Source organism: Genypterus blacodes, unplaced genomic scaffold (assembly GCF_046128005.1).
Source record: "Genypterus blacodes isolate CSIRO-AG114 ecotype Tasmania unplaced genomic scaffold, CSIRO-AGI_Gbla_v1 ptg000022l_1, whole genome shotgun sequence".
NCBI classification, from domain to species: Eukaryota; Metazoa; Chordata; class Actinopteri; order Ophidiiformes; family Ophidiidae; genus Genypterus; species Genypterus blacodes.
This window is the reverse complement of record NW_027466835.1, coordinates 4,807,580-4,934,396: the sequence shown is the minus strand read 5'-3', so window position 1 is coordinate 4,934,396 and position 126,817 is coordinate 4,807,580. Positions and strand designations below refer to the sequence as shown.

Sequence of the window (126,817 nt, the reverse complement as noted above, 5' to 3'; positions counted from 1 at the left end):
TGGAAATGGAAATCCACAGGAGGTGGACAAAATAAAGGAAACACTACACGGAAACGGACTTGCACATAACTACGCCCCAATTAAAGCCTCCGCCTATTCTTTGCTGTAATCTCTTTGATGGGAGTTCTGCGACAGACTGTCTGACAGAATGAAGAGGGAATAAAGAGTTAAATATGTGCGCTGTTACAGCAAGTGTGTCGATTAACTTTTGATGAATACGCCAGGTCCGTTCCATCGGGTGAAGTGATCATCTGTAGTCCTATGAGAAGGAGAAGAGGGGTTGATGTGCAGTCAGGTAACACTACAGGCTGACAGGGGTGTGAGGTAATAAGGTAAAGCAGATTGGTATGGATTCAAGCCAACACTGTTGCCCTCCAGCAAACTCAGGTTCAGCTTTGACTGAGGCGGACAATTCTGACATACAGAGGAAAAAGATCAATACTGTAATCTATATGTGATCATAGGTGGCAGCAGTTGGCTACAGCCAGGAGGGCAGCAGGCGTTAACAGGGTTCTGGGTGCTGAGATTTATATCATAGTCAAGCTGGATTTATACTTCTATGAAGGTGCACACACACTATGGAGGTTACAGAGGCTTCAGTTACACGCCGCCGCATGCACCTCGCAAATCAGCAACAATCGGGAGGCGAGTTCCAGCTGTGAAAAAAGGCAAACACACACGTTTCACTTAAAGCCGCTGGATGCTGTTTCCTGTCTTATCTGTCCTGTGGTTGAGATCGCTCATGAAGTGTTACAGTAAACCGCCTAATTTGTCTAAAAGGGAGAGAATGAAATATTGTGTTTTAGTCTGTAGAGGACTGATCCAGAACCTGCCGAGTCAACCTGGGTGCTGATCCTTCATGATTTCAGCTCTTGGAGGTCCAGAGGGCATCAGCTCTACATTTTACGTTTGTGCAGATGCTCTGACATCTGTGCCCAGGGTAAGTGACGACCCATCAGCATGTGCCGGGGCTGAGCGGACGCCAGGCTCGTGGGCCGGCTCGCACTCGGGGCCAAAAGTCTGCGCTGGAACAGATTGGTGGCCATGATGGAGCCCAATTTCCATCATCCATTATCCAAGACCTGCAGTTAAATCAGGGTCCCGCGGGGACTTCCCTCTGAACAGCTCTGTCAGCGCAAGATGGAGGGCCACATGTGAGGCTGGTGGGCGCCAGGACGGCGGGAGAATGAGATGTGACACGAATGGGATCTGTGCTGGTAAACCGCTACACCGCTGCTCGTAACAGCGCGCATGTGTGCGTGTGTGTGTTTGTGTGTGTCATGTTAATTTACCCAGAGGGAGACGGCAGCTAAAACACCAAATCTGACACCAGACTCTAGTTTCCATGTGGAATCTGAAACTGTATACTACTGCACATGGCATCGGATTCACATATAAACAAATGAGGGCGGAGTCACAGCTGGAGATGAACTGTGCTACTTAGTCAGTAGCTTGACATTAGCTCAGCGCAATGATTTGTAAAGAAATGTGGTCTTTTTGTTTTGTTTTGTTTACTAATTTTCAGACATATATCAGTGTGAACATTATATACATCACTTGTAGCTTGAATGTAGTTAGCTACATTTTCTCAAGAGCATCTAACACAGTGTCTATTGATGATTAATCAATCAATTGAGGATTTGTCAATTGGTGTTAACGAATGAGCTGAACATCATCACAGTTGGGTTTCAGTGGCGTTTCTCCCCACCATGTAGCTTAGTGTCCACAAAGTCTGATGACACCCATGTACGCCCATATGGCCCTCAAATCTAGCTCCTGTGGACCCAAGGGCACCATTACTCTTTGCTTTAATCACTCACTTCCCCCCCATCTGGCCCAAATATTCAAACCAGCAGCCTTCTGTTCACAAGCCTGTCGGTTCTGTAACTTCTAGGCGACGGCGGTGATACCTTTCTCACCAGCCTCATCATGAAAGATGCATGGCAGTAACTCTGAACGACGGCTTATTGACAGTTGAGGAAAGTCGCGATTTAAAGTGCGTTCATCTAAATATTTAACATTCAGCTCTATACAGGCTTAGTGTTGCTATGTCAACCGTATCTGTGTGTGATAGGACATCTCATATATTCCCCTGGCATGGATGAAAATACATTGAAATCTTAATTGAATGATGTGACACCGCTGTTTCTGTTCTTAAAAGACCTTCTGACACGATGCAGATTTATCCCCCTTTGAAGAGGCGTGCCATTCATTAAGCCACAGTTTGATCAATTAACAGGCGAAGCAGCAGCTCAAGACCATTTGGAAACAAAATTGATTTCCTGACCCCCACTGAGTCTCTTCAACCTGCCTATAAGCCACACACTCACATCACAGGACATATTTACATGCACCTTCAAACTTTGATTACACTCAGATTAAGGCAAGAAATGATTTGTTTGCGCCATAATGCAACTGCTAGTTTGTTTTGTTTTTCTTTTTGGGATCATATTGAACTATGGCAGTGGGGAGAAAACACAGCCTGAAGACAAAACTCTTAATTTACCAATCGATCTACTTTTCAACTCTTACCTACGGTCACGAGCTGCGAATGAATGAGGTCGTGGATAAAAGCTGCTGAAATGAGTTTTCTCCGCAGGGTGTTAGGACTCAGCCTAAAGGACAGGGTGAGGAACCGCCGCTCCTTGGCACTGAAAGGAGACAGCAGAGGAGGTTCAGCATCTGATCAGGATGGTTCTTGGATGCTTCGCCCTAAGAGGAGACCACAGGGCAGACCCAGAATATGATGGATGGATTATAAACCCCATCTGTCCTTGGGATCCTTCATCACATCAACAAGTCAACAAAAGTGAATTGTCACGTCACTGTAAGCTCCTATACAGCAGGCGGCACCATTACACACAAAGAAGAGGAGCTGGACACCTCATCCTGCTTGATTGCTGTCTCATCTCACGTTAAACCCAAACTAGAAAAACACGGTGCAGACATTCAGCCATCTTGTAGCTCTGTGTGAATTAATTATAATTACATCCACACATCCCTCCGTGGGCTACAATGGCTGCCGTACAGTTGTAATAGGCCACATATGGGAGGTACGTAACTGTCCAACCCATAAATGAAACACCACATGTAACCACTCATTTGCAAATTGAGACAAATCTTAATCGACTCACTACACAAACATTTCAGTGTTCCCATTACACACTTTACAATTCACAACTTCAAAATAAAACAAAAGTCAATGGAGACCTGGCGACAGATACGGCGAGTCCATGACGGTGATCATCAGCATGAGTGAGTGCGGTGCAAAAGCTGGTTATTGTGATTACTGAGTGCCTGTAAAACACTAACTAACTAAAACGCAGCCTGCATTGTTATTAGACGACCTGTGGCTTGATGTGATGTTAGAACATTCCAGCATGTTGCTGTCAGCTCTCCCAAGCTGCTCCACTCTGAATAGAGTCAAACTCTAATGGCACAAACAACAGCTTGAATTCTGAAAAGGGAAGGGAAGGGAATCTTAACACACACACACACACACACACACACACACACACACACACACACACACACACACACACACACACACACAGCCATTAATATCCGACTGAGCTCCTTAGCCTTACAATCATCCCACAAGCTCTCCTAAACATGAATTCACAGGATGTCCACTATTTGAATAAATTGCCTCATAAATTCTTGCAGAGAGTCACTTAGAGAACGGGCTGCTGGTCCGAGCGTGAAGTGAGTATAAAAATACGAATAAGAGTTTAAGAGACAGAGGAAAAACTGATGAGACATTTTAGGAATCTGGCAAGGAGACCCATTCACATATCTGTCAGTAAACAAACGTTAGAGTCACTTAAGAGCCATAAAAACACTGTCCAGATCTATTACAAGACAAATCCAGCTCAATCCAGGTCCACACAAGGATCTTACATGACCTTCGTCATGCTTTGACGCGACCCAGCGAATAAACCAGTGGACGGGGGTGAACACATAACCTCCCTGGCAGAGGAAACTATTGTGTTCTGCTCTATAAACTCCATAAAACTTCAACAATATTGAGGCAATTGTCATTACAGAATCATGGGGCTGTCAGTGCTGATTTAAGCCGACGCGTGCCTGTGTTTTCTGGAGCACTGAGGGCTGCTCGCCATGTGGAGCTGCAGATAATGCTCTCATGGGACCCGCAACGTCTGGAGCCACCAACTGTTACGGGACTTGAACCCATGGAAGCCAGGATAATGAAGCCTTCGTCACAAACATGAGAGAGTTTAGAAGAAAAACGTGAGCTGGTATCATCTGCCAACCCTGCTCTCAGCATTGATTTTGCAGACATTGTGTAAAATTGGGAGCCATAAAGTGAGATTTTACAGTGTCTGGTTTGGCTCTGGTTTGGCTCTGATCTGCCCCCTGGTGGATAAACCTTTTACTGCTTCAGGTAAGTGCAAATTCAAGTTTGACCTCTCTGCCACCTTTCAAACATGCAACCAATGAGAGACTGTGGGTGTGTGTGTGTGTGTGTGTGTGTGTGTGTGTGTGTGTGTGTGTGTGTGTGTGTGTGTGTGTGTGTGTTCATGTGTGTGTGTGTGTCCATGTGCGTTTGCGTGTGCGTGTGCATGTGCGTGCGTGTGCGTGTGTGTGGTTGTGTGTGTGTGTGTGTGTGTGTGTGTGTGTGTGTGTGTGTGTGTGTGTGTGTGTGTGTGTGTGTGTTTGCGTGTGTGTGTGTGCGTGTGCGGCTTAGCTAGAAGGGACTGTTGCACGCTGTTCAATCAAAGCCAATAACTCAACCCAATTTAGTTTAGAATACGGAGGAGTCAGAATCATCCATCACTGATGTGTTGTGAAATCAAATAATCTGCTCTCATCATGAGCTCAGTCCTGTTGCTCTCAGTGTCGTCAGAGGAAAGGCGGCGGGGGGGCTTTGCCGGTGGCCTCCCGCCTCCCTCCGCCCCGCGATTCATTTTCCCGCGTCTGTGACTGAGACATGAAAGGAGGACGGGATCATTACAAAGAGCTGCTGCCTCTCCGGTAATGAGACGGTGCCAGGGACAAGGTTAAGTAAAAGAAGAAGAAGAAGAAGAAGAAGAAGAAGGGTTTCTGCGTTCATTAGTGATGACGTCGAGTTTGTATGCATGCTGGGACGTCTGCAGGTAATCAGGGTCAAATCAATTCAAGCAGCACCGCCAATGTCAATGTGTTTGTCTGTGTAACATTATCCTCCCTGTTATGGACGCTTCTTTAACATACTGGGTGGAATCATTGAATTATTCAATAAGAGAAGGACTGAACATCTCAAGGTTCTTCCCGAATCTGTTAGGTGGCATAAAACAGAATAGAATAGAATAGAATGGAATAGAGGCAGGGTGAGCGTTGTTGTATCAGAGCAGCGTTTACACTCAGTGAGGCGACCCTGGATATATAAAAAGGAAAGCATGAACAGCAGTCGCCGGCTATCAATCAGCTGCAGCACCTATTATATATCAACACCATAAACAACTTATCCCAAAACCGCCTCCAAGGCCAGGAAATGTAGTTACACTTCCTCTGTCATAAAGCAAATCTTCAGCTCCTGCTCCTCCTCCTCATCCTCCATCCATCAGGACGGCCTGATCCATCAGTTGTTTTTCCGCGCCATAGTTAATGAGCCTGTGGTCTGGCAACAACGAATCGACTCCCCCTCGCACCGCTCCTATGGATTTCACCATCACAGACATTACAGATGGTTGACTCCTGATCATTTTTGTTATTGATTTGCTCCACAAGGCCAAATACGACTCGCTGACAACTCGGGAGAAATGACCTCATAAATCTGCCGGGCACACGCGGCGCGGAGCAGGATCCACCCGCTGGCACAGGCGTGAGGGTCAACGTGACACTTTGGGCTTAAAACGCAAAGCTTGTGCTGCACGCATCATTATTAAATCAAGCAGCTTATGTTCTATGTTCTGTGTTCTATGTTCTTCTCGTCCCCCTGGCTCGAGCCAACGCAGCCTCACTTTGGCTTTACTTCTTTTCTGTACTGGTCGCTGATTCTATTGGGTGATATCAAGGAAATCCAGATGTTCCAAATCCCACTCGCATAAAAGCTTTAAATTGCCCACAAATCTCGCTTTAATTCCTACTTCCTTGTACCAGCACATTACCCGTTTGTGCCAGGAGGGCATTGTTTTCACACCATTTAAAATCAGCACACACGCTGCTGTGCAGACGGGAACCAACAGTGAGCTTGGCACCAAAACAGAACGCCAACGCCACTGTGTGCCAACAGCAAAGTAAACAACAGTGACTGGTAAACAAACAGCGATCACACGGCTGAATCCAAATTTAAACGACACTTCCAAGCACGTCTGATGTAATCGTGGAGGATTTCCCCTCCCCCTTTGCAGACAGAGTTTGTGTCGTTTGCAAAGTTGCTAATCTGAAGGGTTGTCTGTAGAAATGCTACAGTCAGACGTCCAACAGCATCAGGTTTGATTGGTTGATTGTTTCTTTAACTCTGCAACACGCTGACATCAACATGTAACACCAGACCGCTCTCAAAACAACTTGTTTCCACTGAGTGTGCACAGAGGTGCTGCAACCAGAGACCTTTACATTTAAGGTAGAAAAAGTTTCAAATAACCCTGAATGACAATAAGAAGGTGGAAATCTGATAATCTGTCCATCTCCGCTCTTTCTACACTTCATTCTTCATCTGATAAAGACTTGATACTGAAACACCTAATGGTCTGTCATTGATTGATTCCATTTTAACCAATTTGGAGGCGTTATGAGTTGTTTAAAATGTATTCTGGTGTTCAGGTGGACTGTGAGTGAAAGCTTTAAGACTCAATGATACTAGAAATTGTTGAAAACCACAAAAAAAAAGAGCCAAAACTCCAGTAAACCTGTACTTTCTGTCTTTGACCTCTTGGAGTCAGAACCCGAGCAGATAAGCTCTGGTCCTTCTCCACACATAATTTAATTGCGCCTGCAGAAGCAAAGGAGAGAGTTGAAGGACGTGGAGAGGAGCCAGGCCCGGCGTAACCTCCGCCCGGCGACTCTGCAGTGCTGGAATCAGAAACAGGAGGCTGCTGATGTGGCAAGACACAAACTGAACCCCGCCCCGCCTTCAGCGTCTTCATCCGCGAGGTGTGAGGGCTTTTAATAAGTGTTGAATTAGCTCACGCCGGGACGCCACGCGGTACGAAGCAATGTAACACTCTACAAGACTTCCAGAGAGCCCTTGGAAATAAATAGCTCCCTAATTAGGAAGCACTTGAGTCCTAATCATGCTCCCACAGAGAGCACTTTGGTAAAAAATGGAAAGCTACACCTGCAAGATGGAGGCAGAGATCCTTCAAAGGACAAACATGAATCTCCTCTCCCAGACGCACGAGGGGCACGAGGAGGAGAAATCTCATTATTTGTGCTGCTGGATCGACTATTCTTGTATTCCGCCTCATCTGTGGTATCAGCGGCCAAGATTGTGGCAATAAAGCGAGACGGCGAGGGAGAGTGTGGGTGGGCAGGAGAGAGGAAGACGGGGATGGAGACGGCGGGAGTTGGTGTAGGAGAAAGAAGAGAGAGAGAGAGAGAGAGAGAGAGAGAGAGAGAGAGAGATTAGCAGGTGGGTTTACAGTGACCCTGACTTCTCTTTTCCTGAAGTGGAAATTTCCCTAGAGGAAATCAGTGAGAAAGTAGAAGCCATTTATGTGTTCATTCCTCCTTATAGTGACAAAATTACCCCCCACACACCCTCACACACACACACACACACACACACATCTGTGCAAGCCGCTCCGTGTTGACCTTCACAGCGCTCTTACCTGTGTTGTAAAGCTGCAGGATGTAAACGCCTGCACGAGTAACGACGCAGCCGTGAATTCAGAGCGAAGCACAAACAGGCCAGGAGCGCAGAGAGCAGTGTGATTACATCTGTGCAGCTACAGTTTGGTAGAATCGGGTCACAAATCGAACAATTATCAGACCGATCAGGGCGATAAATTCTGTATTAGCGAGTGTGAAACAAGTGCTGGCTGTCTGCAGGGCCTCCCCAGTTTGACTTTGCACCGTTTGTCCGGTTGAATGCTCTGTTGGGCGAGCGACAACGTGGAGAAGTTAAAGCCGTAAACCTCCGCGATTGGACACCCTCAGGAAAAGTGTGAGTGTCCGAGCACAAACTGACTCAATGTCACCGTCTTCAGATTAAGACTGTGACCCAGCATTCTGGTCACATTAGAGTCACAACACTGCTGAAGGGAGGAAGAGGGAATCAGAGCTCAAAAATGCCTCCTGTCCAATTAACGTTCCGATCCAATCTCAAACTTCTCACTCCTCTATTTTCTTATCTTTTCAAATCTGAATCTCTCTGAACAAATTCTGTTCTATAAAATCCCTACAACGTCTACATGTTTCTCATCAACCAGTTTACTGACAAATGCAGTACAGTACACTACTAAATACTATGAATTGGTTTTGGGTCTCTCTTCTTACTGGACTATTCCTGACCCGAACACTTAACATGGACAACTGGAACCTCACTAATAGGTTTGGATAACAGTGTTCCACTATGATCATAGAGAGAGAGAGAGAGAGAGTGAGAGAGCGAGAGCTATTCCAGTCGCTGTCCTGGTTTCCTGCCCTGTGTGCTTCACAGACCGATAAGGCGAGAGGAAAACAGACAACTCAATGAGCACAGCCCTAAGAGGTCCACACCAATTTCCCCTTTGCACAATGACCTGTGAGGAGGAGGAGGAGGAGGAGTGGAGGGAGAGCAGCAGCACGCAGAGAAAGAGAGAGGATCACCTCCTTCTATATCATGAAATGGGAGAAATGCCGTTTAATCTCCATTTTGTGAGGTTGACACCTTCATAGATCCCTCATGTGGAATAGGACAGGAGGACGGGGGGGGGGGGGGCTCTGTGGTGTGACAATAACAAGATCGGAGTGTGTTCTGCCACGTTTGCCCTCTGCAGGTCCCACAGGTCCTCTTTGGCCTCTTGACTCTGACTCTCTTCTTTTTTTTTGTTTTTTGCAGAGGCTGTAAAAAACGCCCCAAAGTCGCCGGCTACAAGGTCGCCATCAGCATCACAAACGACATCATCCATCTCAGAAATGCGACAGGCTGCGAAAGTGCAAACGCAGGAATTCAAGGAAATCTCATCCCGTCTGATCCGAACAGATGGAATCCAGCAGCGTACGTTACGACCCTATTAAATCTAACGCCATCCAGTTCGGTCCGGTCCTAAAGAGTCCGCCTGAGTTGTCATAACTTCCTGCCACGGACTCTTAACTTCTCGACTTTGTTCCATTGTCCATCGCCTGCTTTCCCCCGCTCGCTCCCTCCCGTCACCTCCTGCCGCTCTACCATCACCATTCATCAGCGTCTGGGATTCAGGAAACTTTTTTTCTGAACGGCAGCCAACGCGGTACCATCTGCGTCCGCCTGTCCCCCCGCTGCACGTGCTGTGTGAGGAATGAACCGGCGGCGATCAGCTCTGCTTGGAAGAGAAGGAGACAAAAGGAAACAAGAGCCGGGCTATCAACACAGAGCGACGGTATAAAGCCGCTCGCTGTGAATGAGACAGAACCCCGCCGGGCTAATCAGTCACAAATATGCAACCTTTAACCACACTTGTATCGTCTCTCCCTCGGGCCATTCGGTGTAAAAATCTGATGGTTGCGTGACATTTGAATGAATAAACATATAAATCACATTAGGAAAGAGAGTATTGCTTCATATTTATTGGCGAACAGCTGTTGCGAGCCGTGGAAGTTTGTGGCCCTGCTGAGCATCTGCCACTGCAAATTGATTACCCAGGGGGGTGGGGCGGACTTTGCCACCCCGCCACACACTAACCACAGATGTTGCTTTGATCAAAAGTCCAACACGAGACGACGATTTCCCCCCCTCAGGCCTCAGCAACGAGGCATGAAGATCCAAAAGGTTTGACTCCATAAACTAGAGCCAACGGTGTCCAGAGAGAGCGAGAGCGAGAGCGAGAGCGAGAGCGAGAGCGAGAGCGAGAGCGAGAGCGAGAGCGAGGTCACTGGTGGGTTTAGTCTGGGGGCACAGGGACCACCGTGCTGTCAGAGAGCAAATAAAGATTCAAATATCTACATCACAAAGCAAAGGACCATTAAACGTAGACAGATTCTAAGTTATGATTATTGATCCACCAAGAGCAGGATAGTGCTGAAAACTGGAACGAGATCACGGCTGAGCAGGTCCAAACAGGGAGGAAGAACTCCCATAGCTGCCCTAACTTATTCAGGAAATCATGGAAGAAACCTGAGAGGCAACCCGGAGAGAGATTCACTAAAGTAAGTATGAGGTGAAGGTCTGAACAAACACAACAACCTGAGTACTGATTCACAGCTTCAGCCACGGTAAACGAGGAAACCCCTGATCTTATTCTACCTCCTTCTTGGAGAGTTTATGTTTTGGGAAAGTAAGAGCAGGAAATTGCTCTCCTCTTTATCCTGCCGGCACTAAATGTGAGAAGACGCTCCAGGCGTGCGTTCCTGCTTCCTGCTGCTAATTGGCTCGGCCTCACTGCAAAGGTAACGACCGACCGGGACACCGCCAACAACGTGTCCAGGAGAACTCTATCGATCCGGGTTGTCATAGCGACTCTGCATTGGTCAGCCAGCTCACAAAACGACTTCATTCGCCCACATGAGAGCCAAAATAACTCACAACCCAGCCTTCAAAACTATGTCAGACTTTCTCAAGTCAACTAAACTAAATACATGAACTACAACTATTGTACTGTTGACATTGTTGCATTTCACTTGTGTATTTCCAGATTTGACATACACACCACCTTATATCTCCTGGAACTCTTCCAGTTATTCCATTGATCATTCACGTTAAAGGTAATAAGACCTGATCTGATTCCGAGTACATTCTACTTGCCGTTTGTTTAAGTTAAGTACAATTTGAATGCAGGCCCTTGATTTGTGCTGCAGTAATTTTCTGACTGCAGGATGTGAGGACGTCTTCTGTCTCCTATCACAGAAAGAATCAACGCCTGTCTGTTTGTCCTTGTGTTCACTCAGACATGAATGTTAAACTGTTTTTACTCTCACGCAGATGAAAGAAGTCTGCCATAATCAGCCGTCGCCTTCATCCAGGACAACAATCTCTGAGTGTAATGATCAGCATGAATACATATTGATACATTCTACCCTGAGTTACATTATCAATGGATTGCAGTTAGGATTCATCACAGTCTGAGACACTTAAACAGAGCTTTAATCGTCTATAGGAAGAATGAAAAGCAATTAAAATACCTGAGAGGCTATTTTGTGCGTTTGTGCAGTATGTGTGTGATGTCCCGGAAAGACGATAGCGGTTGTGGACGCTCTGGTGCTCTGGGGGACACTTGTGATTCATCAGGATGAAATATGATCGCTTCTAGAGTCAGATCATTGATCAGTTGTATTGATATTTATGCAGTTTGTTTAAAATTACTTCAAAGTCAATCTCATTTCATGTACAGGTTGAGCAAACTCCTAATGACCTGGTGTCATGTGTCATAAGGCACTCAGGAAGGTTTTTACTACCATCTTATAGCAAATCAATGCTTAGATTTAAAAAAAAAAATCATCATCACTTACCATCAACGCTAACAAAGAGTCTCAATCTCATCCGCATCTGATGAGATTGAGACTCTGGTGAAAACAGCAAACACCAAATGCTCGCTTATAAATCATGTCAAACAGGAACAAGTTGTCCCGCTGCTTCTCCAAATGTCTCAGACGAAAGCTTGTTGGGTCTCAGTTTCTGTCACTCAAACTGAATTCAGATAAACGAATAGAACATCTGTTGCTTCTCCGCGCTGTGGTGTCGGGTTTCATAAAAGCATATTTGTTTGTTACGAACCACGCTGAGCTCCCGGAACGAAAGCAGGCCGGCAAGATCTTCTCCTGCGCCTGTCATACTGTCATCAAGTATCATTTCTGTGAAACCGCCCCGGCGCTCCATCAATAAGGACGACGCACAGGCACAAGTTGAATTATTACACTTGGCTACGAGATGAGACAGCTCGGGCTTTGACGGTCGCTCAGGCCTTCATTTCACTCCTCTGACAACACGGTCAGACAAATAACATAATATCGATCCACAGCAATTCCTGAAATGAATCCGAGTTTGAAAGATTTGGAGCAAAGAGGAGGAAGAGGTGATGGAGGATGAAGAGGAGGAGGGTGGCAAGTAAGAGGATCTGGTGGAGAAATAAAGCTCTTTGGATGACTGGAAAAATATGTAATAGCTAAAAAAAATGTGACTTTTACTCGTCTTGGTGAAAGACCGTTTTTCTGACTCTTTATGTGTCGCAGTAAACAGCACAGCCGAGGGGGGGGGGGGGAAGCAGCAAAGCCCATTTTATCAGCTGGAAATGAGTCTGTCGCTCCCTCTCTGCCCTGAAGAGTCGCATTACTTTCCTCCTTGTCATGAGAAGCTTCCCACAGGCTCTCACTACATTTGCCCAGCCCCTCATTTAGCCACTCCACTTAGATTTATACAGTCAGGATGCTTTTTCTGCACTGAGGAGCTCTCTTCTTCTTCTTCTACCCTTCATTACCTGCAGAGGTAAAACTAGATGCAGACAGATCTCATTCACTTTTGCTGTCGTTTTGTATGGAGGATGAGAAACGGATGTGAAACAATACTGTGCATCAGAGTAAGCAAAGGAGGATTGTGGCGAAGAAAATCTTTGATGCATCATTTGAGATTTCGTCCCCGGATGAGAGTAAAAGTGCAGACCATCTAAGAAAAGGCGACACACTCTCATCGCTCCTCTCTTCACCTTGAGCCGGATCCCAACCTCTTCAGCCGGCCTTTCCATCATCAAGTGACCCTGTGAGGCTTTAGACCTTGCAGAGGAACGATTCTCAGACTGGGAGTGTGTGTGTGATGAGATGTCGCACACGCATGGAGGAAGGATTTGTGTAGTTTGACACTGTGGCTAATGAGATTCCATGGTCGTAGGCGGTCATCAATTTTAAATCCAATCTAAGCGGCTGACAGTGACAAAGAAAACACCAACAATTATAATTGCTTGAGATAAAATATTCCCAAATGTAATATCACATGGTTCACATGCTGACATGTAAACGCTAGCTGCAATCAGAGTCGTTCATTAGTTAAAAGCTGAAGAGTAAATTAATAGTAAAGCATGATGTTGATTCGTTTACGCGCAGTTCTCAATCCCGCCTCTATCTCTTATCTGTAGCCTAAATGAAAGCAGCGTTCCAGTTTCATTTCCAGGCTGTTTGCCACGTAATCAGAGTTGTTCCAAACTGTAAAGCCTCTAATCACTTTCAGCACAGCCACTGCAGGGCCAAACAACCATCAGCTGGCACACCATGAAAAAAAGACAAAATCCCCATCTACAGCAAGGTCACCAGGTTAACAAACACATCCTTCATTACAGCCAGAACAATCTTCTTCTCCCAGACAATTAGTGCCAGAGCTCCCCGAGGAGCCCAAACAGCGCTGAGTCACCGTCTGTCTCCTCTGCACGCCGAACGTTCACGCCGCTTTCTGTCCTACACACATTTATTCTAAACTCCAGGTGGAGTGTGTGAGGCAGCCGGGCCCCCACACGGGAGCAGACTGAGCTGCTGCTGAGGGTCCCAGGGCCTCCAGAGGCTCCCAAAGGTGGACGGACAAGACATAACAGATGAATGAAAGGAGAGGGACTATTGCCACGATTTCATAATGACTATTCGACAATTTTTAACTCTTTTGAATTTAATTAGATAATGATATTTTTAGTGTATTGAATAAATAATTAGAATACATTTGTGAAGATGAAGATAAATGTGTTCACTCCGGCACCTTTGCTCTCCTTAATTAGACGCCATAGCTTCAACTTCTAATTACTAAGAAGTGATCATTCTTTAATAGCCCTGCTGAGAAATTGAAACGCCCCCACAGGTGTGTGTGTGTGTGTGTGTGTGTGTGTGTGTGTGTGTGTGTGTGTGTGTGTGTGTGTGTGTGTGTGTGTGTGTGTGCGTGCATGCGTGTGTGTGTGTGTGTGTGTGTGTGTGTGTGTGTGTGCGTGTGTGTGTGTGTGTGTGCGTGCATGCGTGTGTGTGTGTGTGTGTGCGTGTGGTGAACTGCCTGGCTACCTGTTAAGTTAGGCGATTTGAGCGTCATGTGGGGATGTTGCAGCATCAAAGTCTCGTGGTTACTCTCGGTTACTGCGATGCATCAAGCGGAGCCACGTTTGATGTTGTCGCTTTTATGGAGATATTAAAGAGGAAAAAGTTTGGCAATATTTGACTGAATTCTACTTCGAAGTCATCTCACGTCAGAGGAACCAAACCAATAAACTGACTGCATTTAATCCACATTAGAGTTTCATTTACAATTAACAACATCTTCACTTCCTGGTCAGGCCTCACACTTCCAGGGGTTAATTGAGGAAAACGGTACTTTCACAGCGTCAGATAATATTGATAACTTAAACTTGGTAAACAGTTAAAGTTAATCAATCCTATTCTACAGTCTACCATGTACCAACTGCAAACTTACACATACACACGTACATAACGTCCCCTCATAAGGCTTGTTGTTGTGTTTGGGCCTCAGATCCAGGATCACCGCTTCCTACACTGACAGTTACACCCCAAATATCTTCGTCATTACAGAGCTATTATGACAACTTAAGCTGGTTTGGGTGTTTAGGCGGTGAAGCACATTAGATGCTCTCAACACACAGCACACACAGCACACACCCCTCACACAACACACACACACCTAGCTCAGGGGCTTCAGGCCATCAGCAGCCAGGACCGAGATCTATTATAGATGAGAGGAGGAGGCAGTTAGAAAAGCAAAGATATTAGAAAACTTCACTGTGTTTGTTTACTTTCTGCCAGGAGAGGAAACACTCAAACTGTTTCAATATCATACAGTTTCTACTCATATTGACCTCTTCTCTTTCTATTCTACCTCTTTTTTTTTTTACTTCTTTAATGTCATTTTTGAAAATTTATGTAAGACAGGAGCTGTTTTTATTCTATGTAGTCCGTAAGAAAATGGCAGTAAGACGTAAACATGCTGGAATATAAGGATTTTATTGCAAAGGGAAACAAATATAATTGATTCTGATGAAAAAAGGATTTAATTGTCTTTAATTATCCAGTGAGTCAATGCAATGTAATTTGGTTGGAATGTGCAGTGTGTGTGTAAAGCTATAAGGTTCATCTAAGTTCTAATTGGAGAAGGACCAAAGTTTTACCATGCATATAAAAAAACATTAAGTTTCAGCTGTGCTCTGCAAACTGTTCTCAGTCCTTTGACAAACAGCTCCCATAGTTCACCTCAAGTAAACTTTAATGCACGCACCCTCCTCAGGCGGCGGCGGCAGCCTTCCACCTTCGCCCCAGCCGACCCTGACGTTGATGTTTTTATCAGTGATCAATACTCTTGAAATGCTGCGGCGCCTACACGCGTTCAGTAAAACCCGGCGCGGATCAGTCTTCTCCGACAGCGCTCGTAAAACTGCAAATATTGCCAAAACAAAACGCTGCACATTCCAGCCGAGAGTTGAGAGTCGGGGCGCTGCTGTGCCGAGCTTTTAAAACCGGAGTCAAGCGGAGCGATAAAGTGATTCCCCACAGCGCCCGCCCCCGCTCCTCCAGAGGGCCGTGTTCTCCCAGGGTGCTGCTAAACTGTCTAGCCTGTGACAGGATCTTACGCTCCAATTTTCTACTTGAAAATCCAGCGGCGTCGTCCGACAAAGTTACCCTCCAGACTGTAAATTTCATGCCGCAACGATGTTAAATATCTTTCCGTCACTTCTAAAACTTTCCAACGGAAGCTCCCGTCTCTTCCTCCTCCCTCCCATTAGCTTAGCGCCATACCTGTGGGACGGCGAGGGTTGTGAGTCTGTTAATTAATCTAAATTGTGTCACAGTCAGAGCAGCAGAGGGAGGACGATCTGCCAGGAGTGTCTGCTGTCATTTCAGCGGTTGGGAAAGACGTCGTCCTCCAGGAGACACACGCCCGTCTCCCTCACGGAGCACCGAGGCGACCGGTCCGCCAATCAGACTAAAGTAATAAGCCCACGCTCACCGTCTTATCTCTGCCAGTCGGGGGTTTCCTTTGCGTTAATGTGCCGAGGACGGAGCCAGAATGGATGAGAAACCAGGCTAATGTACTCATCCATAACGTGCTGGGCAACAATCCCATAATTACAAAACGGCGTTGGGGTCCAAACACACATTAGCATTGATCATTACGGCTCAACGCTACCTGGTTCAACCAAGTGATGACACCCATCATGGCCTTAATGGATCCCACGTAGCATCGCTGGCTGCTTGGCCCAGACTGATCACCGTCACAGTAAATTACAGGCGCACATCTGTCACCAGGTGCTGCCGACGCTCTGAGCTCCCGTACGTCAGCGTGGGTTTGCTCCATGTTTGACTGCGGGAGCTTGGTTTAGTTCGCAGCTCGTTTGTGACGGAACGTTTCACAAGTGAATCCGGACTGATGCTTTCCTGAGCTCCTTTAATTACTTCAGACCACTAACGACCTTCTGCACATGGGTGTGAAATAGAAATGATCACTACAATGCCTTTATTATTACTATATATTCAGGTGTTGGCTGTAATTGCTACTCCCTAAGACTCCCAATCCATTTATCATGAGTGAAAAGTTCCCAACTCCATTTCCTCTCAGGCATAAATTGAATATAAACTAAGAATAATCTGCAGCTAAATTAAACCAATCAGTCAACAGCTCAGTCCGGTAACATGGGCTCTTTAATGAGTCCGACTGAAACGAATCAAGACAAACATGAGAAACAAAGCAGCACAAGAAAGGAAGCATGTGTTTTTCCCGTCATCAGATTTGCCACGATCAATGAACAGAGACGGAGAGAAAGAGGAGACGTGAGATTCTCTACATCAGAGGGATCGGTTCAGATTCAGACGACATGGGGACGATCAAGAAATCCAGGCTGGTTTCCACACACACACCATCCGGTTACCAGCTGGGAGTCTGCGTGACGAAGAGGAGTGAAGGAAGTTACATAGGGGAGGATGTTTGACCACAGAACCTTCCCGCGGCTGTGCAAACGCGTCTCACACATGTCCAGACGCATTAGCTGGGATTTGACCACATTGTTCCCGGCATCCCTGGAGATGAAGAGGATTGCTGAGGTTTGGCCCAGCGACAGGAACAAGAGCGAGAGTCGTGCAGCCGGAAGAGAAGGACGAGTGTAAATCTCAATACAATTTAACAGGCGAAAGAGAGAGAGCGCGAGAGAGAGAGAGAGAGAGAGAGAGAGAGAGACAGAGAGACAGAGAGACAGAGAGCATTTCAGGAGGACAAATATTGTGTCGCGTCTCTGTAAATACAGGCCATAAAGAACTGACGCAGCCGATGGTCCTTGGAGGGCTTTCAGACAAACCGGCTCGGATTACTGGAGCAGCAAGGACGGTCCTGTTTGTCACACGAGCAAACCTGTGGATCATGGCTGCGTCTGCAAGCTGCTGGCTCCAGATATTAAAGTGATATTTCACTTTCATGCAGCGGTCATACTTCCTGTAGCATTTCCCTGGTGAAGTTCCCATCATCCCTCGGGATCGATTGCTTATTTCGCTCATTGATGATGATTAAGTAGCTGTTTCTTTAAACTAAAATCTCATTTTCAGCTTTAATAACAAAGGTAAACAGGTTGTTAATCCATCCTGCTCCAGTTCATTTGTTAACCTTTCATGATTCCAGCTGTCGTTGTCGTTTCTTTGCAGTGCCGCTCGGCGTTACACACCCAGACAGAATCTGAGACCAGGCTCATAAATGTGATTCATGGAGATCCTATGAAGTGTTTCATCTTGAGCCATGACAGGTAGAGAGAGTGAGTAAGAAGAAGAGGCAGCGCTGGAGATCTGAGTCGTGAAAACCCAATAACGCTGACGAATTAAGCTCCTCAAGCGGGCGTGAACTTGTTATTCTTAAAAAAAAACCTGCATGGCGGAGGAGCGGCCGGTCGGCGAGCTCTTGGCACTCGCTGGCACGCACGACGTTTGATGAAGGAACCTCATTGACAAGCGATTGGAGCGAGGACAAATTGGAGGCTGCGGTTTGCATTAATAACCCAAAGTCACGACGAAGATGTGTGGGACGGGACGCGTGAGGGGAGACACCAGGCAACCGGAGACTAATTAGCTATGACATTCAAAGCCCGCTATCCATTTGTATCCGACACACACACACATACACACACAAGCCGGGATTGACCTAGAGCAAGGGCAAGGCACTGAGGTAAAATGAAATAATAAAAAGGCCACTGAAGGGAAAGAGAGGAGAGTCAAATAAATTGTGAGATAACTTCAAGCTTCTGCTCGGCTGTTTATGGAGCCTGAAAACTCCAGATTACAGCCGATGGTGGAAGAAGAAGAAATAAAACTACTGTAAAGTAAAGTCCCAAGTAAAAGCCTTGCATGTATAACAGTAACAGTAAAGCTATTCAGTACTGAGTCCTGCTGACAGAAGAAATATCCAAGAAACAAGAAAGTACAAGTAAGGACCGTTACACATGTCCAAGTCCAGATCACAGAGACATCAATGTACTTGTACCTGTACCAAGTGTACTTCATGTATATGTTGGTATGAATACTGAGGATGTGGAGAAGCAGAAGTGGTAATTAGGTTTGCAGTAAAGGATTAGTTGTGGTTCCTCAGTAGCAGGCGACGTCGGCCACTGCCTGGTTTTGCCTCTGTGTTTTCCTCCAACATCAAATTACAGAGCGACGGAAACAGATGAGGACACCTGGTACCTGCGAGTACAAACAACATGTTCCTGCGTTGCCACAGCGCAGGAAGCAGCAGTGGAAGTACGGGGTGGAGGCAGAAGGGACAGATGGCTTTAGGCGAGGAGGTTTGGAGGGGCGGAGGGGTGGAGGATGTCATCAGTTCATCTGAACCGCAGCCTGAATCCCAAATGACTCTCCTGTAAAAAATTTCAAAGAGTCGGGAGCAGATTGAACATGGAGCCGGAGCGAAAATCCAGAGAGCAGAGATTAATTGGGAGCGCAGGAGTGAGTGCAGATCCATCGCATTATCAAAGGCACTTCAGCGACGACAAACTCCTGCACCCGGGCACATCGAGTCAGATCTGCTGCAAGACTGCACTCTGGACTGGGAGAGAAGGTGAAGCTGACCAGATCGATCTTGTAAATGAGTAAATGCCAGCGTAACTGACAAACATGCAGAATAAGGCCCGGCTGGATTCTGTCGTCCTTGAGGGCGCCGTGATTGAGATGGTGAATCGATAGACGCCCCGTTAAGCAACAGGCTGAGGGACGGACGGGACCTGAGGCCATGGATCTGCACAGTGGAGGAGGTCGGCCACGGGGGAACCGCCTGGAAAGTCAAAAGTAGTCTTTATCTACTGCCAGCCAGAGACGGAAACCTCTCTGCCCTGTCAAGCATGTAGGTCCTAAACCAGAGACCAAAGTCAGACCGTAATGCACTAACACACACACACACACGCACAAGTACAATAGGCTCACACAGACAAAAAAGCACACAAGTAGACAGCGTGAGGGAGGATTGACACATCTGTGATGCTGATGGATAAACTGGGTCACTGCAGCAGCAAAACAGTGATCAGACAAAGGAAAGTAAAGTGTGTGAATGAATGAGGTGGGCAATGTGTGTGTGTGTGTGAATGTGTGCTTGCGTGTGTGCCAAAAGCAGAGAAACACACTTAATATGTGGAATACAAGTCCTGTTAGCAGCATCGATGATTAAGCCACAGAATGCTATCCAAACTTCTCATATAAATAAAGTGACTAATCAACCAGGTGGGCTAACAAAATCAAATGTATTGATCACGACAGATAAAGAAGAGTTCGCACAGCTGAACTTAACCTTCAGACTAGAACACGTCCTACAGTCCTAAAGCATCTCTCAGCCCAAACCCTAAAAGGAGCCGGGTGAGCAGTGTGAATCAATGAGCGGACATGGTTGCGTGTTTGCCTTCATGTCCTCTGCAAACCTCGTGCTGCGCTTTATGGATCACCCTTGGTGCTTCTCACATTTGGACACTGGAAGTTCAGCAAACCTGCGCTCCTTCATCACTCAGCGGGGTTTAAGCTGCTGTCAAGCTCCCCCGCCCTGCTTTCCAACAACATTCCAACGCTAATGAGGAACGCCGAGCGACTCCACGAGCGCCACTGTCTCACCGCATCAATCCAAACTTTGTCCCTTTAATCCTCGGTGGACAGGCCCCCGGCTCGCCTCGCCTCGCATGCAGACGGACAGAGGCGGGGACGTCTCGTGGCTGCACACGCACACAAAATACATCAGCACTGTCTTCTTCATCTGTGTGTGTTTAAGTTAGTTTTATGTCCTCACGTTCCCCTTTGCTCCGATTGTTTTATCTGTTCTTATCTGTGAGTTTTCTTCGGCCTCATAAGTTTTGTACCACAGGGAATCACCTGCTTCTGATGGTCATCTTCCTAATGCGTGAGGAAAAACCTTCTGGATCTGAATTAGCAGTCTCCAGTTTACCTCCGCGTGCCTCTTGAATATTACCCTATTAACTCTGTTCACCTTGCACGCTTCCTGGAGGTAAAAGCAGGGAGGAGCAGTGAGGATCAGGGCGAGACGTGGAGCTGAATCTTAACACAGGCAGCTTCCCTTACGCGTCCTGTAAAGACCCGATCCTCCCACGCGTGTCAAGCACAGCAGGGGTCTGACAGGAGATTTTATGGGTAATTAAAACAAATGTCACGGCCCTTGTTAACAGTAATTATTAATGGAATTGAAACATCAAATGTGTCCTCCAATACAATGGGACTTAAGAAAACCCTGGAAAACACTCATCCAGCCACAGCTTCGTCCTGAAAACAGTGACATTTTGGAGATTTAGCAGCATCACTTTGGACAGTGTGTGTGCGTGCGTGTGTGTGCGCAGGCCTGCCCATCTGCCATGCAGCGCACATCGCGGCATCGGCTCCCTTACGCGAGTGATGGATGAGGAAGGAGGCTTCAGACAGCTCTGGGCAATGAAAGAGAGTCTTATCACCCAGATCAAATTCACACCCTGCTGCCACTGCCTCTCGCCACCCCTGACCCCTCCCTCCCCGTCCCTCGTCCCTCAGCACAGCCCATTATGCGCCACTCTCCCTTTCTTGCGCCTCCACACTTTGCGGGTCGCGTCATCTCAAACGAGTGTCTTAAAGCAACCTGCGGGGAAAAGAACAGTGAGGCCCTTTCTCTGCCCCGGAGCACAAAATCCCCGTCAAGTCTGCAGGGTTGTTTTGTTTTATTGAAGTGGTGATACGTTAGAATGACTCAATAACTCTGCAACTCTGACTTTCACATCTCACATTCTGCTGCATCCAAAATGGCAGCAGAGTCAGAGTAGCTTAAATCCTAAAGCCTGAATCCCCCTCTCTGCCCATCCTCAACAACCTTTACTGACCTCCTCAACAGAGGTCAGTAAAGGTCAAACAGCTTGTCTGAAGGTCAATAATGGAGCAGATTTTTGCCTTAAGGACACAAATAAGCCCAAGTTTTGCATGATTCAAACATTTATGTGTTCACTGCTGCACATCTTCAAGTTCATCTGTATTCTAGAGTGTGGAAAGAATTTAGAACAGTACAGTAAAGCATCCATAACACTGGACCGTTTTGTGCTGTTTGATATTTTGTGAGGTCAAAAAGGTTAGGATTACTAATTCATGTGTGTAATGAAACATTTACACATCAGTGTTTAGTGTTTTGCGTGCGATGAAATACCTGTAGTTGCAAGGTGAGCCTGAAGGAAACCAGAACCACCACAGTTCCTCCTGCAGGGTGACGCTCAGGAGCAGATGGGCCAGACGCATTACAGGCTCAGAACACTTAACCTGCCAATGAGAAAAGACCAAATGATTAGTAAAAATGAATTCTGTCCTCCAGCAGCTCATGAAAAGGTCAAGAACATAGAGTCAGCAGTATGAGGGAAGCCTTTGGAAAGAGGGAACGCGACTGTAAAGTGGGTTTTACCCCGAGAGTACAGATTTATTTCAGGCTGTTTGCGTTCTTGTCTGGAGGACGAGCCGGAGGACGATCCTCTGACAACGTGAGAACATACCAGCGGCGGCTCTGATAACAGACGCTCCGCCTCAGATTGTTTGCTTATCGTGATCCTCCAACCTCAGAGGCTCCTTGTGATTTGTGGGCGCACAGGCAGGCAGGCAGACAGACAGAAGGCGAAGAAGAAGAAGAGGCCCCGGCTGACGAGCTGACGGTGACACGCAGCTGCACAAACAGCAACACATGAAAGCTGCCGGGGGAGCATTGTGTTATCAGAGACCCTGGCTCACAGATTCCCACCTAAAAAAGCAAAGAAAAACAGGTTTTTACGGCTTTGTCGTGGATGTGCAAGGCGTGAAGAACATGCAGCGTAAATTCACAACTTAAGCCTGGATAAATTCGTCATAATACCTCAAAAAATATGCAGCAGAAAACATCCAGGTGGAAATGTGATCATGCAAACACCATAATTACAGGAAACACAGTTATAATTAGCAGCTGCTGGATGATCTGGGTTAGTGTCAACAACAACAACAACAACAACAACAACATAATGTGACTTAATGAAGAAGGAAACAAGAACTTTTGAGTGGGTGAGGAAGTAAACAAGCGCTGTGATGTAAACAATGTCAACAAATCTGACAAATTTGTATTAAACTACAGTTTTACGAGACAAAACAAGGTCATTCTAACTCTGGAGGGCCTCAGGTTGGGAGAAGCCTCAGGGCCCCCAGCCAGCCTGAAGGCTTAGGAGCAGGTCGAGGGCGGCAAATCATGAAAGTATCTGCAGATGTGAGCGACGAGACAGCAGTCACACCCATCAGCCAACTTGTTGCCGCGTCGCCTCAGAGACGGAGGATCGAGTTTTCATATTCTGCAGAAAACCGTTTAGTCTTACAGTCTTACACAGACATAAACCACAGGAAGGATACATTTACATTTACATTTATCTGAGGATATACAACTACTGGCAAGGCTCTTGAGGTTGATTGATAAATTCTGAGTCTCCCCCAAAAAATCCCATGCAGACCACAATGTCAAACCAAAATTCTTAAGTACAAATTTCCAGGTAAGTGGCGTCTGAAGAATCTCCACATGAAATCCAGTTAGTATCAAAACTCTACTGTGGATAAACTGAGGACAGTCCAACCTTGAGTGGACAGCAGGAAGTGATTAACACCTGCTGGTTGATCAGGTCAAAGTCAGACCCACACCTCGTGGGATGTAAACAATATCTCTCTGTTTGTAATGTGGGATGAATCACTTGTGGACGCTGCCAGATTGCCAGAGACATACTTCACTGCAGCTTCAGTCCTCTGAGAGAATGAAGAGGGGAGAGTGAAAATGTCAAGGCAGGAGGTGAGAGAAGGTATTTGCAAAGGTCAAACGTGAAGGAATACACTAAGCTTTGGGTGTTTCGGATCTTTTTTAGAGCAAAACTCCTTCCAGAACGCATCCATGTCATTTCCACCAGCGCACTGGAGCTTTCAGTACACTGATGGTATCTCAGGAAGTCAGAATGGGGATCATTTTGGACATATAAGAAGCAAAACTATGCCAGCAGAACGCAGAATTTGAGCCGGACATTACTTCACACAAGAAGCGAGCCAGTTCAACATTCACATCAACGTAGATGTGATAACCTTCAAAAGTCGACGCACTTGAATATTCCCAGGTCGCCCCTGTGACATCGTGCTCGTCTTCAGGAGTTTGAAGAAACCTTCTTGTTAAGGACAGAGGAGCGGCTCAGTCGGAGCTTCTCCCCGAGACTTCTGCTAAGCTTCCATTCGCGTTAATGAACCTATGCGGTGGCAAAAGGTACGAGGGTGAAGACAAGAGATCATTAAAAAAAAAACAGAAGCATCTGTGTGGAATTACAAGGAATCCATCTGTCGTCACCCAGGATGAGGCGGCGCTCCGGCTGCTAATGAGGCCTAAGAACACGAACTCTGAGAAGATCAAAGAGGTTAGGTGAATGAGTCCTCGGTTGCGGCGGTTCTCAGGATTGTTTTGGTGCTGGATTCTCCTGCAGTTCCAGGTTGGCTCAGCGTAGATTTTACTTCCTGCAATCAGCACAGATTTCAAACCGTAAATATTATTAAATGCCTTTGATATTTACGGCTCGGTTCAGGGGGGAACACTGAGGACGCAGACGAAGCGGCGTGACGCGGGACAGAGCGCCATGCCAACTGGCAACCGAGCCGACGGGGAGGTCATTTGTAAATTTACGACCTTCTTTTGTGAGTTTTGTGAGGCTGGACTCTGGTTAGTGTGTGTGTGTGTGTGTGTGTGTGTGTGTGTGTGTGTGTGTGTGTGTGTGTGTGTGTGTGTGTGTGTTGTAGTGCTGCTTTAACTGTGTTTGCTCTACACACACCTGGGGAACAAAAACACTGTGATCCTCATCATCAATCTGTACTTTCATCAAGCGAACTCAAAGCTCACCTCTCACCTCAGTTTGTTGTAGTCCGTCCCAACTGTGTTCTGCCTGTAATCGTCTCCATTGTACTAAAATATTGTACTTTGTCCTTGAATTTCTTTGAAGTAAATTAAATGGACTATTATTACTTTACGTCAGATGTTGTTGTTGTTCATGTGAACCAAGCTTCCATTTGTTAAGATTCAACCTGGCTCTCTCTCTTCTGTAGAGTAAGCAGCTGTATCGTTGCTTTAATGTCTCATCTTTACTGCGGTTAATAAGGCGTTGCAGTGAACACAAACGCCTCAGCCGTGACGGTTGCACAGCGTGAGACAGAAGACGCGTGCTAACTACTAATGTCGGTGCCTCGTGTCCGCTGTGGCTGAGCAGCGGCGTCTCCTTGCCGCTGACACTTCATAAGGCCGGTCGATGGGAGGCATAATCGCCACGCCGACGGGTTCTCACCCTAAGGGACCTGCGGGTCTCAGAGGAACACCTGAGCCAGCCAGAGTAAATAAATTCAGTCATAAAGCTGTACGCCAGAACGGTTTGGACTGCAGATGGTACAGCCTGTGTGTGTGTGTGTGTATGTGTGTGTTACCTTCGCCTTTCCAAGGACGAACTTCTCTGATACACACACGCACACAATCGTAATGTCTCTAAGGAAGTCAAGAAAGGACGGAACTTCAATCAAATCACTACTGCCCGCAAAATGGTAACAACTGGACACAGACGAGGAAGATGTTATCTCCTGTGTCATGATGAGAGGCAGTTGGTTGAACGGATTTGTTCCTCCTTGAAGCCACAATCCTTAGTTTGTGTTTTTCTCCCTCGTGAATGACCTCTAGTGGTAGCAGGGGGTAAGAACAGCAGGCTTAGGAACAACAACTCTCGTAATTGCGCGTGAAATGCAACTGGGGCAGTGCGGCGACGTCACTAGTTGACGTAAACTGGACAAACTGACAAACATACAACAAATATTCTTTTCCATAGCTACATACTGAACCAATTGAGTCCAAACATAAACAAATGTAATTTTTTTTAGCTTCTCAGTCAGGTAACGGAGCTACTCACTTGTATTTGTCTCTTACGTACCTTGAGGTCTTCTTCTGAGCGATGCAGGTTGTGTTGACTCTCTCGTCCTTGTACTTTCTGCCATTTGTTTTAGAACAGATACTGCCACCTACTGGTCTGGAGTCGCTGCCATTAACCTGCATTACTTTCCAAGGAATGTCAGGTCACCATGATTTACGGAAAATCCCATCTGGAGAAACTCAAATTACTCAAACATCAAAAACATCAAAGGAACACACGTATTACAACTTTAAACATCTGGGCATCCGTATAACTGCTGCTTCACTAAAGATTTAATGAGGTCATCACTTTTTGCAGGAATCGGGACAATCCTCAGGGGAATCTCGCCGCTCCGTTCTCTCTTCCAGCCTGCGTAAGCACACATTATTAAACACGGTGAATTAATTAAGCCAAGCCGTGTTTTTTATTTCCAATTATAACTCCGTCCCCCAAACACAGACACACCCCACATACATTTAAGGGCAGAGGCTGAATTCAATTACTGCAGCCGCCCTGATCAAATTGAACTTGAGAAGGGGAGGTTTAGTACGATCATAAAAACAGAAACCTCTTATGTCTATAAAACACTGCTGAGGTGCTTCAGAGACGATTGAGGTGAAGGGAGGTGGTGGAAGATTTCAAAAAAAAAAAAAGAAAAAAGAAGAAGAAGATGAGACGATAACCTGGAGAAAAGATATAAATACAGCAAAGCACAAGTGTGTGAAGCTGTGTGTTGAATACAAGGACGTGTCACAGCGAAAGCAAGAGCAAAGCCGTATAGAGTCATGCATTCAACTACCAAGAGCCAATCTGACATCGTCACGGCGATGAGAGAGAAACAGGTTTGCCTCTAAAAATCGAAACAATTGCATAATTGCTCTACAAAAGGTGAAACAGTATTGAACGTTGCAATTGAAAGACCTGCTGTCTGGTTGTAATTAGAAAAGTTTGATCTTTCATTCTTGGCAAATTGAGTCATCAAGGGGGAACAAGGGGGAGCGATTTAACGTCAAATTCTGTTTATTGGTTATGAGGAGCATGGTTTCTGAGCCGTAGAAAGATTTCTGTAAATTTGACGGAGCTGCACAGTCAGATGAACTGAACTGTGTGATGTTGTGAGGTTTACACTCTGTGACAGCGCCACAACTGCAAAACAAAAGGCAGCAAAAGCATCAAACAAAGCCAGGACGTTCCAGCAAATTCAAATCGAGTCTGAAGTTGTTTTTAGTCGTGATTAGATGGCCGTAGTGGCTGATCAGCTCGCGTTGAAGTTGCTCATCTGCCTCCTCTAGACTCCATGTGGGTGTTTTTTTGGGCTGGAGTGCGATCGTGCTGCCGTGTTCAGACTGATCCAAGCCAACAAAAAACATTTGAGTGTGAAAAGAGCACTTCTGTCCCACGCTGGGATGTGACCCAACATAACAGATGTCTCAAGTTCATGTTTTAAGCTTCTAAAGTTGTAGTTTTTTAGTCACATTGTGTCATAGAGGTGCAGAGTCGGAGTACTGTATGAATACCTGCATTTAGTGGAATATAGAGATGAATTTACAATATGTTGATGAGGAGGAGAAACCGTTCCCTGGTTGGTTGACGTCTGTGATGGTCCCGATAGTCCCAATGGTCCCGTTTGTCCACGTCATTTGTGCTGTGTCCTGCAGGTTTAGGTGAAACTGTCACCAGCAGGGCCTTGTGGTCCCCCTGGGTGACAGGAAGTTCTTCAGACATTTCAGTCACAGCATTTTCAGAAATCAAATTTTCTTCCGACGTGCTGTAAAGATCCAAATGTTATTTAGCGTCATTATGCTACTACATCCTGTTTTCTCATTTAGGAAGTGAAAACTCAAAGTTGCAGCGTATAATGCCAAGACAATAAAAATAAACTGAGCAGTCAATGAATGACGTGATTTCCCCGTGAGGTTCTGATGAACGTAAAGCTTTTATTTACCTTCTGAATCATAAAAGTCAAACAGAACATCAAGTAGTCCAGTAAACATCGATATAAACGCTTGAATCAAACGCCGGCCAACACACATCGTAAACCAGCGTCAGAATTGGAGGGGGAAAACGTGTAAATAAAGCCATTCTCGTGTTTACGATGGACTCTGGGGCGTCGGGCGATGAAGAGAGCGTCTTTGATTGTCAGTTGAATAAAAAGGGCAAGAAGCTAATGGAAACACAAGAGGAAGGGCGAGGAAACGCCCATAAAAGGCACATTTCATAACTCCATACCAGAGTCACACACACACACACACACACACACACACACACACACACACACACACACACACACACACACACACACACACACACACACACACACACACACACACACACACACACACACACACACACACACACACACACACACACACACACACACACACACTTCATTTCTCAGGAGAGTAAACTAATCAAACATATGAATGAAGTGGTGTGTTTGCTGCGTGGAGAGTGCCGTCACAATTCCCCGTCCATAGAACCCGGACTACCAAAGATCCTTGACCTTGTCTTTTGTGGCAATCAGCCCTGTGCAAATCTGCGATTGCCAGTTACAATTCCACCTAAAAAATACTCCAAAAACCATGAACCATACACCAAAACCATGAAGAAGAGGAATCTGCTCATTGGCATTTGCCTGCCCAAATGAAACACAAATGTAAACTGGAGCAATAACATAAACAGAAGGTCCTAAAGCTTTCATTACAGCCAAACACCATCATGATTACAAGATTTTGAGAGAGATGCGACTGTAATCTAAGGATGAATACTTGTGCTTTCCGATATTTGACTGAATAAAAACGAATGGATACAAGTCAAACTCCCTCAGACGATTGAGTAACTTGCCTGAGAGGCAACTTTCAAAACGAGGAAACCGATAGAGACAACTGTACTGCAAAGACTGATGCAGCAACCCTACAACGAGACGCGATTGTCCGGAGATATGAACATCAGAAACCAAATGAGTTGCAAACGAACAAAATTGACACTCAAATGGAGTGTGAGAGTAAAAATGGACTTAAATGCAGACACACAAAACATAAAACCTTTCTGTGTCAGTAACTGGGCTCCAGTCCATGAAAAAGAGAAGTGAAAAAGCTGAAAATGTCCCTATTATGGACTACCAAGCGGTGTGTGTGTGTGTGAGTGTGTGTGTGTGTGTGTGTGTGTGAGGCTCTGTGGTGTTACGTGCGGGTGCAGCTCCCACAGCACCCTTTGCTATTCCCTACAGTGCACAGCCAAAGTAGAGACGTTACAGATCGCTACCAGCCTGTCAGGTCTGGAGGTGTGTGTGCGTGTGTGCCTGTGTTCAAGAGAGAAAGAGAGCGATGCAGTGCGAGACAGAGTCGTGAACGGGTGTTGAGCACTAAAAGATGAGGGACATGCCCTGTGTGTGAACTACAGATGTGAACGCGCGGTGATAAACAGAGATGAAGCTCTTCCTGTCGGCCTATCTGTCAGCGGATCTGTCACGGCGAGGGCCTCGGCGCTCACGAGGGGGACGGAGAGATTGGAGGCAGCCGCCAATGAAGGATGGATCAACGTCAGCCGCCGCCGACTGATTATCCCCGATTCACCGCTGCCTTTGCCTCTTTCCCCTCAAGCTCCTTCATGGAGCCGAGGAGCAACGTAGGAGCAAGTCTACATCTCTCTGCCTGACAGGCTCTTCTTTCTCTTCTGGAATGGGATGGGAGTGGGACACCAGGGGCTAAACTTTGCTTTGATCATTTGTTGAGCTTTGGATAGAGCTGGAGGCCTCTTCTCCGTTTCCTTCCGCCGTGGGAGGAAAGGGGCGATTGATTTGTACCGTTTGTTGTGAGGTGGAGATTACACAGATCTACAGGGTTGTGTACCTGCAGAAACATGAAGGCCTGAGCGTTACGTCTCATGTGTTATTTCCACGTAGACGCATCATCTCAGTAACGGATAAAAACAACGTAATTTCCTCGTCATCTTGAGGGAACTAATATAGTTTTCTCAGGATATGGAGAAAACGATCTGCTGTTTTTGGAGTCTTCCCTTTGCCGAGGAGGAAAGATGAGGTCTCGTGTGCGGGGGAGACGGCTTGACAAAATCGAAACCCTGCAATCACGATGCTGATCCTCAACACGATTTGTGGGCCTGTGTGTGTGTGTGTGTGTGTGTACTGTCCCATTTTGTATGATTCTATGTGAAAGATTCTAGACTTTCATGTCATCCGACTCCACAATTAGATTAAAAAAAGATCAAGTTAAACTGACAGAAACTGCTACGAGGTCAGAAACTGCACAATAACGATGAAGTCTGACTTAGTTTTGGCTTCAATCTTTCCATGTCAGGGGACGGGATGGGAATTAGCAGAGGAATGTTCATTCATGAGCACTTTATGTTGAAAATTCCACAAAATTTTTAAAATAAAAAGAATTCCCCTTTGTTCTCCGTCATGCTTAGGCTCCAGTTTACACCAGGGCTACATCACACCACATTTGGTCCCTTTTGAAAAAAGTGATAAATTACTCTTATTTACAATTCATAAATGCAATAAAAGTCCCATGTAAAGGCACGCAGTCCAACCAGTGGAACGTTCAGTAAGGCCTCGTGTACGGGAACACACCGGCCAGACTTAGATCTTATCCTCATTTCTTGGTGTCGGTGAGGATGATGTTGGCTGTGACGAACAAGAGGCAGAAGGCGGCCCAAACCAAAACGAACCACACCCAGAAGGCGTGGCGGAAAGGAGACCGGTGCTTATTGACGAGATCCCTGCCAAACACGGGCTCCAGGTGGCGCCGGCCGTAATACACCAGGAAGGCTGGGATAACGTATTGGATGCCGGTGCCTGCATACGCCCCGGTAATCCCCACCAGGGACTCCAGGTTGTGGGTGCAGAAGGCCACCACGATAGGGGGCACCAGGGTAATGAGGGGGAACACAACGCGGTCCACCACCCAGGGGTACGTGCCCCCGTCCCTGTGGAAGAGGGTCTTCCAGTTGTTGCGCAGCGTGACCGCGATGATGGGGAAGTTGGTGCTGATGGTAAAGACGGGGAAGAGGCCCAGGAAGTAGCGCAGGACCGGAATGTCGAGCACGTCGCAGTTGTCCGTGAAGTTCAGGGTGTACATGTCGTGCAGCGATGAGCTTTTGAAGCAGAAGATGGCGGTCAAGGAGAGGAGGACGTAGAAGACCAGGATCAGAGAGTAGTCCGCCACCACCAGGGTGCCCACGCGCTTCTTGTCTGAGATGGGCGTCACCAGGGAGGGCAGGGAGTGCTGGCACATGAAGGAATACACACACACGCCGAACAAGTTGGGGACCCCAGAGATGGAGGCGACTGGCGGGTTGCCCTCAGGCGTGCCTTTCCCAATGCGGATCAGCGCCAGGATGATCATCATGGTGAACGCTGTGAAACAGAAAGGATGGATTTAAGAAGACAGTCTCATGAAAATCAAGACATGAATGCTTAAAGGCAGTTTAAGAGTAAACGGTTGGTGGTTTAGAACACAATGAAACCCTTTGATCAAATCCTTCATCCTTCATTTGGCCCAAATCTTAACTCAATGAGTAATACTTTTAAAGTTCACGCCTTCCTCCATCGCTAATCGCAAAGCATTTAATGTCGGCACGACGGGATCGTTCCGCTGGGATCCACTCGGGTGCTGAGCTGGTCACTTCACACATATTTGAACCCCCCGATTGTCTTCACTCAGCAAAGTTGTCCGCTTGCATTGAGACAGAGTGACATTCATCTGACTTGAAAGACAATTGAGTGCCCGTCTAGTTCATAAACTCCTCCATTTCCTGCCTTTCAAACTACTTTTACACACACCACATTGGGTTGGACACAATTCTCATTCATCGTGGAAGGAATCTGATTCCTGCTCCCATTTTTCTGCCAGGATATGCCAATCTTCTCTAGTAATCAAGCAGAGAGGAAAACAAACTCACCTGGCAGCGCTCAACAGATTTCATAAGACTCATTGATGTAAAATGGGTGCATCAGCTGCATTGGAAAGTGCAGGAAATAATAACCCTGTGGCTACATTGTCTACCTTCCAATTTGAAACCTGTCTGTTTGTTCCAGAAACCTGAGGGGAGAAGCCCTGCTACAGAGCATTTCACGGCCCAGTATAAGCCCATTGGAGCCAGGTGAAGCTGGTGAAGCAACTCCTCTCTCTGACTCCTGCTCTTCAGGACGCATCTCCAATTGATTGCTTGAGGTGCGACCCCGACGAGCAGCATGACGCCAGCGTGTCAAAACGAGACCTCTGACTGTGCCTCTCTAGGTTAACCGTCACGAGGCTCTGCGGGCCTTTGCACCTCCGCATTCCCAATCAGCCCGTGACACAACAACTTAGTCATAGCGCTGGTTTACTTTCATCATAGAGCTGCCCTTTAAACACAGGCTGACATTTAGGAGGGGTGGGAAGTGACACATATGCACACATCAACTAAATAATGTTACACCATACACTTCCACACACTCCATGATAACAGGTTTACTGCGTGGCTAAAGGGAGAAGAATTTGGCGGAGTCAGTGAGAAATGTTTAGAGGTCGAATGCAGGAGGTTTTGGTTTTCCGTCACTTTCTTTTGTTTGAGAAGCGTTTGAGTTCATCGGGGTGGCGATAAGTAGAGGGGTTCGGTACGTGATGTGTTATTCTAACTCTATTAATCAGGGACTGGGTGCAGTTGCAGTGGCACTTTAATGTATGTCAAGGGGAGAAATTCATTATAATTACCAGGGACAAACTGCAAAGAGGACAGAAGAAAGCATGAGTGAAAAAGCACAGGAGAGGCCAGCATACACAAGAAATATTCAAATAATGTTCTCTGTAGGGGATACTGTAAATAGTGCTACAACTGCTACTACTGATAGTAGTAGTCTGAAAAGATAAACAAGATAAAACACAGGCACAATCAAAACTTCATTTTAGGAAGCTGATCTTAACAAGGGGTACACTCAAATTTCAAATGGAACATCATTGTCCTCTACGCAGTTTATACTGTACATTACTATTGTAACGGTTGAAGAGAGAAGCCGTCTCAGTGTCTTTAGTGAGGGGTCGACAATGATTTGCTCTGTTTCCAGGCCATGTTGGTGATAGGCGGGTTTGCTTTAAACATTTGCCTTGTAGAACTGAACCAGCAGTTTGTGTGGCAGGTTGGACATGTTGTGTTGCAACAGGAAGTACATTTAATTTTACTTTTTGCAAAGGAGACCGTCTACCTCTCTAGGGAAGATTGTAGGAACTAAGATGGTCTCCACAAATTCCACTGTGCAGCACGTAATGTGGAAAGGTGTTCAGTCTACTGTCATCTCCTGTCTTGAGTGTTCAGCTTGTGTGTGACTGTACCAGAAAATCTTCCCTCTGGCTCAGCTCTGACATGGATGAGACTGATGATACGTTTCATCACCTGCGAACTTCAGGAGTTTTATAGAGGTGTGGCTGGAGGTGCGAGTACCACAGCAAGTGTATAAGCAGAGAACAAAAGGAGGCCACGGATAAAGCCTTGGGGATCTCCATGAGAGAAATGGACAACTGAAGGCGATGCATACAATAAGTAGTAAGCTGATGAATCCATTCAGATCAAGGGGTCAAGCAGCTGCCTGCCTCACTTTTCATACAGTTAATCTACTGCGGATGCCAACGTAAGCACACATACATTAGTGGACAAAGTCTCTAAACCTGTTGCTCACATGGTCGATATATAATGGATCTCTGGACCACGTCCAATCTAATCTGTGGCTCTGGGAAAAGCACTGCAAGTGGCAATCATTCCCTCTCTGCCCTCCTCAAATAGAAAGCGGGTCAAGTGGTTGGGCAGCAGACCAAGCTTCAAGGAGAAACAGCGTCACAACACCTCAACTGAATACAATGTGATCCAGGCTAAGGAAATGCTTGTGTCATGTCTACAGCGTGGGTTCTCAAAGTCCAGACCTCTAACCAATCTGGACCGGCCCACGAGGCCCAATTTGCAAAGCCTCATTCACTTTAGTATAAAACATTTTCTCTAGTTTGATTTGAGATTTTGTATTGTTGATGAAATTGAAATGTGCTTTGATGTATCCATTTCTGTGCCTACATTCCTGCGTAATCATGAGACGTGTGGTCAAATACTGGGTATACTTTTAATAAAGTTATAATTCAAGTGAAAAGATGTTGACTGCAACACAATTGGGAAGGACAACTTACCTTTATTGTCCTGGAAAGTCTATGGCTACAATTCATATTATGGAAGGTTTGCCACATGATAAATTCTCCCTTGGACTAGTGAAGTCATAAACACATTGTCCTGTTGGAGAGCTGCTATGACAGAGACATGGAGACTCACTCCACAATGTGTGAAAGAGCCATCACTTCCACCCATCTGTCTGCCAAGGTGGCTTACGCTCACTCCCTCTGTCTCCTTTCTCCTTCACTGTCTGCCTTGCCTTATTTCCCCACTTTCTCCTGCACAGCCACCTGGCCTGTCTGCTGAACACAGCCACGGTGAAAAAAGGTGAAAGGAAGATTTTCTCCCCCCTGACATCGACTCTTGCAGGTGGCGCAGGAAGGAGGAAAGGCATGGGGCTTTTAATTAAGAATGCCTCAGGGTAGCCGGGCACTACGAGCTCACAAGTTCAGCCAATATTAAGAAAGTCTGCTCTGGTTTGTGTTAATAATCTACCTACTTAAAGAAGGATTAATAACTGTAAATGATATTCAGATTGTGGGATGTACAATAATCCACATGCCTATATGCTAATTGAAAGCAGAGAGTAATTTGTCTTACTTAAAGACAAAGGAACTAAGCTCTTATTTTTCAAATAAATTGAAAGTCAATCAGATGGCAGAGAGGAGCTGAGCGCCAAGAACAAAGCCGCTAGAATGAAGCATTTCTTAATGCGCTCATTTGTCACCGACTCTGGGCTGCATCATGCTACATGAGGGGGGCAAATCAAGCCTTTACGGGACAACTTTATCACACTCATTGCACGGCGGGTGATGAATCTCAGGGCTCAAGCACTATGCAGCCATGAAATAAGAGCATAGTATCTTAGATCACCCTGACTGCTTTTAAAGGGACCATAGAACAGAACATAATAATTTATTTACATTGTTAAATTCAGTGCACCAGATTATTTTAAGAGACGTGAAACTGATATATAGTTAAAAACATTCATCAGAGGGGATTTTAAACTATTTCTTAGAATTTCAGAACCAATCATGCGTGTATTATGAAAGGGATAAACTTGTCTTCTCTCCTCATTGTCACAATTGCCAGAGCATTCCTTTGTGGTCTGTGATTGTGTATTGGGGCAGGAAAAAGGCCCTTAAACGGTCCCCTGTAAAAAAAGAGGCCATTGACTTCCTGGTGAAGTTTCATTATCGCATTTCTGTGTCACACGCTGGAATCCTGCAGCAATAACAGCTATTGTGCAGATACTCTAAAAACTGATTCAGATGCAATGAGCCAATTACCCCTGAAGATATGCGGGAGGATAAGGTGATGACATGGACTGTCGGATGCTCAGCCCTACGTGCCTGCGGGTGCTTTTCCCTGCACTTGACACAGGACAACAGCAGCTAAGTAAATTGAACAGGTGTCAAACAGTCACATTTCACATCCATGTAACTAGTGCCCATCTATCTTACAGCCTGTGATTTATATTACTTAAGACGGGGATGGCAATGACCTTGTGGGTAATGCTTCAACTTAACAACCCCCCAGAGGAGGCTCTCACTGCTGTGTTCTCACTGCTAGCAAACAAAGCTGTTGCTTTTAAGCCGAGGCTGGCCTGAGGATTCATGGGCCACCTATGGAAGAGGACTCTTCAGAGGCTTCCAAAGGAAGAGCTGAGTTTTTTTTCCTGACTCAATTAATGAGTAGAAAATGGTTCAAGGTAAGAGGTGATCAATCTTGTGTGCAACAAAGCACAAGAAGGCGTCAAGTTGGAGGGCGGGTCTTATTCCGAGGGGAGAAGGGACACTTCAACATGAGCCATTCCATGATGATAGTGGGAAGGTCAAGGCCTCTTAGTGGAGCCAGTGTCACGGCACCATTTCCAGCACTAAGGAAGACAAATGCAGCGTAGTGCAATGCAAGACCCTGTTAGCGCTGCTCTAGTGTCAGTTCATCTTCCTTGCCAATATAAACAACTCTCCCTCTTGTGATTTGAGCGCAGCAATCACACTCTCATTAATTAAGAGACTCTCCTTAAGCATTTTTGGATAATCTCTGTGGTAATTATTAGCGCCGGCTCCTTGCCCAGTCCTCTCCGGGATTTCAGGTTTCCTTGCTGTGGAGGAGCTCTGCATGATATTCTATCAAATCAACCCTATCAGGACAGGAGTTAGCAGGAGGGCGCCGCTGCTGTGTTTGGTCGGCGAACAGGTGATAAGTGCCTGACTCACCTAGAAACCAACGCAGCAATCCCTGATAGGGCTATCGGCAAACACAGCACACGGCAGCGGGTCAACTGTTTAGCGCCTCATTCTTGCAGCTGAGGTTCACACAGGGATGAGTCAGCCAAACTACATGACACTATCGACCGGCTTCATGAAAACATCAATTAGTCCACTCGCTCAACCGTAACTCCGCCAATTGCACATTGCCCACTGATAACAAGTTAAATGTATCTGTCTCTACAGCCAGTGCCAAGGAACAAGCCAAAGAAACCAAATCTTTAAACCGGGACAGAGAAAGCTGTCACTGTTTTATCTCCCTTTCTCTGCAAGTCAAATTATTCAAGCATATTTCACTTCTGGCCACAACCCAATCAGGGCTGCCACAGTGACGCAGCAACATCTCCAGTCCATTGTAATCCATGAAATGGGTTTTGGGGGTAAATATGCAGAACAACAACAAATTTAATTGGACGCAGACTTCATAGCTGCAGTTTAGAAGAAGCATGTGACTGGAATCTCAACAGACATCTCAGCCACACAAATCAACCTCGATAGAATCAAGGCGGTGGTTTACGTCTAAGCTGGATTACCGACAAATTGGGATCTTTGAGAGACGCTAAACACGAGTTAACTGATTCTTAAGACATAAAAGTGCCTTTCTTTTGAAATTGATGACTGAAGGTGCTGCTTTCATTTCCATACTCCGACTGTCTGCCGCCACAGCAGTGCAGAAGTAAACAACAATGATTAAAAGCTTACTGACTGGGTATAGATCAATTCAATTCAATTGATCTTGTTCTGCCATCATTCTCCTAATCAATGCAGAGCCCTTGACAGGTGAGAGTCAGAGTTCTCATTAGGCAAGGAATCAGGCATCGATAGTGAGCAGCGACTGAGGATGGCGACCCTGAAAGCTGTGGGCAGGGATGAAAGCTTTAAGAAAAATAGCTGTGATGATGTTGCTGTATGATTATGCTCACACCTGATCTGTGTGTTCGGTTACGATTCAGTCCTCACCTCCTAACACCAGTGCTGTAGAAAAACAGATCTGATTCTATTCAGCTGGGTCGGTCAGTGTTGGCTTTAAGTCACGTGCAAATCGTCATGAAAAGCATCTTAGCAGCAGCTTCCCCCCTTTGTGAGCTGCATGCTCTGGACAAACTCAACTTTCTACTCAACCAACCAGCCACCAGAGTCCCCTTGACCTTCAAAAACAATATCTCCCTCTCTCACTGATTAAAATGGCACTGGGTAGCTGAGCGTATCCCTCAGGGCACTTTCTCAGCCCTGCGTACCGTGTTTTAGTAAAGAAAGACCATTAGATCGATGGCGAGAACCATGGATCACTGAAGCTGCAAGTCTGAAATCTGACTTTGTGGTTTTGTGTTTTTTAGAAGGTAAATAGGTTCAGCTTACTTTGTGTCGATTCACTCTGCTCCTATCAAAGTCTGAATCTTCAAATATGACACAAAAACATTTCTTTACGGTCTTGATGTATGTGAAACTGTTGAGCAGCAACATCTTGCTCAGCTCTAGTGAATAAATATATCACAAAAGATGTTTTAGAGGGAAAACCGATGCAGGAAATATAAATAAAACCGTGGACTGTTTCAACCGAACACACTGTGATTGAGACAAGGCTCTCAAGCGTCTCTGCAGGAATAAAAGTGACAGTGCTCTCAGGGTGCATGCTTTCCACTTTCCCTTCGTCTAGGAATCCATATGTCATGGATGAAAAAGTACTAGAGAGACCCTACGTGGCTCCACACGACAATCCGTGCATCTCAAGAGAGATGGACGGAAGGTGATTAATACACATTCACCCAGTGATGGCTCCGCTCACTTATTCCCTCTTTCTCAAAGCACTCAATATCAATTAAGGTGTGGGCACTTAACCGCTCCTCTGTTGTCACTGTTGCAGAGATGATCTTCTGGAGTGCTGATAATGATACAATACGTATTTCTCCTCAGAGACTCGCAGCAGAATATCAATTGCAATTGGAGTCTTGAAGTATTGTTAAGTGGTTGCTTAAATCTGGGCATTTTGACACGAGAATTATTAGAAGTACTTCCTGTGAGAGAATTAGAAAGAAATATATGATGACGATGAGTTCCCTCACCCGCTGCAGACAACCTGACGAGTATGAGTCGCTACTGCAGGGGTAAGGACTCGCTCTGTGTGTCCTTAGGGAAGAAACATAAAACCTGAGATGCAGTAGCAAAAGAGCAGAACAGACTTGTTCTTAATGTGCAATCAGGCTAAAGTCTGATTGAAAGGTTACAGCGCTCCCAAACAATGTTCCCCCCCGTGCTGATAGTGACATAAATACCCTGGAGGAGGTCGTTTCAGAGCACCAATAGGGTGTTCAGGAGAGTCACACACGCAATAATCAATATTTTGTCCACTCAAGTGTGTTGAGCCTAAAGTCCGTGGTAATATGCTACATATATAAGCAGCTCCATTGAAGTCTATGCACAAGACAACTGGATTAAAGTTAAAGTAAAGGTTGGAGTGGATAAGAACATTACATTGCAAACTTTCAAGATTCATTTCCTGCCGTAGCGGCCCCAAAATCAATACTCAAAATGTTTTACTTGTACTTGTACTTACACACACACACAAACTTCAACTATGTACGCATATGTTTTATATATTTACTTACTTTTGGCATAAGGAATTGTGAAAGCCTTTTTTATGCGCTGTTACCAAACACACCACGTTATGATGTCCTTTAATCAAAAATGCCATTTTTATTGGACATATTTAGTGTAATGGAGTGATAGAGTCCAAATGAGCAACATAAACAATTAGGTAGCACCACTGGAAGAAGCAAAAGACCTTCAAGGAATAAATGATCACAGTCTGGAACCATGGGCTTTTACAAAAAAGCATCGCCCTGTGGCGGGCTAATGGCTACCTCAACCAAAATGGCAGCACAGCGGTAAAAGAACACATCATCACTCATGTTATGTGCAACAAAAAAAAAAGAAAAGAAGATCCTGGAGGGTTGAGAGGTGCTACAGCTGAGTGGCAACTACAGTGACAAGGCCGACACCAAGGGCAGGAGGCAGGGACCTGATGCACAAAGCAGCTGCTCGCCCCCGACACCAGAGTCTATTCATCCTGGTTCAGAGCAACCTTTAGGAAACCCAGCGCAGGACCTCTCTGTGGTGACTAATGAGCAGGAGGTGAAGGTCTTACATCTGCCTTTTAGACAAAATGGAGCCATCACTCAAGTTCCTCACCTGGTGTAAGCAATATTTAATCATTTATTACCCATCAGGCTTTAAGATGTTTGAAGCCAAGGGTCGATGACTGCACGTCGCCTGGAAGAAGACAAACGCTACTGATGAAGAACTTATTTACTTATCGAACAAAATAAGAAAACACTCTCACTTTGGTTTCACTAACTTCAGACACCATGAAAGGGTTAGGCCCATTCTAATAAACGGTGGCACTTCAGTGGAGTATAGCACGTGAGGACAGGACACCATTTGGCTAAACAGAGCGGTGGATTTTGTTTAAATCCCTCTCCCGCTCCCTCTCTCTCCCTCTCGTGTTGCTTTGGGGACTCAACGGAGAGTTATCACAGCAGCTGGTAACTCAAGCTAATGAAGATCAAATTTGGCATTTAGGCAACATTTTGTGTTTTTCCTACACTTGTACAATAATGTCATTTTTCTTCATGGAATTGAAATGAGAATACCGTTTTGATAAACTCGGGGATCCTTTTCCTCGTGTTACTATGGCAGCACACAGAGGAAACAAAGAGCTTCCAGTAGGGCCATTTTGAATCATTAGGCGGTGCTGTAAAGAGCGCCGCAGAGGTGACACAAACAATCTATTACAAACAGTGCCAGGAGAGGGTGAAGATGGACACGGAAGAGTAAAAGGGGCAGCCAAAAACGCTACGTTATTTAGCCAGCCAGTCAGCGGACAGTGTGTGTGGACATTGCCGTGTTTGTGTGTTGTTATGCGCAGTAGCATAGGTTTGTGAGGGGGTGACGGCAGCACTATGATTCAGCGGTGTTGTGATTTTAGCGGCTGGTCCAGGACGGGTGGTTTATTTTCGTCCGCCACCCTGTGAGTGACGGTCCAATCAAGCCTGGGACGGGCTGTCAAGCCTGTCACGCTGAGGAATGAGAGGAGATGGGAATCAAAGACACGGAGCAGGACCGAACCGTGATGGACGGAGCCGGGCGCGGCAGCCACACAGGCGAGAGGAGGGAGGGGCTGTGGGGAGTGAAGGATGAAGGAAAAGGGGGGAGACGCATGGAAAATGGGAATGTGTGTAGGTAGAAAGAGGAGAGGCTAAAAGAGAGGACAAAAAAGCAAGAGAATCAAGAAAAGGAGGGAAGACTGGAGAAAAGGAAAGCAAGATGGAGGCCCCGCACAAAACATTTGCAACACAAACTTTCACGTAACTGTGTGATCAGTTACGGTGAGGTGGGATTAGATTACAGCAGGATTAGCTTGTTCTTACCGATCCAGCGCATGACTGAAGTGAGGATCTGCAGATATTTGGTCTTCTGGGCATTGAAGAAGGTGAAAGGACCCAACAAGAGAGTGAACGCGGTCTGCAAGAAAGAGGAGAGAGAGGGAGAGAAAGAGAAGGGAGATAACATTACAAATGTATTTTTAGTTCTTTGAGACAAAGATGCAAACTAAATCATCTGAACTCAATCTGGAATGTGTGGACTGGTTTGACTTTAGTCTCACAGAAGGGAATATGAGGAAGAGTAACAACCTTGTGGTCATGTTATTAAAATAGAATAGAGCTCCCAACGGGTCTGAGGTGTGGAACCTGACCTGACACATACTGTGGAGCAGAGAGGCTGCGTCTGTGTCAGAGTCTGACCCGATGCAGAGCAGAGAGTTCTGAATCAATACTCGCGTTATACCGGTAAAAGTTCCGCCCCTGATGTCTCTGACGTGCTTTGTGTGGACTGCGGTGCTTCGTCATGGAATCAGAGTGACATTTTGAACCCAACCCGAGCCCGATGTGAACAGTTGGGCCATGTCAGGTCCTGTCAAGCTCTCATGCAGACTAGAAATAATAATAATAATAAATGTTGGAACTTTGGAGGAAAACATAGCAGCAATACTAAACCAGAGCACAATGTGTGACGTTGGCTGATGTATCTCAATAATTCAAAGATCAATAACTACACCTTGTTGTTTCGGTGACATACATGAATTCTGCAGTAGCTGTTAAATCCCAAGTGCAACATCTAAGACAGGCGAATACGTGAACAGGTGAACAAATCCATAGTTGACAAAAAAATGTCAAATCCTTTTGGGCTGCAGTTCTGATTGCCTATCAGGTACTTGCTTTATCAAGAGCTGCGATCAGAGGCGGTGGCTCAGCGCCGAGCCTCAATTCCTTCCCCACACCCCCTACACTTTCTCGTCTTCACTGACCGCCAACACACTCCCTTCCTCCATTTCCCCTTTTCCCGCTTTCTGACAATCCCAGGAGTGACAGCGGCGTTTGAGTGGCAGGTGATCTCTGAGGCAGCCACTTGTGTGTCATCTGAAGAGCACCGTGCAGGTTTTCAAACATGTCACCCTCCATTCCACACACACACACTCAAATACACACCTGTGACGGGGCACAGCAGGACACTTCAGTTAAAGTGGCACTATGGCATTTTAACAAAATTTTACAGATTTTCATCTGAACTGGGTCGCTGAAATGTTTTGAGTAAATATGAGCCTGTTAGAGGTATTTGGTGTGCAGCGATCCAGCTGTAGGCCTTCAACAGTGCAAATACAGAAGTTATGCACGCCATCATCTTTACATTCATTCATCTGACACAGTTTATGCTTTAGCTGTTCTCTGTCACATTCTGGATGAGATCCACCCGTATCTTGCAGAGAGGCGATCACAACTTCACAGAAAATACGACCACAATCTAAATATTCCACTGCAGCCTGGATAGTGATGGACTGGGAGAGAGGCGCTGGATAGGAAAAACACGTTACTTGTTATTGTGTGAACATTAACAGGAATTAGTTTCTCCTGATGGAGCAAGCAGCTGATGTCTCCACGTGGATCAGAGCAAACACATGATGGTCTGTGTCCTCATCAGGCCTAAAGAGGGACTCGACAACAACGAGGCAACAACTAAACTAAACTGACAGCATGTGTGTACGTGTGTGTGTGTGTGTGTGTGTGTGTGTGTGTGTGTGTGTGTGTGTGTGTGTGTGTGTGTGTGTCTCTGAAATGGCCCCACAACAGATCAGCAGACCACAGGGGTGCTGCATTTCACTTTATGTTCATCCTCCTGGCCAAAGTTATTCTCCCAAATGGCCATTTGTAAGCAATAACTAAACACCAACATTATCTGGCTGTACTGTAGCTAAATTATTTAAAATAAGCTTTCTGACAGCCTTTTGGTGTGCCTTTGTCATTTTTACGACACTGCATTTCTCGGTGGCAGTGCAAAAAAAGGTGATTAAATACTCTCTGAAATTTTAATTCACCACTCCCTATAGAGCGCCTCATTCTATATACTGTATCCGGGGTAGGAAATTAATGAGTGAGTGAGTGAGCGCGCGAGCGAGGGAGCACTTTTAGACAGAGTTAGTCGGCTATTACAAGATGTACAGAAGAGAAGGGAGAACTACTTTACGTCCGATAAGATGAAGAGAATTATAGCCTTAATTCTGCTGAATAACAGCAATGTCTATGTGTCCTTGTATTAAAATATCATCAGCCTTCTTAGCTCAGTGCAGTTACTGAGCCAAAGCATAAATCTCCCTAATATCTATTGGAAGTTATGGAAGATGAATTATAAATAGAGGTGTTTCTAATAAATAACGCGAAATTAATGGTGGCTGTCGGAAAGAGCGGAGCCTTTTATCACTAAATGCTCATTTGACAGCATGGAAGGTCTCTTCTCAGCAGCTGTCACGTGACATCACAACACCATACATCTCATTTTAGAGCACATTGAGTTTAGGCATACATTTTTCATGCTGAATTTGGCACCCTTAACACCCTGAGATCATTTATTTACAGATAAAGAAGTGGTAAAATAGGTGTACCAACCTCCAAAGCAAACTAAATTTCAACTTTGCAAATCTAGTTTAAGGTTTAAAGCATGTTTGAGTTCATCTATAGTGACTTTGTAGCATGTTTATTGCTAAATAATGGTTTCAACTGGGAAAAAAAAATATTCATAAGGGCATAAAGAACAGAACAGAACAGAAACGAATCCCATCAGCTCCCACTCTGCACTGAACAAAGCACATCTCAACGCCATCAAAATCGGGCCTGGACCCCTCCATCTCTGGTGTTGCAGCGAGTCTCTGTGGTCAGCTACCACCCCAGAGACGGTCAAGCAATATCCCTGAGGGTTAATAGCTCTGCATGTGGGCTGCTCACGTGGCTGATGTATTTCTCAGAAGCTTCTGTTGGTCATGAATCAAGGTTGCGCCAACAAACAACTGCGGCCCGAGGACAATGCACTCATCTACAGTCTATCACCAACAACCAGCAATTCCTACAGGAGGCTCTCCACATGTCGACACCAACGGAACTACTGGTGACACTTCATCAAAGTCTGAGCCAATGTTTGAAATTGTGCACTCCTTCTATTCTGCAGCACAACTGAAAAATCTGTGGCTATCTTTAGTGCAGCTGCATTCTTTGGAACACAAAATTGTTAACAGGAACCCTCTCTCAGGATTGATTGGATTGATTTTAAAAGTAAACAGCAGGGGAGCCCACATTAACCACAGCTACTAGTTTGCTTTGGACATTCGTTCCATTAAATTTGCAACAGTGTTACTGCTTTATTACGTTTGCATTGATTCCTCAAACTCAAAGCACTGTAAAGCAGCAGTAACGTGAATAATAGACGACTTTGATCTAAACAAGCAAAGACCCCAGTATGCTTTACTAACAACACACGCAAATGTAATTGGAAAATTATAAAATCATAAGAAGTATTAAGTCTCACAGCAGTCATGGAAAACACTTATAGTAACAAGTTGCCTCGGTAGTATATTTACATCAGAGGTGACAGAAGAGAAAGGAAGGCACAGAAAGCGGGGAAGAGAGCACGGGAAAGGCGTGGAGGGAGGGCGAGTGGGTGGGTGGGTACAAACACGTCGGATGCCAGGTGCTGTAGAGCGACTCAGACCCAAAAAAGCTGGCACGGCCCCGTCAAAGCAGAAAAGGTGACGGGTGGGATCACTAGAGGTGGAGTCAGCAGGAGATCACACATGACTATCCCCCCTGCTGTGTGCACTCAGTGTAATCTGGATGCAAAGAAGGAAGTAGGAAGCACACAGGGGCAATGGCAAGATCTTAAACCTCATTGTTTGGGCACCATCTCGTGCCCAAACAAGCATATTTTTTATTTATTTATTCATTAATTTTCTCAAAGCTCCCATATGGTGGGCTCATCTGTCTCTTGAATGTGCTTATGCTGCCCCTGCTATCACCTCCACCAAAGAGGTTTTGTTTGTCCTCCGTTTGTTTGTGTACTAGGTAAGCACTCTTCAATAGCCGACTTCAGAGAACCACAGAAGGTCAAAGAGTTTCTCCAAGAGAAACATGAGGACAACAGTAGGTTAACACTAGAGGGAGGTAAGTATGGTACAGCCAGCCTTCACAGGAGTCAGATTATGCATGTTTGGGTTTGGATCAAACACCCAAAACCCAAACACCTGCAATGTTTGTGCCATGACAGTAGTCTCATTGTGTTAGCGTTAGAGCTGAGACCTTTAAGGCAGTGTTTTTAAAGCATAAATTAACACCTATGTGTCAAGTTAAAGATACTGCGTCAAGACCGGTTTAGTCAGTAAGGCGATTTCTTGTCAGATCTTGTAGCTGTCACATTGGATGACATACAGGTCAGTGAGGGGTAGAAAAACACCAGAAGCTCTTCAGCCCATAGTACCGGCATTATGTTCCCAAAGGTACTTCCTATTTGAGCATTGGCCCTGGAGATGGAATGAAAATATTAATGAAAATGGGCCACTACACTCATCTAATATGTGAGGAGGCCACAACCTATCTGCGAATCATGTGTGCCAAGCTTGTGGCTGAAGTGCAAACGCATAGATGGAGATCAGACCAGTGTTTAGGTCAAAGTCAAGCCTGAGCTGAAACAAGAGGGAAAGCTTTCATTCCAACGTTAATAAATAAAATAAATCTACCCTCCAGGAGTCTGAGGAGAGCAGAATTAGAAATGGAGATGAATTTCATAACATGGACAGAGTGAATGACACGAGGCGCCAATGCATTTATTCATTTAATACTTTGTTCTAGCAATTTCATCCCATTCTTGCTTACATGGCCGACAAGCTGCTTTTCCCTTCCACCCCACAGAAACTACTTATGTTCGCTTTAATACATTTCTCAATAAAAAAAACAAAAAAACAAATCCTGTCAGGAAAAAAAACCCCATCATGAATCATTTTTGGCTCTTCGGCAAAAGGAGCGTGTTTTGCTCACTCATCACCTATGAGCATTTCACTCTCCACAACAAAGACGTTCTTGAAAATCCATCGTTTCTCCTCCTCAGTGTGAGACAACATTCTCAGCAAACAGCCTGGCTGGCTGCAATCACACAGCTGAGTGAAGTGCAATAAACGGTAAGTCTGAGATGAGAAACTGCAAAGGTGACCAAGGCAGTGACGCACCAAGGATTTGCTCTATTTTAAGGCGCATGGATTTAGTTAATCAGCTAAAACCTAGAAATAAAAACTCTATAAACATCGTAGCAAAACTGTTAGCAAAACTGTTAGCAAATAGGTCACGGGAACTTGCAGCTCTCCATATTTATAGATTTTCTAGCAATTTATTCCACTTCTACAGATGGAAACAAACAACATCTCAGCGGCCTGACTCACTCCAGACAGCAGTATCACAGCAGCCAGCATAGGGTCCAGACCCCTATTGATTGTGCCTATATCAACTCAGTCTATTCCCCGGGTGCAAGGATTGGCTCACCGCCTTTGATGCTTCTACTGTGGGTTTCAAATCTGCAGTCAATACATTTTTAACCATTTTTGCAGGCCTTTCTGTGAGACAGCCAGAGTACAATTTGTGAGTGAGGGATTAATGGGGTTTAGATATGGTGAATGATCTCAATAATGGTGAAAAAGCTGCCACTAACTGGCAACCTCGCATATAAGTGTCAATCACTTTCACAGTCTCAGGGCTGATGTTTTGAATCTGCGCATGGGAGCATAGAGCATGGAAAGGGAATTAATTGGTATTAGCTTGCATTATCGAGCACAGAAGCTAATTCATTCATCTAATTAATCACTTCATACGTGCAGGCTTCTCCCAAGCAAGGGTCCTTCATCCATCTTAGAAATCAACTCTGACCCCTACGCTCATTGAAGAAATTAATCAACATATTTGCCGGTTACACTCTGTGGGCTCTTGAATGTGAACTGAAACTGAAATCTTATCCTAATGAGGCATAGGACCGCCGAGCTATCAGGCCCACGGACCAAAGTAAGGGTTATTGTTAAACGATCAGCGTCCAACAATGAAAATCCTAAATGCCGTCATGGATGGTGGTCCGGCCAGATAATCTGACCGATAATCTCCCCCACAAAATCAAACAGAGACACAAGGATTATGATTCCCAATCCGCACTGTCCTACAAGCCCCCGCCGTTTGTCGCCAACGCTCATCTTTATGCCATTATTATTAGAAATGCAGGTCAGTGTGATTCTGATTCTGGGTCATCCTATTTAGCAATGCATTGGGCAGAAAAGAATAATACAACATACACGGGATGCAGTCGGGGCTTAAGTTCAGGCCTTAATATCATGACTATAATTCTATATGACTGTAATAACCATAGTATGGTGTATAAAGTATAAGCTTAGTTCAATCTGATCCATTTTTCTTTGTTACTCGATTCCACTGAAATTCAAAGCTGTGTTACGAATCAGCTTTCACCAAAGTATTGACGTGACCTTGGTTTGGCAAACACAGACGAAAGTGATAATGACGAGCCATAATATTGGACGTATTATTTATTACTTGAACCCACAAGATCATCATTGCTTTAGAAGCTTTTAATGGCCAGTAGAATAAAGAATAAATTACATTTTGCAGCACATTAAAAAAGTAAACATGCAGATGACTCTAAACCAACTGCATTTTTGGGAATTCTAAAAAAAATATAGATACAAGCCCTGTGAGAATGTTTTATAAGTCTAATAATGGATTGGTCACATTGGACTGAACACTCTGTGACAAAATGCAGTCATATCAATAAGACTGATTAAACTGAGTTAGCTAATAAAATAATACAAATAATTATCCCATAAGTAATAAGAGACTTATTTTCCATGTTAATTAACACCAAGACCACAGTTCTCTATAACACAGTGATGATACACCACTTCACCCAGGTCACATGAAGAAACCAAAGCCATACTGGATAAGAGGGACCAATTCATTAACTTGGCTGTCACATATATGATAAAAGACTTGTGGGCAACCTGGACATGGTGGTATAGAATAATATCATAAAATAGGCCATAAAAGCCCAGGAGATATGTGCAAACCCTCTGATGGCAATACCAAGTCAACTGAATCACTGAACACACAGGCAGCGGGGAGGACAGGGACGCTAAGACAAAGACACCCGGCAAACAAGTAGGGGGGAGGTAGACAGTGCCTGGGAGGCAAACCTATGCAAGTTCAACCATATTGGAGCTATACGTTTGTCAGAATGAAAGATAGTATCCGCGCTGAAGAAACAAACAAATAAATCTAAGGATACATGAGCAGCTTTTTATATTTCCAAACCGACGAACGCCTCAGCAGTATGGAATGAAGAAATTAAATCAGTCAAGATATATGGCTGAGACTAAAGTGTCCATTTATCTGGACAGAATGAATTATAGCTTAGAGCTTCAACATTCAACTCTCACGTGGAAAGTTTAAAGAACATACAATGTACTAAATACTTGAGTAACACCGGGAAGGCATTGATATTATTGATTTTGAATTGTGACCTCAGACAATGAAGTCGGAGCAGTAAGACTCCAATGTAAGTACGTCTCTCCAACTGTGCCAGTTTCTCCTGTTTCTCCTCTAACTCCATCCCTCTCATGTGTATTTGAGTCCTGCTAACCTGCATATTTTTCACAATCGCATGAAGCTGGGGCTGAGTGGCAAGTGAAGCACATCAGAACCAGCAGACCGTAAAGCAACCCAGTCTCTTTTCAATGTTTCATCACCGCAAAGTCTACAGCTGAGGACGCGCTCGCAGGTCGAGGCTTAGTGTGAAAATGTACAGATTTTCCTTGCTCTAGAGTCGCACTTGTAATTCCTCTGGTGTAAACATCCGGGGCATGAAAAGGACCTCTCAAAAAAACAGAGGAATAGAAAACACAGGTGCTAGTTAAAGTTAATATGCCGTTTATAAAGGTGTAGCATGTGAGGCCTCTGGCTGCTGTGGAGACCTCAGGCTCAACGCGAGTGCAAAGTCCACTGTTCATCAAAAAACAAGTGACAAGCGTTGGTGTGGGGAGGTCGACCATCCGAGTGGGAGGGAGAATACACTACAGAATACGATTCAAATCTGTACAAAAACAACTCAACAACTCCACAATACATCCCTGAGAGTGTGACAAATCCTTAGGTTGGTCTAGATCAGGAACTGAGGGATGGAGGGTCAATATAATGTCTGTCCGTAGTCATGGGAAGAGATGGATGTGGTTTTATAACATGCTGTGCGCATACAAATAGCCTACAAATGAAGGCTTATCTGCTGGCAACAGACGCCTCTCCCGTCTCTGATGTAACCCACCGTCGCCAGACACATCACTGTCAGTCTCTGGATGCTGCTTCCTTTTAAACCCCGGGGTCACCATCCAGCAAATACAAATTCAAGTTCCAAAAAGACGTGCCCACAAAAGATTCTCCACACTGACGCGGAATATATATGAATAAATAATGCCGTCTCTCTCTCGCTCTCTCTCTCTCTCTGAAGGCGCCTTGTGGATGTACACGCTTCAGTGAGCCAATGAGCCTGGCATAGCAAGGAACGATGGGGCAAATACAACAATATATATTGAAAAAAGAGCGTTGTATGTAGAGCATTAATTTTTAAAGCATCGTCGGCCTCATTCACAGTCGTCTCTCGCCGGAAGTGAGACATGGGATACATTGATCTCTACTGCCAATTATGCTTGTGGCTCCCGAGACTGCCATGTCTCTACACCATTAAAGACGGGACTGTAATGAGGGGAAAGAACACAGACAAATGCAGGGGGGGGGGGGGGGGGGGGGGCACTGGAAGGCAGGAAACCTTGCAGAAGCTTTAAGACAGGTTGGTAAATGTTATAATGTACAAAAAGCCGCATAGTTCAATACAGATTACAATGAAACTAAAACTGTCAAGGTCATATGTTAAATTCCGCCAGGGAGCAGCCATGCTCCAAATGTATGCAGCACTTCCTTTGGCTATTATGGCTCATCAAGCCGACGTAGTTTAACTCTTGACAGTCAAATTTACAGAGAAGGCGGGAAACGCACACAGAGCAGACATCTTTATTCAGTGCGGTCCTACTCCATCATGCCCAAACCTTCACAAAGATCTGCACTACGCAGGGGGAATTAAGAGGCTGGCCACACCATGCATGGCAGATTTCTCGTGTAAAAGTTAATCATACATCCATTACTCATCTGCAGTGCGATTAAGCGGGTGATTACGCTGTTCAACCTCTGTGGTTTTTAATAGGCCGCAAAGATGTTGCGTCAAAAAAAAGACAAGGTCACATTTTCCTTGGAACTTGTTTACAACGTGAGAGAGAGAAAATTCAGGAAAGCAAGAGACGCATGAATATAAGTGGAGAATCTTAAGCGGGATCTGCAGAGAGTTGTACTCCCTGCTGTTCCACTGACATGACTTCAAAGCCACAGTTCAGATCGCTTATTTTCTTTCCTTGAATGAACTGACGTGTTTATACGCAGGCTGTGCTCGGCTCTCGCTGCTGTCTTGTCAGGACATAAATAGACATAAGTGAGTGACAGCATACAAGGTAAAACAAACACCTATATTACGGAGGGCTTCACTTGTTTTACCCAGTTTGGAAGGTTTGAGTCCTGCGCTTTCCAGCAATCATGTTTCCCTCGATAGAATCTCATTAGGATTCGACTATATGAGCTAACGATCAGCACAGGAGCCTTCTGTCGGCTCTCCAGCGCACATGACGACTTGATTAAAGACGTTTTAAGGCATATATAAAAAACTAAAATACAGTTTTTAACTACTAACAAAGGCTTCAGCATTTCTCCCTCTGTTTACATACATGGAGACAGAATCAGACTATCAGACTAACTACAGCCTCTAAAATCACCATACTCATACCAGAAAGCTGATCCTAGGGCTAGTTCACCAGATTGCTTAACATTTTACAGGGGTGCCTAATAAACTGCATCAAAAATAACCTGTGGCAGACCGACAGGAAGGCGTATTTGCACAACTAATCACAATATTGTGCAGGAGGGGGAAAGACAACCGCACGTCAGAGTGAGTAATGATGAGCAGCCGTCTGCTGCGCCGAGGCTTTAAGACTTCCAATGGGCCACTGTTTCCAAGACGTTTCCCTAATTAAAAACTGTAATATGTGGTCCTGCTCCTCAAAAAAGAAACCATTATAAAGCCAGGTAAAAATAACGAGCAACAGCACACAGGGAAGATTTATGACAGGCTTGGGACATATCTGGGGAGGAAATGAGAAACGATAATTTGCCTGTGGTTTAATAGGACGATGGCTATTTCACCCCGCCCATCATTCTAACTCGTGGGGAAGAGAGGAGGAGGAGGAGGAAGAGGATTGGTCTACAGGACATGTTCCTACCAAATGAAGCCGATGGTGGACGAAAAATAAAAGAATAAATCAACAGCGGAGACCTTCATGAATATGCTGCACGTCAGGATATAATTGAAAAGATAACTGGCTGTTTCATTCTCCACTTTGGGGAAGGGCACAGCGGGTCAATGGACAGCACTTAAGCGGCTGCTCCCTAAGGAGCTACAACAGCGCACCATGACCTAACTACCTAATCAATTCAGGCAGAGACCGCAGTGACCGTCGGCCCCCACAGTGTACAAACACACAAAAAGACGGCCACAGACGTAAAGAGCTCAAGGTGAACCTGGCTCGGAATCTAGATGGCCATTGTTCACCTGTCGGCATTTTAAACCTGGGCATGGCTGGCTGGTCATTTCATGGGAATCACGTTCATTTGCCTTCACCCATAGAGGGAGACCATTTCAATGTTACGGAATGGCCTTGTGCAAGATAACCAGCATTATACTCGGCATATAGAGTTCAATCCCTGACGATGGAGGCTTAAAGCATAAAGGGAACAGAGAAGATTTTGTTTGTCGTCCATTCAAGCAACTTCTGTGTCATTTAGTAATATTCAAACTTTACATAATCACATGGCTGAAGCTGTACAGTGACACTTCTTCTGCTCTGAATATTCGGGTTGCATTGAGGAAATGCAAGCAGAGTACTATGACTACCTATAAGGCTGAATAAATCAATTTACTATCACTTAATCTAGGTCTGTAATTTTAGATGTATTGTGTTGAACAGAAATGAAAAAGCATCAGTTTCCTGGCTTAACTGAGGAATAATCAAAGGTTTACCGCGCATGTAAACATATTGAAGAAGCACCCAGAGGAACCTCATGCAGATGAAGTGAGATTATGAGATCAGCCAGGAGGAGCAGAGGATTCACACATATGACCTTCTTTCTAAGGCCCCACTGATCCTCCACGCCACAGCGCACTGAGACAAAGGGAAGCACCACGTAATGACAACAATGCTGAGAAAAGATATCAATCATATGCCATTTTAGGAAGTCACTAACAGTTTGCCCTCACATTCTGCCACGGCAGATGTCGAAACGCATCGTGGAGTGTATTTTTGCCACACACACACACACACACACACACACATCCATCTGCCTCTTTGCAGGGGATAATGAGAAAATGTTACACAACGCCCTTCGACCAACAGAAGAAAAAGTGATATGATCTCAAATATTCAGTGAGAAAAAGCCGTTTCATTAGGGGCGTGAGGAATGAGCGCACTTTATCTAACACAAAACACTCCTAAGAATGCATCGCCCCATTTATCTGACTGGAAGACGCCGACGCCGACAATCTATTGCTCCTATTTATCTCATTTATAAGAAACAAAGGAAATCCACCAGGCCCATCACTTATTCCTGCATGACCTCCACGTCCCCTTGACATCTGCTCCCTAATCTCCAGTCACTGTATCCTGCGCTTCCTCCCCGCCCTGATCTGCTGCTTTGATACAGCTTCCTGCTGTTGTGTGGAGTGGACTCCCCTCGTGTGGCTCCCAGCTCAAACACTTCTTCCTGTTGCGATAATCTCTGCGAAACCATCTGCACTGTCATCTCCCCGCTGCTCGGGCCCTGACTGGCAAATTCGCTTACAGGCAGCACCGTCTCTCCTGCCTGCTGTAGCTGCGTGGTAGGTCTGCAGCGTGAGTGATGAAGATCTTGCTCCCCCGCTGAGAACTACGACTAAGATCAGCAAATAACGATGATGTGACACTTTGGTATTTAAATGGGGAATTACTCACTAAAATACTGCTTTAACACAAGTTTACAGCATTCAAATTACAAAAAAAGACGCCTGCAAAAGTGTGGTCACATATGGGGCTCATCATCATCATCATCAGCCTCATCATCATCGCCCAGACTGCAACCGTTCTCTCCTTTACTTTGAGGTTAATACTAATCGCAAATGACTCAATCCAAGTAAACACACTTGATTTATCCAACAAACTAGACAAACTTATTCACTATACACACACACACACACACACACAAACACACAGATGATTATGCAGTAAATAGAAGATGACAGATGAGACAAACCTTCATATTCATTTAAAGGCTGTAAGTTCCACGTTCTCTCATTTTTTTCCGCTTAGAAGTAAACAAACTCTCCATACATACGTGAGACTTTAAGAGCAAAATCTCCAGAGTAAAAATATGGCAGTAGACATTCACAGGTCACTGAAATTCGTCTTTGTGCGAATCATTTATTAAAAAGTTAATTAATCAGTCCAGAAGTGAGAAAAGTAGCAGGGGTCGGTCACTTCTGAGTTCTTAGAGGACAGACGCCAACTTTGTGCCTGCACCTTGAGTTAACAACGTTCCACGTCTTTCGATTCATGCAACAGTAATGTAATACACGGCGGCTTAATAGGAACGCGGCGTAATTGAAATATCTGCATGGAGAAGCACGGTAAGCAAAAAAGTGCTTTTGAGCCAATACACTGCATTGATCTTCTGTCACTTTCCCCATACTGAGAGAGCCATAAATCAGCCATTTAAATGGCGGTGGGCAAAGTACAGCCGCCGCGGCTCGGGCAGTCACAGTGACGGAAGTCCCTGAAGCGTTTCAATGGGAACTCACAAAGGAAAGTTAGCGGGGGATAATCAAGAACATGGGCAGTTTAAATTGAGGTCTCAGGAATCTGTTAAAGCCACACAAAACCCTGAAGGACCCCACTGCTGCTCTGCCACTCTGAGAGCTTAATCTTTTCAATCAGAGCTGTGTAAAGGCCAGAATCCGCCGTGTGTGGTCTATTATGCATTGACCTCCATTAGCGTCACCCAGCGTCTTCGACAGCCCCCCTTCAACTACGGTCATTGTGCCGTGTACATGGGAAGGAAAGCTCTTAACTGTAACAGAGAGGGACCTCTGTCCACCTGGCCACTGATAAAGAGAATCTATCAGCAGGGGAGCAAATCGCGGTCAATCGATCTTCTTAAGAGGCTAGGATGAAGAAAATGGCGGCTGTGACATCTCCTCAGCTGATACTGCTGACCCGTAGTGTCAATGCTGATTCAGTCTATGATGAAGGAGTAATCAGTCTCTGTAAACTCAGCACTGAGGTCTTCATGAAAACAACAATGGCTAATGAGACGTTAATGTGAATTACAATATCTAAATCACAGCTGCATTAGTTTGTAATCAGCTTTGAGAGACGATGAAGATGTATCAGGATGACACCATGTTGATCTGAGCCTTCTACCTGAATCTAAATGATGTCTTCTATTGGTACAAGTGAGAAATAAGGTTTGGGAAACCTGTCGGAGGCAAAACACTGGAAGCAACAGGCTAAATAAAAACACTGGTTTAAGCTCAAGTATTTGATGGAGAGCTAGAATTGTCGTGTATTTAATAATAAACTTCAGCAAGTTTTCAAGCTGAAGGTTTTTCTCACCTTTCCTCATGGCTGCTTATTGCCCTGTGTCTATCAGGAGTGCTGCTGGAACAGGTCTAGTCATCTGTACCCAGACAGCTGTTCTCCCGCCTAAAAATACCCCACAATCTGTTGTCCGCTCGCAACAAAGCGCCAAAATCGCTGCAGAGCAACCATCTGGAAGAAACCTGCCAAAGCTGGTGAAAAGATTCAGGTGTGATATTTAGAGAGCTAATGTCCAGACAAAAGGGACGCCATCAAATAAGGTCAAAGACGAGGAGCTTAGCTGGTGGGAAGCTGCTTTTGTCAACTTGGCGGTGGCGTTTCTTAAAGCCGGAGCCGACGGGGCAGAAAAATATTCACAACAATGGTTACAAAGAGTGTTATTGCAGGAGTCCTATGGGGAGAGAGTTAGAGGAACGCTTTAATACTTTTGCAAACAATTTATTTTGCAGGACACACACATAGGAAATCCATCAAAACACAACCTCGCCCTCTCTGATTCATTCTGACATCATCCTCACGTTTCACCGTCTCCTCCTCTCACTGTACCATGTATCCACCTATCAGCCACAGACAGATATCTCTCGAAACGCTCATCTCTTCATTCTCTTAAATCTAAAGATGTTAAGCCTGCACTAATGTGAGAGGCGTCGCCCCCAGCGATCCCCCAAAGTCTCAACAGAGTAGCTCCCCTACCACCGCACAGCTTAAGATGAACACGTCTGAAGTCTCTTGTGTCTAAGTTTGACCACATTGGCAGAAAACAACACTTAAAGGAAACTCTGCCAATTTTACACATTGAGCTCAGCTTCTTGAACTCTTCACTGTGTGAAAACAACAGGAGGAAGTGAAATAAATTCATTTGTGGCTGAAAAGGAAAAAATCTGGTGACCTGACCTCTGTGACGTCCCAAGAGTTAGTTAGACCAGAAACTTTTCTTTCTTCTGCCAACACAAAATCCCCTCCAAAGTTGTTAATACACGGTGGATATTGATGCGTGAAACCTATAATCTACCATTATGTATCTGGATGGACAAGACGGAACAAAGGCAAGTGAATAAAAATCAATAAATATGGTATAAAACAGAATTAACATTTAATGTCCAGGACTTGGTGAATACGGGCTTGGAAGTTACCATAGAATGACTTTTACTAACTGAATCAGCTGTCTTTCTGCTTGTTTTGGATAAATGACATTTACATAAGTAGATGTATTAGATTAGGAGTATTATTATTATTATAATTGTACTATGCTAGCATATACAAAGTCCCTCCAGATGTAAAGTCAAACATTAAAGAGTTTTTTCCCGGCATATATACAATATTAGAACAAGATGAGCTCTGCCTTCGTAGCCAATATTGTTCATTAATATTGGCTAAACACATAACGCAGAGGCGGGCATCTCCAGCTCTGACATTCAGGCAGCGCAATATCAAAAAGGTCAGAAATATACAGTATAGATCAACAAAGTCTATTTTCCAGCCAGCAATTTTGAGCATGACTTCACCACAGCGACCTGGCAGGAACTCTGTGTAGACTCTGAGTAGCAAAGGTCTGTGAGAGGGATGGACAGTGGTTTTGGGGGCTGTGGGAGGTCACCTTGGCTCACAATGTGACACTTGGAGCAGACGAGAAGAAGTTATTCGGGTGGACGGTAGGCGGGGCAGGTTCCATGGCTCTCTCCACCAGACTGATAAGAGCTGCTGGCTGAGAACACCAAGTCAATTATTTAGACTCATCTTTCAGAGTCTGGGGAGTATCTGGAGGCCTGAGCCTTTGACCCCGTGACGCCTCAGACAAAGGGAGCAAAGACGAGGAGGAGGAAGAGGAGGAGGAGGCGGCTCTGCCCACTCTATGCTATGCTTATTTTAATTCAGATTGCTTGACCAGGACAAAAGCCAGGACAAAAGCCTAATTACATTTTGGGAATTAAAAAAGCTGATGTATATGAAAAGAAGAGATTGAAACCGAAACCAAAGATAAAACATCCCAAAGCCGAAAGTTGAGCCAAATTGTAAATGAGAAAAGGCAATTTAACCCGTAGGAGCTGTAAAATGTCCCTTCCTATCTTGCTTTCGGGGAAGTTAATGGACAGTAAAAAAAACAGGCGCACCCTTTTACCCTTTGAGAGAAACGACGACGAACCCGAGAGGCAAAGACAAGAAGCTCTGCAGAGGAGAGACAGGGATTAGTTTGACATCAGGTTCATTCTGGTTTACAGCGGCCGTGTCACTTCTGTAGAAAACAACCACAAGTCAACGGATCGCGTGTCCTGTGACTCAGCAGTGCCTCGACTTTCCATAGAGAATATAAGTGGAACACAAGAGGAAAGAGCGTGTGCATGAAATGCTTCAATGTCCAATGCAGTTTAGTTCTCAGTAAAAATGTCACCTGTCCATTTCCCCTTAGAGGTCATGAGTAAACAAGAAAAGAGCTTCGTTTATGGGAAAATTATTTAGAGACTTTATATACAGAAACAAAGTGTGGAAGAGGGAAGCCGAGGTTACGTACAGGAGGAGATTAGCACATCTATCATTGTCGCCGTGCAAAGTTAAAGCTAAAGTGAAAACCAGAGTCGGGTTCACTTCAGACTTCAAGGGCACACACACTCAAGCACACACACTCTGTGGGTTGCTGAAGCACGACGTCGGGGGAAGTTAATGCCAGAGAGGGATTCAGAGCTGGGATCTGACAGCGGAGCGGAGTTTGTTTCTTGTTCAGCCAGGATGTGCGGCGTGGAGGGAATTACGTGCGCAAAATTGCAGCGAGGCTAATCAGGAAACAAAACGGTACATCGACGTAGCACAACGGAAGACATAAGAGAGGGGAGAGAGTCCCTGTGCGAATAAAAGTGCATTTACATTCCCCCTTAGGGACGACAGTGCAGGAAGGAGGGCGCTCCAAAGAGGTGCGAAGAAGACTCAGCACTTACCAGAAACACCCTGTAGGCGTCTTTCCTGGTGACGGGGCCCCAGCACGCATCCGTGTCGTTGTACTTCACTTCGCTGCACGAGTGATTTCCGCTGAAACGAACACACAAAACAGACAAACTCACTTTAATTCCACCCTGTTCCAACTCCTTTGATTTAGATTCTTATGGGATATGGAAAAACAAAGTGTGAGCCGGATAAACCCTGACGGAGTGAGGAAGGAAACATTTAATGTTCCACTGAGACGATGAAGCCTTAAAAGCTGAATTCCATTTAAGTGTCCACCAGTTTAAGTGAAAGCTAAAACTTTGATTGTTCTCCGATGATTGCTCAGACCTTTTCCTCAGTGACTCGTTGCTAGCTTGTCTCCTCTTCCAATTCTAGTTGTAGCTGTCCAAATTACAAATATGGTTTAGAGGTCTGTAAAATGGAACAGACAAAACTGAAAACCTTGGATCGATGATTTGCCCTGTCATCCCCCGTCTCTTTTACAAGGCCTGAAATCATCACTGTAAAACAACTCTAAAAAAGGAAATGGCCATATCTGTCGCCTGGACTCCGTGGGGACGAGTCTGTAACAATATTAGGCTTTATTCACCCCCCTGCTGGCAAACCGACTTCAATAAAAATCTGCCTGGAAGCAAGTCCAACATACTCAAATGCCAGGAGAGGCAAGAGGTCAGAGGGCCTTAAAGCTTCTGTCTGCCCAGCTTTTATTGGCATTTCTTCTGAGCTCATAAGGTGACAATGCTGCAATAGTGCTTTGTTCTGCCAAAATGGAATGCAGCAAAACTTCCCGCATGAGGACGTCTATAATAAAACCCCACACCACCATCATTTAACTCCATAATAAAAAAAACGTGAATGAATGCAATCAAAATGGGACGTTCTTACCAGGCAACCTCCACCAGTGATATGGGCACAGCTGCTGCGTAGATGGCCAGGTCGCCGTAGAGATAGACGATGATGCAGATGTAGAACATGTTCACGCCGACTGAAAGGCAACATGGGAAAACACAGAGACGTGGTTGAGTCGGAAATTCTCAAAGTTTTCCAGGTGAAGGAGTTCGGTACCTTCAGCCAGGTAGCGCGAGGCCGAACGTTGACAAGCAGCATTTCTCATCTTTAACAGCTGTCCAAACGCTTGATTATGAAATATGGTCGATGGACGCCGCACGTCAAACTTAACCGCTAGGGTTGGAAAGTCTACAGAAAGTCAATCTCCTCCACACCGCAACTCGCCACTCATTACATCCCTTCATCTCTTCCCTGGGTGGGAGAGCAGTCTGGGCAGCATCATCACATCTCATTTCCCCCAATGAAAACTTATTAATTGTCATAATTTAAAAAGTAATCAATGGAGGGTTAGAAAGGATCTTTGTTAGCATTTGCTCTCCACACAAACAAGCACTTGGCCTTCCCTCCTTGTGCAAACACCCGGCGGGGACGCATGTCTGAGCGGCCTCGCCCAAGCCAAGACGGAGCGCTCTCGGCAGCCAACAGATCGTCACATTGCACCGCACATCCATCAAGCACTTGAAGTCTCAGAGGGGGGTTCAACCGTCCAACTGGACCCCTCAGCTAATTCATTACTGCCAAGGAAATTAGAGCATCCGGTCCATTATGAAGAAAAAAAAAAAAAAAAAAGCCAGCTAGAGTTACAGCTTGACAGGCTAAACTGATTCAGATATGAGTTAAGAGCGGTGGGTGGCCTCCTCCTGCTGCCTGTCAAACTGTTCAATTAAGGTGAATTAGACAAAGAAAACATAAAAGCACTGGCAGCCCGATAAACAGCCGAGTGACAAATGAATGGAAAAACCACAACAATAAATTACCTGTGTAATGTTTGGGCTCGACACAAGCAGCCAGGAAAGCTTCAGTGCAGCTCGGCAAAGTCTGTGGGACTGGACTGGAGGGATGGGACAGAGACGCTGCTTTCAGACAACAACAAACCATTTAGACCGTGACTAAACTGGTTCATTCAGTTGTCTATGAAGGTTCTCAGTCAAGTGAATCTTAGATGAGAGGTGAAACGTCTTCGAGCCTTTGCCAGCATGTCCAGGTGCCTAAGAGTCAGTCTCCTGCTGCACTATGTGTGAATGCTGCAAACTCTGATCTGGAAAAAGACCTGAATCCACCTGAACACCATCAGCCTGCTCCAGAGCTAAACATTTCATTCTTCCCCCATCAAACATCACTTTGAGCCACAGGGGACGGCAGTGAATCTTGGATATGACTCTCTCTGGGCGAGACGGCATCATTTGCATACTGAAGCCTCATTATTATTTGCCCTAGAGGAGTTACAGCCATTACACAGAATCATTCTAGAGCCTTTTTTCCAAGGGGACAATCAGAAAGAGACATAAGCATACAGGCCAACACACTGCTACCATCACACAGGCCCTTAGAATCCTCAAGCCATTCATCAACGTATCCGACAAAGGGGTGCTCTTCCATATAGGCTCAAAAAGAAAATGTAGACCGATATGTCTCATGAAACATCGGTAAAAAGATGCCTTGTCCTGCATTCTGCTTCATATGTGTGCGGCGCCACATTTGAAAGGGCCGAAAAAGATGAGCTCCTTTCCGTTGGCCCCATCACTGCAAGAAAACAATGAGTAAGAAGTAAGAAAATGGATTTTTGAGTCCATGTATTTCCTGCTGTGTAGGATTATACAGTCTGTAGACGTAAGCAGAGTGATGGATGTGCAGGTGTGTGCTTTGAAGTTGGGAGGATGCTTCCTGTACCGCATCATCAGCTGAAGAAACAAATCCCTCTGCGCGCCACGAGCTGCACACAGACATGTCAGTGTCTGCGTGGCAGATAGGAGAAATAGGCCGCGCTCTGCTTCCCCGCTGTCAGTTAGCGATAGCGGGGCGGGAACTGTGCATGACCGAAAGGATACGAGCTTTCACAGCACTGTAACTAATGTTTCCAAATTACCCAAAGCCACAGGCTGAAACGGGGCAAAATGGCTCCTCACATTGGAGTCCGGACTTTCATGTTGCTGTGAAACACGTTGGCATCCATCAACACGCTGCTCCTGACTGACAGCGGCCTCGACAGCTGCTCAACGCAAGCAGGTATTTGTTCTAATTCCATCACATTTAACGGCGAGCTCCATCACTAATCTATCTTCCTGGACTATTACTTAAAGTGTCACCGAAGCTCTTTGTGAAGAAGAAGAATTACGAAACCCGAGTGCATTTACAGAATAACTATACAGTTGATTTATGTTACAGTAACATTTAAAGGCCATAACTGGTCAATTAGACCGCAGCGTAATTTGTCACCGTCACTACAGGGTAATGTTTTATTAAGCACTAATCCAAACAAATTCTATATTTATAGTTTTTGTCCTCAGTGAAATGCAAATGTGTTCAGCCCCTCACCATGGGCTGAACATGACAGAGGTCAGTGTATGACCTCTGTCATGTACTGACTTCAGGGCTTTCAACCTTTAGCCTATACTCAGACAAACCTTCTTCTTCTGTCTTGTAACACCAAAGCAGGGGTCGGACCACTTGCTGAAAAAGTGAAATGACAGTTTCGCGCTCACAAATGCAAAACAAAAAAGATGAACAGCACCTCCTGAACCCCCCACCTCCTTTTTTATATTCTACCCCAGAGCAGCTCCTCGTGGGGGCGTCACACCGCCATTTTGACAAAATCACAGTCCAGATATTCACAAATTAAATCTAAACTGAGCCAACCCTGGAGGCAGTAATACCCCCAATAGTGTCTCTAAAGTAGCTAAATAGGACAGCGCTGCATCAGAAATGACCAATTTAAGGTGCAGCCTGTGAATAAACAATCTCCGCTCGACTCCGGACGGCTCAATCTCCTCCTCCATGCATAATAACTGGTTTGAATGATTTGGGTCTACAACAGAAATCCACAACATGAGAGGGAAGTGCTGGCACGCAGTCACACAAATTGTACAACTACGCATTTGACAGACGGACGAAGGCTAGATTAATCAAAACACAACAATCTCCTGTTTGCATACAAGTTCAAGCATCCATTGTTCTCCAAATAGACCGTTTCAAACATCGTGTAACCACATCATCAGATCAAAACAGCAGTAATCGGCATTGGTGTTGTCTAAGTGCTGGTGGTATCTGAGCGCGCACACACACTTTTTGTGACCACTCGGACTTAAGTAATTGTCTAAAGAGTGTGCCGACTGCGCAGAAAAACAACACAGACGCTCTGCTTGAAGGGAGATTGTGTGGAATAAAGGTGGCCGAATGTGCAGAGGGATCGCCCGGACAATGGGATGAAAAATGCGTGCGCGCAGGAGGGATGAGGGTCAGACGTGTGGCAAAAACGCCCATGCCGGCAGGATTGCGCGCGTCTGTCGGGCTTTCGCCTCCTTTTCCCAAGCAGAAATTAGTCTTTACTCTGCAGTTTTCTGTAATGGCAGTACAGACAAAATTAGACATGTGTGCATGTTGACGCCAAACGTGTGAGCCACTTCTTACTGCAAACTCGCTCAGGTTTGTTTAAATTGGGCCTCACCGCAGAAGTGCGTACTTCGAAATGGTCATACGGTGCTGTTTGTCCAGCTGTAGAGATGTCAACATGCCTCCACTGTGAAAACATCTTGGCTATAACATTGCAGCTCTCACTCCGGGTTTAATTTACAAAAGCACATTAAGCTCTCAGAAAGGGCGCTCCACTGTTAAGAGTCAAACTTGTGATATTGATCAGTCAGCTGTAATAGCCTGGTCACTGAAATTAAAGTGCATCTTTTACCGAGCTGACGTCGGGAAACTACCGTGGTGGCGGCTTACGGTAAATGATTGGCTGACGGGACCGAAGCAAACAAGTTCATTTATCTTCCGAGTAGCACCGCCGCTCCCCATTCTCATTTCGCCACGACTCTCAATCCACAAGTATGACATTTAAGTAAAAGTCACTGATGTATTAAAAATGGATGGGCCCGTGTTTGGCTCTCATTAAAGACAGAAGTGCGAGTCACCGCCGATTCAATTAGTATTCGTCGCCATGGTGCCGTGCATGTCACGGGAGGGACGGCTCACGTTGACGACACGCTCTTGCCGTTTGCACAGCCGCCACGTTAAACCCCCCCCAAAAAAAAAGGCTGCGACAAGACGCTTGATGTATGGAGGAGCGATTCCTCTACTCCTCTCTCTCTCCCTCTCTGACGTTATGCCAAAGTCGTCTTCTAATCAGCTTTGAAATCGTGGATGTGAAGGTTACAGGATCGCCTATCCACAGCGCCGCAGATAAAGCCGGTCTCCATCAACATTCCTGTCAGTTGCCGCGGGTCAGGCTGATACCCGTGGCCTTATTCTGAACCTGCTACACTGCCGCCATGTCAATTTCCGCCCAGGAGGAAGCCTAATGCTCTCTGAGAGCAGCGGGAGGGACGCCTTGTAACGGCCTGACGTTGTGTTCCGAGCCGTAACGGCGGGGTAAAGTTTGCTTCGTTGCTCATTTGGTTCATGTAGGTTCACAACGGCTAATTAAAAGCCACCCGGGGCTAGTCAGCGTGAATCAAGTGGAAACTAGGGGACGGTAGCTTGTTAACAACGGACAGATAGACTTTTGGTTAAATGTCATCCCATCATGTTGTAGATTTCCGTCTTGAGAGATGGAAGGAGGAGGAGGAGGAGGAGGAGGAGGAGGAGGAGGCAGAGTGGTCAAACTTTGGCTAAGCTTTGTGATCATGCGTCCAAACCAGCCCTGAGAATCAGAATTCCACATCTGTCTCCAGTACACATAATCCCTTCCGATTCCAACTAAGCATGCTTAGCTTGATCTTATCTTAGATGTGTAAAAATCTAAAACCTTAAGACACTTAATAATAATAGGCAGAGTAAAGGATTCGCAGCAGACGCTCGGAGGTGGGAATCGAGTCCGCTGCGTTTCCTCCCATTTGTATTTACATGAAGCATCATTAGCGGGAGCAGGTAGAGGTCGTCCGAGTCAAGCGGCCGGCTGAATGCGTCTGCCGGATTGTTTTCCATCCGTGCTCTCACGTGGCACCGGGTCTGCAGCCTTTTGACTTTACTGAGCAACCCGCACATTCTGGCAACGCATTAATCAGTGAAAAAATAATCTCAGAGAAGAGTGGAGTCATTGAGGAAGAGATTCAAGGGGGATAAAAGGAGCTATTATTCAAAGATTACAAAGAATAAGGGCTTTGCTTAACCTGCTCACCTGTACACACCGACTTGAATTACGCCCATTACGTTTCATTATCTGTACGCAGCGATTGCAGAAATACAAATCTAATACGGAGATGAAAAAGAGCGGGACAGTATCGTCAAGATAAACAGAACAATTCACCTTTCCGCCGCGCCCGGGCTTGTGCTTATCTTATTGGTTTGTGATTAGAGTCACTCGGCAGCTCTCCCATAGCGTGGGGAGAAGGAGAGAGAGAGAGAGAGAGAGAGAGAGAGAGAGAGAGGTGGAGATAGTGGGGAGAATACTCATTTCCTCACTAGCAATCAATACTGCCACATGCCTCATCTGCACCATCTGTCTCGCGGTGGGAAAGGTCATCAGGTGGGACCGTTTCTTTAACTCTTTACCTGTAATTGGCTGTCGTCCTGAATGACAAGAGAAAGGTAAAGAGCGGGGCGCAGAGGAAGGGAGCACACTGCACTGCAACTTTAACAGCGTGAGCGCAGCCTGCATGATGGCACGCGCCAGCCACTTCATGCGTGGGCGGGAACGTGTGTTGCACTCTGTGTGCGTGCCAAGTGCTCCACCTAGTGTCCAAAAGGCGGCAACGGGGGTACGGCTGGTGTCTGCACAGATGATGCTGTCAGAGCTTTGACCTTTAGTCGTTCCTTATTCCTGCGACAATGGGGATGCTGCAGACTGTTGAGTCACTCTGATGTCTTTGGCGTAATGCAAACAGATGAGGAGGAGGAGGAGGAGGAGGAGGAGGAGGAGGAGGAGGAGGAGGAAGAGGTGTGGACAAGGCCAGCGCAATGTGAGGGATATGACCAAGTAATGTAAAGCAGTCAGGTTGTCGCTTTTCAAGGTGAACACGATTCTGCTTTCAATTTGCCATCGCATGCTAGTGGAGCGTTCATTAACTCCCATATCACTCAGGTAGAGGCCTTAACAAGTCTGTACAAGTGTGACACACACACACACACACACACACACACACACACACACACACACACACACACACACACACACACACACACACACACACACACACACACACACACACACACACACACACACACACACACACACACACACACACACACACACACACACACACACACACACACACACACACACACACACACACACACACACACACACACACACACACGGGGGAGATTAGCCACCTTGATGGGGTCTCAAACAGGTAATTACAACCAAAGGCAATCTATCCCGATATAATTACATCTCTTTAGGGAGGCGGCTTTGTGAAAGAGGACTGGATATATAAAATCCCACACAACCTGCTCCAAAACCTCACACGCGGGTAACGATGTGGCGACGGCGATTACTTGAGCGCCGGGGAAGTGCGAGAGGAAGCTCAAGGCGAGGAGAGGATCACCTTTGTTGAAGAACATGGAGGCCATCTGACCCATCTCCATGCGCTCCACAATGTCGAAGTGATCGGAGTGCCCTGCTGATCTCTCTGTGAAGACATAAGAAGAAGACAAAATGTTGGGATTTCCAGGTCATTTACCTCAGAACTACACTGTGTGGTACAGGTGAGGGTGGAGCACAGGGTTCCTGTGCGCCATCTTTATTCTAACAACATCAATACTGAAGAGAGCGTCACTCACGGACTGACAGGATGGGTTTGGTCTCCGGCTCGGCTCGCCCGCTTCCCATAACGTCGTCGTCCGAATACTCGGAGGTGGAATCGCCATCATCGACCTGCTGAGAGGATGATGGGAGTCTGTGAGGACGTGTTATGATTGGCCACTTTCCAAACAGCAGCTGGTTCATTCTCAGTATAAACAGCAATCCGTTTACAAGCTATTAACACGTGTTTGTTTGCGGAAAATGGCAGCATCTGGAAATAGTTTAACAGCTGGGAAGAGCGTCTGGGGACTCGAGGGCCGCGCTGGTCACACCAAAAATTGCACCTCGCCCAATCGATTTTCATTTCCAAAACTGTGCGTGGATTAATTTCGCCTAATTGTCAATGATAGTCAACAGCCAGCCACGCTCGCCGAATTAGAAAGTGACACGGCGGCTGAGGGAAGAGGAGACGATGACTGACGGGCGCTGGCGGATCTGTGAGAACATCAGCAAACACCGCAGGGAATGACATATTGGCATGAGAGTTAACACATTTATCCGTGCGTTAAGGCTGAGGGGCAAGGTCAAGGGTCACAGTAGAAAGAGCTCAACTGGTTTGGCCATCAAATCCAGCGCAGTGGTTCATCCTTTTCTTGAACAGAGCATTCACACACTCGTTGCCCCTGATAAACTTTTACTGGCACTTCCTCATAAAACATTAGACAACGCATCACTTCTAAAACAAAGCCTTTGATTTTCTTTCATACGCTTCAGTCAAGCAGACAGAAAATAAAAAGCATTCAGCGGAAAACATATCCGGCTTCCTCCCTCCGTTGTTTTCGATTACGTGGGAGGAGAGGCTGAGCGCGGCGGAGCGGCTATGAATCAGCGCCGTGAGTTTGGCGATTGTCCTTAAGCTCATAACTCCTCGACTGGAAACCCAAAGGCATTAAGCAAGGAGAGAAACAATAGGCCGAGGGCGATCCATTCAAAGTGCAGATGGTCTTTTTCTTAGCCCCGAAGTAAAACTGATTGAAGACTCTGCTGCCTCCCTCGGTAATCAAGTGCAGTGCGATGCTAACAGCTCCAAATTGGATTTGTTACAGCAAGGAGACACGTTGCACAGTCTCCCAAGTGTTCGGCAATAAAGCAACGACGGCTTTCTGAATTAAAAAACGTGCAGTTAAAGCCAAGTGTCTGTTTGGGGCTTTGAAGGTGACACGTTCCACAGAAACGTCTCTTAGGCTGGGGAAGCAAATGGACTCGCCTCCAGTCAGCGCTTGGTGCTTTGACGTCACAAATCTTTAACATGATTCACACCAGGGATCCAGGTTCCATGCACAGGGCAATGGGATGAGATTCAAAGGGGGATTAGCTACTGTCATTGCTCAAGTCCCTCAAGCTCTGCGTAAGGCCAAACGGACATCCAGAGTGTTGCACACGACACAGACGTCGGCCTGGGGGCTTTAACATCAGTGGACGTCTCAAAATGAAGCCATTACTTACGTTGTATTCTGGTGTTACGTCATTGTTCTTGGGTGTGTTGTTACAGTTGTAACTGTTGTTGTGAGTTTACATAGAGATTGTAAAGGGTCTTTAAGGCTTCAGCTTATCTTAAATTCATCAAAAACTAACATTGTCTCAGTCCCCTGATGTCTAGGGGGGAGGGGACAGTGAATAAAGGTGTGGGTGCAGTCACACATCTCACTCTCTACTCAGTGTGGCAAAATGATGTAAATGCAAGTTAGGTATGCTAAATCTTAAAAGACAGAACCATCTTCACTGTAAACACTCCAGATTTATTACAGCAGGATGCATTATATGTGATGCTGACTGCCAGAGTGACCTCCCTCAGTTTACGTTGTGTTTTAACTGGATGAATCCATAATAACAAAGTTGGATGTTATCTCAATCCCGAAGTGACGCCCGTCTCTCTGTACACATGGATCATGGCTGGGATCATTACTTATTACTTCTAAAAATCAATGAATATCATGGATCTGGTGTTCCACTTTTATGCCTGTGCGGTGTTCAGTATTTCACTATTACACACACACACCTCCACTGACTAAGACCAAGGTTCATTTCTTCGTTTCTACATGTGCATCATCCATCATAATAGATGTATTGGTTTAACAGAGTTCCTGCGGCGTGCGTGTGCGTGTGCGTGTGTGTGTGTGTGTGTGTGACCTCACCTCTTCCTGCTCTCTCCTCTTCCAGCGCAGTTGAGCGTTGGCTGCTGCCATCGCCTCGATCACAAAGGTGGTGGTCATGTAGCTGGGGAGGAACAGAAACAAACAATCATCAACGAGCTTCAACATTAATGATGCTGGCGTTGCAACGACTGATTCATATTTCCTCCATCCTGTAACTCGATACCAGGATATTTACAGCAAACGTTAAAAAATAAAGCAGCAAGAAATGATATTTGCTCCTCTCAAGGATGAAACCATCACTTAGATACCGGCACCATGTAGAGAAGCACTTTGTGTTATCTAATAGGCCCTGATGCTTTATGAACTCTTACATAAACAACAAACAACAACATGGACTGATGGCACACTGATGGAACACAGTCACTCCACTGATGCCTCTCACGTTCCGCTCATTCAACAGCCCAATCAAAGCCGTGGCTCCATTCTCAACAGTTAATCAACAAAAGCTTATCAGTCTGACCAAAACATTTTGACTGAGCAAAGTCTCCGCCACATCTGCGCTTTGTTAACTACAACTCTCTGTCATGGTGTTCTTGAAAACCTGATGTTGCAGTCTAGTCAGCCCCACTTGATTGATCAGATTGATTAAGCTTTTATCCATGTTGGCGACAGGACAGGTTCGTTTAGAACACCAGGCAGAGTGTTGCTAACCTAACACCCTAAACCCATAAAAGTGTTGCACCGGGGCAAAAGACTGGAGGAGTTTGGCTGCAGAACTTTGAGGTACAACAAATTGCAGTGTGTGTTCACAGCTAGAGAAAACAAGGACCACAATGTAAAATAAGCCCAGGACTATTTGGTGTTATCCAAGTTTAAAACGGAACATTCCAACCTTTTAGAAAGCGCCGTTGAAGCTGCACGCCTACTTGTGTTTCAGTCTTCGCACTGGATCTTTAATTTAAAGAATGTTTTATTATGTTATATTATGTTGTTTTCTTTTGTTGCTGTTTTCGCGTTTAAACCAAACTAAACCAAAGATGGGCCGAATCAACAGGATCTCCTCATGCACATGACGAGATGCATAACTGGGAGCGCGTACATTCACAGTCACATGATCTGGGTCTGAACTCAATCTATTTATTGCCTTAACTGCAGTCTAATGAGAGTTTGAACATGCTTGTAAATTTACTCCAAGATGACCTAGAACAAGACAAACACATTCTCAGAGGTGCACTTTCTAAATGCATAATCAAAACATAGGAAACATACGGTCAAAGAGTGCTGAAAGCTTTGTTTGCTACACACCGGACTTAGAATAGAAGCACACTCACCTCATAAACCCTAGAAAGGAAATGAGGGCTAAGCTGACCACCCAGCCGGCTTCAGCGAAGGCCTTGGGCATCGTCAGAGCTCCAGTTCCCACAATCAGATTGAACATATACACCAACCCCACCTGGGAAACACAGACAAGAACGTGGCGATTAAACCTTATTCATACTGTTTCAAGTGTTCTGTTGTATTTTGAGTTTTTACATTATTCTTCTTTCACTGCTGGATTGGAGATTGGGATATTTTTTGCATCTAAGTTTTCTTTAAAGATTTAAACTGCACACATAATGTTACAGAGTGTGTCACTGCACTGGTTGGATAATACGTGACAGTCAGGTACAGGTGTAATCACCCAATAGAGAGGAAGACAACTGGGCTAATTGTGCAGCACTTCCCCCTATCGAATGGCAGAGTGCTTTAAATGATTCAAAGATCTGGCTTCCTGGAAAAAGCATTTGAGCAGCAGAAACGATTGGTTTGTGGTGACGTTATGCTGCCATAAGCAAAGACAGGGCCTTGAATAAGAGGCCCAAACAGAACATAGGCCGGAAATAGGGACGATGTGTTAGAAAGGAAGACGATGAGTAAGCGTTACAGGTTCCTCTTGCTTTTTTACTACACTTTCAAGTCCTTACGTGACGGCCTTATATTGGCATTAAGAAGTACCTTTCTTTGTTGTGACGGATTATTCAAATACAATGATAGATAAGCTGTCTAACCGGTATTAAAATACACAATAAAAGATTATACAAGTACCCATAAGGGACATTTTCAAGATCGTAAATTCTTGCAGTGTTGTTGGGATTGATTGCTTCGGTCTGCTGGACTTTGCATTCAGAAAACTCTGCACTGCAACCGGAACCATCACGTTTAAAGGGAAAGCTTACTGACCAGTCACATGTTTACAAGAGCCCCCTGCACATTTACCACAGACACAGTGCTGACATGAAGTAAGAAACATCCATGATACTCACAAAAGCAGAGTAAGGCTCCCCGCTTTCTGTGATTCCACCTGCCATGTTTTACAACAACACTGCTGGAGACCTGAGGGATAAACAAACAAATATGGTGTCATGAAAACAACAGTACCGCCCATTAGCTGCTGTGGGATTTGAACACTTCAGTATTTAGCAAAGTGAGAAAATGCTGAATGACACACTACAAAGGTTTCATAACTCAATTAGGCAAAAACAAAACTCCCATTAAGCGACTAATACTTAAACATTTGTAACTCGTTGCTGCATTTTGGTGACAAGAGCATAAACGAAACCAACGCCGATTTATTTTAATAGCTTTATTAACGAATCGTAAATATACGCCACCGCAAATGAAATCCATGTGTGTTTGGTTTAAGAATTTAACTTTGTTCTTAAAGTCATTGTCGAGCTCAGTAAGCTGACGTTGCCTTGCTGGTAGTGCCACACATGCTGATCAGCTCTCACACAAGAATTACCAATGTGCAATAATAACATTGAAAGTTATCTTACTGAGTCAGTACATGCGAAAAACTAGTTTGTAATTTTCTAGTTACACATGTAGCGTTATTTGAGATACGGGTAAACAAAGCTCACCTTCTCTGAATGAGTGTTGCTACGTTAGCCTTGAGACTAGCAGGGCGCTCCAGACTGTCAGCTGGATCAGATCCACACTTGCTTGCTAACTAGCTGGTTTTAACAGAAACGCTAAGCATCGAGCTAACATGGGCACCAGTTGTTTGTGTGAAGACGAGCGGCTGTTGACATGAAGCTTGCAGGAAACTCTCCCACGGACTAGCTAAACTCTTGTATTCAGCTACCTGAAGCCAGCTATGACTTAAACAGACGTAACATTCCGTCAACATAAATTCTACTTCCGTGTATTTCTTTCAAAATAAAATCTTAACATAGAAAAGAAGGTCTAAGACTTTTATTGTGAATCTCCCGATGTGTTGTATCATAGTTGTAACTTGGTGTTCCTGTTTATTGCTTGATGTTCGGGAATTTTAAATCACGGGGTACAGGCACACCAAACTGAAAGCGCTCGTTTATGTTACCTGGCCTCCCGGTGTGTGATTTCCCTGCTAGTAAACAGGTTTTATATTGCAAAATTATGTAGCTTTCACTTAATATTTGCATTGAATACATAATAGATGGTTGAAACAGCAATCTCAGAAATTGTAATGTTTTCGGTGTTGTTTCTTTTGCTTTTATCCGCCCCATTGATGTACCCAGGCGGCAGAAATGAACATCAAATTTACCATCGATCAGTCATATGACATAACGTACCTGGCTGGGACGGAAATGGATAGATAGATGGGAAATTGTGTGGATTAATAGCGGTTTTGTGACATCCATCATCAGATTCAGAAATCCATGAGTCCAACCATGTCCCATTTGTGGTTCTCAAACTGATGTGGGGCGGGGGGGTTCATTAGCCCACGATGCAGGAGCTCCGTCAGCAACATGTTATTGTTTAATCTGTCTAATCTTACTTATTATCTCAAATTACACGATTGAATTTACTGATAACTCCTCATAATAGCTTTTTTATAGGAATGTGAACTTTGGCACAAAAGTTGCAATAACTGAATTTTGACCACCAGAGGGCAGAAATTCTTCAATTCTTAGATGTTGTGGCCTTAATACACTTTTCCCCATAAATTAAAGAAGACAAGCAGCAGAAAGAAATGTATTTGAAGCAAAAATATGTATATTTACATGAGACAAATACAAAGACAAATATTAATTGTATGTGATTGCCGTGAATTGCATGCAAAATGACTAGAATAAAGTATCTATCTATCTATCTATCTATCCATCGATCTAACGATCTATAGATCTATCTATTACCGTTTCCCCTTAAAGAGCCTGTCTACAGAGCTTTATGATACGTTCAATGACCACCTATCAGCCACCTGTTCCGTCCTATGGGTTAAACAAAATATGCCTGAAAAGAAGGGCATCACCTAGTCTGGATCCAGCAAAAACGGGGGGTCAAATAAAGAACAGTAACAGACTAAAATAACGTAAAAAGTTAAAGACAACTGCAAAACAGAGGGTAAACTGAAATTTACTCCGCTATGTGCATAAATGAACCCCACTACCAAAGTTCCACCAATGTAAAGATGCCCACTGGATAGATGATAAATACATATTTAATCTGTCGGAGCCACAAAAAATCCCAGAGGAAACCAGTACCAATATATGTGGGCAAGAAAATATCCAACACCAATCGCGTATAGGACAAAATACATGAAGTCCATGATTTTCACCACTCGTTTAAAACATCCAGGAGTCTTCTGGTCTTCCCCAGCAGCAGAGGAGCATTCCTGCTTCTCTCTCTTCACCTCATCCAGGATTTGTTGAAGCAGGAAGATGTCAGTGGGCAACTGTAAACCAAGCTGGTGACTGTCTGCTCCCTCCTCAATCATCCCTGCAGCGCTGTTAGTTTCTGCATGGCGGAAGGCAAAGACAATTCATCAAACTACTGTAACCCATTTAGGTATTGTTGCAAACGTGTCAATATTCCCTCATTAAGGCTGCAAAATCATACATTCATATCTGGATCACACACAGCCTGGTATGTTAAGTAACTGTTCTCCTTCTTGCACTGCACTGGAATGAAGGTTCTCATAAACTACATTTGCCGTATCATTATTGCCTTTTGGAAACAACAAATTTGCCTACATCAAGGTTTCAGTTGGTATCAGTTTGACACCAATAAACTGGTGGGTTAGAACACAGCATACAGCACCTTTTAAAAGCCAATAAACAGTTAATAATACAACCTTGCTGATGGTTGAGTTCTTGCTGCTTCTCCAAATTCGCCTCTGGGGAGTATTGAGCTTTTTTGCCACAGTGAGGATCAAAGTTGAGAAGAAAGCCAACAATTATGGACTCCATGAGGCTGCAGCCCACCATGAGGAAGATTAACAGGCAGAACATAGCTGGAATAAAAGCGCAGTAACACAATAAAAGGCGTGATCGTGGTTGTCTGGTCTGGTGGTCTGAGGTTTGTAAGCCAGCTCTCACCCATCATTGGCAGAGTGTCTTCAGTCGAAGGCAACATGTCTTGAAGAATCAGCAGTAAGACAGAAATGGACAGGAGTATGGTCACTTTAAAGCTGAGCTTTTCCACCCCACTGATGAAGAAGGAAGACAAATCCAACAGCAGGAAACAGCACAACGGCACAATCAGGTTTATAAAATACAGCATCGGTTTCCTTTCGAGAGTGACCTGCAGGAGCAAAACAAAATCTGAAGATTAAAGACAAAATGTATACCTTTGCACATCGTTAAAGGTTTACTACACGTATTTTCTCACCTTGTATTCAAGTTTCGTATTTTGGCTAGTAATAGTAATGTTCACAAGTGCCCATTCTCCATGTGTAGCCATATAGTATTCAGACGTGCTGGTGAGCATTGTGTCATTGCCCGTTGTTCCTAGTAATGTCTTTTCTGTGCAGCAAAAAAGACATTCTCAAATTAATCTGGAAATGGACTCTTAAGATGTGAGTGGAAAATAGTCTTATTCATTTGTTAATCACGTTATGTAGAATAAGCCACGCCCACTCCATTTTGTAGAAGATGCTAAAGAGTTGGGAAATCTAATTAGACTAAAGTGATCAAATTTTAAAGGTTAAACATCAAAGTGGTCAAATGGTTATGATGTCACCATCAGGTTGAACACAAACACACAGTCGGAGTGTTAACAGAGGTTCACCTGCTGTGTTCATGTTACCTGGAGCGCTCATGGACGAGAAGGTGATGAAGCAAGTCTGCCTATCGAAGGGGAACATGTTGAGATCCAGCTCACAGGTAGAGGTGAGGCGCTGGATTGCGCTGGAGTAAACCATACCAGTGGACTTCAGTGTGAGAAATGGACTCATCCTCATGCTCCCAACGTCAGAAGTACTGATGGGGTGAAGAAGATTTTAATAGTGAACACTACAACACCATATCTCTGGACAAAACAAAAAAACTTCAACACAACATTCTGCTTCACTTCTTCTCTTCAACTGTCTGGCATCCCTGTTGAGTTGTGTACGTACTCCTGGTAGGTGAGAATATCGGGGGTCCAGAGCTTTGCCCTCCGAACAGGCACCTCCTTTATCCCACAAAAGTTAGTTGAATTCCAATTTAAGAACTCGTTCATCCAGGTCTGTGCAAGGACAGGAAAATCTTACAACTTACAACATCCCACTGTCAAACTGCACGAGACATTGACTTGAACTTCACTAAAACATCTCGAAGAGGCTCACCATTGAGAAGAAAGAGTGGGTGGTCAATGTCTGCTCTTTCTCATCCTGCACAAAATCAACAATTTGTTAATCCACAATGACATCACAATGAGGACAACCTCCGAACAATACACGTGGAATAGCAAAGGCACTCACCACTTCCAAGATACCAATAATCACCGCATCTATGGTGACATTTGTCGGCGTTCTCCAGTCGTGCACAGGTCGCACGTCTGCCAGCATGTCGTTATGTTTCATTAGGTTCAAGTGATCCAGGAGCCTCACCGTTGAGCAGTCCGAGTCCTGAATACTGCAAACTCCAGCTGAAGCAGAAGAACACAGAGAGATTACATCAGAGGCTTATTAATACATATCATTAATACCTTTCAAGTGACTGGAAGTGCTTCATATGTCCCCATCGCTATGTGTTAATACGTTGATGCTTTAATTAATGAAATCACTACCACACACTCACCCATTAGAGCAAAGAAGGCCACAGTCCTCAAAGGCGACATGGCTGCGTTTGCCTTCAGGGAAACGTGAGCCAGTCCTTTTAAACTGCAAAGCTGACGGGAGCTGGTCACTTACTCAAACAACACAACAGCAGAGTGTGAGAGGGATCAATAGATTTAATTAATAGCATTGTAAAGGCATTGGACAGGTTTTGTTTGTGGAAATAATACAAACCACCGGTGCGAGTCCAGAATCAAGGGAAGGGTCAACAGGAGAGTAAATACAGGCAGAGGCAGAGACTCCAGAAGCTTTCAGCGACACAAAGGTCTGGAACCCGCAGCGATATTTGATGCATGTATATAGAGGAGAGTTTTAAAGAAACACATGAGGTCACCGCATGTTTGTTTGAGCATTAAGAGCCAAACACCTGCGTTTCATTTAATGGCAGGGATAAAATGATACATCCGATAGCTGCAGGTTCTTTATTGTATCTCTACTACAGGGAGGGATATGTTTTTCTTATGTCGACAATAATGACATCACCACTCAAAAGTCTAATACCCTCATGTTACACCCTGTTTGCTGCTGCTTCTTACCACTCCAACAAAGTGAGGGTTTGAGTAAAAAGTGTAATTTTTCCTGATTGAGTTACTTCACTGTATGTTGTTTTTTGGCACACAAACATTTTCAGAAGAACATAATCAACACAACAAACACATTGTAATAAAGATTCTCTTGCAAAAATTGGAAAGATTTGACGATTAACATGATGTCACCAGGTGCTGAGAATTTTGGCTTTACAAAATTACCGGATTCTTCTACGAAAAACATGATGTATTTAAACTACTGCAACCCGTATTATTTACATTCTTTGTGAGAATCTGTCCAGTCCAGCAGTTAAGATGCATTTCGTCCAGTTTAAGCACTCTGGTTGTTCTCAGGCCATCGACGGTTCTCAGGGATAAACGTCAGAGGGCAGCTTGAAGTCTTTGAAGGTGTAGAAGGAGATGTCTCCAATGTCCACCACGGCAAACACCACAGGGACGTCCCCGCTCTTGAAGCTCAGCAGCTTCATGTCTCGCAGGTCAGGCACAGGACCGTCAAAACTGTGAGGCGAGACAGGGAGACGAGGGACCGGGAGGTTATGGATCATTTTATTGATTAGAGATACAGGTCCATTTGTGATTGATCACGAAGGACACTTAGCAGCAAATTAAATTGATTCTCCGTCTCTGGCAGAGATGTCCCTACAAGAAATAGTCAAAGTTGCAGACTAATCATTTCCCCAAAGTGCTGTGGGACATTTTAATAAGCTCTGTGTTGAGTCCACACTTTTGCTGTTTGTTCAACTGTACTCAGGTGTCCTGAGTCAACATCCCTGTGGACGTTTTGCGGGGATTACTTACCTGCAGACACACATGCGAGAATAAGGTTTCCCCGGGTTGCTCTTCTTGAAGTCAGACACCGTATCAGGTTGGTAAACATTGAAACAAATCCTCCAATCGTCCGAACTTTTCAACCTGTGCAGACAAAGCAGAAGGTCGTCTACCGGCGCCGTTTTCCTTCGCGTGGCTGGGAATATATCAAATCCACTGACAAACACACTGCGCTTGTCTTTGGTCCCACGCCAATACGTCTTACATCATACAACAGAATCAATAGTAATCATTCTGGAAGCCTGCGAGAGCCAAGCATGAAGGCTGAAGGTCAACAAGGAATGCTGATGAGACAGATTTGTCCTTTTGGTTTCGTAGACAAGAGAATTCGCAGATTTACTTTGAAACCTTTGCGACGCCGATCCAAGTCTGCGCTCCCTCGCTACAGCACCACTGTGCACAGGGAGGGAGCACAGGCTGCTCTGTTGATGTCAGCATGCAACAGATACAAGAACCGATCAATAAGGAGGCTTGTGTGTTTGTCTTACTGGCTGCTACTCTGCTACATGTAAGGAACTGAACAATTCAAATAGATTTTCAGTTTCTTCATAATTCAACTTTAACCCCAAATTTCTGCAAAGTCTTCAACTTTTCCCAAGAAATATTTTTTTATCAGTACAGTAAATTCCTTTGTTTCTCTTCTAAATCAAATGGAAAGGATGTGAATGCTGAGGCCGTGTGAGAATCTGTTCAGACGTATAAAGACAAAGTACCTGTCTGCTCCCTCCAGCAGATCAGTGGATTTGATCACACTGATTTTATCCAAAAGCTCAGCTGGAATAAAAAAAAGAGGACAAACAGAACAGCAGTCGTTACGTTTCAACCTCAGATAGAAGCAAAGCGACATGGCTGAGAGTGTGTGAGGTGTGTGTGAGCTCACCGGTGGATATCCGTTGCGTGGGGTCGTGTAAAGGAGTGACCTCTCTGTTCCACAGGTGTGGCGGTCGACCTTTGACCTTGCCCTGGCGCTTTGCCCGCAGCTCGCGATACTCCGCCCAGTTTCTGCAGCGGCGAACCTGCGGGGCAAAAACGTGAATTCCCGTATTCCTATGCGACTCTTAACTGGCGGACAAAGTCGTCGGCTGCTACAAACCTCTCTGTCTGCGTTGACGTCCTGCCTTAATCCATACTGGTCGTGTTCCCTCTTGCGCTCTCTCGACGACATCTTTACCTCCCACATGTTTAGTCTCTTCCTCCAGGAGGAGACGTCGCAAAGTCCCACAGCCAGAGCGCCCGGCAGCAGAGAGGGGTCCGGGGCGGCCAGACGGAGGGGCTGGCTCTCCCTGGAACCCAGGTCCGGGAAGGAGATGGAGCGGAAATCCCAGCGCGGGGGACCGCTCACCGGCAGATGATCAGACTTGTGACCCGAGTCTCTGAGGGCATCCGCCGCCCACCAGGCTCCGTCCCCCCGGCCCTCATGTGATGAGCTTGCGGCGGGATACCGGGCTGCAGGACCCTCCGGAGAGGCTGGAAGCTCTGCAGGATGCTCTGTGGGGTCTTTGGCCTGCTGCTCCTTCTCTTTAGCCTCAGACTCTCCCTCCTCCATTCTCTCTGAAGTGGACCCCTCTTGTGCTTCTGTGTAAGTACTGACAGAAAACACACACTGATGACTGATGGGAAACTTCAAAGATCATGATCTACACAGCACCAACACAAAGCTCATGCATGAAGCTTCCTTTAAGTTCATGGCTGTGGCAGAAACCCATTCAAAGGGGTGAAAATCAGATGTAGTAAGGTGTGGAGTTTTGTACGGTTTTCACTCAGTGTGCAAAGCGGTGCACGAGCATGGTAGAGCAGAAATGATACAATCTGTGTTTCGGACATTAAGGCATTGCAAAGGTTTCTAAATGAGCATAAGAAGATGAAGCAACAGGCAGCAGCTACACTTTGGTGAGGCAACTAATGACTATGATTATGTATGAAAATGTTTTATAATAATGTTAAACATGTCAATTGAATGTGCCACACCTTGTGTTTACTTGGTTCCCCACAAAGAGATGTGTGCAGCTGATCAAACAGTACAAACTGTACACATGTGTGTGTGTGTGTGTGTGTGTGTGTGTGTGTATGCTCTGCTGTGTGGGGACGGATCACATTGTGTTTGTCATTACCTCGATGTGGCGGCGCTGCTGCTGTCGCTGTGTTTCCTCTTCAGGTGCCTCGCTGCTTTGTCTCGTGCCTGAGGCAGGTTCAGCTGTTTGGCATAGGAAGACGTCTCTGCGCTGCAAGGAGCCGAGGACAAGGACCAGAATCCAGCCAAGCAGAGAAATCACAGCCAAAGTAAAATATCAAAGATCACTGGGATGGGATTAGTCTGTCTTGAGTTATGTTATGTACAGAGATGTGAAAGTAGTTTAAGTCTTAAATTTCTACGCTCATTCACCCCAGATTAGTTCATTAATTAAGAATTGTAATTGACCTTTCACACATAAAAATGCAGCTGAAGGTGCTGAACATAAAATAAATAAAATATACAACAGCACTGAGGGTAAAATAAAAATAAAATCATTTAAATATATTGAAACAGAAGCATAGATCAAAGCCGAGTGAGACAGGAGGAGTTGAGTTCCACAGCATGGCAGCGTGTGTGAGGTTCTGTTACCTGGGATCAAATCTGTTCACCACATAGCCCAGTCTCTTCAGATGCCCAAACACCTTTATGATGGAAAACAAATGTCACATCATCATTCTACTTTCTTTGGTTATAGAGGCTGAACTGTCAGAGAGACGCCTGAGTGTTGTACCTGGTACTGCTGCAGGCTCAGTGTTTGTGAGGACAGGAACCTTTCGTATCCGTCCTGGATGGACAGCGGCAGCTTGCGGTGAAACACCTGCAGGTTTCCCTGTGCACGTCCACATACAGAGACAGTGTTCACCATCTCTGCGACATGTTGTTTCCGTTTGAATAAACAAACTTAACCACACCCCAGCGAACTGGCTTCATCTGGCACTCACACACTCCATTAGGTAGAGAGCCTCTTCAGGGAGGAGACACTGCTTGCCGTTTGCGGAGAAACCCATCGTCTGCCAAAACTTCCCCTGTGTGTGGCGAACACGACGTTAAACACTCCGTATGTGTGTGAAGGCTCTCAGTGTGCAAAGCAGCGGCGGAGGCTCAAACGCCACACACAGCGTTTGTTTAGGAACATTCCACGCGACAAACCTCAAGATAGCACAGCTGTGTGTTGACGCTGCAACAAACGAGCTTCAATTCCATTAAAGACGGCAGCACAACACACAGGTTTGACAGGTTATCATGGAAACACACAAGATAACTGTTTGTTGGGATCGGGAATGTACAATTTAAATTCCACTTACGGTAAGAAACCGACTCTAATGGACACATACCCAGATGACATACACTGAGAATCAAAACAATCCGTACACTGACTATGACAGCAGCAGATAGTCGTACTGTGTGTGGGCAGTGACTCAGCGTACGTCAGACAGGAGACTCCTTGGATCTCTGGAGTCATTGCATCCATTTACCTTGGAGTGCTGCTGCTGGGTACTACCTGCTGTACTCATCAGTGATACCGTGTAGTTTCCCTCTGTGCTGCTGTACTTACAGCTGGAGATTGAAGCTCCACCATCTGTTCATCTGGGATCCACATGGCCTTCACCAGGTTACCTCTGGAACGACATCAAAAGGAGACACGAGATCTTACTCTGCACATCAAAAGTCAAACTCTGTCTACTTCACGTTAATAAAGCAATTGTTTTGAAAGGATTATTTTTTTCTATTCCATACTATTGTTCTACAAAGAACAGAAGCAGAACCTTGTGCTTTGGCTTGAAATGGGTTTCGTCACCTCGGTTTTGTAGCAGGTGTGTAATAACTAATGGTGACTAATTAAAGATTCAGTAACAGTTCAGTAACAGAGCGAGTTCACTGGGGCAGTCAAGGACACAGAAAAGTAGGATTTCACGATCAGATGTCAAAGGACGACGTTTGGTGTGTCCCTTTTGTCCTTGCCTGCTTATTGTCCGTCTTACGGCCTCAACTTCCTAATAACAGGGCTCTGCAATGGAATGCTCCTCGGCAGTAAACACTGTTCAGTCTCATGTATCCGTGTCCTTCAGAGGGTCACCAGGGAGACATCAGACACCCTGTTAACATATCAAATCTGCTGACCAAACTTTAACCAAAATAAAGTGGATGAATGTGTGATGGATGAGCCATCTTCAGCACTTTTGAAGTTTCTGCAGTGTGTGCAGATTGAGTTTCATTTAATAGAAACCAAACATCTGCCTGGTAAACTTGTCATCAATCTAAATCCGCCATGTGGTCTTTGAATTAATGAGCTGAAACAAGCAAAAACCACCGGTCTGGACCTTCATCTTTCATTTTCATACACTGAGACTTAAAGTGCATTTTGGCCACTACCGGTCACTCACAGCCTCTCCACTCTTTCCTCTGACACCAGGCTCCAGTGTTCACTCTGAGCCTGCTGAAGTCGCTGCTTTTGCTCGTCCGAGTCGTCGGGGAAAAAGTCCTTCTGTCCCCTGACCGGGATTTTGTGACTCCTGCTCCGGGCGGCAAACAGCTCAGATGGACTGGAATCAAACAACAACAGCACATCTGATGCTTTAGTCACCGGATAAAGCTGAGACTCATTAATATTAAATGACATATTGATATCAACGGATATGTCTAGACAAGCAGAAACACTGAGTTTGAGTCAAAATTGTTCCTGAGATATTATTTGACATTTCTGATTTCATTAATAATTCTTATTGAATAACAAAATGCTGAACTGTCACTTAAGACTAGGAGTACAGCTCTGTGTAAGGATAATAACAGTGTACCACACCCTGTCACCTGCATGTGGACATGGTAATAATAGACCAACATTTGTCTTTGTCATCATGATGACCGATGACTCATGTCATGTTGGGAACTTGTTCAGACATGTTAAAACAATACACCCATTTAAAAATGAGAGAACTGCACATTATGAGTCATATACTGGCAAAGACATGTGAAACTGAAATAAGAGGAACACTGAGGAACTCATCTTGTTTGTATATACGCGACCAGTTCACCAAATAAAAGGTTTTACCCATAAATACTTCATTTTTTACAATCGATTAGGCTTTTCTATCGACAATTGCTTTGCATTAAATAAACAAGAGGGGGCGACAGAACCCAGTAGGAACACAAACTCTGCTCAGTGATTCACAACGTGAGGATACTGTCTCTATTTGAGGTGTTCAACGCCTCTGAGGAAAATTCAAAGTCATGTTAAAGAGTTGGATTTGTGTCTTAACCACATTTGAAGTGACGTTTACTCTGTAAATCCGCAGCTACTAGCAAAACATTAAATTGACACATAAACCTGTGAAACCATGGGCACAGTACATCAGTTTCAGAGCTTTGGCCAGAGAGAAGGGGATATAAATCGAGACACTGCGGTTTTTTTAAGTGGAAACTTAACTAAGTAACGCAAGAATACTAATTCTAGTCGTTGGTTACCTCAGTATTTCACTGTAGAACTTCGGGGCTTCTGCATGTGTCTTATTTTGGTCCGCCATGATTGCCGACAGCCTCTACCTTAGTTTCTCCGCTGGGTCCTGGCGCCCGAATCATTCGGTAATTATGAGAAATGCCATGTCCGGACGGTAGAGGGAGCTAAAGCAAAACATTTCACTCTGCCACAAATGTTGCTTATTTCTCTTAAAATGTTGGTCTATTTGTTGGAATTGTTGGATATTCTTATTCAGCCCATATCAAATATGTATAATTTGTTCAGTCACACTCTCAATAGGCTTTGCCTGTAACTTTTTTGGTGGTAAGTGTCAGGGTGCATGAGGAAGGATTCAGATGAGGTGACGTTTTAGCTAACTTTGTAGTCTTCACTTGTGTAATCATTTATTGAATTTAGCTAATAAAATATTAAAGCTCCGAAACACCTTTGTCAATTATTAAAAGTGACGTGTGTGTGTGTGTGTGTGTGTGTTTGTGTGCGTGCGTGCGTGCGTGCTTGTGTGTGTGCGTGTGTGTGTGTGAGAGACCCCCAACCCCATGCCACCACCATCAGTGGAGGGGTGGCTCAATTACGGTGACCGCAACTCATTACACCTGACCCGTGAGGTGAGTTCGATGCATGAGCCATAAGGGAAAGCCCCCACTGAGCCAGTACCAGGAAGTGGGACACCAAAATCCATCTCTACCCCCCATCCCATGCTCAAGCAGAGCAGCAGCCCCCTCCCCATTCCTGAAAGTCAACAATAAACCACGTTTCCAGTAAGCCGGATACCTCCCCAAGTCCTCCTCATCCCCATGGAGACCACTACGAGGGTCTGCAATCCTGTGTCTTCTCGCCAAAGCAGCCCACCCATGCAGAAAGACCTTATATTTTACCCAATATGGATCAAAATGCAGACTAAATCTCCCAAGTGCAAATACGTTTCTCTGTTTTCTCTGCTGTGGGTACAAAGGGAAGACTTGGCGTGAGCTCTGGTGGAATATTTGAGCAGCGCACAAAGACTCAAACAGAGAAAAAAAAAAACACGAGTAGCACTTTTCAGAGCGGTGTACGATATTTTACAGCCCTAGCGTCCCTTCTTTTGTGAGCCGTGACGTCAGCATTCCCCTCTGCCGTGCGTGAGTGACACACTAGCTTTGTTTTGGAGTCGCCACATCTCATTCACGGCCGCTTAACTCCTGAGTCTGCGTGGTGGCCTTTCAGGATGCCTGATTCCTTAATCCTCCGGTTTTTCAGTAAGGCGCTGAATAACTGCTCGTTTGTCTGCTCAGTCCTGGGGTGGCGGGTCGCTTGCGCTTTATGTGAATTGTTGACTTGCAAAACACGGCGTAAGGACTGATACACTGATGGGATCAATGCCAGCAAGGTCATGGTGAAAGTTCATTTGTGCTGCTCAGTTAGAAACTAAATAAGACCCAAAGAACAGACCAACAATTCTCAAAGTGCCAATAAATACTTTTCTTCCATCTATAACAAATAACGACCGTTCAAAATCTTCTGCTCCTATTTTGAAACAACCACAACGTCAACAGTTCCCATTGGAAATTGTTTATTTTCAGCTTCCCATCGTCCAAAAGTAAAGCCTACAGTAAATGACAGAGCAGTGTTACGTTGAATAACAGTGTTTGTTTGATCGCTGAATATCCGGGTATCTTATCCTTCACTGTTGTACAAATCAAACAACCACAAGATCAGACAGACGGGGACTTTAACAAAAGGTTGCAAGGAAGTAGATGAAAGCTGAATATCAAATCAGAGAGAGTGTGAATGATTCTTCCCATGTTTCCTCAGAGACCCTGAACCTGACATGAAAATGAAAACAGTTGAAGATGGAGTGTGTGCTTGACATTTTCCCAGTTGCTTCAAATCATGTTGCAGCACACACACACACTGAACTGTTTGTGCAAGATGTGTCACTCTCTCCCGGTGAATCTCTGTGTTCTGCTTTAACCCTTTGATGGAGTTACTGTGATTTGAGACTTAGTTCCGCTACAAAAACAAATATCCATCGTATCAAACCATTTTACATGTTCCCATTAGTGTTATTATAGTGAAATATAATATAACAGAGCAGGGAGCAGTAGATTTGTATCGAAAACAGATTGAAATAATCGTTACTTCAGATTTTCTCACTCATTTTGAGATAATAGGAATTGTAGCTTTTAGTTTTCCACAAAATTACATTGATGAGATGGAATTGTATCAAATTTGCACAGAGTCTAACGCACGCAGACGTCCTCAGCTTGAGCAAACAACCTTACAAGCATATCCTCTTCCTCCTCCTCCTCACCCTTTTCATCCTCCTGATCCTTCTCATCCTCCTCATCCTTCATCCTCCTCATCCTCCTCTGTCATCTGCCTGATCGTTTGCAAACAGCTCATAAAGATCAGCCGAAGGAGCGACACAGTTTAAGCCATTAGCAAACAAAGCCACACCAGAGGCAGCGACACCTGACGTGCACCTGACACACACACACACACACACACACACACACACACACACACACACACACACACACACACACACACACACACACACACTCTTTCACCCTCGCTCGCTCATCCACACAATTCACCATCACTAGTCTGTTAAATCTGTTTGTGGTTTGAGTTCAGTCACAGCACACTTTCCCTCTACAGGCCCTTTGCACTCGGCTGCTACTTTTTCTGGGAAAAGTCAGTGTTTGTTTGCACGAGGACTGATGGGATTAGTGGCGGGAAATAACAAGATGACTCATTTCTATCGTAAATCAACCTCTGAGATTGGATTAGAAGAAAGAGCAAGAACCTCAAAAGACTTTCAAACAACTGCTGCTGTAAAATGTAGAATAAGTTTCTTATGTCACCTACATGCTAAACTATAATATAAACTATTATTTCCTCAGTTGCTGAACATGCAGGACTTGTTACTTATTGCAGATATGATCCGTTAAACTTCACTTTGTCTCAATCCTTACATAGCAATGAAGGTATTGTTGTTGTTGTTGCTCGTCAAGCTGAGCAGGACAAATCACTTTACAACATCTTTCATTCATCCATTCACACTCACACACACACACAGACACACACAGAGAATGGTGGAGCTGCCACGTAATTAGGGGTGGAGAGTTTCACTTTTCAGACAGCAGTCAGGGGGAGCCAGGAATCGAACCTGCGACCCTGCATTTGAATGGAAACTGTCTGGAGTCTACAAATGAGGTTTTTGTAGTTGACAGAGCGAGCATGAAGGGCACAAGCAGAAATTGAATGAATTGAGAATATTCTAGAATCAACAAAATTACAGATTTTTTTTCCATATAAATTCTGGTTTTAGGTATTCTAAAATAAAAATAAAAACACTTGAGAAGAACTTTTTAGGATTGTAAATCACGCAGAATTTCCCCAAACTGACCCAAATTGATTTAGCTGAAGCAAAAACCAAAACACACACTCTGCATTCCCAAACGTATCTCCTTGACGTCTCAGGCTGCATGTGAGTGGCAGGACGTGCTGCTGTCTGTGTGACTCGCTGCCGTCTGTGGCCCATAAGGTCACCGTGTCGTCGGACCTCCTCCACCGTAGGAGCTGCATTGTTCTGGAAGTCTCTGGATCAGTCCCCCTCCTGGGTGGGACTTTTACAACCCCCCCCCCACCCCCCTTTACCTAACACCCAAAGCCCACTCTGACCCCTCCGCCTCACCCTCCACCCCACGCTGCCGTTCTGCGTCTCAGCCCGGGCTTGTTTGCATTCCTCTCAGTTAATAAGTGTTTGTCTGATCTCTGGCAGGGGGTGTAAAGATCACCACCCCCCCTCCTCCCAATCCCCTGCCCCCACACACACACACACACACACACACACACACACACACACACACACACACACACACACACACACGCACACGCACACGCACACACACACACATGGCAGCCCGTCCCACCCTGGCTCACCCAGCTGTAAAGAGGACAGGGGTGATGATGCTGCTCGGAAGGGAAGCAGTGTCGCGGGGGGTCGTATGTTTCACCAACACACTGCTCAGATATTAACTTTTATTATAACTGGGAGGCTGCTATCCAACCACAGCAACGCAGGTTTTGTAAATGTGTGTAGAAGAAACTCACACTCACACACAGACACACACACATTTAGCTGACAATAGTTTATATGATCTCTGCTTGAGAGCGTGAATGCATCTTCCTCGTAAAAAGTTAAGGGTTTTTCAGGGTTTTATTTATTTTAACCATAGAAACTGATGTAAAAATGCACAAGATTATTAAACTCAGATAAAATAGGACCTTTAACTTGAATTCCTAAAGTTTCATTGCTGATTTGAAACTGGGTGTTGCTAAAATGGAATTGCCAATAAGAGAAAATGTGACGGAATGTGTGGCTTTTGTCTAGTAGTGTCTTTTTTTTTCAGTGTGAAGTCGACCATCCTGTGTCGGCTGAAATTGTTGGATGATACGTTTAAACTAAGTCTTGTCCTACATTGTTTCTCATTTGGATTCTGGAAAAATCCAGGAAAGCTCTACAATGGCCACAGCTCTACAAACACAGAGAGGAAAAACGAAGCCAAGCCTCTGGTCGGCTTCTTTACAAGGAGATAAAGCACACAGGGATTCTTAAACACAAATCAGTCAGCCGCCATTTAAAAGGTCCGGCTGGAACAGACTGATAGCAATGGAAGAGAGAAAGAGATGGAAAACGGAGAGGGATTCCAGGAACATCGCAGCTGTGAAATGGCTGGGAACGTCTGGTCTGGCTTGTTCTCTCCATCCCACGTCCACTCCGGTCATGTCAACTTGTGGATGCAGCAAACACACAAAAAACACACACATTTTCACTTGTGTTGTGAGGCTACACCAGTGAATGGAGTGACATCAGAGCGGTAGAAGGGTGCTGGGACAAATCCCTGGCTGTGCCGTCCAGCGAGGGGGTCTGAGGCTTGGAGCAGGCCTGATGGGGTGGGAGGGGGGGGCTTTTGTCACCGTTGTCGCCACGGCAGCACACCTATTGAGCGTGGAGTCTAAGATATGTAAAGCAGCAGCGTTTCAAAGCTTTCCCTCTGCTGTGAAACCCACAAAGAAATAAAGAAATCAAATTAAAGTCTGGAAAGGAGTGAGTAAAGCAGGAGAAAGACAGAGGAGAGAAGAGAGAAAGTGTCTTCTGTGCTAAATGCTTACGAGTCGGGCCAAGCCATGTGCTGGAATCCGATGAGTGTTGAGAAACAGTAAAATAAAGGAATCATTAAAAAGACGAAGCGAGGTGGAGGGAGCCTGCTATGCCCTTGTTTGCCCAGAGTGGTATTTTCCTTTCTCATTGAGCCGGTCCAACTCCTGCGGGCCGCTGGGTGAGACTCCCACCCTGCATTGAGAGGCAGGCCTGGGCTTGCCCGGCCAAGGTCAAACTGTGGCCGCCAAGAACGCGGCACGGTTCAGCCTGCCCCCAGCTGCCACGGCTTTGTTTATGTTTGTTTTGTTTTTTTTCGCTCGCCTTGGTACGTTTCCCTCGCTCAGCCTGCAGGGATCGCCTTAGCAGCTCTCCCTGGAGGGTGCGAGTGGCACCTGCGGGTGTCAGGTGACCCGGCCTCCTCCAGTAGTAAATGGGCAAGGTGAGTAAAGTCTGCTGTTGCACTTGTTGCCTCCCAGCACCTTCCATCAGTGTCGGTCTCAGTATCACGCTGCATATAGGGCACAGGTATACATTACAATGGCCACAAATTCAAACCTCCTCTCTTCTTCTCTGTCATGGTTATTTTGTACTATTCCACTTTAGTTTCTGCCAAATCATGAAATAGTCAGAACATTTCCATCTGTGTTTGAAGGAAACAATGTACAGTGTTGGTGTGAAAAGCTGCAGACAGGAGTGTAAGCTGAGAATATGTTTGGTAACTGAGTCTGGTATTTAGGGACCATTGTTCTCACCGGAGTGAGTCACTAACCTTTATGTTACCTGGACAGCACAACACTGCAGAACCCAGGAAGACAACAGTGAGGCAAAGCACATGAAGGCACAGGCCGGTGAAACCTAAGAAGAAGTCCAGCAGAATGGAATGCTTTGTCTCCTATAGGCACGATATTTATCACCTTATTTTATATATGTTGGAGGTTTTGTCAAAGCAGACCTGTCATAATGTCAGTTTGAATAAGGTGAATCTGAGGGGGCGGGGCCTAAAACACTTCAGTCCAGCAAATGAATGGTTGGATCATTAAGATAGAGATACACAGTTAAACCCAGTAACACACTTTTTCACAAGACAACAACAGAGGGAAAAGCACATCATGAATTTTGGACAACACACAGTGGGATGCTCATGTTGCTGTGAGGCTGCTGCATGTGTATGTTTGCAAGGGTTTGTGAGGATTTTAAACATAACTTTGCTCTCTGGTCTGTGTTTCCGTCTACTTCATTTGCTTTTATATAGATATGATTGTCTCAGTTGGGTTTGAGCCCCCTTGTGGTAGAAAATCAATTAATGCAACTTTAATTAAGCAACTACCCTCGACCCAAGCCAATCCTCATTGCGTCTGCATCACTCACACCTTGGTCTTGGTCAGGGTTAGGGTTTGGTCAGGGTAACACTTGTCACTCATGTGTAATCCCATCCTAAACTCTAAGATGCAAATCCAACTTGACCGCAAGCCACAGTCGGGCTGTCATTCACTATCTGTGACCGACCATCAGTTGGACTTTATCAGCGACACTTTGGCTAGTGGATGGTGCTGAATCAGGAACACGGCAGACAACAGACATATCTCTCTCAGTCGATCAGTGAATGTACCTTCATATGACCACAAGACAAATACATTATTGTGCCTAATTATTGTAATTTTAGACTGAAGATGGGGCAAAGCAAAGTATTTGACCAGTCGAGCTTCATTGTTGCTGTTCCCAAAATGGGGTTCACAATCCAGAAGGTAACGTCCTTCAAGTGGCGTGTCTGTGTTCATGTAAATGGAAAGGTTCAACCCTGTTGTCTAGGATTTGGACTATGTGGTTGCTTCTGAGTGTCTTTTAAGAACTCATTTGGTGACATCTGACTCTAGAGAATGTTGATACAGGTTAACAGTCTCTATAATTCTCTTTGTATGTTCCAATCCATCCTAACCACAAATCGACCCACAATGTCGCTCATAACGTACAGCAGATCTTGTGAAAGTTGTTCCTTCAGAAATGGCTTTGTCATGACAATCTTCTGCTGCCTCATTCTTTCTTCTCCAACACCTACAAAAGCGCGACCCCAGCCTTGAGTAATGAATGAAGAGGCCCTCCCACCGTTTCCCTGGGTATTGTTTCTTGTTGTTACACAGAGTGTGTATTGCTCACTAAGCTGGTGATGGATGTCGGATTACCCCGGTGCCTGTGTCTTCCTGACAAAGAAGCATCAGCCCACACCGCAGCAAAGGGACACATGCACACACACACGCGCGCACATGCAAACACACATGCAAACACACATGCACTTCCCAAACACACACCCACCGCCACCCTAAGGATCCCGCATACAATGATCTACAAATCTTTCTCCTGACCCCAGCATCCCGGCCACATCAGCCTCCATATGGCACTGCAGTCATATTTGAATGACTGATATTACCTTTTAACAGCGCAAAACCTTTTTAATGTCATCTCTCTGGGCACATTTTGTGTAAACAGAACCCCATAAAACCAAAGAGCCACTCTGATGTGTTTTATTGTGTTGATTTTTCATGAATCGCTGGGACAATAAGATAAGACGGCTTTTCCCCTGTCAGCCAATACTCACTACAGGACGACAGAGAGAATACCAGATGTAACTATCCTCTTATCATATGCGTATGGAACAGTGAGTCAACAGTATCTGAGCCATATATTTATCGACACAGCATAAAGAGATTATACTTAACCCAACAGGATTCCACATTCCAGCGATCGCTTGTAGCTTTTCTGTAAATTTCCTTTGTGAGCAGCTTCCAAATCAGCAGCGACAGGATGAGAGTATGAAGTCGCACTTGATAGTTTTTACATGCCTGGTAAAACTTGAATTATACTCTTATATGCTTATGTTCATGTAAACACCGCAACTGGATTGAAATCTGTTTGAATCTATGTAGATTTAAAGGATCTCTGCCTTTGCGATTGTAAATTGATTTACTCAAGTATGTAAATGGTTTATTGTCTGTTTTACACCTCTGCATCGATTTCCTCACCTCGTGTTCCTCCCCTCATGAACAGCCCAGACCTATTCATTCCATCTGCATACAAGGCTTTACTCACAGCTAGCTCACAATAGAGAACACACTGGAAATGAAACCATACTTCACCTTTTCAGAAGCATGAAACTCCCAAACTCAAGTTTTACCAGAGTAACACGATGACTGCAGAAGGTTTTACACTTGAAGCCGAATATACTCCACATGTGCTAGGAGTCAACTGCAAGTTAGCTTTAGCTTTAGCTCCAAGCTGTTGCATTTTGGGAAAACACCAAAGCCAACAGGAGGGAATATTTGGGTTACTTCCTGGAACACAAATACACTTGCTGTTATTGGAGCCATACATTGAACTCACATACTGCTTTGTTCTAACCCTTCCATTAGCAAACACATTATAAACAATAAAAACACACATATTCCATGAATGTGCAAGAAGAATCACAGATGTTGTACACTAACGATTAATTTTCAAAAGGGTCAAAGGTCAAGGTCAAAGTTATAGCCCAACACCAAAGCGTGGGTGTAGCATCTCTAACTGGGGCACATTTATGGAACAATAACAGCTTCCAGACCAAGAACACTATTAGAAACATTGTAGTTCTAAGGCAGAATCTTGTGATCGTCTCCTAGCTCAGATACAGGCGACTTTTTTCACGTTGGTAAGGTAAATTAACTTTAACAAAAGCTATTGTGAAGCTTTCATGCTATAAGCTGACACCAGACTTTAATATGGCCCATGAGAAATATCTTCCAGTACTTTACTTGATTACAAAAACAGGAGCACTAACAAACGACTATATCCAATGAGACTTGATTCCTTTAGAAATGTAACAAAACCATCACTGTAATAAATCTGAGGCTCCATCCAGCCTCTCTTTCTGTCCGCCGAACCATCCCTCCACGGCCCTAATCAGCCCCAGAGCCTTGGTAAGCCCAGTAACCGACTCTCTCCCATTCCCGCCCCCCACGCCTCCTCCCTACATGACAATAGTACCAGCAGTTACCCGGGAAACTGGCCTTTCATTAGCTGTGTGATAAAAAAGATGTATTCCCAGTCTCTTCTCCCACTATTCCCCCTGTTTTCCCATCTTTTTCAGGAACCAGATAAGTTTCAACGCCAGAGGTCTGCCCGATTCCTCAGCAGCCACCGGACTGATTTCACAACACACACCCCGGAATGCCAGCAGAGTTGTGGGGCAACGGAGAGAAACACATCTTGAGGGCAGCTCCTACTCCTTAGACCTGATATTTTCATCAGTTTTAGGCCCCCATGACGCCTGCATCTTTGAGTTATCTAGCTGAACTTTAACACAATATACTCAATTCTCACTCCTTTACTTTGTTGGTTTGGGCCTCGCTGCATGCTAACACTATCAGCTTAATTATCTCCTGGATAGTTGTAAAACTTCCAAATAGCCTGACATCCAAGTTGAGGAACAGGCCTACTGTAAATTAGGGTTATACGATACTGGCCTTTTGTTAAATATTGGATACCGGACAGTAACATCATCCTTTGTCTTTGCACAGTTCATTTACTATTATTTACTATTCCATTGTTTTAGATTTCTTATGGGTCAGGTTCTTTATATATAGTTTTAATGTATGTTAATGTATGAACTAATTGCTGCTTTAGGGATTTTTCCCACTGTATTAATGATACTTTGGTCTGATCTCATCACAAAATGTCACATACAGTAGTTAACGTCCGCCTCTCATACTCCCCCTCGGCTGAACATTACTGTAAATGGCTGCTTCATCATCCTGGTCACATTGGTTGTTGTCATTTAGCACTTTCAGTTTGCAGCGTTTCTGGGATGGAACACGCAGTAAGGGGTTAGCGTTTCACCTGGAGGCTCCCCTTACCTGCAGCAGTCAGCAGGTCTAGGAAATAATACCTGCATCGGATTACCGTAGGCCTCTCATCTAACCACCTTGCCACATTATAATTATGAGCCCTGCAATCCAGCTGGAGAGCTCGGTCCAGCGTGCAATGGCTGTCCAGGGGGGCCTGCGGAGAGCTCCGGCTGGGGGGAGAAGACGAATCGGCAGCTCCCCTTTCCTAGAAAAGAGCGCTGTGGCTGGACATGGAGTTGTAGGATCGTGCCCTTCCAGTGGCGTGTTGGGTGTCCATCATACAGAGGTGTAGCGTTACAGCGCTCTACCTTTGTCCTTCATCTCTCACCCATGATCATCTCATCAGCAACATGACAACAGACTGACATGCTTGCCTGTCCATTCACAACCCCGGGAGAGCGTAGTCTTCTTAAATTCTACGTCTTTGCATTTGATTACTGCGGCTATTCATGTGACTCCCTCAACGTGAGCCACTTTGCTAATCTCCAGCAGGGTCAGAGAGAGATGGTGTGGTCTACAGCAGGGCAGACAGGGAATGATATATGGGGCCGTGGGACACTTGTCCCCGTTAGACCCCACACCGACCCAGTGAAGAACCACAGAGCCAAGAGCCATGGGGAACAAGAGTCTGACTGAGCACAGACAAAGCCCTGAAAGAGAAACCCAGCCACCCCCTGCTACTATTACCCATCCACTGCCTGATCACAGCAAGAGCCCAAAAGAGATGAGCAGGAAAAGACCAACGTAAATCTCGCACACAAGCACAGTAAAGTAAAGGGGGGTAAAGAGAGCGAGAGAAAGTGCGAGACAAGCAAGCAGCAGAAGAAGATAAAGAGGCAAATGTGTCACTTAGGCAGGCGAGATACAGTCAAACTCAAGTTTAAAGTTTTTTATTGTCAAAGAAAAGTGGAAAACAATAAAATAAAACAATGGAAGTAAAAGAATGCATACAGAGTCTCCTACAATAATAGAACCAATCATGAGGTAAGATGCCAATATTATGGTCAGCATTCATAACACAAGCGTTATTTGATCACATGGATTAGCTAAAACACAAACATTTAATGGAAAAGGGGGGGAGCTCTCTCCTACCAAAGTGTATTCGCACTTCAAAGTATGCAAAATGGTGAAACTGGTTTCTCTAAAGTAAACTGCTCGTCTAGACTCCTACAGCTGAATGCACTGAATGTAAAATACAAGTATCCTTGTACACCGATTGCACTTTCACACATTTTAGAGAACGAGCAAACCAGGAATGAAAACAAGACTCTAGCACGTCTGGACATAGACAATTTTAGTTAGTCTATATAAGATTCTAAATACGAACGAAAAGGGAAACATCAATATAAGGAATCAACTAACCACTACCCCTGCTGCATCAATTCATTTGTTCATTTTCCTTCCACCTCCTCGAGTTCACCATTACAAAACAAAAAAGAAATCCCAAAAATGCGACATTTGCTCTTTTCAATAAAAACACAGCCTCTTAACACTGCCACCCTGACGAATCCCAAGTGTTGTTCTTGGCACATAGAAGGTCGGGTATTCATTTACAAGGCGCTCTGGCCTTTCAAAAGTGAGCATTTTAAGATTCTTGGTAGGAAATTTTGCGCCTGGAGCTGTTTTGTGTTCATTTTAACTTTAGCCAGGCTGTGTCCTCTACAACGCCTTGTGACCCCAGGTACTCTCTGCTATGTCGTACTGAAATATCACATCGGCTATTAAGTACTTCCACAAGGAATATTTAAGTCTTTAAGTCACCTTTACACATTCTGATCTTACTCTCAATACTTAGAAATGCAATGTATCCTGAATCACTATAAACAGATTACTAGTTACAACCCAAAACCCTGCACAGAAAACTATTCATTCACTACATCAGATGTCATTTGGCAAATATCTCATTGATCAATGTAGTGCTGTTGTCACAGTCTTTGTTGTCCTTTTAAAACAAAACCAATTCTCGTTGAAAAGGTCTTCAATAGAAACTGAGACGTGTATTCAGTATTCTGCGTGTTTGTCTTCCATTTAAAAGGAGCTAAAACAAAGCATCTCTATCAATCACGTCTTCAATTCACAGCTTTGGCCTGGAGTCTGTAGCTGTTTGCTGTCGCCCATCTCAGATTTCCTCAATTCAAAAGAGCTGTCCAAGAATTGCTTTACTGTCCTCTGAAAGAAACGCATTCTGTTTCTGTGCTGGCATCCGCTCATTTCCAATGTATCTCGTTTACCATGGCGTCCTCCTGTGCTGATCTATCAAGATACGAGCCTGATGTAGCCTGTAACTACAACAGGAACATGCTGTAAACAAATCAACCTGCACCCAGCAAAGATTCAACTAATTTCTACTGTATATAGTGGCATTCATCCACCAGGCTTCCACCACAAGCGATCAGCATCAAAATGTAAGTCAGAAAATACTTGAAAGGACTCTTGAAGTTCTGCTGAAGTGTAAATAGGTCCGTTCCTGTAAGCTGTTTCCTCTTTTTTATTATTCTCTACGAGTGTTGCCAAGGATTAGTGGAGTGAAGTGGGACTGACAAAGCACCTAGTCCTCAAAGGAGGTTGTCAATCCGGGTGCTCGTGTCTCCCCCTAAGGAGTCTCCAAGGTCAAACAGCTGGTCCAGGTTGACGTTTGAGTTACAAAGGAAGTCATTGTTGCCTTGCTCCACCTCTTCTGACCAGGGGCTCTCCAGGAAGGCCGTGGCAAGGAAAGTCTCCTCTTCAAAGTCTGACACTTCATTGTTCCTTTGGGCCAGCACGTGAACATCCGTCGGACAGATTTGGGTTCCCCGTACGATCAGGTCCTCCTCTTTTGGGATGGGGCTCAGCAGTACTCCTCCATCCAGGCTGAGCACCCCGTTGAGGGCTGAGTCCAGCAGGGAGTCCCAGTCAAAGTTCCCTTTGAGAGGTCCTAAGTCCTTCTGTTCGTCTGCAGACAGCAGGGGGGAACTGGAGCGTCGGGGGACTTTGGCAGCACCACTTCTGAAGCCCAACGATCTTGTCCTCTTGTGCCCTCCACTGCCTTTCATCACAGGCCAGGACCCCAGCATGGTTCCCTCGGCCAGATGGGGGGCCCAGTTCTGGTCAGCCCCGGTGGCATCTTCATAGTCCCTGAAGAGGTGCGCGGGTTCTGATTTGATGTTCTTGTCATTACCTGTTGAGCTGTTGAAGCCTCTGGACTGGGGCTGCACATTGACTCTGAGCCGGTTCTGCAGGGCCGGGTTGATCTGGACCGGTGGCATGTGTCTCTTCTTATGGGCGCTGTTCAGGAGTCGTTCAGCATACAGTGGGTCAATCTTCCAGAACCCCCCCTTTCCTGGCTCGTCTTTCTGCCGCGGTACCTTGATGAAGCACTTGTTGAGAGAAAGGTTGTGGCGGATGGAGTTCTAAAACAAAAACAGGGAGCAGGATCTTTACATGACAGCGTACATACTGGCTTTGCTTCATCAAACAGAGACGTTTTTGTAAACAATCTGTAAACCGATTGCACGTTTCCCTGCAGCACAGCAGGAAGTACAGCTGGCTGAGAAACATGCATCACATTAATGCACTGTGTACCCTTTCATTCATCACCGGCTCTCTGCTCCCCCTCTGCTGAAGTCTAAATAGAGCGGTGACCCCAAGACCTTTGTTAAATATTATCTGCCCCATGTACTGGCTTGGAATAACAAAATGCTCTGGAACGCCTCAGCCAGACGCTTAAACGAGGGCGTACAGCACACAGGTTCATCAATCATTTAACCGGCTAAATTAAACTTTTCCCAAAAATTCCTTCCCTTGCTGGAGGGAATCTGTGCTGTTGCCGCCCTACTGCCCGTTCTTTACTCCCCCATTATCTCCTTGTGCTCAGGCAGAAACACCTGCAACCCACTTTTAACAGATAGATGCACTGTGTTACTGTGTTCTTGGCTTAGGCGTCTAAATATGTTACATTTGTCTAAAAATCTATTTATTATGGTTGTTTAAATAGAAGAGAAAGTAAGTAATGTGCCAAACGATGGTGATATGGCAACTCAGATTCTCAATGAAACTTGGCGGAAACTCTTTAAATGTTTTTTAGAGTGAGTGAATGTGTGTATATAAATATGTTAATATGTAGTGGTATAAATGGGTCTGTTTGCAGTATCACATATGTATTTGTTATTGTATTCAGGTGCAAACTGGAGGTCATAAACCAAATGATTTGTTATTGTTGCTTTTGTCAAAACAGTAACCACAGAACACATCCAACAACAAACTGTACACGCCAAGAAGATGTAGTTATGAAAAAACAAGAGCGACAATCATATGACGGTTGGTGTGTCTGCAGTGTGGCATCTCTTACCTGCCAGGTGGGGTCAGCATGGCGGTAGTAGCAGAAGTTGTCAGTGATCCACTTGTAGATGCAGGACAGGGTGACCTTGGTCTTCTTGCTGGCCTGCATGGCCATGCAAATGAGCGTGGCGTAGGAGTAGGGCGGCTTGATGTGAGAGTTGGTCCTGTAGTCCACATCTATGGGGCAGTGGCCGTGGGCGACGATGCCTGGGAGGGACTGACGCCTACTGTACGCCGCCGCGGTGGGCTTCCCCGGGGTCAGGGGTGTGTCGAAGGAAGCGGGATCCCCGGCCAAGGGAGACGCCGGGGCCTCGAAACCAAGCTGCTGGTGTCCGAAGAGGTGAGGCTGGTGGTGGGCCTGCTGGGGCACGTTGGCACTGAGGATGGAGAACTCCTGGAGCCACTGCAGGCTGGTCAGGCTGTCGTCCAGGTTGACGGAGCTGCAGCAGCCGCCGCCGCCGCCGCCAACGGGGTCGTTGTCCCGCTCCTCCACCTGGGCCGCGGCCGTCACCACCTCCTCCTCCAGGCCCACCGAGTGTTCGGGCCAGGGGTCTGCACAGCTTAGGGACAGCATCGCTCCTCCAGCTCTCTGTCACTCCAGCTCCTCGGCTCCTTCTCCTCCCCCTGCCACCTCCTGTCAGCGGGGGAAACAGACACCACAACTTCAACTAAGTGCCTCAGAACAATGATGCTGCTATTTAAAGACATGGGCCCGGTGCGCGTGCGGGTGCGCGAGCGTTCGTGCGGGCGCGCGCGGTTGATCGGTAAATTTCCATTCCTATTCTTCATTGATTTCCGTCGTCAATCACAATCTGGATTTCTCTCATAACGACGTGGAAATGAAACGTCATAAACGGTAAAAGTCGAGGGAAATCGGGAAAGAAACCTGTTGATATGTGCTCATGATATGGAGCAACATTTCCCTCCTGGAGGCCAGAGAACTTTCCCGAAGAACCCAGCTGCGCACTTGACGCTCAGCTCAGAAAGCACCTGCGGCATCTTCGCCAAGATGCCACATTCTCACAGAATTAAATGTTAAATGTGTAATCTAGTCCTTTTTGTCATTTAGAAAGGCTGTAAACAACCGAAGAGTTAGTTGTTTTAATTTTGGCTAAACGGTTATTATTGTAGTATCATTCTATTTCTAATTATTACACAGTTTATTGTGGTAACATATTTGTTAGGAGTTGTGTTAACCTACCACCGTTTCAATCAAGCACATAAACTTCAAATTTTCCTGAACTATCATAAAACGATCTATCACCCTTAGAATGAATATTAAAACTCACCTTGTGTCAGCTTTTATCTTGAAAGGAACCACTTCTAATCCCAAATTAAAAGCAGCTTTTGTGGTTTCCTGCTGTATTTCGCACCTGTTGAGGGAGAAAAAGAAGAAATTCCTCCGGATGATCTTCCTCAGTGTGTGAAGGGACTCTTGAGCTCTTTATAATGGGTGGCAACGGCTGGAGGAACCGTCGGGGAGGCAGTTTAATACCTGGTGCAGGAGGTTTGTCCAGCAACCATAGAAACGCTACACCCCCTTGTAAACAGCTTCCCGTTCCCCCATTGGCCTGCTGGTTTCTATAGTGCTTCATTTTTAATCACCCTCAAGTCAACTGTGGCTGCTGCTGTGCAGGTTCTCAAACTGAGGCCCAGGGATCCTCTTCTGGCTCATTTCTTGAAGATTCCATTTATTTAACCCTCTAAAATGTTTTGATTAGAAAATGTAGATGCCAGAATGATGTTAGTAGCTCTCTGGGCTCCTATAAGATGAATATTTACAACAAAAACAATGCGGAAGTTGGCAAATAAACTAGTGCCAAGCCTCAATGACAAGCAGAAATGAATAAGTCAAAGGTTTTATCTTCATTAAGATCTATAAAGCTATTTTTTTCCCCTCAAACTCTTTCAGAAATACAAATATATAAGCCTGATCTTACCAGCATGTTCCTTTGTGACTGCTATTGTGATTATTGAGTACATAATCTGACTGAAACTACTAATCCAGTACAGAAAGAGAAAATAATTTAGCATTTATGGATTAAAAATGTGTCAGAATGTATACATTTTATTTGCACATTTTAAAAACAATGCAATTTCCCGATTAATTGTCTGAATGTTTCAATTTTACTTTGAATATTTAAAAAAACATTCAGAATATAGTCACAAACTGCTAGTTTACACATGAAAGTTTTACAAAAGAGGGACTTAAATAAGTACAAAGTCAGACTTAATTGCAGCATACACTGTGTTTAGTCATACAATTCAAAGGTTAATCATTTGCATCGTTGAACCCTTTCATTCTCTTATGACAACTAATTGGAGGGCTATTTGTCCCAGCTGATGGACAGGACTGCCTCTATCCATTGATAAGAAATATAACCACGAGAGGCTGCGTCCTCTTTTTATCCCGTTTGTGCAGGTCACCCTCCCCACTTAAGTACGGAGTGGACCCATTTAAACTGGGTGTCATCAGGGGCGCATGGTGCTCCTCGCCCAGCTTTGAAGAGACGACAAGGTTTGAGAGGTGAGGAAGCCTTTTTATTGCTTTACACTTGCTTTTGTCAAGGGCCTCAGGAAACCACTCAGCCACACTAATAGAACGCTAAAGGGGCCAAACCTTTTTGTTTTGCCTTTTTCCTCCCTCTCTGTCTTATGGACAAAAGTACATTCCTTCACACACGCCCACCTATAAGTCCAAAACCTGGGTCCAAGTTTTTTGTTTGTTAGTGATTTAATGGCGCTGGAGCTGTGTGTTCCTTTGCTCTGTCATCATATGGGCCAAATATGGTCAAAGAAACGAGCGCAGGTTGAAACACAAAGAAAGAAAAGAACAACCACATTGCTCTTTCTCTTGTTTGCTGTATACTTTATCTATATGGTTTAGCAAAGGGGCACAAACCAATCAGTAAAACTTGTAGCCACACATAATAGAAAAGGAACAAGACATCTGCTTTCACTTTTAACATCTTCATTTTCTCTCACCTGAATATTCACCTGAAAATGCAAATCATTGTCCAACTTAGAGGTCATTGTTCTCCCCAAGACTAAATCATTCATGGCAGAGTCACGCAAATGCAGACAGAGCCCCGTCACGTCACCTCCAGGAGAGGTCAGAGGTCAGAATGGGACAGCCAAGCACCGTAACCCTGCAGGATGATGGGTCAGAGAGGGCTGGGCTTTCCTCAAAACAGACAGGGGACTAAGACAAGATGCAGGTGCAGTCTGATGGTGGACTTGACACACAGACTGGCCTGGGCGCACACATGCATAAATAAACACACACACACACACTGTATATGCATACACAAATGCTACTCTTGTGAAAAATCTTATTAAAGCATCATGTTAAACAATTAGTGGTCAATTTCCCCAGCCTCTAAAGGTAAAATTCTGGTTTCAAATTTTAAATATAAGATAAAAAAGTGAACGAATTTAAAACTCATCTTCATGTTTATGTTATGCTGGCTCATGGTGTGTATGAGGGATTAGATGATAAGATATTGTAGCTAAATTGATGTGTAGAGAGATCACTGTGAAAGATCTGAAAATGGTGAAATCATTACGAAGCATATTAAGGCAAAAATGTCTGTCAATGGTATGTAATCGAATTCCAGTATAACGGCACGAAATATGCATCGATGTTTTTGTAGTCTAAACTAAGAAAATAAATGTGTCATTCTGTCTTTTTTTTGTGTATTTAGGTGCAATGCTATATGTGTGACAGATGAGGGCGCCAGATGATCAAATTAAATCCGAGCTGCGTTCTGTTCTCTTCAACTGCAACTTGGAGAAAATGTATAGTTTACGTACACTTTATGTGCTTTACTTGACAGGACACATAAGCATGCATATACAAATACATAAAACCATACTTTGAGTGCAAATATACTGACTGTAGTTAAAGTTAGTTAAAAAAAAATAACATAGAGTAACATTGTGAGCATTTTGCTACCAAATAAATATATTATATACATATCTGTGAATTCAATAAATTTGAAGTCTGGTCATATGTATTGTGATAAACCCCAAAGAAGCTGATATGAGAACAAAGGTCACCCAAAAAATTAACCAGTCAATCCATGTCACTCATGTAATGGTCCTGGTTTAATTTCTAATATATATTTTAATTTAAATGTTTATGCTATGTATAGTCTCTGCCATCTTATTCATACCGTATAATTCGTTCTTCGTACAATCTTACCATTCTACTATTGTCTGCAAACAAAGTGAATCAGGGCTGTAACTGACTGGCGCACAAGTCACGGGAAAACAAACGGTATGGATGACAACATATGGTTTGCAAAACAAGCAAGGCATCCCGGTAGCCCCTGGTTACAAAGTCCACTTTGTGAAGATCATGATGTTAATCATTCCCTCAAGGACTTACTACAGCCCTGCCCCTCATGATCTTGTTTTGGTGAAGAAACACTTGCAAAGGGTTTCATAATCAAATCAGGAAGCAATTATACTGACGACAGCCAAGTGCCCAAGGAAATCTTGGTTTCGTTTTGGAATTGGAATGGTTTTCTGCTTCATTCATGATGAACTTTTTGATGGAAATAAAAAATAAAACTGCTAATTGAGTTTTTATGTAAAATACAATGTCAATGAAAAAAACCCCGAAGGAATGGAGCTCAGATGAAACTTTTCAGTTCACTTGAATACATTATCTTTACTTAGTCATTTATCCCTGCATCAGACTGTCTGAAAGTGCTTAAATAAGCTGCATGCAATCATTAGGTTTCACACTCGGTGCTGTCACACTTGCTTCAGGAGCTGTGAGGCCTTTGTTGCCTGGTCTCAAATCCATTGTTGGCCCGCATCAAGCAACATTCAGGTAACACCTTCCAACAATACATAATAGATGGCCTTCCTCTGTCACATGTGCTTTCGCCTACACCAAAGCTGAATTATTCAGCCCAGTGGCAGAAAGAGAACTCGACGGCCTGGAGCCAAGAGCTGCTCAAAAGATGATAAGAAGATTAAAGTGTGAGCTGCTGTCTTCACTCTGTCCAAGTCAGCATGGAGACAGGCAGGAGGCTGCCTGATAATGTTACACTTTCATATCCCTGCAATAGATCAGCATAATTGGCCTGTGCATATGTTCTATAAATAGGCCAATAAAAGTACAACATACTGAAGGCAATGAGCTGTATAGCTCTCTACAGTGTATGAGTCACAAACACATTCCACATACAAAGTATGTGCTTCACTTGTATGATGTTTGTGAGAATAAATGAAAATTGTAATACACACTATAATTAAAAAGATTAAGCAGCTAATATAAAGCTAATCAACTGCATGAAACTGCATGACCCATGATGCAGGAGACATTATAGCAATGCTGCATTTAAGTGATTTAAATGATAGGTCTAATGTTGGATTTGCTTTTTCATGCAAGGTTTAAATTTGAATAGATGTTTTAAAGGAAATGTACTATATCATGTGCATGGTAACCTAAAAAAGCCTCCAAAGGTTCCATTTTTATTTTATGAAGAGACCAGGTTACTCCATTTGTTGTGAATGACAGTGGCTTTACAAGTAACACAGTGTGGTTTTATACTTGTTACACAACTTCATGTTAAACAGATAGGCTTTCTCGGGGAGTGCTTATGTAAATTCCAATTGGCTTGTAATAACTAACGACAAAGATGTCATACTTATACATGTCTAAACGTTTGTTCAGCTTTGGCTCGTACAGTAATTTTCAACTTTTGCAATGACTAACTGGCATTAAAAGCATTTGACCTTCATTAAAAAGGGTGATCATATGACAACCTCCATAAGTCAGCATAAACAAGGTGTGAGTTAAGTCAGTGTCTGTGTGACTGAATGATTACTTTTACTGGCTCACTGGTAACTGTAAATAATAAGAAAATAGGGTAAAACAGCTCAACAAAAAACAATGACTAAATAAAAACCATCGAACAAAACATTCAGGTGTACAACTTTTAAAACGCGAAATTGGTAAGAGTTTTGGTGTTTTTTGTGAGATTTCAGAGGTCCAGATCGTCCCTGAAAATGTAAACAAAATATAATGTTGACGTGACATACTATGGCTCGTGCTGGCTGCCTGCATGACGAAGCAACCAATGGGCTCTATGGATTTGCACAGCATCCAATGAAACGCGTGCGTCAGTGTAACGGACATCATCAAACGCGCGTGTATCACCAACCCGGAAAACCGGAAGAGGGCGGGGCTATCATTATAAAAGCCAATTGTGCTTGACTCCGTTCGCCAGCAGTGTCCTTTATAAAAACAAGCCCACCTCTACTTTTTAAACGCTTCTGGTTGATAGCCAATCAGCGCTCTGCTAGTACTATCTCGCCCTGCAGCTGACCAATCAGCGACCGGTTTCGTCTTTGTTGTTGGTGATGACATGAAAATATTGTTGTTGCTGTTGGAAGCTGCGGAGACAGAGGAGAGACAGGCAGGAAGGACCCGCTGTGAAGGGTCTGCTGTAGATACACCGATACAAGTAGTGATTCACTCGTTTTTAGTTGTTTTTTTCTTTACAGCAACTGTGTGTTGCGACAACATTTGGCCATGTCGGTGAATATGGACGAACTCAGGCACCAAGTGATGATCAACCAGTTTGTTTTGACGGCTGGCTGCGCCGCCGATCAAGCGAAGCAGCTCCTACAAGCGGCCCACTGGCAGTTTGAGGTTAGTGTTGACGCTGTGAGCCACATTCTCAAGCATTGAAACGAACGAATAACTGCTTTGCCGATGTGTGACAAGACGACCACCTTAAGTCGACATATTCAGATGTTTTCCCTGTGTGAGAGACGGAATGTTTTCTATCCGGCCATGCGACCATGTAGCTAACGTTAGCGAGCTAGCCAGCGCTGAGGACGTGGTGCTCCACTCAATGGCCGTTTTTGTTTACATTCTCCACTGGAATCCACTGTGTCATTGCTAAGCTAACTATTGTTAGCCGAGACGCTGGTTGGATTATTTGGACATTCAGACATCGTCCTAAACAGATTACTGTCACAGATTTCGACTGTTGTATTCAAAAACACAGCTTTAGGCTTGAATCATTGATGCCATCTTGTCAGACGAGGCCCGTCTGGTAACACGAAGTTCTCTCATGTCCACACAACACCCACATCCGCTCATTCCTCGACGATTAAAACTAACAGGTTCGGCTCGTTTCTGTATTTTACGCAATCGTGGTCATGATGATATGAAACCCTGCTTTGCTGGTTTAAAGCAACGTCACACGTTTAACTCGCACATGTCCCTATTTTAGAAGTATAAGTTATTAAATTAAGACTCGACAGTGAGATTGAACGTTAAAATTCACGTTGTGCTTCAATTGAGAGATGAGATAAAGAGGCCAAACTTCTTATCTTTGTCATTATTTATCAAAGAAAGATAATGAAAGATAACAGTGTTTATCAACAATGGTTCTCAAACTGTGGTGTCTGATGACGGTACACCGAATAAGTTGTGGTAGAGAATCAAAACAAGTAGAAATGGCAGATGTTTGTTAAATACAATTCATTCCATTAGTTAATTGGATTTTTAGCAGATTTTTTTATAAATTCGTTTTTCTTGATATGAAGCCAAAAGTCCTTCCGTGTAAACACTATGGACATTCATTCTATGTGGATGTCAGAGTCACAAGGGCCTGTGGAAACAAACAACAAACTATAAACCCAAGACAGAAACGCAGACAGAACTCAGCACTCTTCACAGAGGCTTGCTTAATGAGGGAAACACACACATAAGCAATAAACATTAGAAGAAAGTAGAGACACTTCAAACCAGACAGAACATCTAACCATGTTAGATAAACCCATAATGAGTCTAAAATGATCATTAAACAGTAATGTCAGCTTTGGGATCCATACACACAGTATCATTGCCTCTGTGAGAAGCACTCTGCCTTCTAGTTTGAAATATTCATCACGGCTGGTGAACAGCTGAGGGACACCTGAAGGCTCTCTGGCATTGAGCCTGTGCTTCCAGATGGTTCTCCCCTAAACCACACCTCCTGCTTCATTTATGGCCAATCGGTTGTTGCCGCGCTGAGTGTCCGACTCTGACCAGGTGGTTCAACCCAAGGTGTGGGAGGAAGCGTCTCGGCTTCTTATGGGTTGGATTCCGGTCCTTTCACACGGCTCTGGAGCCAAGAAAGTCCCAGGGGCGTCTATGATCAGCTCTTTCCGCATATTATGTTCAGATTGTTCAGATTCTTTGCACACAGTGGAACCTCGTGGTTGAAAGACAGTCTTTCAACTGGGCGATTTGGTCTGATGACAGCAAACATCCTCCCTGCTGAAGTGTCCTTGTTCAAGATAACATACCAGCTATAGGAGTGCTAATCTCTGCTTGACATCCACATTTCTATCAGATATATATCCCTGCCACATTGCCGTCTACATGTATGCATAAAAGATTAGAGAACACAAGGTGCTATTGTGTTTTTGCTCCACTCTGACTGGACTCAGTGTGAAAGTAGTAAACAGTCCATTGTTCGTGTCTGTGAGACAGCAGTGGCCTGATTTTTCTCAGTGGCCTGCCTCTGCTGTTTACCGTCGGGCTGTGAACCCGTGGACCAAGGTGTCTTCCGTCCTCGTTCACCCCGCTGAGGCCCGACATGTTCCACAACAACACTAAAGGCCCATTCATGTTGTATTTGAATAGATGGTTGACAGAAACATTCCCCTTGACACTACTCCAAAGTTCCTCCTAAACGGACAGGAGGATCGTAAATACTGCTGTAAAAGTTTCAGTGTATAATCAAGGAAGTATCTGCAGGATTAGAGAATGATGTATTCCTGCCAAAGTTACTCACAGCCCTTTTGTTCTGTGATCACCACTTGCCAGTTTCTGTTTTGCCATAGACAGATTACAATGTTTATATTTTCCTCAGAGTCGTTACTGAGTGTAGACGGTCTTTCAGCTGAATGGCCACAGTTACACACTTCACTTGACGTTTTTTGTCAATTTATTGTTTATACATGACGTTTGGAAAAAGGTAAATAACACATTAACTATAATTATGGAAATGAATAGTTGGATTTTGGCAGTTAGGGTTAGGGACACTAATATGATCCGTTTGAACAAAATAGCTTTATGTTTACCTCAGTTGTTTAAATCTGCCCAGTTTTCAATGCAGTATAAAACTATTACACTGTACTAAAAGCCCAACCATAGACATATAACTCATGAAAAATTTGATATAAATAACCGGAGTGGTTTATAAGTGATATAAATTACCGGCGGTCAGTTGTAGGTGAGCTCCACTGTGACTTTATGTGTGAGCCTCACTTGAAAGCGTGTGTTCCCAGCAGCAGAAAACACAGATCCACAATGTGGCCTGAACCCGGGGCCTGAAAAATAAACTGTGTGGAGACAAAGGCCAGCGTGGACTCAGTGGCTCTTTAACACAATAGCAGCAAAGCACTTTCACGCTTTGCTATGTGTGTCACGTTGTACGGCAGACATTCCTACACTACCGCTGCTGTTGTCAAACAACGAGACTGTGCGGGGGGAGGGCGGCTGAGTGAGTGAGTGTGTGTGTGTGTTGGGGGAGCTCGGCATTCATTGAGGTGCTGGCAAGAAAGAGGCCTCCAGTTAAGGGGAAATGGAGGCTACGCCGGGCAGTAAAACAAGCTCACACTCCAACCCCAGACACGTCGCCCTTTGAAGAACACAGTTTTGCTCGGATGGTAACATGGAGCCCATAGCCTTGGGGGGGTGGGGGGGTCGTGTCACACAATGATTTGTTTCCACCAAAAGAATGACATCACCAGCACTCGCAAAGCTTTTCCCATCATTGCCATGAATCACTCCATAGTCACTATTTAGAGGGTTTCTTTCTCCTGCTGGGAGGAAAGCAGCTCCCCGGATGTTCGGGCCGTCTCGGCTATCAGTGTGTTTCTGTTTCCAGGAGGTCATGAAGTGTGTGTTCACAACAAAGGGGAACAACACAAGACGCCGACTCATTTCCTTGTATGCACAGGGAGGCAGCTGCTAAACCAGTTGTTTACGTTTTACAGCTCCTCTCTGCTCTCAGCTCCTCGACCTCCAGCTGCAGACTTTCTTGTGGGGAAAGATTGGGAAGGTGCTTTGTCACACAGGCATTTGGCGAGTCTCTCTGTCAAAGTTTCCCACAGCAGTTAGTTGAGCTGTAAGGCCACCCTGCGGTCCGCAATCTCCCGTTTTAGATCACAACATGGAGGATAATAGTTTTAACCCTGAGCTCACGTGATCGGCCCGTCAACTGACCCGTAGGCTGAATGTGTAGGGGAGGGGGTGGGGCGACTCTCACTGTGTGGCAGGAGGAAACGGGGCTAATGTTTGACTGAACTCCTGCCTGTTGTGGCTGAGTAATTTCAACAGCAAGTACTCATAACACAACTTTGTCTCTCTGTCCTCCTCTCTCTCTCTCTCTCTCTCTCTCTCTCTCTAGACGGCCTTAAGCACCTTTTTCCAGGAGGCCAACATCCCCAGTCACCACCACCAGATGGTAAGTGGTGCTTGGTTCTCCTCAAAAACACACACAAAAAAGAAAAGAGTTAACAAAAATGAGACGTAGGCACGTGAGATGGATGCACCCGTTGACCGGCGGGACCTGACTGTGCAAGCTCGCAGCTGGACTTTAGACACCAGCAGAATTCCCAAAAGTCAAAGCGCTTCCACCGTCCATTTTTTCCAGGAATACCAGCTGAGCTAATGTTTAGCAAGAGCGTCGGAATCAGTTGCTTTTCAAAGGGCAGACGTCTCAAAGACTAAACCACCAAAAATCTGAAAACCTGGGATGATTTCACAGTCTAACCTGGTCCTCACTGCACTGCTCTTTGGCTAATTCAACTCAATGTTTATCCCAAAACAACGATGACAGATAAATACACAGATTAAATAAAAGTAGGGAAAAGACGGTAATTTCATTTTGAAATGTTTCACTTTTGTCATATGTCAGAGTTAAATGTTAGCTTGCCATTTGAAGTCCTAGGCAGTGGGAGTAATGATATTAATTATAATAATTATACATCTTAAGTGTTGGAGTGTAGGCTAATGATTTTTTAACGATTAATCTACAGATTATTTTTGTAATTTTAGCCGACTAATCTACAGATTACTTTTTATTACGCAATTAATGTAGAATTTTAATTCCCTTAAAATAATAATCAAACATGTCTCATTCATATTTCAATATGTACTAATCATCTTCTCTTGAAAACAAACAAATGTAACTAAACAAAGTATGCACTGCATTATTCCACAACCCGGTCCCCGTTTTACAATTCAACCTAATGCTTATTCAGTAAATTAGCAATCCAACAACAAAAATAAATGAGGCAATGTGATCTTCAAGTCACTTTCAGAAGGAATGACTGCAGCCTCAAGGTTAGCAGCCCAACATGAAATCATCTTGCAGTGAAATGTAGCGCAATTTGAGTAACACATAACTAAAACTTCTAATCTGAATCAAATCTCAATTACACAAACACCCAAGCCCTGCACACAATCATCGCTCTTCGTCTCTCCACCTCTCTCTCACTTAGGTCATGAGTCTCCGTGTGTCCCGAGTTTGGGAGACCGTAAGAACATAGTTTGGCATTCCGCTTGCTCATTCATCCCTGTTTAAGTCAACAGAAAATACAAAACGAAGCAACACAACGTTTGCAGCGGTGCAGAAATGACTAAACATGGACCGTTACAAACTCAATGTCAAGTAACTACTACAAACAGAAACACATTAGTTTCACTGTTCTCTGGTGATCACTTTAGTTTCTGATCACCAGAGAACAGTGAAACACAGAAGCAGGTGTTGCGTTTCCTTATCTGGATAATGTATGTGGATACAGATCGTGTCACATCTTCGGCGTAGATGGGCTCTTAAAGGTTTTGCCATGTGGAAGCACTGAACGCTGCTCCGCACGGGGTCCCTGAGGTGCCATTAATACAATGTTTACGTCAACCCAGCAGTGGCATCAACTGTCCGTATTGCAGCATATGTGGGAGGGGCTTAATGAATAGGATACTGCCAAACATGCATTACACGTTGCGTAATCAGGACACAAAGAATGTGTGTGTGTCCACTGAGTAAATGCATGCGGACGTGTCACACTCTGACATTTACTCGCCTGAATAAATCAATTTCATGTCACGTAATGTCTATTAACCAGAATAAGTACGTCAGATTAAGTTAGTGGCGTTATGGTGTTTACATGAAAAACTGTATTTATTGCCTTAGCCAGTGTGTCATCAAATTCTTAATGTGCACATAAACAAACTGAGGATACACGTTCCCATTCAGCCTGTGAAGTGAGATATGATAGCTATGATCACTGAGTGTGACGACAGTAACATGCAGAGTGCTGTACGTTGTGCTCCAGGCAGCAGACTGTGACGCAGGCCAGGGCGTGTGCAGGTAAGAACAGCAGTGTATTGAGATGGCAACACAATAATCATTGGTTTACACGAATAGAGGATTAAGACTGGTTGGTATGCGATACATAACCGTTCTCTGCCTGCGTCCACATGAATCTGCAGTGTGCGGAGCTGCTGGCTTGTCGGACCAAAATTTCTGCACATGAGAACAAAGGCACGCTGTAGTTGTGTGTCCTTGGCCCCGGTGCGGCTTATGCGCTACTGTTTCCTCACGCTCGGGATACGTGTGTGTTATGACATTGGCTGAATTGTCCAGCTACGCTGCACTTTCCCGCACAGCTGCAGCCTGGGAATAGTCTTATCCTGATCATGCAGGAACAGCGTGCACTCTGCCACTTTGGCCCAGAAACATCTGCAGCACTGCTTTGTTTTCTTTCTGTCTCTCGTTTCCAACCCCCTCCCCCTCCCTCTCCGCCTCCGCTGTCCATTTGCTGTGCGCCTGTGTGCGTCTCTCTCATCGCAGTGGGAGGAGCGCATGCTGTCACTCAAGAGCGAGGCAAGCGTGTGAGAGGCGAAGGCTGGGGTTTGTTATTATTTTGGGTGTAGTGGCATTACGTCACCGCACCGGAGGAGACGTGGAAGAAGGCGGGAGAGAGAGGGAGGGAAAGAGACGGAAGCAGAGGGCGGCTCAGTTGCCTCCATGGTCCTCAGCTGTCAGAATTCTATTTCCATTTCCAGCGTTGCCCAACAGACCCTCACCCCTGGACCCCAGAGGCCATCAGGGAAGCCATGTTGGGAAATCTTGGGTGTGCAACAGAAATAAGTCGAAGTTGCAGCAACAATGAGCAGAACACGAAGAGTAACCGCCTCTCTCAGCTCAGGAAAAGTATTTAGATGAGATAAAAAAAATGGCTTCCCAGGCCATGACGGAGCCTCAACTGATTCGTATTCCTAAACGAGGCGAGATGGCATCCAAGGTTATCATTGTGATAAAGGTGAAGCGTAGCGAGAACCAGTCAAGCGACATTGCCATGGATCACGTCTCTGCGGCAGTTGTAACATGAAATCACGAGAGATGTTCATGTTTACTACACAGCGCCTCCAGTGCAGCGCAGGAGAAACAGCCTGCGGTCATATTATCACAACAAACAGGCCTGCCAGTGTTTACGTTCCGTCAACACACCTCACCTGGTGTTAGCCGCGATGCATTATGGGTACAGCACTATCTGTCTCATGTCATGTTAGGCTGATGTATTGGCTTTGGTAAAAAACAGGATCAGATCGCCCCTTCAGCTAGAATCAATACGGTGCCGACTTCTCGACTTGATCAATACTACATTGGCGGTCCATGGGAAGGCTTTACCTGTAGTTAGGTGTGTGTGTGTTTGTTACTCCAGCCCAGACTTGTCTTCTTCTTGCGCTGCGAGCTGTCTGACTGCATGTAAACACAGAGCAGCTCGCCTCAGGTCTGTTACTGTTTCAACCTGTTCACATGTCACCGCCGCTCCCGACTTCCAGGAGGAGCCGCTCCTCATCTACGTGCGTCTCCAGAGGTTTTTAAACGGAAAACAAAATGTGCGTCAACTGTCCCCGTTAATCGACTGTAATAGATTTCTTTTGGGGGTTTGATCCCCGACTCCAGCCCAGTGTTGTTGGTGGTGGTTGGATCAAACAATGTGGCAGAGGGTAAAGGGGCTAAGGTTGACGGTCGGAGCAATTGAAGGCCAGAAGCGTTGCATGTTTGGCAACGATTCATGTAAAGATCTAACCATAATGGCACCAGTCTGGCTGCTAATGCAAAGTTTTAAAGTGCATGTAAATATGTCAACCTCCACCAGCATACACCAATGTTCTCTGTATTTGTTTGTGTGTGTGTGTGTGTGTGTGTGTGTGTGTGTGTGTGTGTGTGTGTGTGTGTGTGTGTGTGTGTGTGTGTGTGTGTGTGTGTGTGTGTGTGTGTGTGTGTGTGTGTGTGTGTGTGTGTGTGTGTGTGGATGCCTTGGAGTGTTTACATTTTTTCACTTGCAAAAGCCCACACGACACAAGTGTGTGCTAAATAAAGCCGGCCTCCCTTTGCCCCCTGATGCACAGCTGAGAGGTCCCCTCCTCTATTTACGGCGGCTACCTGATCCCCTTGTGTTTGTTTGCGTCTCTGTGCTGTTGGCTGACAACGCCGCACTAGATTTCAGATGACATTTTAATTGATGTTGTCATTGAAGACGTTTGACATTTCGCAGTTGTCACAGAGTTGGATGCAGCCGTTCCGTGGGTTGCTTGTGGCTTTCAGACTGAAGGATCGCTGTGTTTTTAAAGAGGCGGTCTGAATGGTCGCCCCCCCAGGAGAGCGTTGGCCGAGTTGTGAACCCGCGGCCCTCACATGTGTGTTTTAAATCATTTTTACGAGCATTCCAGTCTTGGCTCCTATAGCAGCTAAAGATAAAAATACACTTATCACCTTTTCACAGCTACTTGCAAGATCTTTACAGTCTTTGTTGATTTGTCTTGTTCTTCCAACAGATGTGCACTCCTAGGAACACCCCCGCCACGCCACCAAACTTCCCCGACGCCATCACCATGTTCTCCAAACTGCGGGCGTCGGAATGCAGCAGCAGCGCCGGGAGCGGCCCCTCCCAGGTTTCCATGGCCTGCTCCCCACCGACCCCCTCCTCCACGTCGGGTTTCGGCTCCTTCTGGGCCTCCTCGCCGCCCAGCCACCAGCCGGCGTGGTTGCCCCCTTCCTCTCCCACCGGCCATCACATGCACCACCACTATCACCACCACCACATACAACAGACTCCCATGTGGCCGCCCGTCTCCCAGCCCAGCGGCTCTCAGCAGCCCCCCGTCGTATCGGCGCTCCACGGACAGAGATGAGACTGTACGCTGGGCTGGGGGGGGGGACAGGGTGGGAGGTTTGGGTGGCCGGCGCCAAGTGTAGCCAAATGTTTTGGGATTAGGGTGGGAGGGAGGGCGGTGGGGTTGGAGGGTAGATTGAGAGGAAGAGGGTCTAAAAGGCAACGTGGGAAAAGGCAGGATACTGCTGTTTTATGTTGTTTCTCTAAACTGAAGACGCATTGTTTGACTTTGCTGGAGACACTTTCCCTCTCCATCTTCATCAAAAGACATCCAATCCTCGGAAGGACCTGGACGGGCCCGCGGACACTGAGGAGACAGTAAGATGGCGTCGAAACCTACAAGGCTGAAGTCTCTGAGCCCACACTGGGCTTCTGGGGTGGAAATGCAGAAACTGTTTTTTGTCACCGATGCAAGCGATCCCAGGACCCAACAGAGCACTTATAGGATAGGAGCCATGTGATCTGTTGAAGTGCTTTGTGATCCGTTTTTGTTTTTTTTAAAGAAACTCTTTCCTATTAGGTTTCAGAAACGTTCAGGCAGGAAGTTGGCAATAACCAGCAGACGACAAAAGGAGGAGACTGCAGCTCAGATTCTGACTTTTGTTGTCTTCGGATGAGATGATGTAAAAACCTGTCGACATATTTTTGTGGTATGGAGGATGTGTAGAGTGTGGAGTGGATTATCGGTGATGTGTTCATGCCGTGGCTCCAGGGTTGAGTTTCATTCGTAGCCATGAAAACGCTAAGCGCAGTGAAACTCAACTCAGCCGCCGGCGTGCCCTCGCAGCCCAGAGGCAGGGCGACATGTGCGGACACTAATTTTAGATTGGTGAACGCGTCGAAAAAGAAAACACATGGACGAATACAGACGGATAAATAGGCGCGATCAGCGGCTTCAGTTTGGTAGCAGAACGGCAACGCTTGCAATAATTTGATCATTTTATTAAGATTAGTTTTTGTTTTGTTTGAAATCTCTAATTTCACCCCTGACTGTCACAGCGGAGACTTTGGAGCGGGTGTAACACGAACGCTCCGCAATTCAGTAAGGACTTTTTTTCATTTTGTTTTCCTGATTGTTGTCGTGGCAACGGCAGCCTGCAACCTCCTTAACAAAGGCCGAGCAGGCCCAGAACTTATTTTGCTGATAATGCGACACGGTTTTCTGTAAGGGTTTGATTCACTTGTAAATAAAGCCTCAGCCAAAAGAAAATTACGACAGCGTAGAACTCACAAACTCACTAAAGACGCACACCTTAATCTGGCTTTCGAATATTTTGACATAGTTAAGGGGCGAGCTGCCAAAACCTCCACCCTGTCTCCGTCTGTGGAGGGAGGTAGAGGCCAACTCAGTGATTTTCCACACAACCTTGCAGAAGCTCAACCAGTCCTACCTCTGTCTGAATGGGAGAGGCCCCACATGCGCTTTGAATGTATTCTGTGCTACAGGAACAGGATTATAATGGGTTCCAATGCTGGTGCTTCACGGGTATTCCTGCCAAATGAAAGAGAACTAACAGCACAGCTTGACGGACGAGTAGAAATCTGTGTCTTCAGATGCTTGAAATGTCATGCATACAGTACCAGTGATTGTTCAGAACAGGTTTACACAAGGACATATACTGTACAGTGTGATGCTCTCGGGGACGGGGACGTGGACGCCTCTCAACCAGGGACAGGTGTCTTACGAGACGTCCACGTACGAGATCCCGTGTATGTCACAACATTCAAAAGAATCGGCGGTAGTTTAGTCGCAATGTTAACTGTTACTCGCAAAACAAATAGTCCCATTACCATCACAGCAACAGAAAGAGGAGGGAACTGTCGTTGACATCAGGGAGCAATGGAGCAAAATATGCTTTCCGCCATAAGAAAGGTTGTGTTCTTCACTACTTCACGCAGACAATCAACTATTTCCTCCATGTTTCATTCTTCATTATTCCTGTGGTTTGGTTGTTTTCATGCACAAATGCCCAGTTAGTCGGTCTTTGGGGTGGTTGGTTTCTCTCTGATGTTACTTAGAGGGTTCTGTTGATCCAAGATGCGAGAGGTTTACATTATAAAGTAACCAAAGTAATACAGTCTTGTTTGATAGTCACGGCAGGGAGATTTTAGAAGACAGATATGAAGTTCTCCAACAGCAGGAGAGTGTTTGAGGTCTAAAGGGCCTGATGGGGATCCTGCAGACAAGTCTTAGCTGACTTCGGGATGTCTTTTGACTGAGACGTTTATGTCCCTTTGCTTAGCAGCTGCCAGATGTCGTCTGGGGAAATGGGTGACGAGGCGAAGAAGGGAGGTCAGCGGGGATTCTTCCGTAAAATCAACCCCAGTCCGTGTTTGTGTGAGCTCATTGTTGAAAAGGAAATTGTGGAGCCTACGACTTCTTCTTCCTTCCTGACTAATTAGTTTTAGTAGAAAGATTGGTTCTGTATGTTAAAGGAGGTTATTGTGTTGCCCCTTTGTCTTGTGTCTACTGAGCAACGTTGGGTGGGATTACTGGCTTAGCTCTGTTGTGGAAATATGGAAATACAGGCAGTAGAGTTGGCGGGTGATTGCGGTCTGAGCCCACCTCAGTTTCCTTGGCACAGATTTGGAATTTGGAATTAAGAGTTTGTTCAGCCTCCTCGCAGTTTAACTTTCTAGTAAACTACATCTGCTGTGTGTAATTAACCACCCCAAAGATTTGCAAACTGGATGTTGCTTTGGAAACGTTCTTCGCTCCCTGTGCCCATGCCTTCCTCGACATCAGCCCTCAGTTGGCTCTTTTAAGTAGCTACAGTTACAAGACCACAATGGAGACTGGAAAATACATCTGCTGTCTTTTGCGCGTGTGTGAATTGGGCTCGCCGCCGCTGTAGTCTGTGCATGGATGACACCAAACACACAGGTTTCACAGAGTGGATCTGCAGTCAGTGGTCAAGTTAATTCATGCGGAACAGGGAGCAGATCTAATTTCCAGTCAGGGTAGTGTTCGCCACAGCCATCACATCCCGGCCCCAGCCCCAGCCCCCCACCTCCCTTGCCTCCACCTTGTTTCACCTGTGAGGAGGGCTTACCAGGCAGGAGGATCCCCCCCCCCACCCCGAACAAAGACTACATCCCTCCGCCAGCCTCCTAATTGTGTCAGTAGGAACGCACAACCAAGCCAGAGGTTCAACTACTAGATGTTTATTTCGATAATTTACCTCCCATGTACTAAAAATGTTTATCAACTTATCAACATGCAAATCACTTGGATGACGGTAAACTTTCTCATGGACCCTCAGAGATTCATTCTGTTCTAATCCATGGCTCTTTTATAGAGACTTTTTCTCAAGTACTTTGTGTTAATTTCCTCTGTTGAAATTTGTATTTATATGTTTAATAAAACAAGGTATGATCTGCTACACCCTTTAGTCGACTCTTTCACTGCTGCTGGTGTTTCGTCACCTTTGTTTTGTTTTGACTGTAACCGCCAAACGACGGTCGACAAACAACACTTAACGTACTTTCAGAAATTACTCTTGTGCTAGTAAGGCTGACAATTGAGGAAGGATGTGGTTGGAGCAGAGAAGAGTCAGAGTGAATTGTTCTCATGAGTTGAGAAACTGACTGTGAAACATGTGAAACAACTGTCCAAACATGACATGAAGACTATGAAGTGGTACCTGATGATTATATTCAATAGGAAAACAATATATAAACTGCACTTGTACTGTTAAGCAACAACACAGCAGAACAAATCGAACACGAGACCAGAGAACAGTCATGCTTTAGTCACAGTGGCTGGCTGCTCCCAAATCCAATTTCATTCAATCCAGTGTATTAATAAATATTATCCACACATCAATGGAAGGAAATAATACTATCGTACGTCAGGATCACTCTTTAAAGTAACAAGACTCCTCCCCTGTGACAGTAACAACTCATCCTTTCAACATTACTCAATCATCCGTCTTACCCTGCTTTCACTCTCGCGTTTCTCTGAACAGGATGCACATTTCTAGTTCTTAAGTTTCCTCTGGTGATGAAATACTCGACTCTGTGACCTCAGCAGCTCAGTCATGCTGAACAAAAGCACCTCAGACATTTGAAGCGAACAACACAAGGGAGAGGTTTGAGTCAGTTTGCCATCAGGCTGTTAAACATGTGCTACTCACAGCAGCAGCTTCTTTCCTGCAGCATGTGTTTGACATGTGGCTACAACAGGGCAAATATCAGCAACACTTTATTATAAGGTATGATTGACCTTTTGGAAAAAGAATGAAAACGTTATGTGTTCTGAAACACCATGAGTCCCATATCAAGCTGAATAGTTATGTCACATGACCTGCACTTAAAATCGAATCATATGCTGAGCTTCATCTAGACATCAACACACACAATGATATGTGTTGTGACTTGTTTAGAGCTTTAAATTCTTAAGGATTTATGTTTGACCTCTTCGCAGGCAAACTACAAGACTTTACGGGCTGCTTTGTTCTTTTGTATTCAAGGGTATAAATGTTAACGAGAGATGCAAACCGCCTGACCTTCATGATGATGTCTTTCATTAGGTCTATCTGTGTAGCCTATTCTCCTGTCTGTCCACCACTTTTATCCACAGCAAAACACAGAATCCTGACAACGACTGGCACAGCCTGCAGTGGAATCTGGTGCAGGTATTTACGGGTTCCCAGAGGATGAATCCAAATCACTGTGCCATCCCTGAGGTTTCTTCTCATGGCAAATTTGCCACTAGAAACTCCCCAGATTTTCCACAATGAATGCATTTATCAGTCTTGGTGAGCAGGATTACAAAAGCACAAATCACTCCCAAAGATTATTCTTCAACTTCAATCATGAGCACCAACATGATGTAAACCTTGAAGTTTCCTTTAAGACTTTGCACAGTTGTTTTCACAAACTGGAGCCAACGTGAAACAGCCAGCTTGCCGTGAAGGTTAAATATATGGGCATATGCAAAGCTCTCTAGAAAACCTATTTCTGTAGATGATATGCACTGTGAGCAATCCTCTAGCGCCCCCCTCAGGTCACATTGAAAACACATTTCTCAATACCTTCAACAGCTTTCTAATGATCTGCCAACACACACGGATGAATCCAAAGCCTGAGAAAACAGCTGGGTCTGATTAACTAATTTGCTTAAGCTGGTTGTAACTCAACATTAAATTCATCAATGATTCATCACTTAAACACAAACATCCTCCTGTAATCACAACAAAACCTGTGCAGTTTTATTTGATGTGACATTTTAGTCAGTGGTGAAGAAAGCGGGATGTTTTCAGCACATGTCCTAGTCTAGTCATCTAGAGAAGTTGTGGTTGGGTTGTTTTTTGTTATTTACCCTCTGTCACTACCCGATTTGGACCCGGAAACCCGATTCTGACCACACTTGCGCAAAATGGTGTCCGCATCCTGTATGTCAACGTTTCAATCTGCGACAGTATTTGATTTGAACCACGCATGTGCAAACTTGCGTCCGCGTCCAGACTTTCAACGTTTCAAAATTCGCCATTATCTTTATGGTTTATATTTAATATGGTTAGTTATAACTTCACAAGTTGATAAAGTTATGGGAGCGTGTCTCCATTAACTATGTTTAAAAGACATGAGATCAATAATAATACGGAGTTATTGCGGCGCTATTGATTATGATACTAATTCCATAATAAATGCAGCCGTAATATATTATTCTGATTCGTCAAAATGCGTATTCCTAGTGGACTAGATTTTGTAGTAGCCGTGGAGTGTATTAGAGTATGGAGTTATTGCTGCACATATTATACAATATAGAGTGTACTCAGGTTTAATTCTTTTGTGTTTCCCTAATGTTCTTGATGTCGTGTTTCGTCCTTTATTGTAATGATTGTTTCTCGTTAATAAAATACATCATGGTATAATTGAACTGATTCAAGACATTCCTTTTATTATAACCAAGTCCTTGTGAAAAGAAACACGTTTACTATGTCTAGATTTATTGTTATTATTATGATTATTATTATACATTGGCATTATCAGTATATAGCCATTCATTGAGAATACTTAAATTTTGAATTTATTTTTTCAATAATAGCCAGAACAATAACTCTAATATCTAATATTATTATCGACATCACCCAACAAAATATATGAATTCTGATGAATCAGAATATATCATGGCCAGATTCAATATTAATCTCTATATTATAATATCATCATCAATGTACGCATTAATAATAGCTATTATTATTAACAATGTCTCTCTGTACAGCGTGAGAAAAATGCCAGTTTGCCAATGCGTGGTGGAAATGAGATGCTGCAGAAGATTGAAACGCAGAGAGACAGGATGGGGATTCCATTTTGCACATGCATGCTTTGAAACAGGTTTCTGGGTCATTATCAGGTAGTGACTGTCGCTTCCCAACAAGCCCTGCGTAGCATCCAAGACCCCGCATTCACCTAGGTCCAGTCCCATGTCCCGTGTGTACTTATACCGTTAATGGAAAAGTACTAGAGGCAGATGTCACATAACTAATGCATGTGCAAGATATTGATTTTGCTTAGGTCCCTGTAACAATACCCATCCTTGCTGACCAAGTATCTCCCATCACATTTGCCTGTCACAGACATCATGCCTAAACCACTGTGTCTCTCACACAGTGGGTACTGTCTCTTTTGTGAACACTTAAGCAAAGTTAACATGCTGAGCATGCATTGCTTATGTGATATCTAGTTCAAGTACTTGTGCTATTAACTATACGAGTATCATCTGTAGCATTGGAAAATATCCTAGAGTGATGAAACTCCCTAAAGATTTGAGAAGGGAATCCTGCAGGAACGGTGATGCTATTTTACAAACGAGGTGAATGGTCAAGAGGCAGCGCTTTCAATTTCAGTCAGACTAAGCTCCAAAATATTCTGCTCTGGACCAGAATTGTCAGGAAGCAGAAGTTACCATGGCAACAGAGTGCGATCAGAAGTTAGTCAGCTTCATGACATTGAAAAATCGACATCAGCCTCAACATAGCTGACAAACCCTTTAATCGTGCTTCCTAGAACAGGAAGTGTTTCTCAGAATGAGCAGAGAGCGGCCCAGCATATTTATGCATTGATAGCGTAAATAATATGTAAGGACACATTGTTAAGATAGATGAATCATACGTTGTTTAGACAAATGAATGGTACACTGTTAAGATATGATGAAGATCCCTCAGGTCAGGTCACAGTGACAATCCAGGCTATTCATATACCGACATACTTAAAGATGGAGTTTGTGACCATACTAGGATTACGTGGTCTTTAAGATAGTCATCGGATAGTCAGAGCAGAGTGAGGATGCTTCATGTGACGGGAAAAGGGATTTTTTGTGCAATGTGAGGCGCACAACAGGAAAGCTTCAAATATATCGACAGAGTGGATTTCCATCAGTTGCTTCAGGCTTCCAGTTTGAGTATAGTTTTCACCACAAACTGAGCAACTATACGGCTTCTCCTCTGGGTGGATTCACATGTGGATCTTCAGGACTCCAGGTCGAATGAAGTTTTTATTGCCACAAACTGAGCAATTAAATGGCTTCTCTCCTATGTGGCTTCTCAAGTGGATCTTCAGATATCCATTTGTGGTGAGGTTTTTTTTCCATCTTTTTTCATCATCTTACTCCTTCATACCATGAAGCTGCTCTCCCTCCTGACTAATCCAGAGTGCCCCCTGTTCCTCTTTTATATGGGGGCTGCTCCAGGTCCAGACTGGGGCTCCAAATTTGCTGCACAAACAGATGTTGGATGTCTGAAGACAACGCTTTAACACAAAAATACACAATGGAAAAGATATGAGGTTTTATTTGCCCAAGCATTTAGGGGCAGAATAGTTGAGAGGTCCCGATTCAGTACGGGATTAAGGGTAAAGGGTCATGGTATTAGTTTAATATGGTGCTGTATACTCGGATTGTCAAGATATCAAACATTTTACTTTGATACAAATACCAAGTTTAGCATTGCAATACAGTACTGAAAGGGTACCATTAAAAAGACATGAATACTTTATATTGTAAGTCATTCGCCGTTAACGCCCATAAGGGTATTTGAGTTTCTTATAAGATAGGATAAAATGAAAGTTTATTATCCCAAGGGAAATTACTGAAAATAAAAGTAGCCTGTAACAATCATCATGTCATTGTCTATAAAAAAGGGTTGTCATTCAAAATGTTATGTTAACATTTCTGATTTTCAAAATATTCTATTGCCAATGCAAAACATTGAAGTAATACACTACAAAACAATCTTAACAAGTTCTGGTAAGTCCTTCAGCATTCAGCAATTCACACAAATGTTTGCTCTGTTTAGAGCATGTGCGATTTTCAGTACAAATATCCCGTACAAACTCCCTTTTAGCATTAAATAAAGCTTCAGTCAGTATGTCCTCTAATAAGAACGCTGTGTTGTTTTGTACATAAGTCAAACATAGAAAAAACGCAAACATAACGCTGCCATGTTGTGTTCCTCCAGCTCAGATCTGAGTTAACAATGTTTCTTCCTGCTATCCTCATGTTATCTTAGAGGCGCGCGTGTCTCCTTATGCCACTAATGTGACTGCATGTAAACGATCATGTTCAGTGTCGTGTTTACGTCTCAAAAAGTTAAACATTGTATAACATATGAAAAGGTGAACAAACCTGTTCTCTGTCAGCGGACTTCCAGGTCGTGTTCGTAGTTCGTCGTTCTCCTGCTGTGACTGGACCCATCCTTCTAGAGCTCCAATCTTTTCTTGCAGCTCTTCGGCAGCCGCACCCGGCTCTCAACAATTGGACTTCGAACATTTCTACTCAAGAGTCGGAAACTGTTGTCCACACAAAAGCCACAGCAATCTCTGTTTGTTGTCCATCAGTCACTCGGTATTGTGCTGTTTCCCAGGCTACGCTAACATCAAGACTTGTGACTCGCGAAAGGGCGCGAGACACCGAATTTCAAACCAACGTGAAGTTAGCAGCGAAGCCAAAGCTCACTTCCGGGACGTCTTCTACTCCTCTTTATTACCGCCACCCACTAACCGGAGGCTTGATTCCAGCATTCTACTCTCCCATTAAATCTGTTTTGTTTTTTTTAATGAATCAGCACATAGACCAAAGTAAACGTAGATGGAAGGAGTGGAACAACATTCTTGTGTCGCTGCTTGTGTGGACTGTGTGGAAATATCTCTATTGTTAAAATATCTCGCTAAAAGCTGGCATCTACTGGAAGATGTGTGAATTGCAGCAGTTGATTACAGTTGCCAATTATCCTGTTCCAAAAGGATCCAGTTTTCATGCAGAGACACAATGGCTGAAAGTATGATCCTGTTTAATCTGGAAAACATCTCCACTGTTCCTGTATCATCAATCACTCCCATGGTATTTAAAACGCCAAGTGTAAAACTCATTCTTAACCAGAAAAGGCAAAAACTTGACGCGTTGAAAGTATATGGTTATCATTCTTTATACATTTGTTCATTAGTCGAATGTACAACTATACTGGGCACAAAATGACGTCACATAAGTGATCTTACTTTCTTTCGTTTTTGCTGTTTTAACAGAGCTATATGTACAGAGAATTGATGAACTGATAAGTTTAAGTCGTCTTCTTTTCAACAACATGATCCTTTTTGTTTAGGCTCTGGAAACAAGGAGACACTTACATAGAAGGAAATTAGCATCAGTTGGCTTAGATCTGGTCATTCAGAACTCAACCAGACAATCAAACTTTAAGGTTATACACTTTATAATGTCAGTTTCACCAAACACAGGAAGCAGTAGAGAATGTTGTATTGTCAAGCACACAACAGCAGCACAACTTCGACTATATTTCAAAAATCGGGACAGAATTCAAACACATTAGAAATATTGACCAATGAAAAAGCTTTAGTAACTTCTATCACTATAAAATGATTGCTTTTCAATGTTTGTGGACTTCCAAATTTAAACTTCTGCAGCTTTATTTTCTTCTGCTGTTCTCAACAACACACTTATGATTTGTAATTAGTGACTGCTGATTAAAGCTGGGCCTCAAACACTGCAGCTGAATGATTCCTACTCTGTACTGGTTGACACGTCTTTTCAAGTGATTTGACTAAATCTTTTCCCACATTCTGAAAAACTAAAGTTTCTCCCCAGAGTGGATTTGCATGTGTTTCAGAATTCCACTATGAGTTTGTACCACAGACTGAGCAACTGAATGGCTCTCTCCTGTGTGGATTTGCATGTTGCCCTTCACATCTCAATTCCAAGTTGAAATGCTGGATACTTTGGTAAAGCTGTGAGGACTGAACTTTCACTTAATCATCTTCACAGATTCCTTCAGACCATGAAGCTGCACTCCCTCTTGACTGAGCCAGAGTGCAGCCTGGTCCTCTTTGAGATTCACTATGTGTGCCTGTCCTGTGTGTATTCTCATGTGGACCTTCAGATATCCATTTGTGGTAAACTTTTTACCACAAACTGAGCAACTATGGAGCTTCTCTCCTGTGTGGGTTCTCATGTGGACCTTCAGGTTTCCTTTTTCAGTGAAGTTTTTACCACAAACTGAGCAACTAAATGGCTTCTCTCCTGTGTGGATTCTCATGTGGACCTTCAGATATCCAGTTGTGGTTAAGTTTTTTCCACAAACTAGGCAAGTATGCAGCTTCTGTCCTGAGTGGGTCCTCGTGTGGACCTTAAGGTTTCCTTTTTCAGTGAAGTTTTTACCACAAACTGAGCAACTAAATGGCTTTTCACCTGTGTGAATTCTCATGTGGACCTTCAGATTTGCATTAATGGTGAAGTTTTTACCACAAACTGAGCAACTATACAGCTTCAGTCCTGTGTGAATTCTCATGTGGACATTCAGGTGTCCAGGTTGAGTGAAGTGTTTACCACAAATTAAGCAAATAAATGGCTTCTCTTGTGTGTGCATTCTCATATGGACCTTCAGTTTTCCCTTTATGGTAAACATTTTTCCACAAACTGAGCAACTATGCAGCTCCTGTCCTGTGTGGATTCTTGTGTGGACCTTCAAATATCCATTTGTGGTAAAGTTTTTTCCACAAACTGAGCAATTATGCAGATTGTCTCCTGTGTGGATTCTCATGTGGACCTTCAGGTTTCCTTTTCCAGTGAAGTTTTTATAGCAAACCGAACAACTAAATGGCTTCTCTCCTGTGTGGATTCTCATGTGGACCTTCAGATTTCCAATTTTGGTGAAGTCTTTTCCACAAACTGAGCAACTATGCAGCTCCTGTCCTGTGTGGGTTCTCATGTGGACCTTTAGGTATCCATGTTGCATGAAGGTTTTACCACAAACTGAGCAACTATGCAGCTTCTCTCCCGTGTGAATTATCATGTGGCCCTTCCCATCTCCATGTTGAGTTGCGATGCTGGATGGAGGCTCAGCTTCTGTGTTCTCCTCATATTGATAAAGCTGTGAGGAATGAACTTTAACTTCATCATCTTCAATCTTAACAGACTCCTTCAGAACATGAAGCTGCTCTCCCTCCTGACTAATCCAGAGTGCCTCCTGTTCCTCTTTTATATGTGGGTGATCTGGCTCCTCCAGGTCCAGACTGGGGCTCCAAATTTGCTGCACAAACAGTTGTTGGATGTCTGAAGACAATGCTGAAACACACAAATACACAATGGAAAAGATATGAGGTTTTATTTGCCCAAGCATGAAGTGGTAGAATAGTTGAGAGCTCCCGATTTAGTAGGGGATCAAGGTTAAAGGGTCATGGTGTTAGTTTAATATGGTGCTGTATACTCGGATTGTCACAGGTATACTATAATAAACCCAATAATCAATAAATAGAAATATCTTCATCTATAAAAATTAATCAGATTAGGTATGAATATATATACCTGAACATGTTAACATTTCTAATTTTCTAAATATATTATTTATTGCCATGCAAAACATTTGCAGTATAACACTATAAAACAATCTAAACAAGCAATCAACCTGTAACTATCCAAATGATCTTATTAGTGATGTTTGTCTTGATGAAAATATTTTAGTTTTGGAGTTAAGTCCTTCAGCGTTCAACATTATGTTATTGTTGTATGTATTGTCTAATGTTGTGTTAAATTTGTTATCTTAACATTCTGTTTAGAACATGAACATGTGAGCCTTTCTGATTTTCAGAACATATATCCCATACAAAACCTCTTTAGTGATCAAACAAAGCTTCACTCAAAATGTCCTCTAATAATAGTAATTGGTAACACAAAGCTAACGCTGTTAAATTACCTTTTAATCAGTCCCTTTGCTTGTTTTAGGTCTGTTGCCAGAAAAGCAGCAGGGTTGAAAGGATGTGGTGTGGTCCCTCCTTACAATCCGGTAGAGAATGAACAATGTTTCTCTACTCAAAATGTAAGGTGTGGTGAAAGCCTGTTGTCATAGAAACGCATGTGTGCCCTTATGCCACGAATGCGATTGCATGTAAACGATAATGTTCAGTGTCGTGTTCAACCTTGTTATAACATATAAAAGGGGAACTAACCTATTCTGTGTAACCGGACTTGCGGGTTGAGGGAGTTGATCAGTCGTGTTCGTAGTCTGTCATACTCCTGCTGTGATTGGGACCATTCTTCTTCTAGAGCTCTTATCTCTCCTAGCAGCTCTTCGGCAGCCGCACTTGGCCGCTGCCTCCCTAGCGCTCTAAACAGTTGGACTTCAGACATTTTCACAACAATCACTGCTTGGTGTCCATCAATTTTCCAAGCTACCATGCTAAGCTAACATAAGCACTTGCGTGAAGAGATAGGCAGCACCGTCCAATCACACACACACACACTTACGATAACCTTATATCAGATCGGTCACCGTGGAGTGAGCTTAGCTTCGATAGCAATTACAGAGGATGAGGAGGAGAGGAAGAAGGTTGACGAAAGAACGCGAAACACTGAATATCCAGCCAACGTGAAGTTAGCGGTGAAACGGAAGCTCACTTCCGGGATGTCGTCTTTTTTGTCGTCTTTTTTGATCTGATTGATTTTTTTTTTCACAACACGATGACGCTGAACCACAGAAACTACTGCAGGCTGCGTTTGGCCCTAAAGTTCGGTTACACAGAGCAGGTTTGTTGGTTTTTGTGGAGAATATTTCCTTTTTCCCACATGAACATATATTATCTTATGTATGATTAAAGGGTATCATAATCTTTTCAAATTTCATGTCAATGCGTGTGTTTCAATTTTCCCTGCAGATGTCCAGCTGCTGGTGCAGCAGGCGGATGTCATCTTCTTAGAGCGCTTTGGTTGGGTCCGGAATTTTCCTGATGTTGTGGGCCTGTAAAGTCCATTGAAACATTGTATGTGATATTGGGCTATAGAAATAAAATAGACTTTACTGTGCACCACCATAAATAAGAAAATCCTGTGTAATCAAATATTTGTTTAAGCTTCATCATCCACAGTGATGTAAAAACACCCTTTTTGTATTAATTCTTTATGAAACTAAACAAAAGAAAAGCTATTTTTTCTTAACATTCAGCAATGTGTGTTTCGATATTCCCTGCAGACACCCAGCAGGACTCAATCCCCAGTCTAGATCCTGAAGTTGACGTCAGCGATGTGAGTTGTAATACTGGCAAGAAATCTATTAGCTACCATGAGTGCAGTACAACTTCTACATGCAAGCCAAGTCTGGAGATGAACAAGAGAATGCACACAGGAGATAAACCATTTAATTGCTCCATATGTGGTAAAGCATTTGCGCAAAGATCAGCCATGTTCACCCACATGAGAGTCCATACAGGAGACAAGCCATTTAGTTGCTCAATATGTGGTAAGAAACTCTCTTTGACTGGATTTAGGAAAACTCCCACATGAGAAGCCACACAGGAGAGAAACCATTTAGTTGCTCCATATGTGGCAGGAAATTAAATGTAAGTACGTACCTGCTCATCCACATGAGAGTCCAAACAGGAGAAAAGCCATTTAGTTGCTCAATATGTGGTAAGAATTTCTCTCGGAATGGATACAGGAACATCCACATGAGAATCCACACAGGAGAGAAACCATTTAGTTGCCCCAAATGTGGCAGGAAATTCAATGTTAGTACGCACCTGCTCACCCACATGAGAGTCCACACAGGAGAAAGGCCATTTAGTTGCTCAATATGTGGTAAGAATTTCTCTCGAAATGGATAAAGGAACATCCACATGAGAATCCACACAGGAGAGAAACCATTTAGTTGCTCCATATGTGGCAGGGGGTTAACTTCAAATGCAACCATGGACAGGCACATGAGAATCCACTCAAGAGGAAAACCATTTAGTTGCCCCATAAATGAAAAGAAAAAATCTCTAAGTGGAACCTAGATCAGCCATTTGAGAATCCATCCAAGAGAGAAACCTTTAGTTGCTCTTCTCAATTAAGCCATTTGTCATAGAGGTCTGCAGATGCATATGAGCAATGTTTGAGTTATGCATATGTGGTAAACAATTTGCTCCAAATGGACACATGAGAAACCTTTTAATTGCACAATTTGTTGTAATCAATTTTCTCAAAATTGACTAATGAAGACAACTAAAAATATATAAATGACAAAACTGAATTGGTGCTCAATTTGTGATTAAGAAAAGGTTCACTTAAAGTAAAGATACGCACGATAATACATTGATGAAAGAAACGATTAATCTTTGCAAGTTGTGTTTTTACAAAAAGGTGAAGACACAGTGAAGAACTTAAAAGGTATGTTTATCTGCTCTGAAGAGATACTCTCTAGCTGTTCAAAATGTTGTAATAGATATGAACAAAAAATCTGAAAAGACATGTTGACCCATACATAGCAGAAACACTGCTGTGTCTGAGCTCCAAGATTGAATCAGCAGTCACAGACTCAGAATCCCAAGCGTGTTGTTGAAAACAGCAGTAGAGGATAAAGCTGCTGACAGTAATGTTTGATCTTGAATGAAATGGTGAACCTCGGACACTCATATCCTTAAACATTGAAAGACTACTGCTCTGTTAGTCCTAATATTGAGTTTTTCATACTCCATGAATGATGCTACTTTGTGTTCATATTTTTTGGTTGTTTAGATCAGCATACAGCTTGGATATGTCCATCCACTTAACTTCTTTGAAATGTTAACCAAGTTAACCAGTTGCCAATAAACTTCTCATCCCAGTTTCCTTATATTTGATTACAAAACAACCTAACAAGCATCCAATTCAACCCCTCCAATCTAGTTCATGACGTCATGCATGGTTGCACATATTTTCTTCAGTGTTTGATCTGCAACAACTCAGCATGCCCTTAATGTCTATGTTCTATCATGACAGACACACTGTAGTTATTATAATATCTTCTATATAAACGCACATCTTTGGTGTCTTCTGGTGTCGTGTGTGTGTGTGTGTGTGTGTGTGTGTGTGTGTGTGTGTGTGTGTGTGTGTGTGTGTGTGTGTGTGTGTGTGTGTGTGTGTGTGTGTGTGTGTGAGAGCCTTTTGAAGATGGCCAGGAAACAAACAACAAAATGTAAAGATTATAAGAATGTAACCAACAGGATTTATGATTTTATTCCAGTAACATTTTCGACTTTCTCTCCAAATATTATAACTTCTTTCTCATAATTTCCTTTGTTCTCCAAAATGTATAGAGCAGTATAGACGCGGGAGCAGCTATGACGTACATGTAGCTAATCTTTAACATCTGTTTTTGACTTTCTTTTTTACAAACGACAATGTACCACCTCTCAAACAAATAACTTGTTGAAATAATAGAGCAATTTTGTTTTTAATGTCGGTGATATGAGCCACTGTTCATCTTCGCCCATGGACTAAATAAGAATGCGATCTATCGTGCAGTGCCCTGGTTGAACAAATGCAAAAAATCAGGGAGAGAGCCCCCACCGCTGTTAAACCCTATAATGTTCCATCTGTCACCCATAACTTCATTTAGTTTGTTTAAACATAAGAGCTGACAGTTTAGTGGCCGTGGCACTGCTGAGGTCTTTCCATTTATGAAATGATCTGACAGAAACATACGGCGCTCCACGTGTCGATTACACATACAGGATGAGTTGTTCCACAAAATGTATATCTTCATTACAAAATCATAAAAGCGCCGTTTCAATGCCTTACATCGATTTACAAAGAGCCTGAAACTGATCTGAAAATTAAATGAAGTTCTTAAATTCTTTCACTGAACTTTTATTTTGCTTTAAAAAAAACAAAACAAACGGGAGACGTCTTGCAGATGAATACAAAATACTGATAATCACACACGGCTGTGCAGGGACACACACAAACTGTGACTCCAGTTTCTATCAGTTAGATTCAGGTCATTACTGCAGCATAAAGCAGATGTTGGTCATAATTTACCTTTGTCACCTCTTACATTCAGCTAAAACTAATTATTTAGACAAATTTAATTTCCAAGGACAGGTTTCAAGATAAAATGCAAAACAGATTCTATCCGCCTA

At 44.5% G+C, this 126,817-nt stretch overlaps 7 protein-coding genes and 1 pseudogene across 9 annotated transcripts in view; 2 read left to right on the top strand and 6 right to left on the bottom strand.

Annotated features, from left to right (window-relative positions):
• Positions 1-27,407: 27,407 nt before the first annotated feature.
• Positions 27,408-70,114, bottom strand: slc38a12 (solute carrier family 38 member 12). Of its 2 annotated transcripts, none has more exons than XM_076143038.1 (10): positions 69,857-70,114; positions 69,260-69,329; positions 68,288-68,409; positions 66,996-67,077; positions 64,839-64,935; positions 64,604-64,687; positions 57,939-58,038; positions 57,047-57,137; positions 40,342-40,435; positions 27,408-30,867 (listed from the first exon to the last, which is right to left on the bottom strand). In XM_076143038.1, exons 2-10 carry the CDS (start codon positions 69,302-69,304, stop codon positions 30,104-30,106), a joined length of 1,479 nt encoding a protein of 492 aa, XP_075999153.1. In that variant the 5' UTR covers positions 69,305-69,329; positions 69,857-70,114; the 3' UTR covers positions 27,408-30,103. The 2 variants fall into 2 exon arrangements, with proteins under 2 accessions (XP_075999153.1, XP_075999154.1); XM_076143039.1 differs by having other exon boundaries at positions 64,839-64,932.
• Positions 70,115-70,976: 862 nt separating this feature from the next.
• On the bottom strand, positions 70,977-74,120 carry LOC142992693 (5-hydroxytryptamine receptor 3A). The gene is made up of 9 exons (XM_076143215.1): positions 73,979-74,120; positions 73,660-73,826; positions 73,525-73,569; positions 73,315-73,424; positions 73,005-73,177; positions 72,588-72,721; positions 72,296-72,500; positions 72,052-72,210; positions 70,977-71,714 (listed from the first exon to the last, which is right to left on the bottom strand). Exons 1-9 carry the CDS (start codon positions 74,016-74,018, stop codon positions 71,419-71,421), a joined length of 1,329 nt encoding a protein of 442 aa, XP_075999330.1. The 5' UTR covers positions 74,019-74,120; the 3' UTR covers positions 70,977-71,418.
• Positions 74,121-74,910: 790 nt separating this feature from the next.
• Positions 74,911-80,999, bottom strand: tsen54 (TSEN54 tRNA splicing endonuclease subunit). The gene is made up of 12 exons (XM_076143214.1): positions 80,869-80,999; positions 79,791-79,949; positions 78,962-79,025; positions 78,348-78,431; positions 78,137-78,235; positions 77,995-78,047; positions 77,504-77,614; positions 76,486-76,978; positions 76,273-76,408; positions 76,106-76,166; positions 75,363-75,476; positions 74,911-75,062 (listed from the first exon to the last, which is right to left on the bottom strand). The coding sequence occupies exons 1-12, from the start codon at positions 80,925-80,927 to the stop codon at positions 74,912-74,914; spliced, it is 1,584 nt and encodes a 527-aa protein (XP_075999329.1). The 5' UTR covers positions 80,928-80,999; the 3' UTR covers position 74,911.
• Positions 81,000-93,415: 12,416 nt separating this feature from the next.
• On the bottom strand, positions 93,416-95,795 carry foxj1a (forkhead box J1a). The gene is made up of 2 exons (XM_076143227.1): positions 95,232-95,795; positions 93,416-94,293 (listed from the first exon to the last, which is right to left on the bottom strand). Exons 1-2 carry the CDS (start codon positions 95,793-95,795, stop codon positions 93,460-93,462), a joined length of 1,398 nt encoding a protein of 465 aa, XP_075999342.1. The 3' UTR covers positions 93,416-93,459.
• A 5,810-nt stretch (positions 95,796-101,605) lies between these two features.
• Positions 101,606-113,816, top strand: ubald2 (UBA-like domain containing 2). The gene is made up of 3 exons (XM_076142794.1): positions 101,606-101,891; positions 105,652-105,708; positions 110,094-113,816. The coding sequence occupies exons 1-3, from the start codon at positions 101,772-101,774 to the stop codon at positions 110,448-110,450; spliced, it is 534 nt and encodes a 177-aa protein (XP_075998909.1). The 5' UTR covers positions 101,606-101,771; the 3' UTR covers positions 110,451-113,816.
• A 5,918-nt stretch (positions 113,817-119,734) lies between these two features.
• LOC142992337 (uncharacterized) lies at positions 119,735-123,368 on the bottom strand. Its single transcript, XM_076142715.1, has 2 exons — positions 122,891-123,368; positions 119,735-122,009 (listed from the first exon to the last, which is right to left on the bottom strand). The coding sequence occupies exons 1-2, from the start codon at positions 123,117-123,119 to the stop codon at positions 120,691-120,693; spliced, it is 1,548 nt and encodes a 515-aa protein (XP_075998830.1). The 5' UTR covers positions 123,120-123,368; the 3' UTR covers positions 119,735-120,690.
• A 33-nt stretch (positions 123,369-123,401) lies between these two features.
• On the top strand, positions 123,402-124,711 carry LOC142992607 (uncharacterized; annotated as a pseudogene).
• Positions 124,712-125,878: 1,167 nt separating this feature from the next.
• LOC142992339 (uncharacterized) overlaps positions 125,879-126,817 on the bottom strand; it is a 3,602-nt gene continuing 2,663 nt past the window's right edge. The window contains exon 4 of one of the 2 annotated variants that reach the window (XM_076142719.1): positions 125,879-126,817. This exon is cut by the window's right edge and continues 382 nt beyond it. The gene's annotated coding sequence lies outside the window, so the exon portion shown is untranslated. The other variant, XM_076142717.1, reaches the window with a different exon arrangement.

Excerpts from the sequence above, each read along its gene's own strand:
- foxj1a (XM_076143227.1), bottom strand. The coding sequence starts at position 95,795 with ATGCTGTCCCTAAGCTGTGCAGACCCCTGGCCCGAACACTCGGTGGGC. Across the intron at positions 94,294-95,231 it reads ATGCTGACCCCACCTGGCAG|AACTCCATCCGCCACAACCT; the intron begins GTAAGAGATGCC and ends TTTTTGTTTTAG.
- ubald2 (XM_076142794.1), top strand. The coding sequence starts at position 101,772 with ATGTCGGTGAATATGGACGAACTCAGGCACCAAGTGATGATCAACCAG. Across the intron at positions 101,892-105,651 it reads CGGCCCACTGGCAGTTTGAG|ACGGCCTTAAGCACCTTTTT; the intron begins GTTAGTGTTGAC and ends CTCTCTCTCTAG. Across the intron at positions 105,709-110,093 it reads CCAGTCACCACCACCAGATG|ATGTGCACTCCTAGGAACAC; the intron begins GTAAGTGGTGCT and ends TTCTTCCAACAG.
- tsen54 (XM_076143214.1), bottom strand. The coding sequence starts at position 80,927 with ATGGCGGACCAAAATAAGACACATGCAGAAGCCCCGAAGTTCTACAGT. Across the intron at positions 76,409-76,485 it reads ACGTCAACGCAGACAGAGAG|GTTCGCCGCTGCAGAAACTG; the intron begins GTTTGTAGCAGC and ends TTTGCCCCGCAG. Across the intron at positions 75,063-75,362 it reads TCTCGCATGTGTGTCTGCAG|TTTTGACGGTCCTGTGCCTG; the intron begins GTAAGTAATCCC and ends CTCGCCTCACAG.
- LOC142992693 (XM_076143215.1), bottom strand. The coding sequence starts at position 74,018 with ATGTCGCCTTTGAGGACTGTGGCCTTCTTTGCTCTAATGG. Across the intron at positions 73,178-73,314 it reads GATATTCTCACCTACCAGGA|TACTTCTGACGTTGGGAGCA; the intron begins GTACGTACACAA and ends TCACCCCATCAG. Across the intron at positions 72,211-72,295 it reads AGACACTCTGCCAATGATGG|CTATGTTCTGCCTGTTAATC; the intron begins GTGAGAGCTGGC and ends CTTTTATTCCAG.
- slc38a12 (XM_076143038.1), bottom strand. The coding sequence starts at position 69,304 with ATGGCAGGTGGAATCACAGAAAGCGGGGAGCCTTACTCTGCTTTT. Across the intron at positions 64,936-66,995 it reads AGAGGAGAGAGCAGGAAGAG|CAGGTCGATGATGGCGATTC; the intron begins GTGAGGTCACAC and ends TCATCCTCTCAG. Across the intron at positions 40,436-57,046 it reads ACGCCTACAGGGTGTTTCTG|ACCGCGTTCACTCTCTTGTT; the intron begins GTAAGTGCTGAG and ends TCTTTCTTGCAG.
- LOC142992337 (XM_076142715.1), bottom strand. The coding sequence starts at position 123,119 with ATGGTAGCTTGGAAAATTGATGGACACCAAGCAGTGATTGTTGTGAAA. Across the intron at positions 122,010-122,890 it reads AGTCCGGTTACACAGAATAG|CATTGTCTTCAGACATCCAA; the intron begins GTTAGTTCCCCT and ends TGTGTGTTTCAG.